At 41.7% G+C, this 117,552-nt stretch overlaps 2 protein-coding genes, 2 long non-coding RNA genes, 4 other non-coding genes and 3 pseudogenes across 8 annotated transcripts; 5 read left to right on the top strand and 6 right to left on the bottom strand.

The window, feature by feature from the left end:
* Positions 1–13,433: 13,433 nt before the first annotated feature.
* LOC136767769 (zinc finger protein 544) lies at positions 13,434–27,565 on the bottom strand. Its single transcript, XM_066721762.1, has 2 exons — positions 27,190–27,565; positions 13,434–19,036 (listed from the first exon to the last, which is right to left on the bottom strand). Exons 1-2 carry the CDS (start codon positions 27,476–27,478, stop codon positions 17,520–17,522), a joined length of 1,806 nt encoding a protein of 601 aa, XP_066577859.1. The 5' UTR covers positions 27,479–27,565; the 3' UTR covers positions 13,434–17,519.
* Positions 27,566–30,325: 2,760 nt separating this feature from the next.
* On the top strand, positions 30,326–30,467 carry LOC136769098 (U4 spliceosomal RNA). Its single transcript, XR_010822078.1, has one exon. It is a non-coding gene; the product is annotated as a U4 spliceosomal RNA (small nuclear RNA).
* A 7,527-nt stretch (positions 30,468–37,994) lies between these two features.
* Positions 37,995–38,121, bottom strand: LOC136769163 (uncharacterized; annotated as a pseudogene).
* Positions 38,122–44,737: 6,616 nt separating this feature from the next.
* On the bottom strand, positions 44,738–44,866 carry LOC136769157 (uncharacterized; annotated as a pseudogene).
* Positions 44,867–49,502: 4,636 nt separating this feature from the next.
* LOC136769097 (U4 spliceosomal RNA) lies at positions 49,503–49,644 on the bottom strand. Its single transcript, XR_010822077.1, has one exon. It is a non-coding gene; the product is annotated as a U4 spliceosomal RNA (small nuclear RNA).
* A 2,761-nt stretch (positions 49,645–52,405) lies between these two features.
* On the top strand, positions 52,406–71,145 carry LOC136767765 (zinc finger protein ZFP2-like). The gene is made up of 2 exons (XM_066721757.1): positions 52,406–52,780; positions 60,928–71,145. Exons 1-2 carry the CDS (start codon positions 52,492–52,494, stop codon positions 62,514–62,516), a joined length of 1,878 nt encoding a protein of 625 aa, XP_066577854.1. The 5' UTR covers positions 52,406–52,491; the 3' UTR covers positions 62,517–71,145.
* A 7,553-nt stretch (positions 71,146–78,698) lies between these two features.
* On the bottom strand, positions 78,699–84,726 carry LOC136767981 (uncharacterized). The gene is made up of 3 exons (XR_010821928.1): positions 84,696–84,726; positions 84,178–84,204; positions 78,699–78,939 (listed from the first exon to the last, which is right to left on the bottom strand). It is a non-coding gene; the product is annotated as an uncharacterized LOC136767981 (long non-coding RNA).
* A 1,728-nt stretch (positions 84,727–86,454) lies between these two features.
* LOC136767966 (uncharacterized) lies at positions 86,455–108,104 on the bottom strand. Its single transcript, XR_010821913.1, has 6 exons — positions 108,007–108,104; positions 99,350–99,486; positions 94,458–94,562; positions 93,486–93,569; positions 86,721–86,861; positions 86,455–86,555 (listed from the first exon to the last, which is right to left on the bottom strand). It is a non-coding gene; the product is annotated as an uncharacterized LOC136767966 (long non-coding RNA).
* A 4,222-nt stretch (positions 108,105–112,326) lies between these two features.
* Positions 112,327–112,457, top strand: LOC136769167 (uncharacterized; annotated as a pseudogene).
* A 1,670-nt stretch (positions 112,458–114,127) lies between these two features.
* Positions 114,128–114,269, top strand: LOC136769095 (U4 spliceosomal RNA). The gene has a single exon (XR_010822075.1). It is a non-coding gene; the product is annotated as a U4 spliceosomal RNA (small nuclear RNA).
* A 1,670-nt stretch (positions 114,270–115,939) lies between these two features.
* On the top strand, positions 115,940–116,081 carry LOC136769096 (U4 spliceosomal RNA). Its single transcript, XR_010822076.1, has one exon. It is a non-coding gene; the product is annotated as a U4 spliceosomal RNA (small nuclear RNA).
* The last annotated feature ends 1,471 nt before the right edge of the window (positions 116,082–117,552 follow it).

Raw genomic sequence — 117,552 nt, 5'->3', positions numbered from 1 at the left:
GTCCCGAGCGGACGGGATTGCCGTACTCCTGAAAAACCCCTTCATAACAGTAAAAACATTTAAGGTAATAGAGGCGGGCAGACTGGCCAGCCTCGATTTTAAATACAAGGGGGCTGTATTGAGGCTGGTCATTGTCTATGCCCCCACCAGCCAGAGAGAGAGAGTCCTCTTTCTCCCTCAGCTACGCCCGCTCCTGATCGGCACCTTGCCAGTTGTCATTTCAGGTGATTTCAACTGTGCTCTGAGGGATGTAGACCGGAGTAAGCCCCGCAACGATAGATCCAGCAGGGACCTCGCTGCGTTCGTGGAGGACTTTGAACTCTGCGACGCAGGTCGGGACCTGGTCCCCTTGTTCACCTGGGTGAGTTCTTCTGGCTCCTCCTTCTCCAGGATAGATCTCGTCCTCCTCAGTAAGCCACTGGAGAGGACCACCATGTCTTCGGAGGCGGTCTTCTTTTCAGACCACAGGCTCCTGACAACAGAGGTGCTCATCCCGAGCACACGGGAGTCGGGGCCTGGGGTCTGGAAGCTCAACACCTCCCTGCTCGATGACCCTCGTGTTATTAAGACCTTTAGCAGACGCCTCGAGGAGTGGAGGACCCTGAAGGACCTTTTTGATTCTCCCATAGAGTGGTGGGAGATGGTGAAGAAATGAACCAAGGGCTACTTCATTCAGCTGGGGAAACGGAAAGCTCGTGAGAGGCGGGCGAGATATTCCCATCTAAACGCCCGCCTCCAGCGCCTGAGTCTTTTACAGCTCAGAGGCTTCGACCTAGCTGAGGAGGTGGCCCGGGTCAAACTGAGTCTCTCCGCCCTCTATCGGGAGGAGCAAGAGAAGATCAAGGTCCTTTCCAGGGTCCGCATCATGGAGGACGATGAGAAATGCAGCCGCTTCTTCTTCAAGAAAACGAAGGAGAGGCGGCCTGCAATGTCCTCCATGATCGACTCCTCGGGGAAAGAGGTGGAGGGCAGAGAGGCTGTTGAGACAGTGGTGCGGGATTTCTACAGGGAGTTGTACGATCAGAAGGTGGTGGATCAAAATCTGATCCATCACTTTCTGTCCCTGTTGGAGTCCCGCAATGAGGGGGACGAGGAGGAGGAGGAGGATCCAGAGATCACCACCACTGAACTCTCCCAGGTGATAAAGAGTCTTAACTCTGGAAGGACACCGGGTCCCGACGGGATCCCTGCTGAGTTCTATAAGATCTTTTGGGAGGTGCTTAAGGAAGATCTGGGCCAGGTCTTGGGGTCGATGTACAGAGAGGGCAGATTGGCCTCTTCTATGAAGAAGAGTATCCTCTCCCTTCTTCATAAGAAGGGAGACCAAAAAGATCTGAGGAACTGGCGGCCAGTCAGCCTCCTGTGCACCGACTACAAGATACTGCCCAAAGCACTGACGCTCCGGCTGCAGCGGCCACTCCCTCAAGTCGTGGGTCCCGACCAGGTCTGTGGTGCCCGGGGGAGATCGGCGGCCGACAACACCATGCTGCTCAGGGATGTCGTGGCCTACTCGAACGAGAGAGGGCTTCCCCTGGTCCTAATTAGTTTGGACCAGGAGAAAGCCTTCGACAGAGTGGGCCACGAATACCTGCAGCTTGTTATGGAGAGGATGGGTCTCGCTCTTGGCCTGAGGAAGTGGGTCAAGATCATCTACAGCGGCCTAAGCAGCAGGGTCCTTGTGAACCGCCACCTGACCGAACCATTTCCGGTCAGGTCGGGGGTCCGGCAGGGTTGTCCTCTGTCTGGAGCCGTTCATGCAGGCGATCCTCCGGGACGTCCGGGTGGCGGGTTTCCATCTCCCGGGTTCCGGCGGGGAGCCCCTCCGCCTACAGGGTCTGGCTCCTGTTTTCTCCGTTCCTCCACAGGTTTGCCGTTCCTGTGCGGGCGACCGCCCAGCAGATCCTGTATGGACCAGCCAGAGGAATTACATCGACAACCCTGAGGTGCTGGTGGCGTGTCATCTGCGCAGTGAAACAGGGAGGGACGGAACATATGTCTATTCAATAAGCAGGAGCTGGACCCAATCGTCATCGCGCGGAGGGGCATGGTACTAGTCAGGGATTATGTCAATCTTGAGGTCCATCAGAGGGGCAAGGATGAAGCCTTTAAGAACTGGCAAATACAAGATCTGGGGGAGCTCAGGATCCCGTGATGGGACCCACATCCGGGGACAGCCATCTCCCCCTGCTGGAGCCCGAGTCCAAGATCTTTTAACCACTTTTAATGAATGATTGTTTTTAAAAATGATTTGAAAAATGAATTTTAATTGTTTTAAAAGAATTAGTTGATTTTAAATGCACTTGTTTTGTTTGGTTTATTTTTGGTTGTTTTGTTCTGTTATTTTGTCAAATACATTGGCCGTTTGGTTTTTAATTTTAAATGCATCAGATTGTTTTGTTTTTGTTTTTTATTTTATGGTTTTATTTGTTTTATGATTTATCTGATGCATTTTCAGTTAATTTCATTGTATTTGACCTTTTTTGTCGGTTTGGCAGTTTGCCTTTTAAACACATTTTCTGAATGATTTATTGCACATGTATTTTGAGTTCTTGTATTTTTTGGTTTAATTTAAATCACGTTAAGATTTTTTTTTAAATTAAGTGATTTATTTTTTTAATCATAAGTATTAAAAATGTGTATGTTTTTAATTTTTAATTGTAAAATACTCACTCATTAAAAATAGTATTTAATGTGAACATCAATACATCATTTTGTATTGGAACTGTCAATGTGGAAATAAATAATATTTAGCTAAAAATTGTCAGTAATTGCATAGATTGGAAACAAAAGTTTTTGGTGAAAACGGGACAATTTGCGAGTGCTAATCAATCAACCATCACTAATGTTGGCTCTCATAGCTAAGTTACCTGGAAAGTTAATTATCCACACATTCAGCCAGCGATCCAAAATGGTGCTTACGGGCATATGCAACTAACGTCAATGTCTTTATTACGTTATATTTGTCAGAAAGACCAGTGAAGTCTGAGTAAAGTGTCAATCGTTTATGTTGCACTGCGTGTGTAATTGATGTACACAGTAGTAGCTTTCATTTATTGCATATTCGTATAGTATACTGTATAGATGTGCTTGCTTATGATAGATAGCATTATTACTGTTTGTTTGATTAAAGTGCATGCAGTTTTATTACAGTCAGCTTTCATTCACAGTGAGTGTCATTGTGTGCAAGAGGAAGGTGGCAGTGACATTCGTCAGTTTTTGGGCAGCCTCAGAAAAGAAGAAAAGTAAGTTGAGAGCAGTGAGAAAATGAGTACCAGTCAGATGATAGAAGTAACAGTAGTACAGGAGATGAGTCAATGTTTCTTGATATAATAATCATTGCCATTCAGATCAGAAATGGTTAGTATACCATTCCTGAACATCATGGCAAGAAACACCACTTGTTTACTGATCATATTTCTTTCATGTTCACTCTGGTGTGTTCAGAGTAAAGAGAGAGAGGGAGAGAGATGAGGATGCTGACAGGGCAGGGAGAGCAGGTGACATCAGGTGAGTCAGAAAAGGAGCAAATATTGATGACTGATCTGATATCGCCATGTTGGTGATTTTTCTACGACATCATAATTAATGTTGCTCCTGCACCATCATTGCACTATTAGACATTATTGTAAAAAATAAATAAAAAAGTTAATCCCAGACCCCAGACCCCCCAGCAGATTTGGTTCCCCCAAATGTTGACTCCATGGCTACAGCCTTGTTTCAAGAGCACAAGAGTGGGAAATTAGATTTTTTTTGTTCATTTTTTTTAATTGCTATGATAGAAAGTAGGTCTAAGCTAGCTATAGTAATGGACAAAATAGAATTATTTACTTTATTCAAATATTTTATAGATTTTCTCATATACCTCAAGAATGTGATCCACAACATTTGGGATAATTCATGTTTAATAACTTACCTTACCACATTTTGTTGAGTTCCTACAACAGCTTAACTCATACTGTTGGTCTATTTTATGGAAAGTTTAAATGAAGGTGCAGTTAAGGTAATAATTCAATTACTTCATATTTTGGTAATGATAAGCAGGTTGCAGTAATGAGAGTAACTCAGTAGCCTATGTAAAGAGCAATAGTATTTGATTTAATGTTTCATGTTAATCAAATAGCAATGTAAACTGTATAGATATGGTGCTGCATCAATAGCAAAGCATAAAGCACTAGAAATGTTTATTGAATTCAAGTTAATCAGGGCTGGCTTCAGGCATAGGCTATACAGGCGGTCACGTGGGCTAATATCCATCTAGGGGGTAGATATTAAAAAAATATTACTTGATTTTATGCCGAATTTTGTCTACTTTTGAATACAAACATGATAATTGATGTAGTTATAGTTGAGGACCCTAGACCCTCCTCAGCACCATTTACTTGATAAATCACTTAAAGCTGGTATTTGGGGTTGCCAATCCAAAATCTCGACTAGGGTACCATTAATGTGAGCCCTAAAATGAATAGTACTGTTATAACTATAATATGACTATTATACAGAAAAGACCATTGTGTAGGAAAGTGAAAAAACTGTATTCTGTATTTCATATCAAAGGAAACATAACGTCCACAGGTGATAAAATGACTTTAATTTTAAGTATTGGGGGTGGATAGAGGATTTTCATTTAGGGGGCTCATGAGCAGAACATTTTCGATTGAGTGCCCCTAGCGTGCAAATTAGAGCATTTCTTAGTCAATCGAACACCTTCTATTAGGTGTGTCAAAATCAGACATTTGCACTTAATCAAATGGATGTCTAAGAGAAAAAACAGTGGTGTATTTAGTGGGGAAGGGCCATGGAAATTTTGAAAAAACTGATTCTTTATATCACGCCCAAGACTATCCCTGAGTTCCGAGGCCAGAGTGGCTAAACCATCTCCATTAACGTCTTTACCTCAATTTGACTGATATCCAGCTTCGATAGTGAAAGTGAAACTGGAGCAGAATCTATGATTTTTTGCAAACTTTCCTCTGTAAACCATCAGATTGAGATGCTGAGATTCACGGGTCGGGAATTTCAAATCAGAGGTAAGGAAATGAACATGCAGAGCACAGTCAGTGTTGATGTTCTTTGGTGTATATGAGAAACTTTTGTTTATTGCCATTTTGTTGACAAAATATAAAAAACTAAAAAACTGAAAGAAGGGGGTAGCAAGATGGTAGTCTTCATTGACAATGAAGTTAAATATTTTCCAGAAATCAAAAAGTTTCAGATTTAAACAGCTAGCATCAAAGGTCTTCTATCATCATCCCTGCATTCTTGAGGCGGTGGAAGGGGGGTGCAATTGGGCATGCCAGCCAGTTGATATGCAACAAAAGCGGGTCCTAGATGTTCTGTCGGTCACAGTACCTACCCAGTTCTGAGAACTCTTTAATGGATTGTTGCAACTATGCCAGTTATAACAGCAACAGAGGGGAGTAATCATTCAGTGCTAAAACTACTCAACATATTTGCGCTCCACAATGAAAGACAAAAGACTTAATGGGCTCACGTACCTGTACATAAATAAGTACCTCAAACTAATTGATGGAGATGTTCTTGATCAATTGAATAGGTGTCACAACAGGAGACTTGAATTCACCTAGAAACTTCTACATCTGCAGCGGAAACAGCTTATTTCCAATGAAAATGCATATTTCTACAAGGGGTAAAAATCTTCACCCATCATTTCACGGAACAGTATACATTTTCCCATGACTGCAACGCTATGCTGTAAACGGCCTAGTAAAGGCTTAACTTTTGAAATTCTGGGACCAAAAATGAAGGTAGGGCTAGAGACCCCTGAGCCCCCAAGCCCTCCCCTGGATTCACCTGAGTATCATAACATAATTGTTCATTTTTAATATTTCCTCACTACCTGTCAACCTGGGTGAAGAGCTGGTATAATGTTTTATATTAATAATTGCATGCAGACCAAGCAAATTAGATTTACTGAGCTAGCGACAGCCACCAAGGCCATTGGTCAGGGCATACCCTCTAGACATTCTTCTCTCCACTTCAACTTCTGTTTATTATATGAGGATAACAGATAAATAGTCCACAGTTGCCAGTTTGCTTAGTATCTGTTCATAGATTTGTTGTTTCTCCAGAGTACATCAAAGGAGGCCATCTGGTTTCCGCATCCCACTCATTTGACGGGGCAATGAACAAATATTGTGGTGATGAGAAATGGGTTGATGGACACCATGTTTCTTCATTATGTTATCCATATGATGATGTCTATGGGTCAATGACATGACATGCATTTTTTGTGTCCGAAGCAATTATTTTCCTAAAAATGAAAAGTGCTATGTTAAATGTATTCTATAAAAAAACAAATGGTCAGAAAAATGCATTTCTCCAAATGTCAAATGGCGCAACTTTAAGAAAACTATGAAAAGGATATGGTATCACAAAAAAAGACCCCACATGACCCCTATGCTGCAGTAACAAGATTTCCAATTCTCTCACAAATATTTGATAATTTGACACTTTTGACCCATGTTGAGGGTGGATAAAGTTATCATGTCAGGTGGTATGACCCATGGAAAATTTTCAAAGATGTTTTCACTATTTTATGTGTGTTCAGAAAATAATGCCTTTCGTATTTCATGAAGACGGTGATTTTTATATATATTTTTGCATTTTGTGTTACAAATTTTCTCTATGCTTTTCCACACAGGTTAGGTTACTTCAAATTGCACATTATTCCTTAATTTCTTATGCAATTTGTAATTTTTAAGTGGTATTTCAACAACATTTTCATCTCAAAATGTTCCTTATACTTTAATGGAGAAAAAGGTCAAAAATGTCAATTTCAGAAAACGCATTTCTGTTTTTGTGAAAAAAAACTTGGTAGTAGTGTAATATAGTTTGTCTGATCATGATCAACTATGCAGAAAATTATAGTACAGTTTGTCTATTTTCATTTGAAAGGTGTCACATACCTCTATTCCTTATAATGTCCATATTAAAAATGGTATATAAAAATATATATAAAAACTTAGTCTAAGTTTAAAACAAGTAAAAAATTGGGTGACTTAAAAGCCACAAGAAACCAGAATAAAATGCATGAACTTCTTTCTTGATATTTTGTGATAATCAATTGTTATTGAGCATGTCAGGTGGCACAACCAGTCATGGTACAGTGGTGCAACCAGCAAATTTATATTTTAAAACATCAATTTTCATTGCACCTGCAAAGTTAAGTCATAAACATAGCATTAACACCCTATATAATGTATACAAATATTTTTTAGTTTTAAAAGTTTTTTCTCCCTATGAAAAATTGGATGTTTAAAAACATAAATAAGGGTCTGTTTCTAAGAAATGTAATAAAAGCCCTATAAATACAGAATTTAAAGGGAAATTTAGTATGTCGTATGTATTTTAGACAGTACAATGATTCATATGTACTTGTATCCAGTTGTGTGAAATACATTAAAAGTATATATTTTTTAATTAATATACAGTTGTGCCACCTGACATTTCTTGGGTGGTAAAATCAGAAATCTTATAAAAAAATAATAAATGCTGTCTTAAAAGCTATAAAACAAACAAAAATACACAGAATACATTCTTGTGACCATAAATGTATTTTACATATTTTACAGTTTTTTTTTTTTTTATAAAACCAGGCCGTTGTGAAGTCCGTCCCTCTTATGGGAGGAGCAGCGATTGTGGGTTTAGTTTGTGTTTCGTTTTAAAAACAGAGAACAACACTACGAGCGATATAGCCTGACGTGGAAAGGACTTTTGTGTCTATTTTATTCTTTCTGCTTTACATGATTGTAAACAGCATAATAAATACACATTTCTGTTAAGAGATATTAGGAAGAGCTAAACGTGTATAGACAACATTATATTCAGACAAGCACGTCCCCATAAGAATATGTTTCCATGTGCAACAATAATACTAAATAGCAAATATGTATTATTATTATTATTATCGTCATCATTTGTGGTAGTATATGCATTTTAAACGTCACAGCATGACTCCCTTAATTTATTACTCTTACTACAGATTTGTAACTGCAAACAATACTTTTTGCCATATTATTTATAATTTTCCTAGCAGACGTCCTTAACCCGGGAAAGTTACAGTTGAAACATAATACACACGTTTCACGATTAATCATCCAGCTACAATATAGCAGGTTATAATTTAACTAAAGTGTGCACATTTCAGTCATGGCGTTTATGGACGCATTTATTAAACCAGTCCTTAATGTTTTCGAGGGAAACCCAGATCTGCTGTATTTATTTTTGTATTAATTTAACTTATAAATAGTTTCTGTATGTGGATTTCACTCCATGCTGCTAATAAAACTGTAATTTCTTCGTGATCGCACATGGCACTTGAGATTATATCTTCCGACACAATGTATCTGATCTCTTCCCTGTCTGTCTACAAGTCAAGCACACATCTTCGCTTTCAGGAGATATTTCCTCAGTCGGCGGGATGGACGCTTACGGACACGTCTAGCAGCAGACAGTTAACCGACTACAAAACACGGACGCATCCAGACGCTTAGCCAGTGGAGACACCCATTTAAGTATCCGGGGACGGACATGTCCGGACGCGTCCGGCAGTGGAAATGGGGCATAAAGTTACATCTGCATTTAGACCTATGGGAAAGACATCAATAAATAGGGTTGCAAATTGTGGTTGAAAGTGCACATTTGATGACCATGATGCTTGTGCATTACTGAATTATGTAAGGAAAAACAGAAGAGCATTTCTTTCCCAGATTACTGAGAATGTCAATGCAGGACACGATCAGACTGTGTCAGCAAGAACAGTCTGTCAAGAACTACACAGAGAGGGATATTATAGTAGGGTTGCATTGCATAAACCCCTAATTACAAAAGACAAATGCACATTTGAGAGTTCAGTACTACAAAAAACACAGGCACTGGTCTACAGAGATACATATTCTCAACAAGCGGGCGAGTGCATGTGTGGCAACACCAAGAGAACAGTACAGGCCTGATTAGGGCTGGGCGATATGACTTCTAAAAATATTGAGATTGTTTTTAAGTTTGAGCGATAAACGATATGTATCTCGATATTTCTTGTTTTTATCCAATCAAGCTACAAAATAAGACCAAAGACAAGTATTTCGTTAATCATTAAATATGCAAAACTAACAAATACTACATCCAGGTTGTCATGGTAAATATATGCAGAATGCAACATATTACAGCGCAAGTGGTGTGTGATTATTATGTATATTATGTTATGGGATTGTATATATATATATATATATATATATATATATATATATACACACTCACCTAAAGGATTATTAGGAACACCATACTAATACTGTGTTTGACCCCCTTTCGCCTTCAGAACTGCCTTAATTCTACGTGGCATTGATTCAACAAGGTGCTGAAAGCATTCTTTAGAAATGTTGGCCCATATTGATAGGATAGCATCTTGCAGTTGATGGAGATTTGTGGGATGCACATCCAGGGCACGAAGCTCCCGTTCCACCACATCCCAAAGATGCTCTATTGGGTTGAGATCTGGTGACTGTGGGGGCCAGTTTAGTACAGTGAACTCATTGTCATGTTCAAGAAACCAATTTGAAATGATTAGACCTTTGTGACATGGTGCATTATCCTGCTGGAAGTAGCCATCAGAGGATGGGTACATGGTGGTCATAAAGGGATGGACATGGTCAGAAACAATGCTCAGGTAGGCCGTGGCATTTAAACGATGCCCAATTGGCACTAAGGGACCTAAAGTGTGCCAAGAAAACATCCCCCACACCATTACACCACCACCAGCAGCCTGCACAGTGGTAACAAGGCATGATGGATCCATGTTCTCATTCTGTTTACGACAAATTCTGACTCTACCATCTGAATGTCTCAACAGAAATCGAGACTCATCAGACCAGGCAACATTTTTCCAGTCTTCAATTGTCCAATTTTGGTGAGCTTGTGCAAATTGTAGCCTCTTTTTCCTATTTGTAGTGGAGATGAGTGGTACCCGGTGGGGTCTTCTGCTGTTGTAGCCCATCCTCCTCAAGGTTGTACGTGTTGTGGCTTCACAAATGCTTTGCTGCATACCTCGGTTGTAACGAGTGGTTATTTCAGTCAAAGTTGCTCTTTTATCAGCTTGAATCAGTCGGCCCATTCTCCTCTGACCTCTAGCATCAACAAGGCATTTTCGCCCACAGGACTGCCGCATACTGGATGTTTTTCCCTTTTCACACCATTCTTTGTAAACCCTAGAAATGGTTGTGCGTGAAAATCCCAGTAACTGAGCAGATTGTGAAATACTCAGACCGGCCCGTCTGGCACCAACAACCATGCCACGCTCAAAATTGCTTAAATCACCTTTCTTTTCCATTCAGACATTCAGTTTGGAGTTCACGAGATTGTCTTGACCAGGACCACACCCCTAAATGCATTGAAGCAACTGCCATGTGATTGGTTGGTTAGATAATTGCATTAATGAGAAATTGAACAGGTGTTCCTAATAATCCTTTAGGTGAGTGTATGTATATATATATATATATATACAGTGAGGGAAAAAAGTATTTGATCCCCTGCTGATTTTGTACATTTGCCCACTGACAAAGAAATGATCAGTCTATAATTTTAATGGTAGGCATATTTTAACAGTGACAGACAGAATAACAACAAATAAATCCAGAAAAACGCATTTCAAAAAAATTATAAATTGATTTGCATGATAATGAGGGAAATAAGTATTTGATCAATCAGCAAGATTTCTGGCTCCCAGGTGTCTTTTATACAGGTAACAAGCTGAGATTAGGAGCACTCTCTTAAAGGGAGTGCTTCTAATCTCAGCTCGTTACCTGTATAAAAGACACCTGTCCACAGAAGCAATCAATCAATCAGATTCCAAACTCTTCACCATGGCCAAGACCAAAGAGCTGTCCAAGGATGTCAGGGACAAGATTGTAGACCTACACAAGGCTGGAATGGGCTACAAGACCATCGCCAAGCAGCTTGGTGAGAAGGTGACAACAGTTGGTGCGATTATTCGCAAATGGAAGAAACACAAAATAACTGTCAGTCTCCCTCGGTCTGGGGCTCTCAAGATCTCACTGCAAGATCTCACCTCGTGGAGTTTCAATGATCATGAGAACAGTGAGGAATCAGCCCAGAACTACACAGGAGGATCTTGTTAATGATCTCAAGGCAGCTGGGACCATAGTCACCAAGAAAACAATTGGTAACACACTATGCCGTGAAGGACTGAAATCCTGCAGCACCCGCAAGGTCCCCCTGCACAAGAAAGCACATGTACAGGCCCGTCTGAAGTTTTCCAATGAACATCTGAATGATTCAGAGGAGAACTGGGTGAAAGTGTTGTGGTCAGATGAGACCAAAATCGAGCTCTTTGGCATCAACTCAACTCGCCCTGTTTGGAGGAGGAGGAATGACCCCAAGAACACCATCCCCACCATCAAACATGGAGGTGGAAACATTATGCTTTGGGGGTGTTTTTCTGCTAAGGGGACAGGACAACTGCACCGCATCAAAGGGACGATGGACGGGGCCATGTACCGTCAAATCTTGGGTGAGAGCCTCCTTCCCTCAGCCAGGGCATTGAAAATGGGTCGTGGATGGGTATTCCAGCATGACAATGACCCAAAACACACAGCCAAGGCAACAAAGGAGTGGCTCAAGAAGAAGCACATTAAGGACCTGGAGTGGCCTAGCCAGTCTCCAGACCTTAATCCCATAGAAAATCTGTGGAGGGAGCTGAAGGTTCGAGTTGCCAAATGTCAGCCTCGAAACCTTAATGACTTGGAGAGGATCTGCAAAGAGGAGTGGGACAAAATCCCTCCTGAGATGTGTGCAAACCTGGTGGCCAACTACAAGAAACGTCTGACCTCTGTGATTGCCAACAAGGGTTTTGCCACCAAGTACTAAGTCGAAGGGGTCAAATACTTATTTCCCTCATTAACATGCAAATCAATGTATAACTTTTTTGAAATGTGTTTTTCTGGATTTTGTTTTTGTTATTCTGTCTCTCACTGTTAAAATACACCTACCATTAAAATTATAGACTGATCATTTCTTTGTCAGTGGGTAAACATACAAAATCAGCAGGGGATCAAATACTTTTTTCCCTCACTGTAAGTGCTGTCAAGTAGGGTCACAGTCAAGGGCTACAGGAAAGTGAGCAATGAGGAAACAATCAAAAATGCAAGAAGCATAATAAAACTCTGTGAAGTGCTATCTAACAGGGATTAAAATGACTAATATTATTATTATTACCTAGAACTCAAATAAGTGTTTATATAACTTTACTATTAGTTTATTCCGGACAGACTAAAACAAATGACAAAACGAAAAACCCATTGACTATAATGGGGAATTGAATGCCCATAAACTACAATGGGGAAAACAGAAGGACAGCCTATATCTCCAAATCCCACACAGGAATCCTAAAATCCTGAATACACTTTCTTTAAAATAACCTCAGATAAAAAAGTACAATGACATGGAATGACAGCTGCTTTCTATGGCTTGACAGGCCTGGGATACTGAAAACATAACACAAATAGGATTGACTGCCTATTAATCTATATTGCATTAGTTTACATACAGTTGCCCATTTACACAAATAATTTTCAGAGAAGGTTGAACTTGCAGTGTACATCAATGTAGATGACATGTATATACACACACCGATCAGCCATAACATTATGACCACCTGCCTAATATTGTGTAGGTCCCCCTTTTGCCACCAGAACAGCCCTGACCTGTCGAGGCATGGACTCCACTAGACCTCTGAAGGTGTGCTGTGGTATCTGGCACCAAGACGTTAGCAGCATATCCTTTAAGTCCTGTAAGTTGCGAGGTGGGGCCTCCATGGATCGGACTTGTTTGTCCAGCACATCCCACAGATGCTTGATTGGATTGAGATCTGGGGAATTTGGAGGCCAAGTCAACACCTTGAACTCGTGATTCATCAGACCAGGCCACCTTCTACCATTGCTACGTGGTCCAGTTCTGATGCTCACGTGCCCATTGTAGGTGCTTTCGGCAGTGGACAGGGGTCAGCATGGGCACCCTGACTGGTCTGCGGCTACGCAGCCCCATACGCAACAAACTGCGATGCACTGTGTGTTCTGACACCTTTCTATCAGAACCAGCATTAACTTTTTCAGCAATCTGAGTTACAGTAGCTAGTCTGTTGGATCGGACCACACGGGCCAGCCTTCGCTCCCCACGTGCATCAATGAGCCTTTGGCCCTTGTCAAAGTCACTCAGATCCTCAGATGAGTTGGGGAGAAAACTGGTGCACATTGGCACATATCTAGCATCAGCCTACAGCTGATAGTTAATATGTTGTCTATATTGTATAAAATAGTACAGTAACAGTAGGCTAATTAGCAATGGGCAGGGGCAATTCTAGAATTTTGGAAATAAGGGGGCCATGACTATTACAGAGGGGCCGACCTCTTCTAGGGAGGTGCAGGGGCATGCTCCCCTGGGCAGACGGTTTGTAAAATGGCTTTTAAAAATTCAATCTTTGCTTGCAAACTGAAGAAAATTATAAGCTGGGCAATTCCTAAAAATCAAGCAAGAATGTACCACCATATTTACTACCATTTGCTATTGAGTGATTTTTTTTTTTATTTTTTTTTTTTAATAGACAACAGTGATACCTTATTGCCTTGAACACAATAGACAATATAGAAAACGTCTCCACTCAATGATCTTCTCAATGGAAGTCTTTAGTAAAATACTATTTATTAGGTGAAGTATTTTACATTAAATAAAAACATGTTATATGTTTTTTTTTTTTTTTAATCCAATTCTAAAATCATTTCTAAAACATTGAAATGCTGAAATAAATCATTCAGAACAAGGAAAAGAACTCGACATTGAATAAGTGCACTAAAATAAAACATTCATGCAAAACAAACTGAGGTGAAAAAGAAACCAAGAAAACAATTCAATACAAAACAGACAAAAAACAAAACTATCAATCTATTGCATTTAAAGGAAATGAATGGCCAATGCACCCGAGAAAACAAAACAACCAAAACAATGTAACACAAAAAACTATTAAAATTGAAAGTTCAATACAAAAACAATCATTATATCAATAAGAGAATAAAAGCACTTGGACTCAGGCTCCAGCAGGGGGAGTATCCATCCCCGGAGTTGGTATCCCATCATGGGATTCTAGGACTGGTGGAGGTAGGGAGATGAGTGCGGTGATGGTGGAGTTAACCCATGGGAAGTCCAACAGGACCGCTTCTGCCACACCCTGGGTCCTAGCATAAGCCTCCCCTCTCCTGCCTAGGACGGCGGCTGTTGCCAGATGGTCCCTGGTGGCCCTCAGTTCATCAAGTAGATCAGGAAGCAGCGGGAGTGCCCGTGCAGACCCAGAGACAGGCAGTCCTCCTCCCAGGTGGCCTGTCTAATGCTCTCATTTGGGGAGGGAGCAGATAGACTCCCCTCAGACTCCAGCAGCGCGTTGTGGGCCAGCAGTGGAGCATCATGGGGGGTGGCACCTGTTGAGCTGCTTGTGCTGCCAGCGGGGCCAACAGAGCACAGGTTTGGTCCATCCTGCTGTTCAAAGCATGTCGCAAAGGGTGTCGCAATGCTGCTCTTCTCTGTCATTCACTGTGGAGGAAAAAGCCCTGAGGACAAAAAAAAAAAACACAAGCAAGCAGTCGGAATATATAAGGCACTATATAAACATGACTATTTTTAAAAGTGCTCTATTTAAAATGAAACTGAAAGCGCAGCCAGAGCCCTGGTGCACAGAAGGAACAGAATTGGATTAGCTATCAATAATAACTAATGCAATAAATAAGAGACAGATACACACACTAATAACGGTGCACAGACGAGACACGAGATCTCACATTCTCGGGTCCAGCAAAATGGCAAAAGAGGACGAACCCGCACTGACCGTCACATTTTATAGAACAGGAAGTGGGAAGAGACCTGTTCTGAGTGACGTGCGCAGTGGCCAATGGCAGCTTTGATAGAGTGATATTTTTGACTGGCTTGCGCAGAAACCCCTATCCCTGCCCCATGGGCAGTGCTTACGACTTGAAAGATAATGAAGATTTGAAGTGAAAACCTTTTATTTTCCCAACAATTGTGCATGATTTGTTAGTCAGATTTTCATGTTCCACTCTGTTTGCAGGCAGTATTGAAGACGCTGCTTCAAAAGGTTTGGATATGTTGGTGCTTTATGTAGATTCAATCCAAAGTAGATCTGAATTTGTTAGGGAGTTACATTTCTCAGACGAGTCCGTGGGAATCATGCAGTGTCCACTCGAGAGTGAGGAGGGTGATGAACAGGACTACACAGGTACAACAGTTGTGATTGTCCCAGTAATCAAGTTGACATGCTGCTCAATAGAATTGCTGGCTTGGGAATGTGGCATCCTCTTCACAATTCCTTTCAAATCTCTATACAAAGTTGAATTTGTTATTACATTTATTTTTAAAATGATCTGGGTTTTAATTTGTGTAGTAAGAAGTTACTCTTTTGTATACTCATACAATTTATAATTTCTAGAACAATTACATGTGTTCTTGTTCCATAGGAAGAAAGATGTTCTTCAGTAATGTGAAATGAGCGCTTATTTCTGTCTTATAATTAGCAATCTTGGCTTATAGTTTATATGTATAGTAGTTTTGTCTATTGTCTGACCAACGCACCAGGGTAATTGCTTTAAGAAACACTTAACCCTCAGAAGACTAGCGGGCCGAAAATCGGGGTGTGGCTAGAGGACACGGGGGGCCGATTTGCGGCCCAAAATCACGCCCCCTTTAAGCCATAATTTTTTTTTTATTGGACAAATCTGCATAGCAACAAATTATTTTAACCAATAGCAGAGATGTTCATTGAGGGAATGAGCCATTCACAAGACTTTTAAAACAAACAGAGGTTTTGTATTGGTTAAAAAACAACACCTGTCCCTTAGAGAAGATGGGAAAAGATGGCAACGCCCTGGAAATGCACACGAGATGAGAGCACTTTTAAAGGAGTCAAATGGAGGATGTTTTGAACATTGTACTGCATCTGATACCGGTAAAACTAAATTAAACAAACTTTTCAGTATTGTAAACTTTTCATTTGGCACAGTAATTAGTATTATACACAATTATGACAGCGATTTGGAAGAGGGGGCGGCAGAAGTTTATCACGGGAATACATGCGAGGGGTGACGGTGCAGATTAAGTCGTTTCTAGTTTATTTCCGCTGGTCAACATAAATGTCAGAATCTCCTTTTCAACATAAATAACAGAAAACGGATAAACTGACACAAAAGAAAGCTGGTAAGATTAATAAATACACTGTAGTAATGTATTTTCACACGGCAATCCCCAACCGGCCGATTTCTCCGCAAAGGAGAAAGAAAAGATCTGCCCCGAGCCACACACACGCGTTTACAATCACTGCAAAGTAAGCGATGTACATATACTATTATTATTATTATTATTAATAGTAGTAGTACTGCTATTATTAAATATTACTGGTAGTAATAAAGACAACAACAGCAATAATCTGCACATTTTGAAGATGTTTTTATATTTATTCAACACACAGCACAAGCCGACCGTCCGATTAGTTTCATTTTTGTTGTTTTGCGGTGTAATTCTGACTAGTTTCTGGACAGGTGCGCTCCTTGCAAAACTTATTATATCTCTTGAACAAGTATTTGTAAACATCTACATTTTTTTGCATTTTAAAAATAACATGCTGGCGATGCATATGAATATGATTTTTTAAGTGTTTATAAACCAGGTTATTTCTGAAAACAGGGTTGTTTTGAAAAAAAAAAGGCGTCTGTATATTTTTCGTTTCTTTGCCAATGCACATTTCTGTATTCATTTTAAAAATAAACGAATTATAGAAGAATGAAAAATGTCAGTGTCTTATGTTTCTCTTGATATATAGGTTTCATATGATGCTTATATGTATTTATATAAAATAAAGTAATTTGTTGCGCTCTTAAGCGCTGTGATTTTCTTTTTTTGAGAGCGCTCTAGGCCTGAAGCGTAGAGCACCCCCTGTGGGCCTAGTACTCTGTAGGCTAACTTCACATTTTAACCTTTGAGTTAGAACTAGTTACCTGACAAACAGTATGAAATTCAAACTTAATACCGTGGGCTCAGTACAATATAGGTGCAATTAATGTGAGTTAACTGATGCCCAATTCCATGTTTTTTTAAAGAAAGCCCTCTCCATAACTAACAAAAACATGTATCAAATTTGAATATATTAAAATAATCATGCAGAACACCACTACTTTATAGACAGTGAGACACAGCAGGTGAAAGTTGGCAGCCCTCATTATTAACATTTACCATTTCCTCACTGCCTCTAGAGGAATTCCTCTGACAGTGTCTGTCAGCAGTGTGCCACAGTTAACACTGTCATCGTGACTCCATATTTGCGTTTCCTTTAATAGGTCTACAAAACCACTCTTTTAAAAAAAGAGGTTGATGAATGCTGCAAAATTTCAAATGCTCTGGCAAAAGTACTTTTTGTTTCGGTTTAGTTAGTACTCTTAACATTTATTTTTATCACTATAATGCAGTCTGTCTCCTGTGTGGATTCGCTTGTGATAACGAAGGTGTGCAAAGCTACTGAAGCACTTCCCACACTGGGTGCAGCAATATGGTTTCTCTCCTGTGTGAATTCTTTGGTGGCATTTTAGTTGTGTTGATGTAGTGAAGCTCTTCCCACACTGGGTGCAGCAATAAGGTCTCTCCCCTGTGTGAATTCTTTGGTGACATTTTAGTTGTGTTGATGTAATAAAACTCTTCCTACACTGGGTGCAGCAATATGGTTTCTCTCCTGTGTGAATTCTTTGGTGGCATTTCAGTTGTGTTGACTGAGTGAAGCCCTTCCCACACTGGACGCAGCAATATGGTTTCTCTCCTGTGTGAATTCTTTGGTGTCGTCTTAGTTCTACTGGTGTAGCAAAACTCTTCCCACACTGGATGCAGCTATATGGTTTCTCTCCTGTGTGAATTCGTTTGTGGATATGGAGATGTCCTGACTGATGGAAGCACTTCCCACACTGGGTGCAGCAATAAGGTCTTTCTCCAGTGTGAATTTTTTGGTGGCGTTTTAATTGTGATGACACAGCAAAGCTCTTTTTACACTGGGAGCAGCAATATGATTTCTCTCGTGTGTGAATATTCTGGTGGCGTTTCAGTTGTTTTGAACTAGTGAAACTCTTCCCACACTGGGAGCAGCTGTACGATCTCTCCCCTCTGTGATTTCTTTGACATTTTCTTATGTCTCCTTTCCCAGTGTAGCTCTTCCCACACTTAGGGGAGCGATGGTGATGCAGTTTTCCACACTGTGGTGGGGGGGATGAAAATGTGGGGGGTCTAGGACGCAGCTGTCGGTGCTGTGATGAAAGGCTTTCACACTTCAGTGTTCCATCACTCCCCCCACTGACCCCTGAATTCAGGGCAGCAGACTTTGAGTCTCTCCGTCTGTCCACAGGGGGCTCAGGCTCCAGGTCACAGGTATAGCTTGTAATATTCTCCCATCTGACACAGACCCTTTTCAAAGACACAGAGAGTGGTCTGCTTGGCTCAATTATATAAGCAGACTCCAGTGTATTGTCCTCTGTTTTAATGTGTTCAGACACCACACTGGGTTCACACTGTGATCTGAAACAGTCCAACTCAGCATCAACTGAACTGGCTTCGTATTCAGACCCCACAGACTGGATCCTGGGGAGCTCTGCACTGTTGGTGGAGTCCAGATCAGGGTCGCTCCTTATCACACAGGGAGGCTTGAACTTTGACTCTGCTGTATCTGATCCCAGTGCCCTGTGTCCCTGTGTTGACCCCTCAGTCTGTGGCTCTGCCATGTGGCCAGACTCCAGTCCCCTGAGCTCCTCCTCACTCTGTCTGCTCCTGTGCTGCTCAGTCAGGCCCTGGTTGTCTTCAGTATCTGTGGGCTCTGTGTCCTGCCTCAGACTGGAGCTCCACTCCTGCTCACAGTGCTGCTGCTCAATGGGAGCCTTTTCCCCAGAGTCAGGGAGAGCGCTGGCCTCTACAGCTCCTGGAGGAGAAACAACACAGGAGAACAACACTGAGAACAGGTGAGAAGTTTCCAGACACTAAAACACACTATGTTGGAAAAATATCACAGCATCAAAAAAACAGTCACTACTGTAAAAGTGATACAGGCGTTTTATAGTTCAAATGTGTAGCAACAGGGCAGAAACACAAATACACCTCAACTCTCTTTGACACAATCACATTATATTATAATTTAAACATATCCGTCACAATAAGGATAACAACTTTAAATTGGCAATATCACAATCGCAAAATGTCGAGGAGGGGAAGGGGGGTGGGCATCGTGCAATGTCAAGCATTTCAGCTTTAAAGTTCCTTTAATTAGTTTTTGTGGTTATTTTTTTCCTTCTCTCATGTGTTTGGCCAGGCGACACTCTATGGCCTGTAAAGCACTGCAGGAAACGCTCAAATATATTACCTTTCAATTGAAATCACACGGGCACGTGGGCTAATGTAAATGCTGCCGACTTGAAAGATGGTTAAAGGTTTTGGAGCATCATCCTGTGTCAATCCAATACAAATCTAATCACTGGGCTTCGTAACAGCACAGTGATCAAATATAATAGGGTGATTCTCATGAAATTCTCATTTCAGAGTGATCCTCTTTAAGGTTTTTAAATAATTAAATTGACCAACATTTTATTTGGAGAATGCTTAGTAGAGTCTAAAGTAGGGCTGTGCGATATGACGATATATATCGTATGACGATAGAAAAACGTATATCGTTTCATATTATGCTCTATCGTTTATATCATGGTGTCGCAAATCCCACTCTATTTTTGGTCATTTGTCAACGCTTTGCGTTGTCCCCGGTTCTTCCACACGTGTCGGATGCGGTAAGAAATGTGCATCAGAAACACAGACAGACAGAGGAGAGAGAACTGACACAGAACGGGGTAATTCTGAACAGGAGGACTCTGACCAGCCAAGACAAACGAGGAGCTCGTACCTAAAAGAGGGGCTACATCTGTCGCATGGACGTGGTTAGGGTAGAAAAAGTCTGACACGGACCAGAAAACCCTACTTAGCAAAATATGCTGCAGACCAGTCTCTACAACAGGCTCAAACACCACTAACCTCTTTTACCACCTGCGCAAGAATCATGCTAAACAGTACAGAGAGTCTACACAATACTTTGCAATGTGCTTATATTTTGCAAGTCGCCCTGGATAAGGGCGTCTTCCAAGAAATAAAATATAATGTTATATTTTATATATTTATATTGTGAAACTTAATGTGCTGCTATAATTTAAACTTGAAAGTGTTCCATGTTTACATTTTGTATTTTATATACCAATTGTAGCGACCTCAGGTTTCTAGGTAGTGAAATAAAGGGAAAAATACAAGTAAAACAGGCTTTATTGAACTCACAGGGAGGTACATCTACTTTCCCTCCAAGGCTGTTATTCAATCTCTCCGGTGCTCTCTCGCTCATTACCTACTCCGACTCCCCGAGCGGCGCGTCCCCGCCCTCTCAAATACCCCCCTCAGGTGACTCCCACCCGTCCAATCGCCGCTCTGCGGCAATACCACCCAGAGTCACACAATCACAAATAACTCCCAAACATCCCTCCCTAGCCCAACACAACCCCACCCCACATGCAGTACACACACACACACACACACACACTCACACGCATACCGACAGACAAGGTTCCTGGTTCCTGGTTCCTAATTACTTACTACAGATTTGTAACTGCAAACAATACTTTTTGCCGTATTATTTATAATGTACTTATCAGATGTCCTTAACCAGGGCAAGTTACAGTTGAAACAAAATACACACGTTTCACGATGATTCACCCAGCTCCAATATAGCAGGTTATAATTGAACTAAAGTGTGCATGTCTCAGTCATGGCGTTTATGGACGCATTTATTAAACCAGTCCTTAATGTTTTAGAGGGAAACCCAGATCTGCTATATTTATTTATTCATTAACTTAAATTGTAAATGGAAACGTTAACTAAATCGTATTCACCTTCACACTGACTGTCTCTGCAGATTGTCCTGCACACCATTCACAAAACACAGCCTGAAACACGGCCAGCTGTTCATAAAATATTAAGAATATCAGCTGCTACGATCCGATTATTATCCTTCAGTTTATTTTAACTAGTCAGGCACTGCAACGATCCTGTGAAATCACAGTGTTTAATACACTCGGATATTAACTGTAAGCAGTAAAACATTTAATTGTTTCTGTACGTGGATTTCACTCCATCTTCGTGATCGCACTCGGCACGTGAGATTATATCTTCCGACACAATGCATCTGTTCTCCTCCCTGTGTCTCAAGTCAAGAACACACGTCCAATTCTGAAAGCTAATCATGTCCTCAGTGGGCGGGACGGACGCTTATGGACACGTCCAGCACCAGCAAGTTAACAGTCCACAAAACACGGACGCCAGTGGAAACGGGGCATAAACTAATCCAGTCTTTTTGATAACCTTGATGGTTTTAATATTCAACTTGCTCTTAAACACTTTGTTTATAATGTTGCTGCATTCAATATATTTGATGGGAATGACTACTCTGTAGTTCTGAGGAGAGTCTGTTTACAGTTCACAAGATGTCATTAAAAATATTATTTAAAATAGACTTCCTTTGTGTTGACTAATTTAATTAAGTGATTCTACGTATAAATACTGATGATTACAAGCTTGGGGAAAAAATGTGATTAATTGCGATTAATTAGTTAATTTTTTTAATCGATTCCCAGCCCTGATATATATATATATTAGTGAGGGAGGCGGAGCCAGGCACTATATAAGGAAGCAGTGCAGGCGGTGGCTGTGGGGAAGAAGGTTGTTTGTGTGTGCCTGAACAAAGAACAATGGTCTTTCCCAACACTGCTAGGGGTTAGAGACAGCCCCAGGTTCAAAGCAAGTCGTTAGAAGTGAGGAGGTAGAGTGTGTTCAGCATATTGAACGGTTTAGTAGGTTTGTTTGTGTTTGTTTTATTTACTCTGCAGGGGTTAAAACATCTGTGCCTGTGAGAGATAAACAGGGGCGCCAAGTCCTGCATTCCCCTGCATGGTTGACACTTACCAGCAGGGGCGCCACACCCTGTACTCCCCGGGTTTAATCCATGCTCACGCCTTTGAATTGGGCAGCTGCTGTGATCAGAGTAAAGAAGCATCCTTGCGGCCCAAATACAGGTGGGGGCCAGTCACACTAATATTATATATATGTATTTATATATATATATATATATATATATATATATATATATATATATATATATATATATTATATAAATATATAAATATATATTTTTTTAACATTCACATATCAGGACTATATTTATTTTGTTTGTAACTATAGTTGAAAAGTGTTTTCTATTTACCATTTTATACATAAAGATTTTATATATTGTTACATGCTTAATTGAAAATTTGCAAAGGTTCTAAATAAAAGGAGAAAAATAATCAAATATGAGTATATTTGTCGAGTATATAATTCAAAATGTAATAAGAAATTGGCCTCTCCATGTGGTCATTTTATATATAGTTTATTCATTGAATTTAAAGAAAATGTGCTATATTGTGAGATGTATCGTTACCGGGATATGAAAGGACCTATATCAGGATATGAGATTTTGGTCATATTGCACAGCCCTAGTCTAAAGTCAGTATAAATGTTGATTTCAAAGAGACCATTTACTTATTTGTATACATTTTAGTGCTTTTCTTGTACCAAGTGAATGATATTTCACAAGCACAAGAGTGGGAAATTAGATTTGGTTCATGTTTTTTTAATTGCTATGATAAAAAGTAGCTGTAAGCTAGCTATAGTAATGGACAAAATTGAATTCTTTACTTTATTAAAATATTTTATTTTCAAGATTTTCTCATTACCAAAAACTACCTCAAAAATGCGATCCTCAACATTTGGGATAAGTCATGTTTAATTATTTACCTACAACATCTTAATTCATAGTGTTGGTCTATATTATGGAAAGGAACAGGGGTGCGATCATTCAGTGCTAAAAGTACTCAAAACATATTTGCGCTCCATAACGAAAGACAAAAGACTTAATGGGCTAGCACATTATGGAGAGGTTCTTGATGAATTTAGGTGTCACAAAAGGAGACTTGAATTCACCTAGAAACTCCTACATCACCAGCGGAAACAGCTTATTTCCAATGAAAACACATTTCTAGGAGGGGGAAAAAAATCAAAAATTGTGTATCCTCACCAATTAAAAAACAAATACAATGGTTTATCATTTCAAGGAACAGTATATATTTTCCTATCACCACAATGCTATGCTGTAAATGGCCTAGTAAAGGCATAACTTTTGAAATTTTGGGACCAAAAATTAAGGTGGGACTCAAGCCCCCTGGATCCACCCCTGAGTATCATAAGAATGTAATTGTTCATCTTTTATATTTTCTCACTACCTGTCAACCTCAGCAACAACATAATATATGAATGTAATATTATCCAATAATATTACAGATAAAAAGACAAGTTCAACTTAAAATGACTGAGAAATATGCTTCTTTCATTACTGCAAACTGTGGTTCTCATTACCAAAATCGTAAAATATATACGTAAAATAGCGGTAATGAGAAAATTGTGGTGATGAGGCCTAGTGAAAAATGCTAACAACAGGGGCAACCTTTTTGACTTTTTGAGCATTTTAAAGTCTGTCATACTGATCAAAAATGTATAATAAAAATAATGATTATACCAATCCATCATCAATAGCGGTAATGAGAATCTATAGTGTCGGGAACAAGGGGCTTAGATACAAGTACAACATTTTTAGTGACTAAAAGTGAGGAGACTAGCATAGTGTGTGTCCATCTTTGGTCTTCTCCTCTTGTTGGTGCATCATGGGAGAATAAAACTTTATTGACTATTTTGTTATGATTTTGATGGGACTATTAACAAATATTGTGGTAATGAGAAATGGGTTGATGGACACCATGTTTTTTCATTATGTTATCCATGTGATGTCTAGATATTTAAATAAATATTTTTTATAGACTATTGGACATTTGACAACATACACTTTTATTTATTTTTAATTTCAGTTTATTTTACTTGTAATACATTAGTTGACCATCTTTTTGAATTGGGGACAGATTGCGGTAATGAGAAATTAACTGGAAAATGCATACAAAAATCTTAAATTACCCATTTAACACTAGAAGCACTGAGCCGGTCAATTTGAGCAATTTGGTTATTAAAATTTGAATTACACTGTGTTCCTAAATACACTGCACATACCCGTTCGTGACTTTTACGAACTATGTGTTTTAAACATGCCTACAGCATTTTAGCTGCATAAACGCAAAAAGAAATAAGTTATAAACACATTTTCCTAGGATAGCCAAAATCGGGCTGTTTTGACTGGTCATTTACATACATAATAAATCAAATATAACATAATCCTGCCTATCCTTTACAATACAGTCAATCTGGCACTCAAGTGGTGATGTCTACCCGTCTACAGTCTTTCATGTGCTTGAAAAAAACACACATTGTACAGCATTACAGGTGTTTTCTTACAGATTTATTCAGATTGAGTGGATACAGTGATTACCCGCAAATAAACATGGATTGGAAATGGAGATTGAAGAGAGCTCATTGTGGAAATGCTGTGTATATGATCATGACTGATTCAGGGGCATCAGTGATACTGGGAATAACAGTGATGATTCATGGCTTTGTACCAGTGTTGTGAAAAAACTGCGAGTGAACGCCAGGTCCAAATGACACAGAGTGCTTTTACTCTACTGCAAAATACTGATTCATAGACATTATCAGTGGAGGAGCATTTATTACGATGCTATATATTCGTGGAGTAAAAGTGTTCACCTGGAGAGGCTGTCAAAATGCAGTGAGAGGTACGAGCTCATGCAGGGAAAGTGCAGAAACGTGTCCTGTGTGACTGTATGAGCTGTCAGGTATGCAGGATAAATATATAGTAAATAGTTTCTTGAAATACAAAGCTACAGTGAATACAAGCAATGTATGTTGAAAACAAAGTTTACACAGTGTTGAAAATGTTTACTTTAGTGTACAATTATGTTTTGATAAATGCAACTTATTTTTGAACTAGAAAATACTGCTTTTTAGCATTATTCCAATATTTATGTTTACACTTGTTTATATATATAACTGTATATAGTTGCTTATGTTTTGACTGCAGTCTGCACGGTTAGAAAAAAAAGTGCTTTGTTATTTATAGCAATAATATTAATGTTTTATGATCATATATCAATTTAAATAATCAATCTGTGCTATGAAAATGTTGGATTTGATGTTCATGAATAAAACTTAAGAGTTTTATGCAATGGTTTGCCTTTGAATATCATATCACAGCTGTTAATGAGCTATCGATTATAATGACTGGCTTTGTGTTTGAAGGTAGTTCAATGTCGGCAATTCTATTGTTAAAAGTTGTAATATCTTTGTGTGCAAGACATAATACATCTATTGGAATAAGGTTTTACCATTTAGTATTATGTTTTTTATATTCAAATTATCACGCACATGGCTCAGGGTTGGTATCATGAGAATCACCTATTTACGTTCCTTCCCTGTTTAAAAACTAGAAGGTTTCTCTTCCCCTACTTTAAGGCAATTGCTGGATTTTGCAAGATCAAAACAATAAGTAATTAATCAACAGCCAATTGTTTTACACTCAGAAATATTTATATTAGCATAGAAAAACACTGGGTGGGTATTTTTAAATAAATGTAGACAATGATGTGGCTCTGATACCTCTGTCTGTCCATACGCTCAGATTTTTATTTTCTTGTGTCATACAACACTCAGAGGAAAGTTCAGAGTCGAGGCATTGCATGTAGTAGGGATGGGAATGAGTAATCGAAGGGACATTAGTATTCGAATACTTTGGATAGTATAAACACACACATACACACACACATAGTGGAGGAACATAAGGAATGCAGATGCCTCCCAACAGGTGTACTGCATGATGCAATTAAGCAATTAACATCCTATCATGCTCTGTGGCATGTATAAAATGCTAAGCAGGCCCATACATACAAACATATATACATAAATGTGCTGCAGAAATTCACAAAATCTATAACATTAGAGGCATGAGGACTGCCTGAAAGAATTCCTTAGTGATGGCTAAGCTATCAATTCATTAAATCTAAAACGAGAACCCACAACGATGTTTCATTACAAGATATTTTCTGCAGATGTAAGAATCCTTTCAGAATTTTGTTAAAGGGGTTCTAGACAGCTGTGAGTTTTATAGTTTCATTTTTGCAACAGCATCCTTCCAGTGAATTCAAGGATCGAGCTGATCTTGCACTTTTTAATTTCAATTTTAACATGGATCTGACTGGTTCGGATTTGTCTGACGACTGCAAAGGCAAATAAAAGAAAAGGGTGAACCAATCACAGACTTTATATTTCACACTAAAACACTCTGCATTAGATCAAACAAATGACTTGTTAATATACTACTCGTATAACTCGTGTTTTTAACCATCATGGCAAAACCCTATCTTCAAATATACTAAAATGTACCTCAGCTGAATCTAGAGCCAGAAGAGACCAGCTGAATTGATTAACCCATTGAATACATTAATGTTTATTAATAGGGATAATCCTGAATGAATTGAAAATAATCATGAACGAGAAAGTTAGAGGTTTAAATCAAAGACTCAGGCTCTCCCAATTCTGGGTGGGTTTGAAGAGACTCCAGGGGACAAGGCCAACTTCTTTTGAGTTTTATTTGAAAATAATTAAATTGAACGTAGCATTTCTCTCTCTCAGATTTATGGTTTTTCCCCCGCTGCTACTAGGACACTTACTTGTCAATGTATCCTTTCTCTATCTCCCATCTCTGGCTTGCACATGGTGCAATGGCTTTATCTAGCACATGTGCTTTATCCCACAGCAGCTCGTTTCTGATTGTAAATGTGTGTTTCATGGAGAAACACCCCCCTCCCCCATTGCTAACCTGCCTTGTTATTGTAATTGCGAGTGCACAGCGTGTCTGGGATATGAGTTTCGTTTCTGTCACACTGGAAAGACTGGCGAACTAACCTTACAACATACATTCACCCTGGAGAAGGGCGTCTGCTAATACATAACAATCATCCTAATATCATACGTGAAGAAATACATGTCTGTTACCAGCCTCTCTCCCTCCCTGTCCGCAACTGCGCTCTAGTCTCCCGGCTCCTCGGCGTTTCTCAGGCGGCCCGTCCGCTCCAGAGCTCCGGCTCCACTCGCACCGCCTCGCCGCCCTGAGCGCCTGCAGCCTCCGCCTCAGCGCCTCGTTTTCTCTCTGTCTGCGGGTTATTTCCACCCGGGACTCCGACACCGTCTCTTCCACCGCCTTCCAGATCTCACACAGGGCGGCTCTCATCAGCTCGGCCAGCGCCGAGGACAGGCGCTGCGTGAAGCGCTCGGAGAGAGACATCACTGCCCGCGCAGCTCAGCACACCTGGACAAATTGAACGGCAAACAGGTCTCTCCGCGTATTCCGCGCACAATGCGTCTCCAACCGCAGCGTCCGGTGGCTGAACCCGGGACAGCGCTTGTCTTGAATCAACCAATCAAGGAGAAGCTGTTTTGCATAGAGGACTTTCTCTGGAACAGCGATTGAGGATCTTAGGAATCGCTGCAGATTGGGATGTGGGAGGAGTCACTGTCAATCTTTCTGATACAGCCAATCACGCTGCAGCAGTGCTCGTCAATCATTATCATGCGACCAATCACCTGCAGAAGGTACTTGTCAGTCACTTGGTATGCGTTATGCGACGCCCCCCCCCCTCACTCTTTTTCCTGATCCCATTTTTTACAATGACATAATTTAGTGGTTTACACATTTTTGCCCCAGGCTTAGTCATAGTCAGCAGCACCCCATCATGTCGTCTGAAGTCTTGTCAGTCAACAAAGGTCCTGACAGATATTTATTACACACTTTGCAGGTTCAAATGTTTAAATTGTTTCTATTATGTTTTTGTTTGTTTATTGATTTATCTGGTGCATGTCCCGTTTATTTCAATGCATTTGATTGTTTGTTGGTTTGGCAGTTTGCCCTTTAATCAGAAGTTTATTATTTTGATTGATTTATTCCACATGTATATTTTGAGTTTGATTTGGTATTTTGGTTTTGTTTAAAGCACGTTAAGATTTTAAAAACTTTTAAGTGATTTCAGAGTTGGATTTGTTTTAAATAAAAACTATTAAAATTTTGACTATTTTTATTTTTGTTATTGTAAAATACTTTACCTAATAAATAGTATTTGCAGGTTTAAATAAGTCTATCTAGACCAGGGGTTCTCAAACGTTATCAAAATGAGCCTCCCTGAGCAATGACAAATGACTGCGCCTCATCATAGTATACTAGAACAATACAACAATATGTTGCAAAATCATGAATACAAATGTAAGATAATAAGATTAAGATAAGATTAATGAGCACAGAGCTCCCTCACTAAAGCTGCAGAAAAGTGACTGCAATGTGAGTGGGAGAGGGAGAGAAAACAAGTCAGAGAAGAAGATTGTGTATGGTAATCAACTTTGTTATTGAAATTGATTACGGATTTTGGATTTGGACTGGATTCTGAGTGTTTGTTCTGCATCTTCATTAGTTCTATGTTTAGAGAGGGACTTGCATGTTTAGCTAGACTCCAAGAATAGTTAGGCCTTGGTTTGGATTTGATCACACAAACAGTTGTCTATAATAAATCAATCGTTGGTTTCCTAAACAAGTCCAAGACGCTGTGTACATCCCCACAAGTTACATACAATCAGTGATTCAGAGCGTCTGCACCGGAGACTTCACCTTCAGACTCAACTAATGCCTCGACTCCACCGGCGTAAGCGCCGCGTCGCGCCGGAGTCCCAGAGCCGTCCTGAGGAGCAGCAGCGACTGTGGGTTTGATTTGTGTTCGTGTTACAAACACACAGAAACACTGCGACTCACCTGACGAGAGAGGACTGTGTGTCTGTTTTATTATTCGTGCTTTACAGGACTGGAAACAGCGAATAAATACACGTTTCTGTTAGAGATATTAGAAGAGCTGGACGTGTAGACAACATTATATTCACACAAGCATGTTCCCATAAGAATACGTTTCCATGCGCGACAATAATACTAAATAACGAATATGTATTGATATTATTATCGTCATCATTTGTGCTGGTATATATGTATTTTAAACGGCACAGCGACTCCCTTCACTTATTACTCTTACTACAGATTTGTAACTAAAAACGATACTATTTGCGTATTATTTATAATGTACTTATCAGATCCTTAACCAGGGCCAGTTACAGTTGAAACAAAATACACACGTTTCACATTAATCATCCAGATACAATATAGCAGCTTTAATTGAACTAAAGTGCGCGTCTCAGTCATGGCGTTTATGGACGCATTTATGAATCCAGTCCTTATGTTTTAGAGGAAACCCAGATCTGCTGTATTAATTTATTCATTAATTTATCTTGTAAATGGACACGTTAATGAATCGTGTTCCTTCATACTAATTGTCAGCGGATTGTCCTGCACACATTCACACACACAGCCTGAACACCGGCCAGCTGTCAATCAATATTAATACCATTATTATCCTTAAGTTTATTGGAACTAGTCAGCGCTGCGCCTGTCTGTGAATCACAGTGTTTAATGCACTCGGATATGAACTGTATCAGACATTGTTTCTGTACGTGGATTTAACTCCATGCTGCTAATAAACTTGTAATTTATTCATGATCGCACAGGCACTTGAGATTATATCTTCCGATACAATGTATCTGATCTCTTCCCTGTGTCTCAAGTCCAGCGCACATCTCTCTTCTGAAAGTGAATCATGTACTCAGTGGGGACACCAGTGGAAACACCCGTTTAAGCGTCCGGGCCGGAGCGTCCGCCAGTGGAAACGGGGCATAAATGTGTGTCATAGGCATTAGGCAACATTCAACGCGTTGAACTTAATGGGAAAAGATTCACATCAGAAGTGCCGGTGCTTCCCACAAGCATTACTTACAAGCACAAGAATCTACCCTCCTTCCATCCTCTACATTTGCATAATATTATATCCCATGATGTCCCGGTTATCTTTAAAAGATGTATGTAATGCCCTTGACTGAACTGTTTTCTCATACATCCCAATTACGTTGTTTATGCTTATATAATGACCCTTTATATACTTCAATATCATTGTATTTAAAATATAATGTATATTTAAGAGACATCACCACGACACGCTTGCTTCGTGTTGTAAGACGGTTGGTTTTGCGTCCCTGACAGTGCTTTATCTTTGCGCAGTGGCAGTATCGTAGCTGATGAGGTTGATCCGAGGCGCGATTATTGCTAGTTGAAAACTTTACCCAATACCCCGCTTGCACTGGCTTGAAATATAGCTGGTGCCGGCAATTTTTGACAGTCTCCTGGGAGACTGGTTTTCTTGTGGAAAAACAGAAGATTCACGACTGGCTACAACGTGTAGGTCAAGGTATCCGAGGAGCGTAGCTAATGCGTTCCTCAATTTAAACGCTGTACGCTGGACTCCCTGTATCATCTTTCAAATGATAGAAACGCAAAGATTCCCATCAGGCTCAATCAAGATCTTTATAAAGGATCGCTGAAAACTAGTGATGGGGGAAAGTAAGCTTTCCGAAGCATTGAACCATTTCAAGCTATTGTACCGAAAAAAGCTTCCCTGCTTCGATTTGTTTCTGAATAAGGTTTACTGAAGAAGATGTCATATGCCGCGGTCCTTTCCAGGTGCCACAGTTAGTTGGAATGACGTTGCCTAGACATCAGATTGTGCTCATACAATGCTTGTCTATGAAAGTTGGAATGACCTCAGAATAATGTCAATGCAACGAGGAGGAGGAGGATCCAGAGATCACCACCACTGAACTCTCCCAGGTGATAAAGAGTCTTAACTCTGGAAGGACACCGGGTCCCAACGGGATCCCTGCTGAGCTCTATAAGATCTTTTGGGAGGTGCTTAAAGAAGATCTGGCCCAGGTCTTGGGGTCGATGTACAGAGAGGGCAGATTGGCCCCTTCTATGAGGTAGAGTATCCTCTCCCTTCTTCATAAGAATACTGTTTATTTGGTTTAGTATTTTTCATTTTTCGTAAATAAAAACAATTCAGTTTTTAATGCTCATGATTAAAATCATTAAAATATCAATCCTTAAAGTCACTTAAACATTTTTAAAATCTTTGTGATTTTAACTGGGAACAAAACAATTAACTTAAAAATAAACGTGCCCAAAACAACAAAACAAATGTGATAAAAGCAAAAACTGCTCACCAACAAAAGAGTCAAATACATTGAAAATAACTGAAAATGCATTGAACAAAATAAAGAAACAATTAAAAAAGTAAAAATAAAAAACAAACAAAAAAGGTCCAATGCATTTTAAATTAAACCCAAAAAGGTCAATGTATTTGACAAAAGAATGTAACAAAACTTAAACCAAAAAACCCTAAACAATGTGATTTAAAAGCAACTAAATCTTTAAAAACAATTAAGATTCGTTTTTAAAATCTTTTTTTAAAAACAATCATCCATAAAATCTTTAAAAGATCTTGGACTCGGGCTCCAGCAGGGGGGACTGACCGTCCCCGGAGGTGGGTCCCATCATGGGATCCTGAGCTCCCCCAGATCTTGTATACGCCAGTTCTTATAGGCTTCCTCCTTGCCCCTCTGATAGACCTCCAGATTGACATAGTCTCTTACAAACACCATGCCCCTCCGCGCGATGACGATCGGGTCCAGCTCCTGCTTATTGAACAAACAGATGTTCCGTCCCTCCCACAGTGCCTGCTTCACTGCGCAGACGACACGCCACCAGCACCTCAGGGTAGATGAAGAGATTCCCTTGGCCGGACCATACAAGATCTGCTGGGCGGTCGCCCGCGCAGGAACGGCGAACCTGTGGAGGAACGGAGAAAACAGGAGCCAGACCCTGTGGGCGGAGGGGTACTCACTAAAGATGTGAGCCTCCGTCTCCTTCCCCAGGCAACCCTTATAGGGGCAGGTGTCATAAGGAGCTATGCCCCTTCTGTGCATGAACACTCGGGTGGGGAGACACCGACTCACAGCCATCCAGGAGACATCTTTCTGCGTGTTCGTGAGGCAAACGTGCGTAGCGTTAGCCCAGATAAACCGGCAGGTTTCGGGAGGGAAATCTTCTATCCGGCTGGTCTCCTGGGCAGATCTCATCTGACTACAGATGGTCTTATAATCCCAGGAGGCCAGCACGACTTTATGGAGGCCTACTTCGAGCGCAAAGGCTCGGAGCGCCCTGTAGAACGGCGGGGGATCCCACGAGTGCGGCCTGGTGTTATCCATGGCGCAGAGGCCGAATGGTCTCAGGCTGCTGGCAAAATAAAAGCGGTTCATAAAACTCACTTTCTTGCCAGCAGCCTGGATGTTCTTGACCACATAGGCCAGCCCCTGCGCCTTTATCAGCCGCACAACGTCCGGGACCCCCCTGCCTCCATCCAGGGTACCCTTCACCATCTGCACTCTTTTCAGCCTCTCCATTTTGCTCCCCCAGACACACCGAAATATAATTCGGGTCACTAATTTTGAGATGACCTTGTCTGGGGGGAAGATCATTCCTACGTAGAGGAGTATCGGGAAGAGGATGGCCTTTACGACCAGCACCTTACCAGCCATCGTCAAGGTCCTTGTGCTCCAGCCGTGGATCTTCCTTTGGACCTTCGCTATGGCCTCCTCCCAGCTCCGGGTGCCCGTGTTGGTCCCGTCGATCGTGATCCCCAGAACCTTGATAGACGGCTTCACAGGGAACACGGTCGGCGGGCCCCGGCCGACAGGCCATGCCCTGGAGAGGTAGACCTCGCTCTTGGCCTTATTCACAGCGGCCCCCGTCGCCCTGCAGAAGCCGTCCAGCAGTTCCTCGACCCTGGCCACGGACGGAGCGTCCGTGCAGACCACGGCCACGTCGTCCATATAGGCCAGGGCCTTCAGTTGCTCTCCGCCGGAACCCGGGAGATGGAAACCTGTCACCCGGACGTCCCGGCGGATCGCCTGCATGAACGGCTCCAAGCAGAGGACGTACAGCAGGGCCGACAGGGGACAACCCTGCCGGACCCCCGACCTGACCGGAAATGGTTCGGTCAGGTGGCGGTTCACAAGGACCCTGCTGCTTAGGCCGCTGTAGATGATCTTGACCCACTTCCTCAGGCCAAGAGCGAGACCCATCCTCTCCATGACGAGCTGCAGGTATTCGTGGCCCACTCTGTCGAAGGCTTTCTCCTGGTCCAAGCTGATTAGGACCAGGGGAAGCCCTCTCTCGTTCGAGTAGGCCACGACATCCCTGAGCAGCATGGCGTTGTCGGCCGCCGATCTCCCCCGGGCACCACAGACCTGGTCGGGACCCACGACTTGAGGGAGTGGCCGCTGCAGCCGGAGCGTCAGTGCTTTGGCCAGTATCTTGTAGTCGGTGCACAGGAGGCTGACTGGCCGCCAGTTCCTCAGATCTTTCGTGTCTCCCTTCTTGTGAAGAAGGGAGAGGATACTCTTCTTCATCGAAGGGGCCAATCTGCCCTATCTGTACATCGACCCCAAGACCTGGCCCAGATCTTCCTTAAGCACCTCCCAAAAGATCTTATAGAACTCAGCAGGGATCCCGTCGGGACCCGGTGTCCTTCCAGAGTTAAGACTCTTTATCACCTGGGAGAGTTCAGTGGTGGTGATCTCTGGATCCTCCTCCTCCTCCTCGTCCCCCTCATTGCGGGACTCCAACAGGGACAGAAAGTGATGGATCAGATTTTGATCCACCACCTTCTGGTCGTACAACTCCCTGTAGAAGTCCCGCACCACTGTCTCAACAGCCTCTCTGCCCTCCACCTCTTGCCCCGAGGAGTCGATCATGGAGGACATTGCAGGCCGCCTCTCCTTCGTTTTCTTGAAGAAGAAGCGGCTGCATTTCTCATCGTCCTCCATGATGCGGACCCTGGAAAGGACCTTGATCTTCTCTTGCTCCTCCCGATAGAGGGCGGAGAGACTCAGTTTGACCCGGGCCACCTCCTCAGTTAGGTCGAAGCCTCTGAGCTGTAAAAGACTCAGGCGCTGGAGGCGGGCGTTTAGATGGGAATATCTCGCCCGCCTCTCACGAGCTTTCCGTTTCCCCAGCTGAATGAAGTAGCCCTTGGTTCTTTTCTTCACCATCTCCCACCACTCTATGGGCGAATCAAAAAGGTCCTTCAGGGTCCTCCACGCCTCGAGGCGTCTGCTAAAGGTCTTAATAACTCGAGGTTCATCGAGCAGGGAGGTGTTGAGCTTCCAGACCCCAGGCCCCGACTCCCGTGTGCTCGGAATGAGCACCTCTGTCGTCAGGAGCCTGTGGTCTGAAAAGAAGACCGCCTCCAAAGACATGGCGGTCCTCTCCAGTGGCTTACTGAGGAGGACGAGATCTATCCTGGAGAAGGAGGAGCCAGAAGAACTCACCCAGGTGAACAAGGGGACCAGGTCCCGACCTGCGTCGCAGAGTTCAAAGTCCTCCACGAACGCAGCGAGGTCCCTGCTGGATCTATCGTTGCGGGGCTTACTCCGGTCTACATCCCTCAGAGCACAGTTGAAATCACCTGAAATGATAGCTGGCAAGGTGCCGATCAGGAGCGGGCGTAGCTGAGGGAGAAAGAGGACTCTCTCTCTCTGGCTGGTGGGGGCATAGACATTGACCAGCCTCAATACAGCCCCCTTGTATTTAAAATCGAGGCTGGCCAGTCTGCCCGCCTCTATAACCTTAAATGTTTTTACTGCTAAGAAGGGGTTTTTCAGGAGTACGGCAATCCCGTCCGCTCGGGACACATTGGACCCCGACCAGAAGGATTCCCCTAGGGTCCAAGTGTCCCGGAGATCTTTATATTCTTTTTGGAACGGGATGCCGCACTCCTGTAAACAAATAATGTCTGCCTTCATTCCAGCCAGAGAGTTTAAAACATCGGTCCTCTTTTTCACCTCAGCAATGCTCCTCACATTTATTGAAATGATAGTTAATGCCATAATGGCTGTGAGGGCAATTACCCGCTCCGTAACAATCATGTAAAGAAACCTTTCTCTTCCCCACTCCTCTCTTCTCCCTCACCTAGCTTAGCGCTAGCACCCATCATTTCAATCATTTGCCTCACCGCTTGATCCTCTAGGAAGACTATGGGGGGGGGCTCGGCTCCCGCCACCCGGTAAGGCTGGCAAAACTCCACTGGGCTCAGGGCCCGTGGTGCTGGAGGTTCTCCCTGGTTCCTTTGAGGCCGAGGCCCGACGAACAGATGGCAGGGCAGAGGCTTTATGTACAACTGGGGAGAAAACTGTGTAGACCCCGCTAGTTGTTCTTTTAACTAATGGTGGGGGAGGGGGTGGTCTCTCCCTTCTCGGCTGTCTGCCGCCGCAGGCCTCCTCCCCCAGTGCCAGTGACCTTACCATCACGTCCCTGATGTCTTTCTGGGAAAGGACATGGGCGCCGACTCTCATCTCCTGAGGACCTGTGGCTCTCCCACTACTGCCGGGAGGGCATACCTGACCCCTCCCCTGGGAGAGTCTCAGTTGTGGGGCAGGAGGAATGTTATTTCTAGGGGGCCTCTCATCTACCAGGCTGCCCACTCGGGGCAGTGGAGAAGGCCCACTACTCTCCTCTCCGGAGTCAGAGTGGGGCGTATAGAAATTAGAGGGAGGGGACTCTGGAGCGGGGGAGGAGCCGGCAGGGGGGGGAGAATCTGCAGAATGGACCCTTTTTTTCATCATACCCCCCCTACCCATGCTCCTCTTCTCTGCCCTCCTTCTCTTCCCCGCTACCACTGTCCACTCTCCCTCTGCCTCCACTTCTGACCCAGAGTCAGAGAGGGAGCCTATGAGGCTCCTGAGGATTGTTTCCTCTCTACCCCCATCTTGGGGTATCACCTTTGGAGGAGCCTCCGCTTGATTTTCTCTCTCTCCACCACCCCCGAGGGCCCGCGCCCTATTTGCATAGGAGGAGGGACAATTCCTAAAGAGGTGCCCTCCCCCACCGCACAGGTTGCAGGCCCTCTCCTGCTTGCAGGCCCTGGTCTGATGTTTTCCGCCGCAGACCTTGCACTTGACAACAGTACAGGCTGCGGCTAAATGACCCAGGGCCCCGCAGTTCCTACATAATTTGGGCATGCCATGATAAAAGACAAGCCCCCTATTTGCTCCTAAAACCACGGTGCTTGGCAGGTGGCGTACTCCGCCGATGGCGGCCACTTCCACCTGCAGGCGCACCTGCCACCGCCGAGCACCGGTCCAGACCCCATCCTCATCATTAACTCTCCTGCTTTCAGACAGGATCTCACAGTGTCTCCTCAGCCATACTTCTACATCATGTTCTACCACTGCTTCGTTGTAAAACTGAATAGTTACAATTTTAATGTCTCTATCTGTCAGGGCGTCGACCACAAAGTCATTCAGGGGCATGCTGTCTTTTTTTTCCCTATACAGGTTCCAAAAACTCTCCAGCACTTGAGGGTTCTTAAAGCTCACCTCAAACACGTCCTTAGGTCCAGGCAGTTTTACCACACAGTTCAGCTCAGAAGGGGCAAAGCCCAGGCCCCTCTGCAGCACGGACCTGCTGAACTCCAGCCGGGTGAGGGCCGCGGTCTCGGCTCCAGCCTCACGGCTGAAGCGCACCGCATTATGGCGCCTCACACCGGCGGTTCGCTGGGCCATGCTGCGCTTTTCCTACCTGGGAGAAGGGTCGGGAGGCTCTCAATCCGGAGGTCGGGGCAAGTCCACCTGGCTGGGGAGCAGCTTCCACCTCCGGGGCTCTTGCAGGGAGCGGGCCTTGCGGGGAGAAATCCGGGCCCTGGCTGCAGGAGGCCTCCCTCAGGGACGTTGCCGATCGGCCTGGTCGGTCCCTGGAATCCGAGGCCTCTCCTGGATCCTGGCTGGTGACGTCAGCGGGGAGCAGTCCTGGTCAGGCCGGGCTCCGGGTAGATGGTCGGCCGGGCTTCTGGATGGGACCCACTCCGTGAGGAGTCCGCCGACTCCTCGGGCTAGGTCCCCTGTTGCTCCCGGTCCGTCCCAATCTCCACTCGCCTCGGCCTCCGGACCGCTCCAAGGACCCAGGACTCTGCAGCTCTGTCAACCGGCACCTCCCCATCTCGTCTGGTCTGGCCTGATGGATCAGCTCCCTGCAAGGAAAAAAGAAAGACTGTCAAATACAGCTCAAAAAGCCCCCTGCTGGACAAAGGTTTCTCTCACTATTGGAGGGAAACCCGAGTCCAAGATGTCATTTAGTATGTTTTGTTCATTTTCCTGTTTAGGCAGACTTGTGCTACTTTGAGGATGACTTGAATTCACTTTCCTTGTACAATAGCCTGGCGTTATTTCAATCATGTGAATTTCTCAAGCGGTCTACTAATAGCATTGTTTAATTGAGGAACTTCAAGTCAGACTTGCACCATTCATACAATCATGCTATACGCAATCAGAATCCGACTTCAGATTTGCGTCATATAATGGTTGTATGTGACAGCTGGAATGACGTCAGACGTCGTAACATTGACATTATTCTGAGGTCATTCCAACTTTCATAGACAAGCATTGTATGAGCACAATCTGATGTCTAGGCAACGTCATTCCAACTAACTGTGGCACCTGGAAAGGACCACGGCATATGACATCTTCTTCACTAAACCTTATTCAGAAACAAATCGAAGCAGGGAAGCTTTTTTCGGTACAATAGCTTGAAATGGTTCAATGCTTCGGAAAGCTTACTTTCCCCCATCACTAGTTTTCAGCGATCCTTTATAAAGATCTTGATTGAGCCTGATGGGAATCGTTGCGTTTCTATCATTTGAAAGATGATACAGGGAGTCCAGCGTACAGCGTTTAAATTGAGGAACGCATTAGCTACGCTCCTCGGATACCTTGACCTACACGTTGTAGCCAGTCGTGAATCTTCTGTTTTTCCACAAGAAAACCAGTCTCCCAGGAGACTGTCAAAAATTGCCGGCACCAGCTATATTTCAAGCCAGTGCAAGCGGGGTATTGGGTAAAGTTTTCAACTAGCAATACTGTTTATTTGGTTAGTATTTTACATTTCGTAATAAAAACAATTCCAATTTTAATACTTGTGATTAAAATCATTTAAAATATCAATTCTTAAAATCACTTAAAATTTTTAAAATCTTTGTGATTTTTAACAAAACTAAAACAATTAACTTTAAAATAAACGTGCTCAAATCAAATAAACAAAACGTGATAAAAGCAAAAACTGCACACCAACAAAGGAGTCAAATACATTGAAAATAACTGAAAATGCATTAAACAAATTAAAAAAACAATTAAAAGGTAAAAATAAAAAACTAACAAAAAAAGTCTAATGCATTTTAAATTAAACCAAAAACGGTCAATGTATTTGACAACAAAATATAAGAAAACTATACCAAAAAAGCCCTAAACAATGTGATTTAAAATCAACTAAATCTTTAAAAACAATTAAGATTCGTTATTTAAAATCTTTTTTTAAAAACAATCATCTTTAAAATCTTTAAAAGATCTTGGACTCGGGCTCCAGCAGGGGGAACTAACCGTCCCCGGAGGTGGGTCCCATCATGGGATCCTGAGCTCCCCCAGATCTTGTATGCGCCAGTTCTTGTAGGCTTCCTCCTTGCCCCTCTGGTGGACCTCCAGATTGACATAGTCTTTTACAAACACCATGCCCCTCCGCGCGATGACAATCGGGTCCAGCTCCTGCTTATTGAACAAACAAATGTTCCGTCCCTCCCACAGTGCCTGCTTCACTGCGCAGACGACACGCCACCAGCACCTCAGGGTAGATGTTGAAATTCCCCTGGCCGGACCGTATAGGATCTGCTGGGCGGTCGCCCGCGCAGGAACGGCGAACCTGTGGAGGAACGGAGAAAACAGGAGCCAGACCCTGTGGGCGGAGGGGCACTCACTAAAAATGTGAGCCTCCGTCTCCTTCCCCAGGCAACCCTTATAGGGGCAGGTGTCATAAGGAGCTATGCCCCTTCTGTGCATGAACACTCGGGTGGGGAGACACCGACTCACAGCCATCCAGGAGACATCTTTCTGCGTGTTCGTGAGGCAAACGTGCGTAGCGTTAGCCCAGATAAACCGGCAGGTTTCGGGAGGGAAATCTTCTATCCGGCTGGTCTCCTGGGTAGATCTCATCTGACTACAGATGGTCTTATAATCCCAGGAGGCCAGCACGACTTTATGGAGGCCTACTTCGAGCGCAAAGGCTCGGAGCGCCCTGTAGAACGGCGGGGGATCCCACGAGTGCGGCCTGGTGTTATCCATGGCGCAGAGGCCGAATGGTCTCAGGCTGCTGGCAAAATAAAAGCGGTTCATGAAACTCACTTTCTTGCCAGCAGCCTGGATGTTCTTGACCACATAGGCCAGCCCCTGCGCCTTTATCAGCCGCACAACGTCCGGGACCCCTCTGCCTCCATCCAGGGTACCCTTCACCATCTGCACTCTTTTCAGCCTCTCCATTTTGCTCCCCCAGACAAACCGAAATATGATTCGGGTCACTAGTTTTGCGATAACCTTGTCTGGGGGGAAGATCATTCCTACGTAGAGGAGTATCGGGAAGAGGATGGCCTTTACGACCAGCACCTTACCAGCCATCGTCAAGGTCCTTGTGCTCCAGCCGTGGATCTTCCTTTGGACCTTTGCTATGGCCTCCTCCCAGCTCCGGGTGCCCGTGTTGGTCCCGTCGATCGTGATCCCCAGAACCTTGATAGACGGCTTCACAGGGAACACGGTCGGCGGGCCCCGTCTACCTGGAGAGGTAGACCTCGCTCTTGGCCTTGTTCACAGCGGCCCCGTCGCCCTGCAGAAGCCGTCCAGCAGTTCCTCGACCCTGGCCACGGACGGAGCGTCCGTGCAGACCACGGCCACGTCGTCCATATAGGCCAGGGCCTTCAGTTGCTCTCCGCCGGAACCCGGGAGATGGAAACCTGTCACCCGGACGTCCCGGCGGATCGCCTGCATGAACGGCTCCAAGCAGAGGACGTACAGCAGGGCCGACAGGGGACAACCCTGCCGGACCCCCGACCTGACCGGAAATGGTTCGGTCAGGTGGCGGTTCACAAGGACCCTGCTGCTTAGGCCGCTGTAGATGATCTTGACCCACTTCCTCAGGCCAAGAGCGAGACCCATCCTCTCCATAACAAGCTGCAGGTATTCGTGGCCCACTCTGTCGAAGGCTTTCTCCTGGTCCAAGCTGATTAGGACCAGGGGAAGCCCTCTCTCGTTCGAGTAGGCCACGACATCCCTGAGCAGCATGGCGTTGTCGGCCGCCGATCTCCCCCGGGCACCACAGACCTGGTCGGGACCCACGACTTGAGGGAGTGGCCGCTGCAGCCGGAGCGTCAGTGCTTTGGCCAGTATCTTGTAGTCGGTGCACAGGAGGCTGACTGGCCGCCAGTTCCTCAGATCTTTCGGGTCTCCCTTCTTGTGAAGAAGGGAGAGGATACTCTTCTTCATCGAAGGGGCCAATCTGCCCTCTCTGTACATCGACCCCAGGACCTGGCCCAGATCTTCCTTAAGCACCTCCCAAAAGATCTTATAGAACTCAGCAGGGATCCCGTCGGGACCCGGTGTCCTTCCAGAGTTAAGACTCTTTATCACCTGGGAGAGTTCAGTGGTGGTGATCTCTGGATCCTCCTCCTCCTCCTCGTCCCCCTCATTGCGGGACTCCAACAGGGACAGAAAGTGATGGATCAGATTTTGATCCACCACCTTCTGGTCGTACAACTCCCTGTAGAAATCCCGCACCACTGTCTCAACAGCCTCTCTGCCCTCCACCTCTTGCCCCGAGGAGTCGATCATGGAGGACATTGCAGGCCGCCTCTCCTTCGTTTTCTTGAAGAAGAAGCGGCTGCATTTCTCATCGTCCTCCATGATGCGGACCCTGGAAAGGACCTTGATCTTTTCTTGCTCCTCCCGATAGAGGGCGGAGAGACTCAGTTTGACCCGGGCCACCTCCTCAGCTAGGTCGAAGCCTCTGAGCTGTAAAAGACTCAGGCGCTGGAGGCGGGCGTTTAGATGGGAATATCTCGCCCGCCTCTCGCGAGCTTTCCGTTTCCCCAGCTGAATGAAGTAGCCCTTGGTTCTTTTCTTCATCATCTCCCACCACTCTATGGGAGAATCAAAAAGGTCCTTCAGGGTCCTCCACTCCTCGAGGCGTCTGCTAAAGGTCTTAATCACACGAGGGTCATCGAGCAGAGAGGTGTTGAGCTTCCAGACCCCAGGCCCCGACTCCCGTGTGCTCGGAATGAGCACCTCTGTCGTCAGGAGCCTGTGGTCTGAAAAGAAGACCGCCTCCGAAGACATGGCGGTCCTCTCCAGTGGCTTGCTGAGGAGGACGAGATCTATCCTGGAGAAGGAGGAGCCAGAAGAACTCACCCAGGTGAACAAGGGGACCAGGTCCCGACCTGCGTCGCAGAGTTCAAAGTCCTCCACGAACGCAGCGAGGTCCCTGCTGGATCTATCGTTGCGGGGCTTACTCCGGTCTACATCCCTCAGAGCACAGTTGAAATCACCTGAAATGATAACTGGCAAGGTGCCGATCAGGAGCGGGCGTAGCTGAGGGAGAAAGAGGACTCTCTCTCTCTGGCTGGTGGGGGCATAGACATTGACCAGCCTCAATACAGCCCCCTTGTATTTAAAATCGAGGCTGGCCAGTCTGCCCGCCTCTATTACCTTAAATGTTTTAACTGTTAAGAAGGGGTTTTTCAGGAGTACGGCAATCCCGTCCGCTCGGGACACATTGGACCCCGACCAGAAGGATTCTCCTAGGGTCCAAGTGTCCCGGAGATCTTTGTATTCTTTTTGGAACGGGATGCCGCACTCCTGCAAACAGATAATATCCGCCTTCATTCCAGCCAGAGAGTTTAAAACATCGGTCCTCTTTTTCACCTCAGCAATGCTCCTCACATTAATTGAAATAATGGTTAATGCCATAATGGCTGTGAGGGCAATTACCCGCTCCGTAACAATCATGTAAAGAAACCTTTCTCTTCCCCACTCCTCTCTTCTCCCTCACCTAGCTTAGCGCTAGCACCCATCATTTCAATCATTTGCCTCACCGCTTGATCCTCTAGGAAGACTATGGGGGGGGCTCGGCTCCCGCCACCCGGTAAGGCGGGCAAAACTCCACTGGGCTCAGGGCCCGTGGTGCTGGAGGTTCTCCCTGGTTCCTTTGAGGCCGAGGCCCGACGAACAGATGGCAGGGCAGAGGCTTTATGTACAACTGGGGAGAAAACTGTATAGACCCCGCTAGTTGTTCTTTTAACTAATGGTGGGGGAGGGGGTGGTCTCTCCCTTCCCGGCTGTCTGCCGCCGCAGGCCTCCTCCCCCAGCGCCAGTGACCTTGCCATCACGTCCCTGATGTCTTTCTGGGAAAGGACACTGGCGCCAACTCTCATCTCCTGAGGTCCTGCGGCTCTCCCACTACTGCCGGGAGGACATACCTGACCCCTCCCCTGGGAGAGTCTCAGTTGTGGGGCAGGAGGAATGTTATTTCTAGGGGGCCTCTCATCTACCAGGCTGCCCACTCGGGGCAGTGGAGAAGGCCCACCACTCTCCTCTCCGGAGTCAGAGTGGGGCGTATAGAAATTAGAGGGAGGGGACTCTGGAGCGGGGGAGGAGCCGGCAGGGGGGGGAGAATCTGCAGAATGAATCCTCTTTTTCATCATACCCCCCCTACCCATGCTCCTCTTCTCAGCCCTCCTTCTCTTCCCCGCTACCACTGTCCACTCTCCCTCTGCCTCCACTTCTGACCCAGAGTCAGAGAGGGAGCCTATGAGGCTCATGAGGATTGTTTCCTCTCTACCCCCATCTTGGGGTATCACCTTTGGAGGAGCCTCCGCTTGATTTTCTCTCTCTCCACCACCCCCGAGGGCCCGCGCCCTATTTGCATAGGAGGAGGGACAATTCCTAAAGAGGTGCCCTCCCCCACCGCACAGGTTGCAGGCCCTCTCCTGCTTGCAGGCCCTGGTCTGATGTTCCCCGCCGCAGACCTTGCACTTAACAACGGTACAGGCTGCGGCTAAATGACCCAGGGCCCCGCAGTTCCTACATAATTTGGGCATGCCATGATAAAAGACAAGCCCCCTATTTGCTCCTAAAACCACGGTGCTTGGTAGATGGCGTACTCCGCCGATGGCGGCCACTTCCACCTGCAGGCGCACCTGCCACCGCCGAGCACCGGTCCAGACCCCATCCTCATCATTAACTCTCCTGCTTTCAGACAGGATCTCACAGTGTCTCCTCAGCCATACTTCTACGTCGTACTCTGCCACTGCTTCGTTGTAAAACTGAATAGTTACAATTTTAATCTCTCTATCTGTCAGGGCGTCGACCACAAAGTCATTCAGGGGCATGCTGTCTTTTTTTTCCCTATACAGGTTCCAAAAACTCTCCAGCACTTGAGGGTTCTTAAAGCTCACCTCAAACACGTCCCTAGGTCCAGGCAGTTTTACCACACAGTTCAGCTCAGAAGGGGCAAAGCCCAGGCCCCTCTGCAGCACGGACCTGCTGAACTCCAGCCGGGTGAGGGCCGCGGTCTCGGCTCCAGCCTCACGGCTGAAGCGCACCGCATTATGGCGCCTCACACCGGCGGTTCGCTGGGCCATGCTGCACTTTCCTACCTTGGAGAAGGGTCGGGAGGCTCTCAATCCGGAGGTCGGGGCAAGTCCACCTGGCTGGGGAGCAGCTTCCACCTCCGGGGCTCTTGCAGGGAGCGGGCCTTGCGGGGAGAAGTCCGGGCCCTGGCTGCAGGAGGCCTCCCACAGGGACGTTGCCGATCGGCCTGGTCGGTCCCTGGAATCCGAGGCCTCTCCTGGATCCTGGCTGGTGACGTCAGCGGGGAGCAGTCCTGGTCAGGCCGGGCTCCGGGTAGATGGTCGGCCGGGCTTCTGGATGGGACCCACTCCGTGAGGAGTCCTCCGACCCCTCTGGCTAGGTCCCCTGTCGCTCCCGGTCCGTCCCAATCTCCACTCGCCTCGGCCTCCGGACTGCTCCAAGGACCCAGGACTCTGCAGCTCTGTCAACCGGCACCTCCCCGTCTCGTCTGGTCTGGCCTGATGGATCAGCTCCCTGCAAGGAAAAAAGAAAGACTGTCAAGTACAGCTCAAAAAGCCCCCTGCTGGACAAAGGTTTCTCTCGCTATTGGAGGGAAACCCGAGTCCAAGATCAGAATCCGACTTCAGATTTGCGTCATATAATGGTTGTATGTGACAGCTGGAATGACGTCAGACGTCGTAACATTGACATTATTCTGAGGTCATTCCAACTTTCATAGACAAGCATTGTATGAGCACAATCTGATGTCTAGGCAACGTCATTCCAACTAACTGTGGCACCTGGAATGGACCACGGCATATGACATCTTCTTCACTAAACCTTATTCAGAAACAAATCGAAGCAGGGAAGCTTTTTTCGGTACAATAGCTTGAAATGGTTCAATGCTTCGGAAAGCTTACTTTCCAACATCACTAGTTTTCAGCGATCCTTTATAAAGATCTTGATTGAGCCTGATGGGAATCGTTGCGTTTCTATCATTTGAAAGATGATACAGGGAGTCCAGCGTACAGCGTTTAAATTGAGGAACGCATTAGCTACGCTCCTCGGATACCTTGACCTACACGTTGTAGCCAGTTGTGAATCTTCAGTTTTTCCACAAGAAAACCACTCTCCCAGGAGACTGTCAAAAATTGCCGGCACCAGCTATATTTCAAGCCAGTGCAAGCGGGGTATTGGGTAAAGTTTTCAACTAGCAATACTGTTTATTTGGTTAAAGTATTTCACATTTTACAAAATTATAAACAATTCCAATTTTAATACTTATGATTAAAATCGTTTAAAATATCAGTTCTTAAAATCACTTAAAATTTTTAAAATCTTTGTGATTTTTAACAAACTAAAACAATAAACTTTAAAATAAACGTGCTCAAATCAAATAAACAAAATGTGATAAAAGCAAAAAAATTGCACACCAACAAAAGAGTCAAATACATTGAAAATAACAGAAAATGCATTAAACAAATTAAAAAAACAATTAAAAAGTAAAAATAAAAAACAAACAAAAAAGTCTAATGCATTTTAAATTAAACCCAAAACGGTCAATGTATTTGACAAAAAAATATAACAAAACTCTACCAAAAACCCTAAACAGTGTGATTTAAAAACAACTAAATCTTTAAAAACAATTAAGATTCATTATTTAAAATCTTCTTTTAAAAACAATCATTCTTAAAATCTTTAAAAGATCTTTAAAAGATCTTGGACTCGGGCTCCAGCAGGGGGAACTAACCGTCCCCGGAGGTGGGTCCCATCATGGGATCCTGAGCTCCCCCAGATCTTGTATGCGCCAGTTCTTAAAGGCTTCCTCCTTGCCCCTCTGATGGACCTCCAGATTGACGTAGTCTTTCACAAACACCATGCCCCTCCGCGCGATGACGATCGGGTCCAGCTCCTGCTTATTGAACAAACAGATGTTCCGTCCCTCCCACAGTGCCTGCTTCACTGCGCAGACGACACGCCACCAGCACCTCAAGGTAGATGTAGAAATTCCCTTGGCTGGACCGTATAGGATCTGCTGGGCGGTCGCCCGCGCAGGAACGGCGAACCTGTGGAGGAACGGAGAAAACAGGAGCCAGACCCTGTGGGCGGAGGGGCACTCACTAAAGATGTGAGCCTCCGTCTCCTTCCCCAAGCAACCCTTATAGGGGCAGGTGTCATAAGGAGCTATGCCCCTTCTGTGCATAAACACTCGGGTGGGGAGACACCGACTCACAGCCATCCAGGAGACATCTTTCTGCGTGTTCGTGAGGCAAACGTGCGTAGCGTTAGCCCAGATAAACCGGCAGGTTTCGGGAGGGAAATCTTCTATCCGGCTGGTCTCCTGGGCAGATCTCATCTGACTACAGATGGTCTTATAATCCCAGGAGGCCAGCACGACTTTATGGAGGCCTACTTCGAGCGCAAAGGCTCGGAGCGCCCTGTAGAACGGCGGGGGATCCCACGAGTGCGGCCTGGTGTTGTCCATGGCGCAGAGGCCGAATGGTCTCAGGCTGCTGGCAAAATAAAAGCGGTTCATGAAACTCACTTTCTTGCCAGCAGCCTGGATGTTCTTAACCACATAGGCCAGCCCCTGCGCCTTTATCAGCCGCACAACGTCCGGGACCCCCCTGCCTCCATCCAGGGTACCCTTCACCATCTGCACTCTTTTCAGCCTCTCCATTTTGCTCCCCCAGACAAACCGAAATATAATTCGGGTCACTAGTTTTGCGATACCCTTGTCTGGGGGGAAGATCATTCCTACGTAGAGGAGTATCGGGAAGAGGATGGCCTTTACGACCAGCACCTTACCAGCCATCGTCAAGGTCCTTGTGCTCCAGCCGTGGATCTTCCTTTGGACCTTCGCTATGGCCTCCTCCCAGCTCCGGGTGCCCGTGTTGGTCCCGTCGATCGTGATCCCCAGAACCTTGATAGACGGCTTCACAGGGAACACGGTCGGCGGGCCCCGGCCGACAGGCCATGCCCTGGAGAGGTAGACCTCGCTCTTGGCCTTATTCACAGCGGCCCCCGTCGCCCTGCAGAAGCCGTCCAGCAGTTCCTCGACCCTGGCCACGGACGGAGCGTCCGTGCAGACCACGGCCACGTCGTCCATATAGGCCAGGGCCTTCAGTTGCTCTCCGCCGGAACCCGGGAGATGGAAACCTGTCACCCGGACGTCCCGGCGGATCGCCTGCATGAACGGCTCCAAGCAGAGGACGTACAGCAGGGCCGACAGGGGACAACCCTGCCGGACCCCCGACCTGACCGGAAATGGTTCGGTCAGGTGGCGGTTCACAAGGACCCTGCTGCTTAGGCCGCTGTAGATGATCTTGACCCACCTCCTCAGGCCAAGAGCGAGACCCATCCTCTCCATAACAAGCTGCAGGTATTCGTGGCCCACTCTGTCGAAGGCTTTCTCCTGGTCCAAGCTGATTAGGACCAGGGGAAGCCCTCTCTCGTTCGAGTAGGCCACGACATCCCTGAGCAGCATGGCGTTGTCGGCCGCCGATCTCCCCCGGGCACCACAGACCTGGTCGGGACCCACGACTTGAGGGAGTGGCCGCTGCAGCCGGAGCGTCAGTGCTTTGGCCAGTATCTTGTAGTCGGTGCACAGGAGGCTGACTGGCCGCCAGTTCCTCAGATCTTTCGGGTCTCCCTTCTTGTGAAGAAGGGAGAGGATACTCTTCTTCATCGAAGGGGCCAATCTGCCCTCTCTGTACATCGACCCCAGGACCTGGCCCAGATCTTCCTTAAGCACCTCCCAAAAGATCTTATAGAACTCAGCAGGGATCCCGTCGGGACCCGGTGTCCTTCCAGAGTTAAGACTCTTTATCACCTGGGAGAGTTCAGTGGTGGTGATCTCTGGATCCTCCTCCTCCTCCTCGTCCCCCTCATTGCGGGACTCCAACAGGGACAGAAAGTGATGGATCAAATTTTGATCCACCACCTTCTGGTCGTACAACTCCCTGTAGAAATCCCGCACCACTGTCTCAACAGCCTCTCTGCCCTCCACCTCTTGCCCCGAGGAGTCGATCATGGAGGACATTGCAGGCCGCCTCTCCTTCGTTTTCTTGAAGAAGAAGCGGCTGCATTTCTCATCGTCCTCCATGATGCGGACCCTGGAAAGGACCTTGATCTTCTCTTGCTCCTCCCGATAGAGGGCGGAGAGACTCAGTTTGACCCGGGCCACCTCCTCAGCTAGGTCGAAGCCTCTGAGCTGTAAAAGACTCAGGCGCTGGAGGCGGGCGTTTAGATGGGAATATCTCGCCCGCCTCTCGCGAGCTTTCCGTTTCCCCAGCTGAATGAAGTAGCCCTTGGTTCTTTTCTTCATCATCTCCCACCACTCTATGGGAGAATCAAAAAGGTCCTTCAGGGTCCTCCACTCCTCGAGGCGTCTGCTAAAGGTCTTAATCACACGAGGGTCATCGAGCAGAGAGGTGTTGAGCTTCCAGACCCCAGGCCCCGACTCCCGTGTGCTCGGAATGAGCACCTCTGTCGTCAGGAGCCTGTGGTCTGAAAAGAAGACCGCCTCCGAAGACATGGCGGTCCTCTCCAGTGGCTTGCTGAGGAGGACGAGATCTATCCTGGAGAAGGAGGAGCCAGAAGAACTCACCCAGGTGAACAAGGGGACCAGGTCCCGACCTGCGTCGCAGAGTTCAAAGTCCTCCACGAACGCAGCGAGGTCCCTGCTGGATCTATCGTTGCGGGGCTTACTCCGGTCTACATCCCTCAGAGCACAGTTGAAATCACCTGAAATGATAACTGGCAAGGTGCCGATCAGGAGCGGGCGTAGCTGAGGGAGAAAGAGGACTCTCTCTCTCTGGCTGGTGGGGGCATAGACATTGACCAGCCTCAATACAGCCCCCTTGTATTTAAAATCGAGGCTGGCCAGTCTGCCCGCCTCTATAACCTTGAATGTTTTAACTATTAAGAAGGGGTTTTTCAGGAGTACGGCAATCCCGTCCGCTCGGGACACATTGGACCCCGACCAGAAGGATTCTCCTAGGGTCCAAGTGTCCCGGAGATCTTTGTATTCTTTTTGGAACGGGATGCCGCACTCCTGCAAACAGATAATATCCGCCTTCATTCCAGCCAGAGAGTTTAAAACATCGGTCCTCTTTTTCACCTCAGCAATGCTCCTCACATTAATTGAAATAATGGTTAATGCCATAATGGCTGTGAGGGCAATTACCCGCTCCGTAACAATCATGTAAAGAAACCTTTCTCTTCCCCACTCCTCTCTTCTCCCTCACCTAGCTTAGCGCTAGCACCCATCATTTCAATCATTTGCCTCACCGCTTGATCCTCTAGGAAGACTATGGGGGGGGCTCGGCTCCCGCCACCCGGTAAGGCGGGCAAAACTCCACTGGGCTCAGGGCCCGTGGTGCTGGAGGTTCTCCCTGGTTCCTTTGAGGCCGAGGCCCGACGAACAGATGGCAGGGCAGAGGCTTTATGTACAACTGGGGAGAAAACTGTATAGACCCCGCTAGTCGTTCTTTTAACTAATGGTGGGGGAGGGGGTGGTCTCTGATGATGTCTAGGCAACGTCATTCCAACTAACTGTGGCACCTGGAAAGGACCACGGCATATGACATCTTCTTCAGTAAACCTTATTCAGAAACAAATCGAAGCAGGGAAGCTTTTTTCGGTACAATAGCTTGAAATGGTTCAATGCTTCGGAAAGCTTAGTTTCCCCCATCACTAGTTTTCAGCGATCCTTTATAAAGATCTTGATTGAGCCTGATGGGAATCGTTGCGTTTCTATCATTTGAAAGATGATACAGGGAGTCCAGCGTACAGCGTTTAAATTGAGGAACGCATTAGCTACGCTCCTCGGATACCTTGACCTACACGTTGTAGCCAGTCGTGAATCTTCTGTTTTTCCACCAGAACACCAGTCTCCCAGGAGACTGTCAAAAATTGCCGGCACCAGCTATATTTCAAGCCAGTGCAAGCGGGGTATTGGGTAAAGTTTTCAACTAGCAATAATCGCGCCTCGGATCAACCTCATCAGCTACGATACTGCCACTGCGCAAAGATAAAGCACTGTCAGGGACGCAAAACCAACCGTCTTACAACACGAAGCAAGCGTGTCGTGGTGATGTCTCTTAAATATACATTATATTTTAAATACAATGATATTGAAGTATATAAAGGGTCATTATATAAGCATAAACAACGTAATTGGGATGTATGAGAAAACAGTTCAGTCAAGGGCATTACATACATCTTTTAAAGATAACCGGGACATCATGGGATATAATATTATGCAAATGTAGAGGATGGAAGGAGGGTAGATTCTTGTACTTGTAAGTAATGCTTGTGGGAAGCACCGGCACTTCTGATGTGAATCTTTTCCCATTAAGTTCAACGCGTTGAATGTTGCCTAATGCCTATGACACACATTTATGCCCCGTTTCCACTGGCGGACGCTCCGGCCCGGACGCTTAAACGGGTGTTTCCACTGGTGTCCCCACTGAGTACATGATTCACTTTCAGAAGAGAGATGTGCGCTGGACTTGAGACACAGGGAAGAGATCAGATACATTGTATCGGAAGATATAATCTCAAGTGCCTGTGCGATCATGAATAAATTACAAGTTTATTAGCAGCATGGAGTTAAATCCACGTACAGAAACAATGTCTGATACAGTTCATATCCGAGTGCATTAAACACTGTGATTCACAGACAGGCGCAGCGCTGACTAGTTCCAATAAACTTAAGGATAATAATGGTATTAATATTGATTGACAGCTGGCCGGTGTTCAGGCTGTGTGTGTGAATGTGTGCAGGACAATCCGCTGACAATTAGTATGAAGGAACACGATTCATTAACGTGTCCATTTACAAGATAAATTAATGAATAAATTAATACAGCAGATCTGGGTTTCCTCTAAAACATAAGGACTGGATTCATAAATGCGTCCATAAACGCCATGACTGAGACGCGCACTTTAGTTCAATTAAAGCTGCTATATTGTATCTGGATGATTAATGTGAAACGTGTGTATTTTGTTTCAACTGTAACTGGCCCTGGTTAAGGATCTGATAAGTACATTATAAATAATACGCAAATAGTATCGTTTTTAGTTACAAATCTGTAGTAAGAGTAATAAGTGAAGGGAGTCGCTGTGCCGTTTAAAATACATATATACCAGCACAAATGATGACGATAATAATATCAATACATATTCGCTATTTAGTATTATTGTCGCGCATGGAAACGTATTCTTATGGGAACATGCTTGTGTGAATATAATGTTGTCTACACGTCCAGCTCTTCTAATATCTCTAACAGAAACGTGTATTTATTCGCTGTTTCCAGTCCTGTAAAGCACGAATAATAAAACAGACACACAGTCCTCTCTCGTCAGGTGAGTCGCAGTGTTTCTGTGTGTTTGTAACACGAACACAAATCAAACCCACAGTCGCTGCTGCTCCTCAGGACGGCTCTGGGACTCCGGCGCGACGCGGCGCTTACGCCGGTGGAGTCGAGGCATTAGTTGAGTCTGAAGGTGAAGTCTCCGGTGCAGACGCTCTGAATCACTGATTGTATGTAACTTGTGGGGATGTACACAGCGTCTTGGACTTGTTTAGGAAACCAACGATTGATTTATTATAGACAACTGTTTGTGTGATCAAATCCAAACCAAGGCCTAACTATTCTTGGAGTCTAGCTAAACATGCAAGTCCCTCTCTAAACATAGAACTAATGAAGATGCAGAACAAACACTCAGAATCCAGTCCAAATCCAAAATCCGTAATCAATTTCAATAACAAAGTTGATTACCATACACAATCTTCTTCTCTGACTTGTTTTCTCTCCCTCTCCCACTCACATTGCAGTCACTTTTCTGCAGCTTTAGTGAGGGAGCTCTGTGCTCATTAATCTTATCTTAATCTTATTATCTTACATTTGTATTCATGATTTTGCAACATATTGTTGTATTGTTCTAGTATACTATGATGAGGCGCAGTCATTTGTCATTGCTCAGGGAGGCTCATTTTGATAACGTTTGAGAACCCCTGGTCTAGATAGACTTATTTAAACCTGCAAATACTATTTATTAGGTAAAGTATTTTACAATAACAAAAATAAAAATAGTCAAAATTTTAATAGTTTTTATTTAAAACAAATCCAACTCTGAAATCACTTAAAAGTTTTTAAAATCTTAACGTGCTTTAAACAAAACCAAAATACCAAATCAAACTCAAAATATACATGTGGAATAAATCAATCAAAATAATAAACTTCTGATTAAAGGGCAAACTGCCAAACCAACAAACAATCAAATGCATTGAAATAAACGGGACATGCACCAGATAAATCAATAAACAAACAAAAACATAATAGAAACAATTTAAACATTTGAACCTGCAAAGTGTGTAATAAATATCTGTCAGGACCTTTGTTGACTGACAAGACTTCAGACGACATGATGGGGTGCTGCTGACTATGACTAAGCCTGGGGCAAAAATGTGTAAACCACTAAATTATGTCATTGTAAAAAATGGGATCAGGAAAAAGAGTGAGGGGGGGGGGCGTCGCATAACGCATACCAAGTGACTGACAAGTACCTTCTGCAGGTGATTGGTCGCATGATAATGATTGACGAGCACTGCTGCAGCGTGATTGGCTGTATCAGAAAGATTGACAGTGACTCCTCCCACATCCCAATCTGCAGCGATTCCTAAGATCCTCAATCGCTGTTCCAGAGAAAGTCCTCTATGCAAAACAGCTTCTCCTTGATTGGTTGATTCAAGACAAGCGCTGTCCCGGGTTCAGCCACCGGACGCTGCGGTTGGAGACGCATTGTGCGCGGAATACGCGGAGAGACCTGTTTGCCGTTCAATTTGTCCAGGTGTGCTGAGCTGCGCGGGCAGTGATGTCTCTCTCCGAGCGCTTCACGCAGCGCCTGTCCTCGGCGCTGGCCGAGCTGATGAGAGCCGCCCTGTGTGAGATCTGGAAGGCGGTGGAAGAGACGGTGTCGGAGTCCCGGGTGGAAATAACCCGCAGACAGAGAGAAAACGAGGCGCTGAGGCGGAGGCTGCAGGCGCTCAGGGCGGCGAGGCGGTGCGAGTGGAGCCGGAGCTCTGGAGCGGACGGGCCGCCTGAGAAACGCCGAGGAGCCGGGAGACTAGAGCGCAGTTGCGGACAGGGAGGGAGAGAGGCTGGTAACAGACATGTATTTCTTCACGTATGATATTAGGATGATTGTTATGTATTAGCAGACGCCCTTCTCCAGGGTGAATGTATGTTGTAAGGTTAGTTCGCCAGTCTTTCCAGTGTGACAGAAACGAAACTCATATCCCAGACACGCTGTGCACTCGCAATTACAATAACAAGGCAGGTTAGCAATGGGGGAGGGGGGTGTTTCTCCATGAAACACACATTTACAATCAGAAACGAGCTGCTGTGGGATAAAGCACATGTGCTAGATAAAGCCATTGCACCATGTGCAAGCCAGAGATGGGAGATAGAGAAAGGATACATTGACAAGTAAGTGTCCTAGTAGCAGCGGGGGAAAAACCATAAATCTGAGAGAGAGAAATGCTACGTTCAATTTAATTATTTTCAAATAAAACTCAAAAGAAGTTGGCCTTGTCCCCTGGAGTCTCTTCAAACCCACCCAGAATTGGGAGAGCCTGAGTCTTTGATTTAAACCTCTAACTTTCTCGTTCATGATTATTTTCAATTCATTCAGGATTATCCCTATTAATAAACATTAATGTATTCAATGGGTTAATCAATTCAGCTGGTCTCTTCTGGCTCTAGATTCAGCTGAGGTACATTTTAGTATATTTGAAGATAGGGTTTTGCCATGATGGTTAAAAACACGAGTTATACGAGTAGTATATTAACAAGTCATTTGTTTGATCTAATGCAGAGTGTTTTAGTGTGAAATATAAAGTCTGTGATTGGTTCACCCTTTTCTTTTATTTGCCTTTGCAGTCGTCAGACAAATCCGAACCAGTCAGATCCATGTTAAAATTGAAATTAAAAAGTGCAAGATCAGCTCGATCCTTGAATTCACTGGAAGGATGCTGTTGCAAAAATGAAACTATAAAACTCACAGCTGTCTAGAACCCCTTTAACAAAATTCTGAAAGGATTCTTACATCTGCAGAAAATATCTTGTAATGAAACATCGTTGTGGGTTCTCGTTTTAGATTTAATGAATTGATAGCTTAGCCATCACTAAGGAATTCTTTCAGGCAGTCCTCATGCCTCTAATGTTATAGATTTTGTGAATTTCTGCAGCACATTTATGTATATATGTTTGTATGTATGGGCCTGCTTAGCATTTTATACATGCCACAGAGCATGATAGGATGTTAATTGCTTAATTGCATCATGCAGTACACCTGTTGGGAGGCATCTGCATTCCTTATGTTCCTCCACTATGTGTGTGTGTATGTGTGTGTTTATACTATCCAAAGTATTCGAATACTAATGTCCCTTCGATTACTCATTCCCATCCCTACTACATGCAATGCCTCGACTCTGAACTTTCCTCTGAGTGTTGTATGACACAAGAAAATAAAAATCTGAGCGTATGGACAGACAGAGGTATCAGAGCCACATCATTGTCTACATTTATTTAAAAATACCCACCCAGTGTTTTTCTATGCTAATATAAATATTTCTGAGTGTAAAACAATTGGCTGTTGATTAATTACTTATTGTTTTGATCTTGCAAAATCCAGCAATTGCCTTAAAGTAGGGGAAGAGAAACCTTCTAGTTTTTAAACAGGGAAGGAACGTAAATAGGTGATTCTCATGATACCAACCCTGAGCCATGTGCGTGATAATTTGAATATAAAAAACATAATACTAAATGGTAAAACCTTATTCCAATAGATGTATTATGTCTTGCACACAAAGATATTACAACTTTTAACAATAGAATTGCCGACATTGAACTACCTTCAAACACAAAGCCAGTCATTATAATCGATAGCTCATTAACAGCTGTGATATGATATTCAAAGGCAAACCATTGCATAAAACTCTTAAGTTTTATTCATGAACATCAAATCCAACATTTTCATAGCACAGATTGATTATTTAAATTGATATATGATCATAAAACATTAATATTATTGCTATAAATAACAAAGCACTTTTTTTTCTAACCGTGCAGACTGCAGTCAAAACATAAGCAACTATATACAGTTATATATATAAACAAGTGTAAACATAAATATTGGAATAATGCTAAAAAGCAGTATTTTCTAGTTCAAAAATAAGTTGCATTTATCAAAACATAATTGTACACTAAAGTAAACATTTTCAACACTGTGTAAACTTTGTTTTCAACATACATTGCTTGTATTCACTGTAGCTTTGTATTTCAAGAAACTATTTACTATATATTTATCCTGCATACCTGACAGCTCATACAGTCACACAGGACACGTTTCTGCACTTTCCCTGCATGAGCTCGTACCTCTCACTGCATTTTGACAGCCTCTCCAGGTGAACACTTTTACTCCACGAATATATAGCATCGTAATAAATGCTCCTCCACTGATAATGTCTATGAATCAGTATTTTGCAGTAGAGTAAAAGCACTCTGTGTCATTTGGACCTGGCGTTCACTCGCAGTTTTTTCACAACACTGGTACAAAGCCATGAATCATCACTGTTATTCCCAGTATCACTGATGCCCCTGAATCAGTCATGATCATATACACAGCATTTCCACAATGAGCTCTCTTCAATCTCCATTTCCAATCCATGTTTATTTGCGGGTAATCACTGTATCCACTCAATCTGAATAAATCTGTAAGAAAACACCTGTAATGCTGTACAATGTGTGTTTTTTTCAAGCACATGAAAGACTGTAGACGGGTAGACATCACCACTTGAGTGCCAGATTGACTGTATTGTAAAGGATAGGCAGGATTATGTTATATTTGATTTATTATGTATGTAAATGACCAGTCAAAACAGCCCGATTTTGGCTATCCTAGGAAAATGTGTTTATAACTTATTTCTTTTTGCGTTTATGCAGCTAAAATGCTGTAGGCATGTTTAAAACACATAGTTCGTAAAAGTCACGAACGGGTATGTGCAGTGTATTTAGGAACACAGTGTAATTCAAATTTTAATAACCAAATTGCTCAAATTGACCGGCTCAGTGCTTCTAGTGTTAAATGGGTAATTTAAGATTTTTGTATGCATTTTCCAGTTAATTTCTCATTACCGCAATCTGTCCCCAATTCAAAAAGATGGTCAACTAATGTATTACAAGTAAAATAAACTGAAATTAAAAATAAATAAAAGTGTATGTTGTCAAATGTCCAATAGTCTATAAAAAATATTTATTTAAATATCTAGACATCACATGAATAACATAATGAAAAAACATGGTGTCCATCAACCCATTTCTCATTACCACAATATTTGTTAATAGTCCCATCAAAATCATAACAAAATAGTCAATAAAGTTTTATTCTCCCATGATGCACCAACAAGAGGAGAAGACCAAAGATGGACACACACTATGCTAGTCTCCTCACTTTTAGTCACTAAAAATGTTGTACTTGTATCTAAGCCCCTTGTTCCCGACACTATAGATTCTCATTACCGCTATTGATGATGGATTGGTATAATCATTATTTTTATTATACATTTTTGATCAGTATGACAGACTTTAAAATGCTCAAAAAGTCAAAAAGGTTGCCCCTGTTGTTAGCATTTTTCACTAGGCCTCATCACCACAATTTTCTCATTACCGCTATTTTACGTATATATTTTACGATTTTGGTAATGAGAACCACAGTTTGCAGTAATGAAAGAAGCATATTTCTCAGTCATTTTAAGTTGAACTTGTCTTTTTATCTGTAATATTATTGGATAATATTACATTCATATATTATGTTGTTGCTGAGGTTGACAGGTAGTGAGAAAATATAAAAGATGAACAATTACATTCTTATGATACTCAGGGGTGGATCCAGGGGGCTTGAGTCCCACCTTAATTTTTGGTCCCAAAATTTCAAAAGTTATGCCTTTACTAGGCCATTTACAGCATAGCATTGTGGTGATAGGAAAATATATACTGTTCCTTGAAATGATAAACCATTGTATTTGTTTTTTAATTGGTGAGGATACACAATTTTTGATTTTTTTCCCCCTCCTAGAAATGTGTTTTCATTGGAAATAAGCTGTTTCCGCTGGTGATGTAGGAGTTTCTAGGTGAATTCAAGTCTCCTTTTGTGACACCTAAATTCATCAAGAACCTCTCCATAATGTGCTAGCCCATTAAGTCTTTTGTCTTTCGTTATGGAGCGCAAATATGTTTTGAGTACTTTTAGCACTGAATGATCGCACCCCTGTTCCTTTCCATAATATAGACCAACACTATGAATTAAGATGTTGTAGGTAAATAATTAAACATGACTTATCCCAAATGTTGAGGATCGCATTTTTGAGGTAGTTTTTGGTAATGAGAAAATCTTGAAAATAAAATATTTTAATAAAGTAAAGAATTCAATTTTGTCCATTACTATAGCTAGCTTACAGCTACTTTTTATCATAGCAATTAAAAAAACATGAACCAAATCTAATTTCCCACTCTTGTGCTTGTGAAATATCATTCACTTGGTACAAGAAAAGCACTAAAATGTATACAAATAAGTAAATGGTCTCTTTGAAATCAACATTTATACTGACTTTAGACTAGGGCTGTGCAATATGACCAAAATCTCATATCCTGATATAGGTCCTTTCATATCCCGGTAACGATACATCTCACAATATAGCACATTTTCTTTAAATTCAATGAATAAACTATATATAAAATGACCACATGGAGAGGCCAATTTCTTATTACATTTTGAATTATATACTCGACAAATATACTCATATTTGATTATTTTTCTCCTTTTATTTAGAACCTTTGCAAATTTTCAATTAAGCATGTAACAATATATAAAATCTTTATGTATAAAATGGTAAATAGAAAACACTTTTCAACTATAGTTACAAACAAAATAAATATAGTCCTGATATGTGAATGTTAAAAAAATATATATTTATATATTTATATAATATATATTTTTATATATATATATATATATATATATATATATATAATATAAATACATATATATAATATTAGTGTGACTGGCCCCCACCTGTATTTGGGCCGCAAGGATGCTTCTTTACTCTGATCACAGCAGCTGCCCAATTCAAAGGCGTGAGCATGGATTAAACCCGGGGAGTACAGGGTGTGGCGCCCCTGCTGGTAAGTGTCAACCATGCAGGGGAATGCAGGACTTGGCGCCCCTGTTTATCTCTCACAGGCACAGATGTTTTAACCCCTGCAGAGTAAATAAAACAAACACAAACAAACCTACTAAACCGTTCAATATGCTGAACACACTCTACCTCCTCACTTCTAACGACTTGCTTTGAACCTGGGGCTGTCTCTAACCCCTAGCAGTGTTGGGAAAGACCATTGTTCTTTGTTCAGGCACACACAAACAACCTTCTTCCCCACAGCCACCGCCTGCACTGCTTCCTTATATAGTGCCTGGCTCCGCCTCCCTCACTAATATATATATATATCAGGGCTGGGAATCGATTAAAAAAATTAACTAATTAATCGCAATTAATCACATTTTTTCCCCAAGCTTGTAATCATCAGTATTTATACGTAGAATCACTTAATTAAATTAGTCAACACAAAGGAAGTCTATTTTAAATAATATTTTTAATGACATCTTGTGAACTGTAAACAGACTCTCCTCAGAACTACAGAGTAGTCATTCCCATCAAATATATTGAATGCAGCAACATTATAAACAAAGTGTTTAAGAGCAAGTTGAATATTAAAACCATCAAGGTTATCAAAAAGACTGGATTAGTTTATGCCCCGTTTCCACTGGCGTCCGTGTTTTGTGGACTGTTAACTTGCTGGTGCTGGACGTGTCCATAAGCGTCCGTCCCGCCCACTGAGGACATGATTAGCTTTCAGAATTGGACGTGTGTTCTTGACTTGAGACACAGGGAGGAGAACAGATGCATTGTGTCGGAAGATATAATCTCACGTGCCGAGTGCGATCACGAAGATGGAGTGAAATCCACGTACAGAAACAATTAAATGTTTTACTGCTTACAGTTAATATCCGAGTGTATTAAACACTGTGATTTCACAGGATCGTTGCAGTGCCTGACTAGTTAAAATAAACTGAAGGATAATAATCGGATCGTAGCAGCTGATATTCTTAATATTTTATGAACAGCTGGCCGTGTTTCAGGCTGTGTTTTGTGAATGGTGTGCAGGACAATCTGCAGAGACAGTCAGTGTGAAGGTGAATACGATTTAGTTAACGTTTCCATTTACAATTTAAGTTAATGAATAAATAAATATAGCAGATCTGGGTTTCCCTCTAAAACATTAAGGACTGGTTTAATAAATGCGTCCATAAACGCCATGACTGAGACATGCACACTTTAGTTCAATTATAACCTGCTATATTGGAGCTGGGTGAATCATCGTGAAACGTGTGTATTTTGTTTCAACTGTAACTTGCCCTGGTTAAGGACATCTGATAAGTACATTATAAATAATACGGCAAAAAGTATTGTTTGCAGTTACAAATCTGTAGTAAGTAATTAGGAACCAGGAACCAGGAACCTTGTCTGTCGGTATGCGTGTGAGTGTGTGTGTGTGTGTGTGTACTGCATGTGGGGTGGGGTTGTGTTGGGCTAGGGAGGGATGTTTGGGAGTTATTTGTGATTGTGTGACTCTGGGTGGTATTGCCGCAGAGCGGCGATTGGACGGGTGGGAGTCACCTGAGGGGGGTATTTGAGAGGGCGGGGACGCGCCGCTCGGGGAGTCGGAGTAGGTAATGAGCGAGAGAGCACCGGAGAGATTGAATAACAGCCTTGGAGGGAAAGTAGATGTACCTCCCTGTGAGTTCAATAAAGCCTGTTTTACTTGTATTTTTCCCTTTATTTCACTACCTAGAAACCTGAGGTCGCTACAATTGGTATATAAAATACAAAATGTAAACATGGAACACTTTCAAGTTTAAATTATAGCAGCACATTAAGTTTCACAATATAAATATATAAAATATAACATTATATTTTATTTCTTGGAAGACGCCCTTATCCAGGGCGACTTGCAAAATATAAGCACATTGCAAAGTATTGTGTAGACTCTCTGTACTGTTTAGCATGATTCTTGCGCAGGTGGTAAAAGAGGTTAGTGGTGTTTGAGCCTGTTGTAGAGACTGGTCTGCAGCATATTTTGCTAAGTAGGGTTTTCTGGTCCGTGTCAGACTTTTTCTACCCTAACCACGTCCATGCGACAGATGTAGCCCCTCTTTTAGGTACGAGCTCCTCGTTTGTCTTGGCTGGTCAGAGTCCTCCTGTTCAGAATTACCCCGTTCTGTGTCAGTTCTCTCTCCTCTGTCTGTCTGTGTTTCTGATGCACATTTCTTACCGCATCCGACACGTGTGGAAGAACCGGGGACAACGCAAAGCGTTGACAAATGACCAAAAATAGAGTGGGATTTGCGACACCATGATATAAACGATAGAGCATAATATGAAACGATATACGTTTTTCTATCGTCATACGATATATATCGTCATATCGCACAGCCCTACTTTAGACTCTACTAAGCATTCTCCAAATAAAATGTTGGTCAATTTAATTATTTAAAAACCTTAAAGAGGATCACTCTGAAATGAGAATTTCATGAGAATCACCCTATTATATTTGATCACTGTGCTGTTACGAAGCCCAGTGATTAGATTTGTATTGGATTGACACAGGATGATGCTCCAAAACCTTTAACCATCTTTCAAGTCGGCAGCATTTACATTAGCCCACGTGCCCGTGTGATTTCAATTGAAAGGTAATATATTTGAGCGTTTCCTGCAGTGCTTTACAGGCCATAGAGTGTCGCCTGGCCAAACACATGAGAGAAGGAAAAAAATAACCACAAAAACTAATTAAAGGAACTTTAAAGCTGAAATGCTTGACATTGCACGATGCCCACCCCCCTTCCCCTCCTCGACATTTTGCGATTGTGATATTGCCAATTTAAAGTTGTTATCCTTATTGTGACGGATATGTTTAAATTACATTATAACGTGATTGATTGTGTCAATGAGAGTTGTGAGGTATATTTGCGTTTCTGCCCTGTTGCTACGCATTTGAAGTATAAAACACCTGTATCACTTTTACAGTAGTGACTGTTTTCTTGATGCTGTGCTATTTTTCCAACATAGTGTGTTTTAGTGTCTGGACACTTCTCACCCGTTTACAATGCTTTTCTGTGTCGTCTCTCCCCCAGGAGCAGTAGAAGCCAGCGCTCTCCCTGACTCTGGGGAAAGGGCTCCCATTGAGCAGCAGCACTGTGAGCAGGAGTGGAGCTCCAGTCTGAGGCAGGACACAGAGCCCACAGATACTGAAGACAACCAGGGCCTGACTGAGCAGCACAGGAGCAGACAGAGTGAGGAGGAGCTCAGGGGACTGGAGTCTGGCCACATGGAAGAGCCACAGACTGAGGGGTCAACACAGGGACACAGGGTACTGGGATCTGATACAGCAGAATCCAAGTTCAAGCCTCCCTGTGTGATGAGGAGCGACCCTGACCTGGACTCCACCCACAGTGCAGAACTCCCCAGGATCCAGTCTGTGGGGTCTGACTACATTACAACAGAGGACAATACACTGGAATCTGCTTATATAATTGAGCGAAGCAGACCACTCTCTGTGTCTTTGAAAAGGGTCCGTGTCAGATGGGAGAATATTACAGACAGTACCTGTGACCTGGAGCCTGAGCCCCCTGTGGACAGACGGAGAGACTCAAAGTCTGCTGCCCTGAATTCAGGGGTCAGTGGGGGGAGTGATGGAACACTGAAGTGTGAAAGCCTTTCATCACAGCGCCGACAGCTGCGTCCTAGACCCCCCACATTTTCATCCCCCCCACCACAGTGTGGAAAACTGCATCACAATCGCTCCCCCCAGTGTGGGAAGAGCTATACTGGGAAAGGAGACGGGAAAAAAAATCATAGAAATCACAGAGGGGAGAGATCGTACAGCTGCTCCAAGTGTGGAAAAAGCTTTGCTGTGTCATCACAGCTAAAATACCACCAAATAGTTCACACAGGAGAGAAACCCTATTGCTGCACCCAGTGTGGGAAGGGGTTCTGTAATGCAGGATATCTCCATATCCACAAGCGAATTCACACAGGAGAGAAACCATACAGCTGTGTCCAGTGTGGGAAGAGTTTCATTAGTTCAACACAACTGAAACGCCACCAAAAAATTCACACAGGAGAGAAACCCTATTGCTGCACCCAGTGTGGGAAGGGGTTCTGTAATGCAGGATATCTCCATATCCACAAGCGAATTCACACAGGAGAGAAACCATACAGCTGTGTCCAGTGTGGGAAGAGTTTCATTAGTTCAACACAACTGAAACGCCACCAAAAAATTCACACAGGAGAGAAACCCTATTGCTGCACCCAGTGTGGGAAGGGGTTCTGTAATGCAGGATATCTCCATATCCACAAACTAATTCACACAGGAGAGAAACCATATAGCTGCGTGCAATGTGGGAAGAGTTTCATTAGTTCAACAAAACTGAAACGCCACCAAAGAATTCACACAGGAGAGAAACCCTATTGCTGCACCCAGTGTGGGAAGGGCTTCACTCAGTCAACACATCTAAAATGCCACCAAAGAATTCACACAGGAGAGAAACCCTATTGCTGCACCCAGTGTGGGAAGGGGTTCTGTAATGCAGGATATCTCCATATCCACAAACGAATTCACACAGGAGAGAAACCATATAGCTGCGTGCAATGTGGGAAGAGTTTCATTAGTTCAACAAAACTGAAACGCCACCAAAAAATTCACATAGGAGAGAAACCCTAATGCTGCACCCAGTGTGGGAAGTGCTTCAGTAGCTTTGCACACCTTCGTTATCACAAGCGAATCCACACAGCAGACAGACCGCATTATAGTGATACAAAAAAATGTTAGCAGTACAAACTAAACCGAAAAAACCAAAAAAATGTACTTTTGCCAAAGCATTTGAAATTTTGCATCATTCATCAATCTCTTTGAAAGAGTTGTTTTGCAGATCTATAAAGGAAATGCAAATATGGAGTCACGATGATGGTGTTAACTGTGGCACACTGCTGACAGGGACTGTCAGAGGAATTCCTATAGAGGCAGTGAGGAAAGGGTAAATGTTAATAATAATCAAGGCTGCTAACTTTTGCCAGCTGTGCCTTACTGTCTATAAAGTAGTGGTGTTCTGCATGATTATTTTAATAGATTCAGATTTTATACATGTTTTTGTTATAGTTATGGAGAGTTATTATCGATATAATGATATAATGAGAGGAGCATTGATGAGTTTAAATTAATTTTTAGGAAGCCTGGCTTCACAGCGGTGCTCATCTTGTTGGTAAATAATAGAGAAACGAAATACACTCACCTAAAGGATTATTAGGAACACCATACTAATACTGTGTTTGACCCCCTTTCGCCTTCAGAACTGCCTTAATTCTACGTGGCATTGATTCAACAAGGTGCTGAAAGCATTCTTTAGAAATGTTGGCCCATATTGGTAGAATAGCATCTTGCAGTTGATGGAGATTTGTGGGATGCACATCCAGGGCACGAAGCTCCCGTTCCACCACATCCCAAAGATGCTCTATTGGGTTGAGATCTGGTGACTGTGGGGGCCAGTTTAGTACAGTGAACTCATTGTCATGTTCAAGAAACCAATTTGAAATGATTCGACCTTTGTGACATGGTGCATTATCCTGCTGGAAGTAGCCATCAGAGGATGGGTACATGGTGGCCATAAAGGGATGGACATGGTCAGAAACAATGCTCAGGTAGGCCGTGGAATTTAAATGATGCCCAGTTGGCACTAAGGGGCCTAAAGTGTGCCAAGAAAACATCCCCCACACCATTACACCACCACCACCAGCCCGCACAGTGGTAACAAGGCATGATGGATCCATGTTCTCATTCTGTTTACGCCAAATTCTGACTCTACCATCTGAATGTCTCAACAGAAATCGAGACTCATCAGACCAGACAACATTTTTCTAGTCTTCAACTGTCCAATTTTGGTGAGCTTGTGCAAATTGTAGCCTCTTTTTCCTATTTGTAGTGGAGATGAGTGGTACCCGGTGGGGTCTTCTGCTGTTGTAGCCCATCCGCCTCAAGGTTGTACGTGTTGTGGCTTCACAAATGCTTTGCTGCATACCTTGGTTGTAACGAGTGGTTATTTCAGTCAAAGTTGCTCTTCTATCAGCTTGAATCAGTCGGCCCATTCTCCTCTGACCTCTAGCATCAACAAGGCATTTTCGCCCACAGGACTGCCGCATACTGGATGTTTTTCCATTTTCACACCATTCTTTGTAAACCCTAGAAATGGTTGTGCGTGAAAATCCCAGTAACTGAGCAGATTGTGAAATACTCAGACCGGCCCGTCTGGCACCAACAACCATGCCACGCTCAAAATTGCTTAAATCACCTTTCTTTCCCATTCAGACATTCAGTTTGGAGTTCAGGAGATTGTCTTGACCAGGACCACACCCCTAAATGCATTGAAGCAACTGCCATGTGATTGGTTGGTTAGATAATTGCATTAATGAGAAATTGAACAGGTGTTCCTAATAATCCTTTAGGTGAGTGTATGTGTGTGTGGAATATGACATATTTTGTTGGTATGGAATAAGATGACTGTCAAAAACACTCGTATGCGTGAATAAGAAATTTGCAGACTGGAGAAACAGCATAAAATGCTATGTATCATAACGAAAGGGTACAAATCACCAAACAACAGACTTTGTTCCTGCACTACAATACCAATTCAGAAAACCCACTTACAGAAATTAGTATCCGCATATGCACAGGCTTTTTCTGCAGTTGAACATTTCAGTTTAAAAATTAGGAGTGCCTTATCTAATAAACATCAGTGACACCCAGTATAATTAGGAAGTTCAGTAAATGTCAAAATAATCCAAACACACATATGGACAAACGTGTACTATGGTTGGCCGTGCACCTGCTCCGAAGCCAGCTCTAGGACACAGAGCCGCAGCAGAGCTGGACAGTTTTTGTTAGTTGTGCTCCGGAGCAGAGCTGGAGTTGGCGTTGCTGGAGCCGGAGCTGAGGTCATGTTGGGGGTTATAAAATAATATCAGTTCTCACTCCAGCTTTTAGTCCATAATACATTATTTTTTATTAATTGTAATTATGACACCTTCACTTTCTCATTTCTCTCGTTATTTATAATGTTCGCATCCTAGTTTGCACCGTTTTTTGTGGCTCCAGAGCCGGAGCTGGTTAAAAGCAACCGGGGCTGCTGGAGCTGGCCTGGAGCTGGAGCAGGGGGTCTCCATCAGCTCCAGAGCCAGCCTGGAGCTGGAGCTGAACCTGTGGAGCCACTCCGGAGCCGGAGCCAGCAAACTCGGAGCACTGCCAACCCTAATGCATGCCATCCGGAACAACTGGGAACTTATTTTTTAAATTAAAATGACCAATGTAAATCTGTAGAACTCACATTAAGTTATGCAAACTTCGAAGCTAAGTTAACCACATTAAGGTAAAACTGATATTTTTCCAATTTCCGTGTTTACTGGAATTGTGGATAACGTTATTAATTCAACAGTAGTTCACATACAATTAAAGTCAAATATAACCACTGCAGACACATTTCTCTGCATCTGCACTGCAGACTTCTCACAGCACTACAAGCCGGCAAGCCAAATTAACGTCAAATATTAGTTAAATCCAGGGTTGATGAAAAAAATCAAAGCCCACATTATAATTATGAGCAGCATATACAGAGGTACTCCAGGATAAAACAAAATAGTTATAAAACAAAAATGTCACCAATACAGCACTGTAGCATCTTTCAAACTTACAGAGGCACCAAAGTCTGAACCGACATGCTTTCTACATTAGTCGTCTGTTTTTAAGACTCAGAACCTTTGCTGAGCACTGTTCTCCCATTTGCATAAAAACCTTCTGAATTACTTAAAAGGTGTATTTCAGTGGCCTAGGTAGTCAATGTTAAGTGCATACAGAATTGTAAGTCAATCTGGATAAGGGCGTCTGCTAGTGATCTCACAGTTATTTAAGTGAACACCTTTGTTGGAGTAAGTTACATACATTTGACTTTTTAACTTGTATATCTCATAAAAATGTTCCAATTCAAGTTTCTTAGTGTATGCTGTGCTTAACTTGAAACTCTTCCTGTTTAAAATGATTGCAAGACGCGGATTGGGCAAATGATTACTTCAATTACGTAACTGATAGCTCAGCTGGAACAAGAAACAGAATGGGTAGGGAGTCCTCCAGGACCAGGGCTGTGAACCACTGGCCTAGCTACATGGCATGTGGGATTATTTGATGCAGTTACCCCAGTTTTATGGCTGTGTTTCTGTGTGTTATTTAGTTTGTAATGTTCATTTTCCTGTTTAGGCAAAATTGTATTACATTAAGTATGACTTGAATTCAGTTTCTTTGCACAATAACCTGGCGTTATTTCAATCATGTGAATGCCTCAAGTGGTGTACTAATAGCCATGTTTAATTTAGGAACTTTGAGTCAGACTTGCAACATTAAAATAATCATGCTATACACAATCAGAATCCAACTTCAGATTTGTGTCTTATAATGACCAACACCAGGTTAAGATGGTGAGCGTGGCAATGTTTGTACACAGTGTGTGGCACTTACTCCTTTATTCTTGCCTGTACACCGTTCACACTTCTCCGCATGACACTATAGCGCTGTCCCATACAGGGGTGTTGCTACACATAAAGCTCTACTGGGGCACAGGCCCCCCATTACTCATATCTCTTATTTTTCTTGAAAGCCTGCTGCGTGCAAGAAGTGTGCAACACAATGCACTATACAAACTTCCCTTGCTAAACCCACTATTCCTACACTGCAACAAGTACTGGGAAAGGTAAAAATGTAGAGATATTAATCTTTATGAAAATATTTATTTAAGTGTCTTCAACATACGGTTGTCATGGTTCCCAAACCCATACCCTCTATGACCGCTAGAGGTCACTGTGTCCCTGCCTTTTCTCTGACTTCTCCCTGCTTTCATCCTTCCAATCATCCCATTAACATTCATCAACATCATGTGCACTCTTGTTCTCTCCCTCTGCTCCCATTTTCCCTGCACCTCCCAACCTGATTTCTTGTTCCCGTCGTAAACCCCTCACTGCCCTCACTCTGGGTGAAGTGTTGTCAGTGCTGCCTACAACTCCAAGCCCTTGGTCTCCTTGCTCGGTTTACTGGATCCTGACCTTCGCTTGTTACCTCAACAATGTCTTTGCCTAGCCCTTTTCTGCCCTGTTCTGCCAGCACCCGATCCATGCCTGTCCGACCATTGCTATCTCTACTAGCGCTGCACTTGGGTCCATATTTCCTGTGCCCTGCGGTCTAGATACTGTGACAGCTGTACATGCACATTCTCAACAGCATAAAAGGCATACACTGTATATGCAAATAACAAAACTGCAGAGAAAACGTTCTTGCACATTTGCATTCTACATTACAAAATGATAATAACTACAGCTTTTTCAAGAATTTACAATTACAACATTTCAAAAAACCAGTCATTTTATGACTTCAACAACTAAAATAAAGAGCATTTATATTCTAAAAGTAAACAAAGTATTCCCCAAAAGGTTTTGTCCATCACCAAGTCCAAACTGAGTTGGTTCATTTTTTTAGCATTAAACTGTACCACCTATTCTTCATTTTTCCATTCCATTCCATTCTTCATATTCTTCCCATTGTGCACCTCAGCCAAGTGTGGAGCCGTCTCAGTAGCTGGCTAACATAATTGGTGTAAGTTTAAACTGACGTTTGAAACTCATGAAGTTTACTTGCAACAACAACAACTTAAAATAAGCCAATATTACTTTTTAGTCGCTAGGTAATTAGCACACAACAGCCATAGTTATTGCTAACTGTTTATGTAGTGTCCTAAACTAACGCTAGCGCTAGCGAATTAATGAATTAATTGATTCATTGTTATCATACAGTACTACAGAACACAAACATTTGTTTATTTTCTCTGCAATTCCATAGACGTCACAGAGGTTTTCCTGAGACTTGATGCTTTTTCATCTGGAGTCTGAGACCTGACTGACGCCTGAGGATGTAGTTTGTTTATCAAGCCTTACCTCCTTCAACCTCATCTCTCCTTTCTGCTTCCATGTCCCTGACAGAGAATTGTCTGATGTCCATCTACAGGAGCCAATAATGTTTAAGTCAAAATAAGATCATCGGTATTATTTAGAAGCTTACTTTAGTCTCGTCATGTTTTCTTAGACGACCTCACTTCTGACTGGCATGGCGACTGGCCTCTGTGGCTGCAGCGGCGATTACAACAGCACAGAGGTGCGCACGCAGCGATTTGTGATCACAGTTAAACTGCATTGATTTTACAAGCGTTGATTGGGTTAATGCGTTGCATTTAGATCCATTTCTTTTTTCTGCGATTATCAATCTAAATGAATGCACTGACAAAGTAAATTGTTAAAACTCAAACTTGCCCCAGTGAAAGGGGTCTAGCAATGCCCATGGTCCCACACATAGCTGCATGTCTATGCCTTGACTCAGAAGCTCATCACAGATAGCATTAGCCAGTGATTCTGCACTAAGGTCCATCATATGCCGATTGCTCACTCTTTAATAATTCCACTGTGAACATAGCGGACGAAGATAGCAAGCTGTTCTTTCTTTGATACGTCTTCTGTTTCATCTACCAATATAGAAAAGAAACTAACCTCTTTTACCTCATTAATGATGATCTTTATTCTTTCCCCCTAAACACATATCATATAATTTCGTGTGTCTGGTAAAGCTATCTAAAGATATCCATATATTATGTCTGTTTTGGATTTGATGTTCTTGTCACTCTCTGAAAGCACGTCCACAAACGAGGAAATGTCCCATATTAGTAGAACTGTCCTCCTCACTGTGGCCATGAAAAGGCCAGCTTTGTCGCCCGTGCATGGCTATAATTCGGAACAGCGCTTTCAAGTGTGCCCCATTTTCTTGGCCCCACTTGACTGAATTTCAGATATTGTATTATTATTATTATTATTATTATTATTATTTTTCTTTCTTGGCAGACGCCCTTATCCAGTGCGAATTACAACATAAGTGCAAAAATACAGAGAAGTACAAGGTATCAATCATTACAAATTCAACTTAGCTAAAATATAGAAAATTCAAAATACATTTTACAATTCCAATTCCAATTTACACAAGTACAGTAAGAGACTTCCTACATCCTGGACGGTGAAGCTAAGTGCTGTCAAGATGTAGGGTTACAGACTAGGGCTACGGGAAAGGGAGCAAGAGGAGAACAATCAAGGACGCGAGGAGCATAATAAGCTGAAGTGCTATCTAGCAGGGATAGAGGACTAATAGTATAAGTGCTAGATACATCTTTACGTTTTGTGAAAAATCCATCAATAGGTATTTGTTTTCGTTTAATTTCTTGTTCGATGCTCGTTAAATGTAGACTGGCTAGCCTCTGATTTTTCTTGAATTCAAATTTTGCATTAATCCCAGCTAATTAGATAGTGTACCTGATTATTGTTTTGAAGAAGCCCTGCTTTGTCATTTGTATCATTATTTTCTTCCAAGAGCTCCGATTGTTGATTTTGTTTTAATGATTTTAATCAACATTGAACTTGAGCAAAGATGGCGCGCCTGTCCCAGGGCACTCTCCCTGCAGGAGTGTCTGGAAGTCGCCTGGCCAGCGGTTTCAGATTCCTTCTGTTAGGAGAGAACTGATCTTCAGGATTTGCACCTACTGAACTCAGATAACAGGGTGGATATAAATAATGTGGTTGATCAAAAGGAAAAGGAAGTCTCACGGTTGTTATTCAATGTAGCGTCTTTCACTTTTCTCCACAGCAAAGCCCACTGTTTTCTACAGTCCAGTAATCCGTTGAACCCATCCTCGGTGCCTGCCTCTCTCTCTCTCTCTCTCTCTCTCTCTCTCTCTCTCTCTCTCTCTCTCTCTCTCTCTCTCTCTCTCTCTCTCTCTCTCTCGCATCTGCACACGCACTCAGCAATCCCGGTCTGTGAAGTCTCTCCCCCTTTATCCCCCCTCGCCTTCTGGCACACATCACCCTAATTAATCAATATGGACATTACACACACAATGTTGCCACAACGTTGTAGCAACGTAATTTAATAAAACTACGTAAAACACAGTCTAGTTAAAGACATTTTAAGTATTTAAACAAGTATTTAGAATCTGCCAAAATAATGTTTTCTATATTTTTGTTTCTTGTTTTCTATAATAATCAATATACAGTAACATGGCTTTGGGTAAATATTGACCCCTAGTGGTCAGAGGGAGTCTCTCCATGGTGTTTGTCAGCCTCCCGTCATCTTCTATTCAGTCCCGTTTTATGAACTGGAGAGACGGGTGGGTGAAAACTTCTCTCCGCTCCTTTTACTGTAATAAACGCCTTATTGTGTTCATCATTGAATTCCAATTGTTGTATAATCAATGTATTCGTGGTTTACTTGGGATTGTATTTTTGTTTTATTATTATTTCATTTCATTGCAAATGGAATCGGCTACGTGAGCTGATGTTATTATTATCTGACTGAGTCGCCGGTCGGTCGACTGAGTCGGTTTCAAGCTAATACTGTAACACATGATTATTGCAATTGCGGGGTGAATGTTTAGCTGGTGGCATTTATTTCCATATTTTAAATGATAGTTTTGCATATAGAGTTGGAGATTGAACTCGTCGCATCCCTTTGACGCAGGAGTGGGCAACGTCCATTGCGGGAAAGTCAGCTTGACGTTTGATACTAGTTTGATTTTCGACTCGCGCTACCCGACTTGAATGAAAAGAGCTGCATCTCCCCAACCACAGCAGCTAGCTAGTCGGGGTCAAATGTGTCCCGAGCGGACGGGATTGCCGTACTCCTGAAAAAACCCTTCATAGAGGTGAAATTATTTAAGGTGATAGAGGCGGGCAGACTGGCATATACAAGATCTAGGGGAGCTCAGGATCCCATGATGGGACCCACCTCCGGGGACGGTTAGTTCCCCCTGCTGGAGCCCGAGTCCAAGATCTTTTAAAGATTTTATGGATGATTGTTTTTAAAACTATTTTAAAAAGGAATCTTAATTGTTTTTAAAGATTTAGTTGCTTTTAAACCACATTGTTTAGGGTTTTTTGGTTTAGTTTTGTTATATTCTTTTGTCAAATACATTGACCGTTTTGGATTTAATTTTAAATGCATTGGACCTTTTTTGTTTGTTTTTTTATTTTTACCTTTTTAATTGTTTTTTTATTTTGTCCAATGCATTTTCAGTTATTTTCAATGTATTTGACTTTTATGTTGGTGTACAGTTTTGCATTAATCACGTTTGTTTTGTTGTTTTGGGCACGTTTATTTTGAAGTTAATTGTTTTGTTGTTTGTTAAAAATCACAAAGATTTTAAAAATTTTAAGTGATTTTAAGGATTGATTTTTTTTAAGATTTTAATCATAAGTATTAAAAAATTGAATTGTTTTTATTTATGTAAAATGTAAAATACTTAACCTAATAAACAGTATTTTAAACGCCTGCCTCCAGCGCCTGAGTCTTTTACAGCTCAGAGGCTTCGACCTGGCTGAGGAGGTAGCTCGGGTCAAACTGAGTCTCTCTGCCCTCTATCAGGAGGAGCAAGAAAATATCACGGTCCTTTCCAGGGTCCGCATCATGGAGGACGATGAGAAATGCAGCCGCTTCTTCTTCAAGAAAACGAAGGAGAGGCGGCCTGCAATGTCCTCCATGATTGACTCCTCAGGGCAGGAGGTGGAGGGCAGAGAGGCTGTCGAGACAGTGGTGCGGGACTTCTACAGGGAGTTGTACGATCAGAGGGTGGTGGATCAAAATCTGATCCATCACTTTCTGTCCCTGTTGGAGTCCCGCAACGAGGGGGACGAGGAGGCGGAGGAGGATCCAGAGATCACCACCATTGAACTCTCCCAGGTGATAAAGATAAAACTCTGGAAGGACACCGGGTCCCAATGGGATCCCTGCTGAATTCTATAAGATCTTTTGGGAGGTGCCTAAAGAAGATCTGGCCCAGGTCTTGGGGTCGATGTACGGAGAGGGTAGATTGGCCCCTTCTATGAAGAAGAGTATCCTCTCTCTTCTTCACAAGAAGGGAGATCCAAAAGATCTGAGAAACTGGCGGCCGGTCAGCCTCCTGTGCACCGACTACAAGATACTGGCCAAAGCACTGACGCTCCGGCTGCAGCGGCCACTCCCTCGAGTCGTGGGTCCCGACCAGGTCTGTGGTGCCCGGGGAAGATCGGCGGCCGACAACGCCATGCTGCTCAGGGATGTCGTGGCCTACTCGAAAGAGAGAGGGCTTCCCCTGGTCCTAATCAGCTTGGACCAGGAGAAAGCCTTCGACAGAGTGGGCCACGAATACATGCAGCTCGTCATGGAGAGAATGGGTCTCGCTCTTGGCCTGAGGAAGTGGGTTAAGATCATTTACAGCGGCCTAAGCAGCAGGGTCCTTGTGAACCGCCACCTGACCGAACCATTTCCGGTCAGGTCGGGGGTCCGGCAGGGTTGTCCCCTGTCGGCCCTGCTGTATGTCCTCTGTTTGGAGCCGTTCATGCAGGCGATCCGCCGGGACGTCCGGGTGACAGGTTTCCATCTCCCGGGTTCCGGCGGAGAGCAACTGAAGGCCCTGGCCTATATGGACGACGTGGCCGTGGCCAGGGTCGAGGAACTGCTGGACGGCTTCTGCAGGGCGATGGGGGCCGCTGTCAACAAGGCCAAGAGCGAGGTCTACCTCTCCAGGGCATGGCCTGTCGGCCGGGGCCCGCCGACTGTATTCCCTGTGAAGCCGTCTATCAAGGTTCTGGGGATCACGATCGACGGGACCAACACGGTCACCCGGAGCTGGGAGGAGGCCATATCTAAGGTCCAGAGGAAGATCCACGGCTGGAGCACAAGGACCTTGACGATGGCTGGTAAGGTGCTGGTCGTAAAGGCCATCCTCTTCCAGATACTTCTCTACATAGGAATGATCTTCCCCCCAGACAAGGTCACCGCAAAACTAGTGACCCGAATTATATTTCGGTTTGTCTGGGGGAGTAAAATGGAGAGGCTGAAAAGAGTGCATATGGTGAAGGGTACCCTGGATGGAGGCAGGGGGGTCCAGGACGTTTTGCGGCTGATAAAGGCGCAGGGGCTGGCCTATGTAGTCAAGAACATCCAGGCTGCTGGCAAGAAAGTGAGTTTTATGAACCGCTATTATTTTGCCAGCAGCCTGAGACCATTCGGCCTCTGCGCCATGGATAACACCAGGCCGCACTCGTGGGATCCCCGGCCGTTCTACAGGGCACTCCGAGCCTTGGCGCTCGAAGTAGGCCTCCATAAAGTCGTGCTGGCCTCCTGGGATTATAAGACCATCTGTAGTCAGATGAGATCTGCCCAGGAGACCAGCCGGATAGAAGATTTCCCTCCCGAAACCTGCCGGTTTATCTGGGCTAACGCTACGCACGTTTGCCTCACGAACACGCAGAAAGATGTCTCCTGGATGGCTGTGAGTCGGTGTCTCCCCACCCGAGTGTTCATGCACAGAAGGGGCATAGCTCCTTATGACACCTGCCCCTATAAGGGTTGCCTGGGGAAGGAGATGGAGGCTCATATCTTTAGGGATTGCCCCTCCGCCTGCAGGGTCTGGCTCCTGTTTTCTCCGTTCCTCCGCAGGTTTGCCGTTCCTGTGCGGGCGACCGCCCAGCAGATCTTGTATGGTCCAGCCAGGGGTATAACATCTCCAACCCTGAGGTGCTGGTGGCGTGTCGTCTGTGCAGTGAAGCAGGCCCTGTGGGAGGGACGGAACATCTGTCTTTTCAATAAGCAGGAGCTGGACCCGATTGTCACCGCGCGGAGGGGCATGGTACTTATCCGAGATTACGTCAATCTGGAGGTCCATCAGAGGGGCAAGGAGGAAGCCTATAAGATCTGGCAGATAAAAGATCTGGGGGAGCTCAGGATCCGATGATGGGACCCACCTCCGGGGACGACCATCTCCCCCTGCTGGAGCCCGAGCCAAGATCTTTTAACCCTTTTATGAAAGAGTATTCTAAAAATGAATTTTAAAATTTTAATTTTAATTGTTTTTAAAGATTTAGTTGTTTTTAAAACACTTGTTTTGTTTGGGTTTTTTGGTTGTTTTGTTTTATTCTTTTGTCAAATACATTGGCCGTTTGGTTTTAATTTTAAATGAATCGGACCTTTTTGGTTTGTTTTTTATTTTCTTGTTTTATTTGTTTATTGATTTGTCTGATTCATTTTCAGTTATTTTCAATGTATTTGACTCTTTTGTTGGTTAGCAGTTTTGCTTTTATCACGTTTGTTTTCCTTACGCACATGTTTAGTTATTTGAATTTTAATCACTTTGATATTTTTTTAAGTGATTTTAGTAATTGTTTAAAAAAAATCATAAGTATTAAAATTTTTGAATGTTTTTATTTCTTGAAATGTAAAATACTTTTACCCAATAAAACAGTATTCACCACAGCTAGCGCCTTCAAACCCACTTTCACATGAACAGGACCCATTGTGAATTCTTTCACAACCTTTGTTTTACTTGTGAATCATCAGAATAATTTGTGAAAATCAATAACATCACATATATGTAACCAAACTCCCGGAATCATTGAAAAAATATGAATCTCCCTAACCACAGTAGATACAGGGTTAAAATATACTATTATTTAAAAAGACCAATTGTGAATTGTTTACTAAGAATACTAAGAATAATTTGTGACATGCCTGAAATTGCTTGATATCCCTAACCACCACTAGCAACAGTGTATCATGGGGTGCTCCCATAGACACTAGCATTTTAAAAATAACTTCATGTGAAGAAGACCAGTTGTCTGTTTCATTGTTTCAGAATGTTTTGTACTTGTGAATAGTATGGATTTACAACTAAAATCAATACAAACACAAATCATAAGAGAGACACATTGGGAATCACTTCACAGTCTGTTTTATGTATGCCTAGTAATATTTTTGTGAAAATAAATAACATCTCTCACACACATAGGTCTTCATGAATAACAAAGACAATAAGAACAATAACAAAACATATTCGTAAACTTTTCCAAAGACATTTGAAAGAAACCTAACATACAAAGTACCCTAATAAAGCAACTAACTGATTTAAATTATTCTTAGTATTCACAGGTAAAACAGACACTGTGAAACAATTCACAATTGGTATTTTTTAAATAATAGTATGTTTTAACCCTGTATCTGCTGTGGTTAAGGACATACATATTTTTTCAATTAGTTTGGTTGCATATAGGTTACATATAGGTGTAACGGGCTCATTCGTGCATAATAAGCCCGTTAGAAAAAGTGACGTTACCCCCCAGTAAAAAGTAGTAGAGATGTAAGCCTCCCACAGTAGGCGCAGAGGGGTTAACAGGCTTGTCTCTGCACTGCGCTGGTGCCGGGAGCTGCGACCCGCATCGGCTTCATAAGCACCAACACAAACACTCCTGCTGGTCAATGTTGTCGCTAGTGTCGTGTCTGTCACAATCTGCTTTCCCGTTACTGGAGGCGAGTCTGGACTCTGCAGTGCACTTGCTTTCAGCCAATAAAAACAATGTCCTGGTGTTATCGTTTGATTGGTTGGGGCGGTTTACAGCCCTCCTCCAGACTGCTCAACACACAGCCGCCTCAGATTGCTTTTAACCAGTGGACAAATCGTAAAAAATTAAAGATGAATGCTGTCTTTGGCTAAATTCTGATTGAGTGGGCAAAACAGACGTTTGGGTGGGGAAAATATTGCTTTTGCGCATTATTCCGATATTTACTTTTACACTTGTTTCATTATCTGATTGTATGCTGTTTTTGAACTTTTTGCTAATTGTAGGCTATATAGTTATTTGTGTTTTGATTGCAGTGTGCGCGTTTAGAAAAAAGTAATTTGTTCTTGGATTAGAATGTGAGTTTAATCTGTATTAATGTTTTGATATAGGTGTATTAATTAAGGTTGTGGCTTGTGAATACATTTGTGAACATTCGAATGGCCCTTGATAGGAAAAAGATTCCCCAGCCCTGTTCTGACGGTTTATGTATCGTGTCTTTTTACCCAGTAAACATTTGAGCACCGGTAGGCCGTGTCTTCTGCATTATTTCCACCGCACCGTGAAGAAGGGTTACATTTACATATTTATTTACAGGGATTCCTGCAATATATTGTTCTCTCTGAGTTCAAATTGTAAGATGTTACATACATCTGAACACACATGCACTCATGCACACAAACACACACTAACACACACACACATACTAATTAAATGGCGTTCAAACATAACAAATTTAATTTCGCTGGTCATATTATTCTTGCTCACTTATTTATTTTTAACAATGATTGAGAATTGAAGTACAGATTACACCAATAAAAACGCAAATCCCAAATAGATAAATGTATAGAAGATTTTAACATTTTAATTCATAGTAATAGTAATAAAAGTAGTATTAGTAGTAGTATGTGTAATTCTATGTAACTTGTATTAACAATGCAATAGATTTATGTTTTCCTAATTAATCGAATATCCTTGAAGATTAATATAGCACAGTATAGTTTGTATTTGTAGAACCGTCTCAGAAATAAGTGGAGAAGTTGTGGAGATCAAGCAAATAGAACTTTAATCAAGCCGGCTCGGCTTCATCCAATCAGAAGCTTCAAATGATGCAAGCCCTGGAAAGTTTGTAGGCTGCCCTTCCCAAGGGAGGAGGTCATCATAGAAGCAGATGTCTTGTCCTGTTACAGAATACAAACGGTACGATCTTGTGGTTTTCTTAACATCTTTGACTTTGAGAGCAGAAACAGGAAATCCACACACAGACAAACCCATGGGCGATACATTTGGACCATTTTTCTTATCATAGATTAAACAGAAGTGGAAGCAGAGAGAATAATTTCAATAGGATGTATCTTTAACCACCACCTCATTGGTTTTGCTAGGCTAGATAAAGCTAATTTGCTGAGTCGAAGAAGCCAACTTAAATTGACGAAAACCACAGTGCAGGAGTTGTGTTACAAATGGTAAAGAAGTCTTTTAATCAGGCCAGCCCGGAAGGAAAACAGAGCAAACACGAGGTGGTCTGGGGTTCAAACAGTTTTTCTTACAAATCTCTTCCGGGTTTGCATTTTTATACAGTTCTAAACAAAAGGTGACTAATGTCCAATCAGCAGAGGACAGTGTCCCGGATGTGCGTGTCGACTGGCTCAGTCTTCACTTCTCTACTTCCTCTGGAATGTAGGTTACCATACACCGGGGGTGACATCACCGTTTCCTCTGCAAAGCATTCTGGGATGCACAAAGGACTGTGGGGGAGAGAGTGGTGCACGTGGAACCAGACAAAGAGAAAAGTGGCTGTGCAGGGGGAGGAGACAGACAGACAGAACTATACAACATTTTACATATTCCATTCAAAGAAATATATATACATATACATTTGAATATTTAAGCTGATGTCATTTATTGTATTTAAATTTGACAAGACCTCAGGTCTTTCAGTATACAAACAATTTCCAATGCTAACATCAATATAAAACATATACAGAGTCTTCAGTTATAGTCTAGTTTTGCATAGTATATTATAGCACAGCAAAGTTTCCAATATTGTACTATTGATAGGGAGAGATTTACTCCCCCAATAGATAGGCAGAGAAGGAACACCTGATTTAATAAAAATAATGCCAAAGAAGTTGTGCAACTGCATAATGTCAATGAGGTTACTACGATACCCCAACCTTTATCACAGATTTCTTCTTTGTCATCAGTTCTCTATATGACCTGGAATTAAAATGTTTTTCTAAAATTCAGCTTCACAAAAACTGTACTGAACCTGACCTGCAACAGTAATACAAAGAGATTCCAGAGGAGAATAAGAAACCTCAAAAGGCACTAAAGTCAAGGTAAGTCAGAGCAGGAGACACTGCAAGGTCACCAGTGGAGATTAGAATCAGGGGCACTGAGGTCTGAAAACAGAAACCATGCTTTACACAGAGAGGGGTGGGGGTCTGGACAGCCCAGAGTTGAAGACTGACTGCCTGATACATACATGACTACAGTCTGACCCCTGCTGGTCAGACAGTAACATTGCAGCAGTAAATGTGTGAAATTCCCAGGTGAACTGAAATGATCACGTGCTCTGTTTGTCAGCCCAGAGCCTCCAGTGTTGAAGAGGCCAGTCCTGTGAGACGGACCACAGACACTGTCCAGTCCAGTCACCTCACAGCAGCTCACTGGCTCAAAACCACACAGCGCCAATACTGAGGGACTGTCAGGACCGCTCTGAAAGTAACATTATCACAACCAGGATACAAACATATTGAATGATCCCCTAAATAAGGCAAGACTGAACGCTGGTAAGATATCTCTCATATAAAAACAAGAGAATTAAAGGCTTCAACCCAGTAGCATGATTGATTTGATTATCTTAAAAAATGCTTGTGTTGATGTGTTTCAGGGAAATATCAGCACAGAAACAAACATATTACCGCCTGAATTTTATGATGAATTAGAGAATATTGTGTTGTGTTGGTGGCTGAATGATGATTCTTCTGATCTGCTCCATTGAAATGACTGGACTGACTGCTGGAGGTTTCAGATTGTCTCCGGCTGGCAGGTCATTCAGTTCACCTGGGAATTTCACACCTGATATAACTGATCTTAATATCATTGTTTTTACTCTCACTGGTTACTGTTTGTGCCCCCCCAGATAATCTGTCACCTTCAGTCTGTGTGACGGACAGGAGAGATGATCAGTGGGGCTGCGTTTTTACCTCCCTCATTGGTAGAGGGGCTGAAGAAAGGATAGAGTTTCTCAGTGAAGGTGTCAGTGAAAGTGTAGATATGAGACCTGGCCTCCACATTGTAAAAGGACACCTGCCCTCCCTCATAATCCACAAACACCCCCACCTTCCGGGGCTTTGGGCTCAGGGGGAGGAGGACAGAGGGGTCAGCAAGAGCCTGGTACTCAATCTCCCCCTTCCTGTTGATGGACTCTCTGGCGACTCCTAAATCCCAGTCAGTCTTCTCCCCCACCTCCACCTCCCAGTAGTGTCTCCCTGAACTGAAACCCTCCTTTCCCAGGACACTGACAACAGGATTGAATCTCTCTGGATTGTCAGGGAGAGCCTGTCGTTTGTCTCCCAGTCTCACTTGTTTCCCATCCTCAGACAGGATGAGACTGGGCTGAGCTGTATTGGGGTCCAGAGTCACATCCACTGTGGAGCAGAGAGGACATGATGAATACAGTCTTGTTGGCAGCAACTATTTTATACATTGTCATTATTTCATTTGTATTGAAAGCATTTTGAGAAAAAGAGAGAGATGAGAATATCAGTTATTTTATGAATCTCCACTGCTGCCTTAAAGTAAGTCACAGTCTGTATTGCATTGAATTCCTCTCCAGTCAGGTTAACTTTGATCCCCAGAGTCACTGAACCACATCCATGGAAGGCTGAGGAGCTGTTAGGGCTTCATTCAGAAATAATGGAGCTCTACTTCAAAATACATTTAAAACTGAGATATTGTATTTGTGCAACTCTATAAATTCCTCAATGTCAGTGAATATCAGTGCACATAATTAATGAGGAGTTTATATAATCTGTACTGCCTTTCCATTTGTCTCTATATGGCAGCATTAATTGAGTTGTTCTTGGTTTCTGATGACATTTCTCTTTGCCAGGTGAGTAATTCTGTGCCAGTAGCTGCTGAAGTGACTCCCAGGTTAATGGCTGCAGGTGTTGTTTGTGAGCACATTGCCACACATTGTCTGTGTTCCTGTTTGTAAAGCACTGGGGCTCAACACTGTAACACAACACCCTGTCAGCCTTTTTCATTCACATCACAGAGCAGACACAGTAGAGGCAATAGACAAAGGGCCCTATTTAGTATTGTTCACAAACTCCAAACACAATTGTGAGACAGTGTTTCAGACAGTAAAGGGCACCAGAGTCAGGTGAGCAAACAGACTCATGGGACTTGGTGCGCTGCACATGGGCTGAATTATAGGACTGTGTCCTCATTGACACACAATATCTCACAAACCATTGATATGAGCTGGCATTTGAGTTTCACTTGAAAAGGTTAGACTAAACACACAGCTGAAGATACCAGTGAAACAGACAAAGAAAATAAACAATATAAATAAACAAAACAAAATATTATCTTTACCATCATCATCTTCATCATCAAAAACTATGTCACAGGTTGAGTTTCTTTTAATTGCTATTTCAAATGATTACATTGTTCACATGCTCACATGCTTATTTCACCATAAAAATAGCCAACTTTAAGAGAGCATTCAGGGGCGTGTTTGTCAATTTTGGGGCACCAATCATAGCTCAGTTTAGGGGCCCCTCCACCTCTACCTGTCGTGACAGTTTTAGCGTCACCACACACACCATTGTCTGCCACAGTCCTGTGTCATTATAAGGGTGGGCTAGAGTATCAACAGTGCACTCAAACTAAAGTTAAAATGGGAGAGTTTTTTTACCTTCTAAAACTTCTTCACTTTGCGGTCTTTCATTGACTGAAGCTGGAAGAGGTACGGTGGCTCAAATGTGTCATGAGGCTTAATGAAATTACCATTTGTAAATAGACAGACGTGCAGATGAGGTGTGCAGGGCGCTATGAAATCCGCGTTGTGGAGACACTGACAGGATAAGTCAGGGGCTTTGACCCGCTATTCTGTTTTATTGTTCATTCAAACTGTAGAACTATTTACTACACAAATAAAAAATAAAGGTAGTGTTAATAAATATTAATAAATACACAACACAAACTGAATAAAATAAATATTTAAAATACGGATGTGCAGATTACATTGTAAATTGTTTTATTGTTATAAAGTTTTTGACTTAAAATCCCAACTTTAAAAGGAGCATTTGAAAAACACTTTTTAGATTAAAATACATATTTTAAAGAACTATATATAAATTAATCAGTTTCAATGTTATTGTTGTTTTTAAGTGTTACCAAAAATTCCAACATGACTGTCTGACTTTAATGATGATCGGAGCTGCAATATGTACATGATTAGTTAAAAAAAATCTATTATTTAATGCAGCATAAGGTATCCCGTCAGTTTGCCACATACTTTTCATCACAAGCTTTTAATCACAAAAACAATAAGGTCACTGACAAAAGATTGTCATCAACAAGTTCTCTTTTGAAAATCACTACTTACAAACAAATTGCACTATAATAAATAATACATAACTACAGTGGCTCACTGAGGACATGAAAATTTTTTAAAAAGCCCCTCTGGTTAATCTCATGATCACGACATAAATGACCTCCCGTTAACTCGTGATTACGAGATAACATTATCTCTTGCTATCAGTGAAAGTGGAAGTGATGTCATTTTCATGAGAAAATGATGAGACTGGATGTCACATGTGCCTCAGGAAGTGCAGAGCTCATGCAACGAGCAGACAGGAGCACAAGGAGCACAAGGAGCACAAGGAGCACAAGGAGCACAAGGAGCACAAGGAGCACAAGGAGCACAAGGAGCACAAGGAGCACAAGGAGCACAAGGAGCACAAGGAGCACAAGGAGCATGGCTTGGTGAGGTAGAGAGAGCTGACAACACTTCACCCCAAGTGATGGCAGTGAGGGGTTTATAAAGGAGAGCAGGAACTGGGAAAAAGGAGCAGAACCAATGAGAACAGAGGACAGGAGCAGAAGTGCACAAGGGTGTGTAGGAATGTTAATTGACAGGTGAAAAAAGAACAATGAGGGGAAAGGAAAGACAGGGAGACTGCGGCCTCTAGTGGAGAGAGAGGGTGATGGCTGAAAACCATGACACTTGGGACGGTGCTGTCAACACATTCGGGTTTATTGAAGGACTACACATCAAAGGAGTGGCCACCCCTTAACTGATGACACAGGGGCTTTCAATACTCTATTCAATTATTCAATTAAACATCGAACTGCACGGGGACTGGAGGGGGGAACACAAAACGTTCAAATTTGATAGAGGTGTATTTAATAAAAGTAATCAAAGTGAAAAACGTACAGTGGACTGAGACCGCTACATGGTGATTCAGACCACTGTGTTCATATGGTCCAGACCTCAGCAAGTGTACACAGATGAAGGCTTAAAATATATAATTTCAAGCAGGCATAACTATACTCAATGGTTAACAGACTTAACCCAACTATTGTATGGAATAATAATAACAGGAAAAGCATTAGTATTATAGTAATAACAATAAATATGTTTGTGTGCAACACATTTGAAAGGCCCCACTCTGGATTCAAACTGCATTTATTGAGCACCTCAATCTCCACAGTGCTGACTGTAGCCTGCTACACCACGACACATAATCTATCTATAAGGAACTTTTGAGTGACCAATTAACCTGTCTTTGGACTGGGTGGAAATGGGAGGAAACCACAATACACTTAGAAAAGAAGCGAGATACGGAGAGAATAAGCAAACATCATAGAAGTTTAAATGCAATACGTACATTAACCAAGAAGTTGTGTTGAAGCTCCCTACAATTATTGAAAGGTATAAAATAATTTGTCTGCATTAGTCTTGTTGAAAATAAACCCGAATGTGTTGACAACACTGCCCCAGTCTCAGCACTGTCTCATGAAAATGACATCACTTCCGCTTTCTCTGATAGCAAGAGGAAACTTTATCTCGTGATCATGAGTTAACGGGAGGTAATTTATGTCATGATCATGAGATAACAACTCGTTATGTTGTGATCACGAGATATCCAGAGGGGCTTTTTTTTCATGTCCTCAACGAGCCACCGTACATAACAGCTACACATACTACGTATTCAATTCAGTAGCTAAAACCTGATCATTTACTGTCTCGTTTGATATAGATCGAATACTTATTAATGTCCTACACGATTCCAAAACAGCCTTTAATAAATCATACAGTTAGCCAGAGCAGTTGTAGTCTTTTCAACTCTTTCATCTCAGTCCTTTTTATCGATAAATCTGGCTACATGGTTGTAACTGCAGGCTTCCTATAGAAACTATAGAACAACAGGCATCACTCTGTTGGCTTGTTGACATGGGGTGCGTTCATGCTGTGCAGACTTTTGTCAATCTGCAGGAATCTGACCTGTTTTGGTCTGACCTAACATTTGGTCTGATTCATGTGACTTCAGAGCTATGAATACAAAAATCTTAGCATAACAATACTTAATAATGAAAAAATAAATGAAAAATAAAATCCCTAATGTATTTTCTGGTATAATAGGCTTTCTTAAAATGAAACTGTATTCTCTCAGCACTGCTCACTGAACGGCCACAGCAGGATTTGAAATGGGTCTCCACGCCGCAGTGCACTGACTTTACCAGCACCAAACAGATAGGCTTTAGAATCAATACATTAAAAATAAAAATCAGTATTAACAATACATTATCTGAAAAAATAAGGAACTAGTTGCAAGATACAATTCAGCTTGTAATGCAACACAGCTACTAGTCATCAGGGCCCCTCTAGCCCCTTGGGGCCCCATGCAATTGCATGTTGGGAAACCACACCACTGAGAACACATCAGCGTTGTATGATCAAATGACAGCGCACACAAGTATTATTCATTATTTAAGTGTTATGCACTTTATTGCTCAAATGGCATAATGACCCCTGATTTTAAATATAGCATTTTTAAATGAATATAAAATTTAATTAACAAAGCACAAACAAATACTAAAACTACACTATCAACATGTTACAATTGTCATTTGAATACATGTCAGTTCAAGTGTATTATAATATGAAAAATGACTAGTGTTTTATATGACGGAAACAGCAAACATCATATACTCACAGCTGTTGAGTTGTGACTGTTCTTAATCCAACTAGGTTTGTTGGGTAAAATTTCATTAATTTCATATAACAATAAGTAAATACTTTCATCAGGTACGATGTGCAAGAAAGTCTCTGTCTATAGGATATCTACTCAGTCACTGCCCCAGATATAAGCTGCTACTGCCAGAGTCACAACGCTTTTTTTATTGCTCTTGTGTTCTGATTGTGTAGTTTTTGCTTGTTTTAGTCATTGTTCCAGTGTTTATAATTAAAAATAAAAATCTCCACTACCGCTCGACTGAAATGACTGCCTGTCAAAACCTTTTTAATTTCTTGCCGACTATTGGCAGGTCACTTTACTGTTGTTTGTGGTCCTGATGTGGCCCCCAGTTGAAGGGGCGACCTCTAGATGTTAGAAAATCAAAATGGTATCATACAATGCTAGTGACACAGTAAATAGTGATGTCAGTGAAAACAACTATCACAATGAAACAGTTTGAAATAAAGGAAGCTGACCATTTAATCACTGAACTACCTAACTGGAGTTTAGGATTAGGTACAGGAAAAGGCAGGGTTAAGGGATATTCCCTCTTACCCTATTAAAACTTTTCATCACGGATCCTGAAACAATTACAAAAATGTGTTTCTGATGGGAGATAATTTATTAAAATATTACCTGCTGCCTCATGAATCCATTTCCACACTGTAAAAGATAAGCAGACTGATTCATATCACCCTCATACATATGTGTCTGTATATATTTGTCTGCATTGTTCTCTACAAGCCAGCAGGGCTTAATAATTGAAGCCCACAAGGTTCTGCATTATCAGTTACAACTAATTATTTGTCTGCCTGAACAAGTGTGACCTATTCAACACATTGGCAGTAGACAGTGCTTTACAGAGACCTATGAGACTGAGGAGCCCTGCCTTAAATCTGGATTATTGCACTTGCACTGCAACCCATTCTGATGCCTCCTTGGGTCTCACAGTGACACACATACAGATATTTAACTCAATATCCCTAATTATTTATAAGGATTGCAACACTATGCATTGCTGATATCCAATATAAAAAAAATCATTAAGCAACATGAAGAGATTAAATGGAACTGGGCTAAAGGGCACTCAGCCCTCAGCAATGAATGTGTATGTCATAGTCTCATACTACATGCATTTAGTTAATTTGATTTACCTGGTTCCAGGACAACTCCCTCTTTTCCTGTTGAGAAGCAGATACAGTGTTACAGGTCTATTGTGTTTCTATCCACTGTTCTGATGTTATGACACTTTTTGAAGACAACACTAGTACTCGTACACAACACATCACATTTGATTATAAAAAAAAATGAAAACATGTCTTCTGCTTTCCATACAATGGTGCTGAAATGTTGTTAGCAACACAAAACTGTAAAAAACAAGTCCAACTTACTTGTATATTCAGAAAATACACCAGTGACTGAAACAGAATGAACAGTTATAGAGCATTAGTCTGTATCATTTTACATCTTGTCATATTGCTTTACATGAAATAGAGACGAATGGGTTTCTTTGTGGGTCCAGAAAACACATGCAGGTTACTGAATCTAATGCTATATTAATTTTACATGGGGGGCCTGTATCTCAGTAACATAATGGATCTATTTTCCAGGATATCTAGATACTAATGCTACCAGAAATTCTAGTACTAAAATGAAAATCTGTTCATCCATTTCCATTTGTGACCAAGGGTGAAAATGTTTAAAATAAAGGTCAGTGCAAGACTGAAAGAGTGTCAGTGATCATCACAAGTTATTACAGTTTTACTCTGATGCTGAATTTGACCCTGTATAATAGAGTTTGACTGTAAGGTGTGACACAGTTCAAATGTTTTTAACGTAAATGATCATGCTGGAAAACCTAACATGACAGTAAAGGTGATTTTGCAGATGTTATTTTCAAAGGGGGAAGATGTTGGTTTGGAAAGTAATTTCTAAAACCATGATAAAGTTATCTACATATATCTATGTGTTTATCTACAATATATCATGTTTCCACTATCTTTCCCTTTAAACTGATAAGTGAAGTGTTTTAATGACATCATTCAGATTCTCAAAAGCTCTCTGTAACCAACATCTTATTATGCCCTGTTGAAAATGATACTGAAAGACTGAAATTCTGAAATTACTTTTCTTTGCTTGTTTTGATGGTTCTGATTTCCAGACCCTTATATCTGTAATATCTGTGTATTCTATTTTGTTGGTTAGATTTAATGCTCAGTTGAAAAAACATTCCACATATCAAAATGAAAATGTCTGAACTATCAAAATTAAAGAATAATATACTGAACAGAACATGTAAAGTGTTCATCCCATGTTTCATGAACTAAAATGAAAGATCGCAAAAATTATCCATACACTTATTTCTCTCAAATTGTGTGCACACATTTGTTTACATCCCTTTTAGTGAGCATTTCTCTTTGCCAAGACACCTGACAGGTGTGGCATCAAGAAGCTGAGGAAACAGCATGATCATTACACAGGTGCACCTTGTGCTGGGGACAATAAAAGGCCTCTCTAAAATGTGCAGTTTTGTCACACAATGCAATGCCACAGATGCCACAGTTTTGAGGGAGTGTGTGATTGGCTGCTGACTGCAGCAATGTGTGCCAGAGCTGTTGCCACGTAATTGAATGTTAATTTCTCTACCATATGCCGCCTCCAACGTCGTTTTAGAGAATCTGGCAGTAGGTCCAACCGGCCTCCCAACCGCAGACGTCGTGTAACCACGTCTTGTATGACCTATAACTCAGGAAAATAATTTTAAATGTTGCATAGTGTTTATTGTTTTGTTCAGTATATGAATAAAGGGCTATTCTGACTGTAGTATTTATTGATACCATTGAAATCTGTATTCAAAAAGGAAAAGCAGCAGCAACAACAACAATAAATGACCAAGGCACACTCACCATTGGATAAGCACATCTCTTTGGAGGAATAACTTGCATTCCTACTATTGTATCTGCTCTGTAGTTTGGATTTCTCACTCTTCTCGTCCAGCAGTTCCTTCCTTAGTTCTGGGCGACACAGACAGCAATAGATTTCAGAGCACAATATGATATTATTAATGGACCCATTTCACACAATTGTCTATATACATATATACATGTTATTTATTTATTATTATTTATTCATAGCAAACAATTGGATTGTAATTAATGCAATGGAATATGAATATTCACCCATGTTGGATCTGTTTGTGAAGAGATTAATCTCTATCACATTCTTAAAAAATTGCAAAAAGTCAGAATGCTCTTGCTGAATGCTGGAATGGTTTGTCTGTAGATTGGAGATTTCATTCTTCTTGTTCTGCTTCCTCAGTTCTAGGTGACAAAGACAACAACAGCATGATTATATTTTAGAACAGTATGACATAATAAATGGACCCACTTCACATGAGGTTTAGTCTTTTACATATACAGCTCTCGAAAAAATTAAGAGATCACTCCAAGTTCAGAAATCAATGTTAAGTGGTCTCTCAATTTTTTCCAGAGCTGTATATGGGCTGCCCTTCACCTCTCCAGACTATAATGCTATGTAAAAGCCAAACATGCATTTTACACTTATTTTATTTTTCTAAAGCAAAAAATGTAGTTGATTTTAACAATAATGATAGCACAACACACAACCATTGTAATAATTATGATAGGCAGCCTAATCACACATTTTTTAAATCATTTAATTTCACAATGTATGTGTTTTGATTGAGGTGGCACTGCTTTATAATAATAAAAACATTATAAAAAAAAGATTTGATTGACATGTGCCATGTGTCAGTCTATATCTAGTCTAGCATAGTCTACTTGTCTGCTGCATGCATGTCAGTAGCTAGCTAGTGTAGCCTAGCTAAAACTTGCAGGAACAATTGGTAGAAAGTACAAGTCTGGTGCCCAAACACCCGAGAGGCGAGACAAGACAACAAGCTACACTACTAGTCAAAAGTTTTAGAACACCTCAATGTTTCCAGTTTTTATTGAAATGAACGCAGTTAAACATCTCAATGGACTCTGAAATTAAAGTATAAATCATGGAATCATTTTGGTTAACATAATTTAACCCCTAAGCTGACAAACCCCTCTGGTACCCTTAAAATGGCACCAAATCCCTGTGCTTCTCTTAAATCCCATGTGTACTCTTCACTGTTGAGTTGTTTGCCAAGTGTTTGGTATCCCATGAAAGCTGGGACTCTGAGCTTTCAAACAACGTGGATTCATTGTTAGGTTGCTCTGAACAAAACAAGCCTATTTGCAAAGAAAACAGAGTGATCTGTGCCCATCTGAATGCGACCTGTAAATCGGATGTGTTTAAGCAAGAAACATAAGAACATAAGAAAGTTCACAATCGAGAGGCGGCTATTCGACCCATCGTGCTCATTTGGTGTCCATTAATAACTAAGTGATTCAAGGATCCTATCCAGTCTATTTTTAAATGTTCCCAAACTTTCAGCTTCTACCACATCGCTGGGGAGTTTGTTCAGATTGTGACACCTCTCTGTGTGAAGAAGTGTCTCCTGTTTTCCGTCTTGAATGCCTTGAATCCAGGGTTGCCAACCATCCATAAATTTACAGTTCATTTAAAAACAAAAAAATCGAAATCAAATTTTATCCGTAAATCTGTAGAAAAAGTCTGACTGTCTGTAAAAATGTCCATTAATACTAATTTCTTCTTCTCAAATTGTTTGACTGCCATCAAACTTTCCTGGTCCTTACAAACATTATTTCAACAAGTTTAATGAGGAGCGTAGGTAGGTCAACGTGTTAACCAACCTGTGGACGAAGTAGGCGGATCTGCCCAAAATGGGGGCATCAATTAGAGTATTAATTATCAGAGAAACTATTTGTTTACATCGCGCAATTCCTGGTTTTAGAAATTAAGTGCGCAAAGCAGCACCTAGGTCTAGAATTGACCATTGGAGAGGATGTCACTTTGTGTGTCATGAGCAATGGAGATCTGCTTTTACTAGTCAATCCAATAAACCTGTCTCAAGCAGCTGGAATAGATGAGCTGATACAAAGAGTCGGAGTACAGACACTGAGCAGAGCCTGCAAGAGCCAGAGCCAGAGAGAGAGAGAGAGAGGCTTTTATAATTCAGCTATAATAGATGCTATTGCTATGTATGTGATATCTATGGATTCAGAACAGCTTTAGCTATGCATGTGTGCATGTATCATGTACTTATAATGCAGTATATATTATATTATATTTGCTGGACACAGCAAACCCCCAATATTTTGAGAAAGATACAGTGAGGGAAAAAAGTATTTGATTCCTTGCTGATTTTGTACGTTTGCCCACTGACAAAGAAATGATCAGTCTATAATTTTAATGGTAGGTGTATTTTAACAGTGAGAGACAGAATAACAACACAAAAATCCAGAAAAACACATTTCAAAAAAGTTATAAATTGATTTGCATGTTAATGAGGGAAATAAGTATTTGACCCCTTCGACTTAGTACTTGGTGGCAAAACCCTTGTTGGCAATCACAGAGGTCAGACGTTTCTTGTTGTTGGCCACCGTGTTTGCACACATCTCAGGAGGGATTTTGTCCCACTCCTCTTTGCAGATCCTCTCCAAGTAATAAAGGTTTCAAGGCTGACGTTTGGCAACTCGAACCTTCAGCTCCCTCCACAGATTTTCTATGGGATTAAGGTCTGGAGACTGGCTAGGCCACTCCAGGACCTTAATGTGCTTCTTCTTGAGCCACTCCTTTGTTGCCTTGGCTGTGTGTTTTGGGTCATTGTCATGCTGGAATACCCATCCACGACCCATTTTCAATGCCCTGGCTGAGGGAAGGAGGTTCTCACCCAAAATGTGATGGTACATGGCCCCGTCCATCGTCCCTTTGATGCGGTGCAGTTGTCCTGTCCCCTTAGCAGAAAAACACCCCCAAAGCATAATGTTTTCACCTCCATATTTGATGGTGGGGATGGTATTCTTGGGGTCATTCCTCCTCCTCCAAACATGACGAGTTGAGTTGATGCCAAAGAGCTCGATTTTGGTCTCATCTGACCATAACACTTTCACCCAGTTCTCCTCTGAATAATTCAGATGTTCATTGGCAAACTTCAGATGGGTCTGTACATGTGCTTTCTTGAGCAGGGGGACCTTGCGGGCGCTGCAGGATTTCAGTCCTTCACGGCGTAGTGTGTAACCAATTGTTTTCTTGGTGACTGTGGTCCCAGCTGCCTTGAGATCATTAACAAGATCCTCCCGTGTAGTTCTGGGCTGATTCCTCACCGTTCTCATGATCATTGAAACTCCATGAGGTGAGATCTTGCATGGAGCCCCAGACCAAGGTAGACTGACAGTTATTTTGTGTTTCTTCCATTTGCAAATAATCGCACCAACTGTTGTCACCTTCTCACCAAGTTGCTTGGCGATGGTCGTGTAGCCCATTCCAGCCTTGTGTAGGTCTACAATCTTGTCCCTGACATCCTTGGATAGCTCTTTGGTCTTGGCCATGGTGGAGAGTTTGGAATCTGATTGATTGATTGCTTCTGTGGACAGGTGTCTTTTATACAGGTAACGAGCTGAGATTAGGAGCACTCCCTTTAAGAGAGTGCTCCTTATCTCAGCTCGTTACCTGTATAAAATACACCATAAATCTTGCTGATTGATAGGGGATCAAATACTTATTTCCCTCATTAACATGCAAATCAATGTATAACTTTTTTGAAATGTGTTTTTCTGGATTTTTGTGTTGTTATTCTGTCTCTCACTGTTAAAATACACCTACCATTAAAATTATAGACTGATCATTTCTTTGTCAGTGGGCAAACATACAAAATCAGCAGGGGATAAAATACTTTTTTCCCTCACTGTAACTGTAGAAATGCATACTGCGTGTGGTGCAGAAAGTCATTTTCCATTGCTTCTACTGGTGTTAGGGATGTCCGGAGCCATGCTAGCAGCATGAAGCACTATGCATTTTCTAAAGCTAGTCAAGAATAGCTAATCTCCTCATACAAAAGCCAACAGGGCAGCTCTGCACCATAGGGTATGTATTTATTTTTATTTTATTTTATTTTCACACATTTTTAAGACCAAAATAAGGGAACCTTTTTGCCATCATGAGCCATTTGGATATTTATACATTAATTTGGGGGCCATATTATAAACATTTGCTATTTTCTGCTTTATTCATGGTTAATGTGACTTTAATTACTGACATTGGTTTTATAGTTTAAATATGAGTTTATGATGTTTCTTGTGTCCTTGAGTATTTAGAAAAGTGCTATGTCCTATTTAAATTTAAATATTAGTATTTTAAATAATGTTGTTGTTGTAATAATGATTACTTGTTCAAACTCACCTCTAATTCGATGGCTGAAACTGTTTATCTTTGATGAGGTGTTTGATGTCAGCTGGCAGGGAAGATGACGCTTACTCACAGCTGTTTTTTCAGGTTTGTGTCTGTCAGTTTTGAGCAGAATCGAGTCTTTGCAAGAGTCAGTTTGGAAAAGAACTGCTCACAGCAGTAAGTCATCCAGAACACAGATGCAAATTTAAGTGCATGTCTCCTCAGAACAGGAAAATGCACAACGTACATTTTGTAGAACTCAAGGAGAGGGAGGTTGTTGTACCTGGCTTTGAGCTCATCATTTCTTTGCAGCTCAATGACTTTGTGTTGTAGGCCATCCAGCATATCGGGGGTTGCAGATATGTTCAACTCCAGTTTTTTACTTTTCACATCCTTAAACTGCTCACAAAATGCCTCCGTGAGCTTTCCAAAATTGATGGTCAACACTACAGTTGCCATTACGTTGTTCGGCTTCAGGGACTGTGTACACAGACATTCTTGATGTATGATGCTGTTGCATACAATTAAATCACTTGGATCATGATTGAGACAACTCATTTATTTTTTCACTAATGCGGTTAACCCCTTTTTCAAGCCAACCATGGCTGGCACTCCATCTGTAGGCCACTTAATTTTTCAAACCGTAGCTCAAATTTGCTCATAGCCAAGACAAGTCTCCCAAACAAGTCCTCACCTCTGGTGGTGCCAGGCAAGGCCTCCAAAGACAGCAATTCCTCCCTTGTGTCAAACAATGGTAATCCCACACACACAAAAGTGGCAAATTGGGCGGTATTTATTATGTTACCTGCCAAAGAGAAAAACTCAAAATTTCTCGCAGAGTCCTTCAATGTTTTTGCGATATCTTGTGCTATGTCATGATAATACTTCGAGACAAACTGACACTTTGGAACAATTTAACTTTGTCTGGTGCTACCAACTCTGCAGTGGCAAGGACAAATTCTCCTCCCAAATGAGGCTTCAGTTACGTGGTGATAAGCTTGCTCACCATCCATCTTGCTGACATTACATTTTCCCAATCCAAATTAGGTTTCGTAGAGGCGGCCTGTTGGGCACCCAAACCCTGCTGAAGAGCAAAGACTTTATCCACAAGAACTTGTCCTTGCAACTCATTCACTTTAGCATGTTTCGAGCTGATGCTCCAAATTTGCCTTTTTCATTACTACAAGTGCATCGCCACAAACTAGGCATACAGGTTTGCCTTTCATTGCAACAACAAAATATTAATTTATTAATTTGTCTTGGAAAATGCAACACTCCGCATTTACTTTTCTTTTCTTTACTGTAGCCATTTTTCTGATGTACAGGAGCTCGATGATGACAAGCTGTCTGGTACGGTAGCACCAAGGCATTGGTGGAGGTGGGTGGGTGGATGTTCTTAATTTTATTTTTGTGGAAAAACAATGTCTAGAGCTTTTCCTATTAAAAAGAAATGTATTTATGAATTGACTCAGGGGCCTGATCAAACGGTCTCGTAGGCCTTATACAGCCCAGAGGTCGGACATCCCCCACCCCTGCTCTAAAACAGCGATATCTTTCTTGAAGTGTGGAGCACAGAATTCCAGATGAGCTCTAACTAGTGCATTGTACATTCTGAACATTACTGCCATTGTTTTAAATTCTGCACTTTTGACAATATACCCTAACATCCTGTTTGCCTTTTTTATTGCTTCCCCACATTGTTTGGATGGGGAGAGTGAGGAGTCCACATAGACTACTAGGTCTTTTATCTTCATCTAGTTCTATTCCTCCCATAGTGTAATTATAGTGGACATTTTTGTTACCTGCATGTATTACCTTGCACTTGTCCACATTGAATTTCATCTGCCAGGCGTCGGCCCACAACTGAATATTATCTAAGTCCCTTTGAATAACATGTACTGGTTATTCACTGGACTTGAATTGTTTAAATTTCAATAAAAAACTGAAAAATGTAGGTGTTCTAAAATCTTGGACCAGTAGTGTACTTCTCACAGCCATCCAGATGTTGTGGCTGAATCCTATACACCTGCTGCTAGCTCTGCTGTTGCTAACAGTGACACGATAATCATGGACAAGTGCAATGAGAACAGGAACTCCACAAAACAGCATTACATATGGCATGTTTTCATATTTCGTATCTGAACATGTTTTCTTTTTTGCATATATAGACCTGCTTGATTTCTATATATATTGACAGTAATGCTTATTTTCTTGGGTTTGTACAGTTTATGTTCTGGTAAGGGGGACAGGGATCCCCTTTACTTAAAGCCTTGCTCCCGATAATATAATATAATATAATATATACACTTGTTTGTAAAAATGTGAGATTAATCATGATTACAAAAGTTAATCATTTGACAGCCCTAATATATATACACTGAACAATAGGTTATTCAAGAGTAGTATACAACATTGTACACTTCATTTTTTCCTTGACTTGGTTTGTCATTATATCCAGCTCTCAAATGTATTTATTAGACATATGATTAAGTACTGACATTTGATTTGAACAATAAGAAGCACTTAACACAAACTTCTTGTAAACTTATTTCAAACTTATTATAATTCTTTGTAATATTTCATTATTGTGTTCACCACTGTAAAAGTATAAATAAATGACAGCACAGATAAGTAGATGTGAATACCAGTTATCTCAGTGTTGCTGTTCTGCTCACTGTGCCATCCTCTCACCCTGAGGAAAGTTTGCTCGTCTACTGAACCTAGGAAAACTGAAAGTAAACCAAATAATTAAACAACAAATATTGTGACACAGTAAGGGGCAGAGTACTTGAAGAAAGACATATGTGTATGTACTTTGTTCTCACTATATAAGGACCATGCCCAGAGCACTGTGCTGTTAAATACCTTGAGGGAAAGATGTGGAGGGCAATTGGGAGAATGTTTACCATTTGTTGTAAGGAATTCTACTTTTGTGTGCTTAATATGTAGTGTACTGGCTTTTGATTTTCGGCCTGGACTGAGAGCCCGATTTGGAAGACCACCCTGGAACAGAGCAGGACAATGATTATGGATGGACCCTGGCTTTCACACTCCAACTATGAGACTGCCTAAGCCATTTTAACTTCATCAAGTACAGAGCTTCAGAGCTGGGAGAAATTAGTAGTGACCTGATGATAGCTACGGCTGTCTGCATAAGTGAGTCAGGGCCCAAACAAAGGACTAGGCTTATTGTTTTCCACACCAGTATATATATATTGTTTACTTGAATGCTCAGACTGAAGACTTCTTAGGGTAAAATTAGTTACAGTAAATGTCAGCAAAAACATCATAGGAAGCATTCAGTTACAATGCATTTAATTCTGTTATATTATGCATTAGTGTAGTGAAATTTATCACAATTTGTTCCAAATGGGTTTAATTTAGTGTTTAATGCCTTTTTAATGTGTTTTGTTGTAAATGTCTGATGGTTATCTGGACGATTGAAATGCGAGTGAGGCCACATGCCAAGGTACAACTGCTGTAGACTATAGAGGTGTCACACTGTCTAGATGAGAGTCCTCTATCAGCACAGCTGCAGTATTCCTCACTGTCAGCCTGCTGTCCAGTCCAGAGTGGGAGCAGCTCTGACAGTGAACTCCTGCTTGTTCAATACTCACAGTACACAGCCAGTCCAGAGATGAGACTGAGGATCCACACACAGGCAAGGAGCAGTGAGATCCTCTTGTACAGAGACACTCTCCCATCACTGCTCTTCTGAGGTCCTGGGAAAGAGAGCAGGTTCCTCCTAAGACTTATTTTAAAATAATCACTTTGACAATGTTTTTTTTTAATTTTCCCCATCTTATGTAAAGTTTCCATTACACAACTCTCTATGTAAGCAGTTTTTTTGATTAGTCAGAAATGCACTACTTGCTCTAGGGATCTAGCACAAAATTATCATAACAGGGCCTATTGGAACCTTTTTCTTCTTTCTTTCTGGGAGCCCAGTCAAGTTTATGGAAGTCAGGTGTTATGTAACCCAGGAGTTATAACATAGGGCATATTGCTGATTTAATGAAATCAAAAAGAACAGATGTGACTTTCATGCTGAGATTCTAGTCTACAATGAAGAACTATCTTAGAGCACATAATAATTGTTACGGTCCCTCTCTAGCAACTCAACTGTTCCCCACGAGAGTTCGCCATTGCCTCTTCCTTACGTGTCTCCTCTCCCAGTTCCCACAATACAATAATTTAATCATCACAGCAATCACCCAGTTTACTTACCACTCACCTGCTTCCCTTTATCCAGTTCCTCTGCTTCCCTATTTAAACCCCTCCCTGGCCCTTACTATTTGTGAAGTTTTGTTTTGCTGTTAGCTACAACTATGAAAATGTTCCTAGTTTATGATCGGTCGTTCCTACGTCCCCCTTCGGTTCTTTGTTACCTCGACTTCTGGATTTGCCTTTGAAACACCTGTCTGCCTGATACTCTGAACCTTTGCCTGTGTACCTCGACCGTGCCTTTTGCCTTCTCTTCATTTGCAGTGTCTTGCCAGTACATTGACCCCAGCCTGTTTCTGATCTCTGCTCCTCACCCTGCACCTGGGTCCTCTACTACACTGTGCACCTGAGCTCCACAGCCCTGACAGTCTGTCCTCTGTCCTGGACAGAGAGCCCTAGCAGCTCCCCCTGTGAGCGGACTTGTTGCACCCCAACCAGGGCCTGCTCCGTGGTAGTAGCCACTATTCAGTCAGCAGTATTCCAGCCGCTGGCAGATATTTCACACCTGGTGCCAAGACGGGGGTCATGACCCAGTTAATTGCCCCATTGGGGTCATATTGCAATTTTTACAAGAGCTGATGGACCAGGGCAAGTCCCATTCCACGCTCAAAGTGTATCTGGTGGCCATCTCCACATTTCATGTCCAGATTGATGGTGAGCCCCTTCACTGCCCACATGGTGCCTTGATTTAGTGCTGGACGCACTTTTCAAGGCACATTTGAACCATAGCAATCAGCTGACCTCAGGAAGGGCCTCGCTGCACACTGTTGTTCAGTTCTATAGGCTGGATGTGACGGGACCAGCCTCCTCTATTGGGATCCCGGTGTTGGCTTGAGTTGAGCCTCAGTAGCCTATGGGCACAGGCTCCTAACCTTTATTGTTCCCATCTGCCCCTGTCGGCACATCCTGGTGTCTACCTTGGATGAAGTCATGTCGACCTGATTTCCCTTCCTATCAGATTATGCCTTCCAGTCGAGCACCTGTGTGAGCTGCTCCTGGATCTTTTGACTGCCATGTCGACATAATTCCAAGGGACTGTCACGTGGCTTTCAGGTATGTCACCTAACTAGGCCACCCTGTATATGGTTCATTCATTATTTCATATATAATTTGCATTGTCTTCTGGGAGTGCATGAGTGTTGCCTGTACCCTGTATATAGTTCCATGGACAGCAGGTCTGTGGCCCCATACTAGTTGTGCTAGCAGAGCAGGGGACCACTGCCGCTGTTTCCAGTGCACACAGTTGAGCTGGCTCTTGTTGCCTTGCTGTGTACAAAGTTAGTTTGTAACAAAACATGGTAAATACTATTTTATTGTTTGTAAGTATTTTACAATTTCAAATATAAAAACATTCAAAATTGTAATGCTTATGATTAAAAAAAATTAAAAACAATTACTAAAATCACTTAAATTTTTTTTAAATCTCAAAGTGATAAAATTCAAACAACTAAACATGTGCTTAATGAAAACAAACGTGATAAAAGCAAAACTGCTAACCAACAAAAGAGTCAAATACATTGAAAATAACTGAAAATGAATCGGACAAATCAATAAACAAATAAAACAAGAAAATAAAAAACAAACCAAAACGGTCCGATTCATTTAAAATTAAAACCAAACGGCCAATGTATTTGACAAAAGAATAAAACAAAACAACCAAAAAACCCAATCAAATTAAGTGTTTTTAAAAACAACTAAATCTTTAAAAACAATTAAAATTCATTTTTAAAAATTCATTTTTAAAATTAATCTTTCATAAAAAAGGTTAAACGATCTTGGCTCGGGCTCCAGCAGGGGGAGATGGTAAAATACTGTTTATTAGGTTGAGTATTTTACATTTCTTAAAATAAAACAATTCCAATTTTAATACTTATGATTAAAATCATTTAAAATATCAATCATTAAAATCACTTAAAAAAATTTAAAATCTTTGTGATTTTAACTAAAACAATTAACTTTAAAATAAACGTGCTCAAATCAAATAAACAAAACGTGATAAAAGCAAAAAATTGCACACCAACAAAAGAGTCAAATACATTGAAAATAACTGAAAATGCATTGAACAAATTAAAAAAACAATTAAAAAGGGGGAGATGGTAAAGCCGCTGTTGTCCTGCGTCTAACTGTGCTAGGTTGGCAGGTGACAACTGCTCCTGTGTTGTGTGAGAGGTGCATGAGCTGGCTCCTGCACCCCACGGTGTATAAAGTTAGTTTGTGAACAAGCACATTGGAGCAGTTGCTCCAGTGCAGTGCGGAAGTGGAGTGTTCTCCTGCTGCCTGCTATATATATATATATATATATATATATATTGTTGTGTTCAGCTGTGGATACTCCAGTGTTCTGGCTAGCCCGCTGTGTATATTATTGACAGTTTGTACAGTGGGTCTGTGGCCCCGCTCCTGGGTGTGCCACTGGTCCACTGCCACTATGCAGCTGTCTGTCGTACAAGTAGATATGTGGCCTCCCTTCTAGTGGTGCTAGCAAATCAGCAGGCCATTGCTACTGTTGTAAATGGAAGGCGTAAGAGTTGACCTCTGTGGCTCCACATTGTACATGCTGGTTGTTGACAGTTCCCAGTACAGTGTGACTGAGGTCTTCGCTTCTGGACAGCCCAGGTGTGGCCCCAAGGGGCCCCTGCAGTCTCTGTCTAGAGCGGTTAAGACATTTAAATATTCACTAGAATCAAGTTTATCATCATTAAACAACAGTTACTTTTTAAGAGATTAAAAATTGTGCAAAAAGAAAATGAATGCAGTTGTTTATATATTGCTGCTGGGTGTCAGACGTTTGTTTATTGGTTGCGATTTTGGCGATTCTACATTCAGAATAGAGTGGGGGGAAAAACAGATCCACAATGTGAGTAATTACATCAAGTGTAGTGAGGAATTTATATGTGTATTTTGAAAAGACTATAATAAACAAGTCCTTCTCGTTTATCATTACTGTCATGATTCGATTGTCTCTTTATTGTATTATCCCCTGCAACACAACTAATCTATTAACTGTGTAAATAATTCCAGTTATTTTGGCTAATGGCTTCTGAGTAGGGGAGACCAGGGCTAGTTGTCTCATGGGTAGGTTGTCACACTGTCAATATCCTCCAACCAGAGAGTGCAGATACAAAAATGTTACATCAAAATGTGCAACTGAGGTCAATTATTTTGTTAATTTATCTGTAGATCACAAAATATTGAGGTGAGCACAATTGTTACATTTTAACCACCCCCCAAAAATATGGTGTCTAATTAAACTTTGTTACATTGGAGTTATCAAAAAATCGAAAATATATTGAATAGAGCCAGCACTCAGCTATTATCTCATACTTTATCTGAAAACCTTAATATATATATATATATATATATATATATATATATATATATATATGGACAACATAGTTACTATATTTAAACTGAAACTTTGACTCAAAATGGATGTTGATGCATAGCATGCACTTTCAATCCATTCCTTGTTTCTTTCTTACAAGTTACACCAGATCACTTCAGTTATTACGTATTACAGATCACTGGAATTAAATTGATATCTGTAAGCCTTTCTAGATTGCATGTGAACTCCACCGTCTGAATTTACTATTCTGGACTCATTAGGGTCAGGTTGAGAGAGATGAATAAAAACTTAATTTAAATGTTGTATTTTCATTTTCTGGGTACAAGGCTAAACTATGACAGACATCACATTAAACTAAAATAGAATTCCATCTAAAATAGATTTTAGATGGAAGTGGTGGTGGTGTAATAGTGGTGTTACAGTCATCATGAGATTGCAGTGAATGCCACTCCATCAAAAACATTTTGATACAAACGTCTCTTGCTCTTAAATTACAGAAATGCACTCCAGTTTGGCAGCCATAGTAAAGATGTTTGAGCCCAGCTTCACTCCTAATTGTGCTGTTTTAAATCTGTGTGGAAGGAATGTGATATGTTACACGTATTCTTGGTTGGCGTGTAATTATGTGTGATATCCCCCTTTGAAGAAATGATACCAATAATAAGGAAATTATCTTAATCTGATATCCTAATATTTGATTTATAGATAAATATATTAGATATATTCTGGATTATTAATTTATAATACAAAGCATACCCAGATACTCAGGTGCATCTCATTGGGACACCCCAAATCCTAAATTTGCACAAATGAATCCAATTAAATGCATGAGTAAGCAGAATTATATTTCAACCTAACAGATATTGGAACATGTATAAAGAGAAAATATTCACAATCAGTAAATCTGACTGTGTTTTTAGATTGGATTCTGAACTGTACCTTCAGTGCTTCTTGGCAGGGATGTCCCTAGTTCAGGTTGTTTCATCATCGATGAAGGATTGGCAGATTTAAGGTCCAAATTCTCACACAGGTTGTCTGTCTTCATATCTGTTATACTGCGGTCAGACGAAGTTGCTCTGTGATATAAGGGGGAATGTATTGTTGCTTTATTCCTGAGTGCTTAAGACCACACTGGCAGGGCTGCCCACACTCACACATATTGCATGTGACACAAACAATTTAACACAATTACACACCTACTCATGTGACACAAACATTTTAACACAATTACACACCTACTCATGTGACACAAACGTTTTAACACAATTACACACCTAATCATGTGACACATGGCTGTATCTCTGGCAGTTGGATAAATGAGTTATGTTTGTCCAAAAGTAGACCTTCCAAGAAAGACAGATACTTCCAGAAAATAATGTTGAGAAACAGCCAGAATGGGAGGGGATCGCAAAGTGGGGAGTTCACACTAAGCACTTGTTTAAAATTCACAGCCTAGAATTTGGAAGGCAGAGAACTTTGATGAGCTCGTCATTGTTTATAATAAATGGGTCATTCTACGAAATGGTTGCCTTTTAGCGTCCTGTAAAAGGACAGCACATACTTATCAGATTGGGTGTGAAGTGGCAGAGCCCTGAACGCGGCTGTCAGTAGCAAGTGATGGCCACAGTCTAGATAAGACCCTACAACCAGGCCTGGCCATATCAACCCCACAACAGAGCCAGAGAGCTCTAGTTTATGTAGCAGGCCTCAGTACTCAGAGAGTTAAAAAAATTATACATTAAAACAGCCCTATACTTTCTCACTCTATATTGATACATGTACATTAAGTAAAAAATAAATAAACACACTTTGATGCTGTGGTATTGCATAATCATTTATCTTCTTTCCTATGTATTAGATCTGCTTTGAAATGTTTAGTCCTGATCATTTATACAATCTCATTCTTAAACATGGCCTATTTATTTAAATTGTGTATATATGGATTATCTTAAATTTTTTTTATGTATATCTCACTGTCTGTCTGTATGTCTAAACGGAAGGAATATTTTGTAGGCTGTATTGCCATTTGGGATATACAGTATTTCACCCTATTCAAACAAAACATTTATTCAGTCATTAAATCTTCAGATTACCATTTTTTGTTTGGAAACAGTGTAAAGAAGTTGAAATCGTTTTTAAAAAAAAATCAAGGTAAAAATGTATATACTGGCTTATCCACCGAGAGATATATGTTTGTGAAGACTCTGTATAGGATGTTGAAGAAAGTGTTTTGTGATAATTATATAATGTTTTATATCAATACTAGCATTAGAAATAGTTTTGTATACAGACTGAGCAGATTAGATTTAGCAGGACAAGTAAAGGGTCAACAAGGTCGATTTGTTAGAAACTCCTGTTAGTAATGAAAGATTACACAGTGCCAAAATAGCCTACAGATGTCTGCTGTGAATTTGTTTATGACTTAACCATTTCTCCAGATAGGCAGGAACTGTTTCTGTTAAAGAGCGATTGACACTAGGTAAATAACGACCGTGGGATCGCATCTTCATAGTGCACATCAAAGACAGACATCTGCTTTGGATCCATCACCTCTTCACAGGAGGACAGGTCGTAAAATGGACCCGGACCTGTATCTTCTGATTGGATGAACGGCCATAAGATGTTACGTCATTTTCCCTATAAAGTTGTCTGTAAACATTAAGTCTCACTGAAGGAATTATTCCTGACGTGGGGCTTCCGAGCGGCTCGATTAAAGTTCTATTTGCTTTGTCTCCACGACTCTCCACTTATTTCTGAGACGGTTCTACAGTTTGCAACAGGTATTCTTCTAGCACATGTACACCTAACAAAGGACCATAAAATGACATGATGTTACAACATGATGTACATAGAACATTAAGCGATATGGCACTAAGGTTTTGTGTAAAAACAATGAATGGTCACCGAAGGCTTTCGAAGTAGGAGGGGAGGCCTTTGTGTGATAGTTGAAGTAAAGAAATTGAAACTTTGAAAGGAATTATTTCTGTCTCTGTGAAGAGTAATATGTCTGGGTAGCCTTGTCCCTCTGTATGTCTGGCCTCCTGTAGGAGATTTCAGACCAAAGCTGCTACACTGTCCTCTCTCTCTTGAGCTGCAAACTGCTGCTCTGGCTGCTTCTCAAAGCTTTTCCAAATGCCAAATCATTTTGAGTCTAAACTTCATCGGGTGTCTACAGGCTAGAGATGCTCTTGATTCCTTCATGTGAATGGAAACTATTCACTCCATTATAGAACAAATAACATATCAAAGGTAATATTTGGTCATAAAGTCATGGCCTTATATGGGGTAAACCATGAAATATTGTACTAACTAATGGAAAAAACAGTATTGTGGGTTTCTAAAATTAATTAAAATATACTATATATTAAACAAAGTGACAATTGGGAACTATTAAAATATGTCAATAGCTTTAATGTAATTATAAATATTGTCTACCAGTAGTTATGATACACACATTTTGTTTAAATGTCATACATGAGCTGATGTCCTTAATAATAATAATAGAGAAAGTCAAGAAACAACATAATGAATGAAAGAACCCAACACACAAAATGAATGAAAGAACCCAACACACAAAATGAAAGAAAATATATCCCATTCTATGGAGTGTACCTATTTTCACTTGACTGAGATTGTTTAGTGCCTCTATGTATTTCACACTAGGAATGCCTCAAGACTATTAATGATTAGAACAAATGTACTAACAACTAGAGAACAACATTACAGCTATACCAAATCCTGATTTTAAAACATTCATGAGAAAAACTGACTAGTCACCTTCTGTGGATGTAAAAATGTTAAATAGTTTATTGTGTGTGTTGGGAATAACCGGTTTGTTTCAATAGGGTGAAATACTGTACACCCCAAACTGCAATACAGACTAAGATTACAAGAGAGCATAGTAAGTGTAGCATGGTAAAATAAAAAAGTACAAAATACTCGTTGCATTTAGACAGACATAGGAAAGAAGAGAAATGCTTATGCAATACCACAACATCAAAGTGTGTTTATTTATTTTTTACTTAATATACATGTATCAATATAGAGTGAGAAAGTATAGGGCTGTTTTAATGTATAATTTTTTTAACTCTCTGAGTACTGAGGCCTGCTACATAAACTAGAGCTCTCTGGCTCTGTTGTGGGGTTGATATGGCCAGGCCTGGTTGTAGGGTCTTATCTAGACTGTGGCCATCACTTGCTACTGACAGCCGCGTTCAGGGCTCTGCCACTTCACACCCAATCTGATAAGTATGTGCTGTCCTTTTACAGGACACTAATCCAGAGAAAAAACTCAGAATAACAATTAAAGAAGGATTATCAGATAGACAGGGTTTCATGACTTTTTACTACAGAGCAGTTTGATTATTGCCGCACAGTCTTTGTGTGCCATATTCAGTTTACTTATTTTAATAGCACAAATCTGTTGTTTCTATACAGTTCCCTTTAAGAGCCCAATATTGACACATTTGTTTATTTTTATTATTATCACTTTTAAGCCTTTACTTCACTAGTCTGATAAGGAAACACATTTCTGAGTAAATGTTTCTGTTATGTGGACATTATAGGTCTTCAACTTAGTTTTCTGTTAAGACAAAAGTCACTTTAAATAAAACCATTTCTGACTAAGCGGTGGCAATGTGTTCAGTTTAGGTATTCAACTTATTTATAATGGCAAAAATGATTAAGGTTTCATGATAAAATAGACAGTTCTTCATCTTTGTTTAAATTCCCCTCATTTTGTAACTTTAACTAGGAAGTGAATTTGAGATGTGAGACAAAAACAACATGAAAGACTAGAAAACTATTTAAAACTCTTGCCCTTGTCAACTAAAAAGCCTGCTGCTGGCTCTTGAATTCAGCTACATGTGATTGTGACTAGGTTTAATTCAGACTGTAGGTTGTTTATGTACATGGGTAAATTACTTATGCTAGCCTAGTATACTACTATATACCAATGCTTTATTGGCCTTCAGGCTAAATAATTTTGTATACCAAACAATGGTGACATATTCTGAGTATTGTACTTAAACTAGTGCTATTCAAGCTCTGTGAAACCAACCCATAGAGAACAAAGTGAATTTTGGATTAATGGCAAAGCGCAGCCATAAACTGTCAAAATAATCAACCCGTGGTAGAAATATAGATGTCTAATTATTTTGAGCACTAATCTTACATTTCATAAAGAAAAGCATTTCATTCTAGGCAATTCGTAGGTGTATACTTAGTTAGTTAGTTCACTGTAATGATAGAAATTAGAAGTTTATTTCTTTAGCACACTCAGCACAGAAAACCATTTCTTTCTAAACAATTACTAGATAGCCAGTTTAGGCCTTCATCTCAGTTATTTGTCATAGCAAGAGTGGTTAAAAATATGTATTAAATTATATATCTTTGTTTTCCCTTTTGTTTGCTGTTCCCATAAAATGTGTTTTTTCATGCAATAACATGGTAACCAAGATATACAAGATATCTTAAAGTACAAGGCATCTGAGAGCTGTGTAGGGTCTCAATGCATTTGATGCTGAGGATTAATTAAACTGAAAATGGTCAAAGCCATGGCTTTTTATTGAATGCTAAATTTGACAGGGTTCTTTCTTAAGGACCTGTTGCCTGGGGGTGTTGCTGCTTCGGGTGTGTTCAGATAAGAGAGGCTCTGTAGGACAAGCAGGACAGAGACCCATCTCAAAGACACTCTTCCTGCTCTGCCTCTCCATTTCCCCTCTTCACTGCACACAGCTTAACTATATTGTGCATCCTACACAGAGCGCCCAGCTTTTGACACTGTTGGCAAGACTGTGCATGGCTCAGAGCCTGAAGAAAAACGTGTGGTAATTAAAACATATTTAATTTCTATACTGTAAAATGTCAAACTCAAAGTGGTTGCTGTTCTTAATGTTTGTCTTGTTTAATTATTTCATGTATTTTGTACAATTTTGTGCTGACAAGTTCTACATCAACATAAATTTCAATGTAAAGAGTCCATGTCACGCACTGTAATGCAAAGGAAACATGAGGGGCTGTAGAGACACTCATAAGAGTAACAGATTTAATAGACAGTTGTGTAAGATCAGACCACCATGTTTCTGTTCTTGTGCTACAAGTAACATACAAACTGTTGAAAGAGTGAACTACAGAGGGTCTATAATAGTGCAATAGTTTTGTTTAACATGTTTTTGAATTATTATTATTATTATTATTATTATTATTATTATTATTATTATTATTATTATTATTATGGAGAGTTTTGTTTAATATGTCTTTGAATTATTATTATTATTATTATTATTATTATTATTATTATTATTATTATTATTATTATATATTATTTTGTAATTACAAATATGATAAAAGTACACCTTAAATCAAAAGTATAAACCACATTAATGTACATAGTAATACAATGTTTATGATACAAAAACATGCCTTAGCATTTTGACAATGTTTAAATGGAGTTTTGAAGCCCTGGCCTACAGAGTCATTTTATAACAAAAGCGCACAGCGTTGTCTAAGCCCTGCTACCTGCTGTCAATGCAGTTTTTAGCTCTGTCTGAATAGATTAACAGATTAATAATACCCCTATGCTACTGGTAAACCTTTTAAGTTCACATCATATTTTTGTAAGTGTTATGTTGAGGGTGAGCCTATCTGTTTCTGTGTCTGTAAAATAAACCATTTACAAAACTTAAGAGTTTCTCGTGATTTTTCAGGGTTTCAGGGTTTAGTAAAGTGCAGTCTTGGGTCATATAAATATAACGTTGTGCCTATTTCTGTCTGCTGTGGCTGTTTCCTGAAGAATGATTGCATTTGTCACTATGTAGTTTGCAGATGACTACTAGATCTAAACAAGAAGTGTTTCTCACTTTATTTACAATAGATAGGTGATGATGTTTGTTGCAAGAATGGGGTATAACTTTGAAAAAGAAGCAAACAGTGAAAGACTTAGACTATATGGAATATGTCTGAAATGTTAAGGAATGACATAACTCAGTACAGGTCAGTGTTTTTCTCTGTCCAATGTTGGTAATGTGAACCAGAAATTAATGAGTACAAGTATCTTTACATACTATTGGAGTCTTTTTCTAATTCTGACTATGTCCCATGTTGTAATATGCATGTTTGAAAGTGTTTCTCACTTTATTTATAATAGACACTTCCTGTACTTTGTTGCAAGAATTGGGTATAACTTTGAAAGAAGAACATTCAAGCAAACAGTGAAAGACTTGAGAATATATATTGAATATATATTGACTATGTTGGGAATGTTATGTAATGACATTACTCAGTACAGGTCAGTGTTTCTTTCTGTCCAATGTTGGTGTTTTTTTTTTTTGGTGTCTTTTTCTACTTCTGACTATGCTCCTTTTGTAAAACGCTTGTTTGTCACAATAAAGTCACCATCATGTATGTGTGTGTGTGTGCTTGTATTTATTAATTCTATACATTTGTGCATGCACAAATGAACACATTATATATATATATATATATATATATATATATATATATATATATATATATATATATATATATATATATATTATTCAGCAATATATCATATATTATTGTATACTTTTGAATATTCACAAATGGTGCTTCACTGTGTCTCTGTGGTGAAATTGTATTTTTTCTTTATTGATCAATATAACATATATATATATATATATATATATATATATATATATATATATATATATATATATATATATATTGAGACATTTCAATAATCCGAACCAAAATTGATCTAATATATCTGATTCCATTAGAACCTATTCTTTCTAAATCAATCTTGCAAACATTTTCAATAATAACCTTTTTTTTTTTACTGCAATTAACACATTTAAATAATATTGTCATAGCATTCCCCTTTTAGTCAATAATAATAATAGAATAAAGAAAATCCTGCACTTATCCAGGCTCATTAATATTGAAAAGTCTGTAATCTGCACTAGTAATAGTCTCGAATTACTTACAGCAGGTCTAAACACTCATTTTAAACGTTTTATTTCAATCACCCTTTCTAATACTATTATTTTGCTTTAACAAAACTCAGTTCAATAAACGAAATAAAAATTGACTAGCCCTCTTTAATAACATCTGTTTCAGTCTTTCTAAGTACTGTTCTGATTAATATTGTACCTTCCTTGCACTGTCCTCTAAACACGTCCACAGATACAGTATTAACATGCAATGCATTCAACCACATTGCTTAGTGTTACCTGCAGACTCCACGTCCTGTTTTACAATTGTTTACTGTCATAGTTTTATTCTATAACAGTCACAACTTAATGTTACCAAATTACAGATCAATATTAACACACAATTATGTAACACATATTTAAGTTACAGTTTACTTGAAAGTAATAAGATAAAAGTTAATAAAACTGTATAGCCATGAACACAACACTGTCAATGCAGTCACCCCGACATTTCATCTGTAATGATTAGAGCAAGGTGAGTGTTGCCAGGTTCAGCAAACATTTCCAGCACAACGACTGCTCAAAACCAGTCCAAGATGCCTGAAAACTTGCACATTTTATTTTGTATTTCTTTTTTGGTGTACAACAGAGGAGTTTACACATGTGTCCAATAGGTGCCTCCATAGTGACAATCAGGGGCATCGCTGGGGGCTACGAAACGAGGCCCAGGGACGGGGTGTACTAACGCGATCCGATCTTGATCTCGATCTCAAGAGAAGAGTGTGTTATAAATAAAATTAATTATTGGCAAATTATTATTATATAATAATTTTGTAGTTGATGAGAAAACGCACACCAATGCAATAAACTGGGAAGGTCATGTACGGTTTTAATGTATCCAATGTCCTTTTCGGATGGCAGGCTACATAATTGTCAGATCCAATGATTCAACAATGGCATAAGCACACTGATATTAAGATGCATTGGGAAATGTAGTGAACAGCTAAGCTTGTTTAATTAATACAGTCATCAGCAAATAGCACAGCATAATTGTGCGAAAGGTTTACGATCGTCAGTGAGGCATTACAGCCCAAAACCCGCCACCAGCGACTTCGTTTTCAAAGTGGCCCAACTTGGCAAGAAAACCGCGGATCTGGCAACACTGCCAAGGTGAGTGTAATCCGATGTTGCATTCTGTGTGGAGACAGCGCTATCGCACCCTAGAGTCTGGAGACTGCAACTACATCTGTTGGTATCAAATTTGAGCACGTTTATTTTAAAGTTAATTGTTTTAGTTTTGTTAAAATCACAAAGATTTTAAAAATTTTAAGTGATTTTAAGGATTGACATTTTAATTATTTTAATCATAAGTATTAAATATTGAATTGTTTTTATTTAAAGTAAATGTAAAATACTCAACCTAATAAACAGTATTTTACATCTGTTGGTATCATTTCGCTTTCCATTTCAGTAATCTAATACTCTCCTGGATGGGACACCAGGCCTGAATTATGGAATCAGCTCAACACATTTTGTGTCTTCTAACCTATAATCTGCAAAAGCGACTCACTGTGCAGGACTGAGCAGTTAAGTGCACTGTGCCGGTGGCCCGCTGGACCGGCCCGTGTGTTTCTGCTGGGTCGCTGTCCAGAGCAGCATTTAGCCGAGATTGGATGGACTGACCTGATGAAGGCTTGTGATGCGTTGGTTTCTTGATGATAAAACACAACCAGACACCCAGATGAGATCACAGTTACAGGGCCCTGGAGCTGTCAGCACCAATACTCACCACTGTGGACTCAGGACTGTACAGCGCTCTTTAATAAAAAAGGGAACCGGTTTCAATTTCGTCATTAGCAGGAAAGACAAACATCTCCTCACCTCCCTACTCCACTTCCTCTCCCCCTTCTCCTCTGCCTATATATAGTAGGGATGTAGAGATTATGGAGAAGATGTAGCATGTCTGAACTTTTCATCCTGTCCACACAGTGCTGAGTTATTATTATTATTATTATTATTATTATTATTATTATTATTATTATTATTATTATTATTCCCAATTCTCTCCCAATTGTTTACACACTCACATTGGATCTTGAGGCACAATGACTGGACTGTAGCAAGAGACAGAGATTGTATAAAAATCCCCTATTCCTGTTTAAGTATATAGAAACATACATATATATTAGCAGAGGCGGAACTGGGGGGGGGGGGGGGGGAGGGTGCATAATGCATTTGTGCCCAGGGGCCCAGCCTGAGCAGAAGGGAGGTGTCACACAAACATGAGGCTTGAGAGATCATTTGATAGGCAGGTGTCAGATTACAGGGTGATACCAGGCAAGTCGTTGAAGCATCTGAGTCACATGACTGAGTCACTGTGGACTCAGGACTGTACAGCGCTCCTTAATAGGGTAAAAAAGGGAACTGGTTTCAATTTTGTCATTAGCAGAAAAGACAAACATCTTCTCACCTCTGTACTCCACTTCCTCTCCCCCTTCTCCTCTGCCCTATGCTGAGTAGAGATGTAGAGATTAGGGAGAAGCTGTAGCATGTCTGAACCTTCCATCCTGTCCACACAGTGCTGAGTTGTTGTTATTATTATTATTATTATTATTACCAATTTTTTCCCAATTGTTGATAGACACACGGCTGAACTTGAGGCACAATGAATGGACTGTAGCAAGAGACAGAGATTGTGTAGAAATACCCTATTCCTGTTTAAATATATAGATACATACATATATATATATTAGCAGAAACATAATTGGGGGGGGGGGGGTGCATAACGCATTTGTGCCCAGGGGCCCAGCCCGAGCAGAAGGGAGGTGTCACACAAACATGAGGCTTGAGAGGTCATTTGATAGGCAGGTGTCAGATTACAGGGTGATACCAGGCAAGTCGTTGAAGCATCTGAGTCACATGATTCACACTGGCAGCAGAGCGTTGTATCTCTCTGCATCAAAAAACTGTTAAAAGACAAGACAAGACAAACTCAGAACCAATTCCGGCAGGCATAGGGCACAAGGCCGTAAAAAGCACTTGGACTCAGGCTCCAGCAGGGGGAGTATCCATCCCTAGAGGTGGGATCTCATCATGGGATTCTGAGCTCTCTCAAATCTTGGATCTTCCAGTTCTTCAAGGCTTCCTCCTTGTCCTTCTGATGGATCTCCAGATTGGTATGATCTCGTACTAGGACCACGCTCCTCCATGCTATGGTCTTTGTGCCCAGCTCCTGCTTATTGAACAGACAGATTTTATGTAATGTTATGAAAGCCAGGCAATTTTAAAATCTCTCCATCAGTGTATGTGTGTGTGTGTTTATTTTTTAATAGGATAATTTAATTTGAGCTGTAACCACTTGGAGGCACACGACACTGATTGTGGAGCCACCCAGTTTTCTGATGATTAACTATTAACACCTGCACTTGGTTTCCCAGGTAGAGAACTGTGGGATGTAAAGGGGGTGTTTGAGCCCAAGCAGGGAGAGAAGGAAAGCAGAGAGGAGAACAAAAGAGAAAAAGAGACGGCATGGGGAGGAAGCGGGGCACCGGCTGTACAGCCAGGGTATCAGCCTGGGCCCACAGTAGCGAGCAGAGATGTATACGACATGGACGTAGTGCTGGCCGGGGATATTCCCAAGGATGACAGATGGCAGTGGGCAAATGTACCATGGAGACAGGCATTGAGGCACTGGTAGCGGGGAAGTTGGCAGTCATGAATGCGTGAATGCGCCAAGCCAGCTGGATGTTACGGAGTGGAAGAATTGAGATCAATACCCTGTATGAGACAGTGAGGAATGGCACTGTGAGAATAATGTTCTATTGCTGCGATTATTGCTGTAGGCCAGAACCCTCTATACTCCTCTGGGTTACCATGCTATTTGACTGAGTGAGACAATTTAATGACTAAAGAGCAGATCTTAAATTTGACTCACTGTTTGCGGTGGATTGGACTTTAACTATGGAAAAAATAATTGTTAGAAAATATAAGAAACCTTCCAGTAAGTTACTAGTTAAAACTTGCTCCTATGAGGGTTTATTTGTTCTTATTAGAATGTCTCTGCTTAGAGATAATTTCTACTGCCGTGGACATTCCTTAGGTAACGAACCGAAAATATATATATCACGTTCTTATCAGTATAGTGTGTGCTGTGTCCTTGGTACCAGCGCTTCCATGTCTGGATGAAATAGTGATTCCCTAATTATAAAGAATACCTAATGAATTATTTCTTCTCGTGTCTCGGAACTGCCCTAGGACATATGTCAAAAAGATATCATCCAGGTTCGGGACGGCCCGAACCTCCTTTGAAATATTGCTTTTAGATGTATAAAAGACTGTGTGAAACTTTCAATAAACTGAAGATAAACGAACAGACATTGTGTCAGTGACTTTACTTCCCAGGCCTGTCTCCTGCTGAAAAGCCTCATCTGTTACTGGAAGCACTCACTGGGGTGTCTGATTCACTGGGGAATATGAAGGGTTGCTTTGAAGCTTTGTACCGTAACAATAATGCTGCTTTTTATATACTGTTGCTGCCCCTGTTTCTCTTTTGTATTTATTCAGGGGGGTGCTTTAGCTTAGTGTAGTGTTTCCTTTCATTTTGATTATTTTGCTGTTTATTAGTTTAGGGAATATATTTTATACATAGTAATTTTAGGAGCTGTTTTACAATGTAGACATGACCCCTCTTGTGTACGCAGACTTCGTGCCCTGCGTTTGTACAATGTGTCCTCACTCTCACAAATAAAAATGATAATCGATATTGTCATGTCCATGGGTTATAATGGAGGTGAAGGTACGTCTGGGTTCTTTATTTAGTTTTATTATTGCACTTTTATTATTCTCGTTTACTTGATTTAATTCTTATTATCCACTAAGTTGTTTTTCCTTCACTGATTGTTTATTTTGATTGATTGACTGTTCACTTTGATTTCACTTTACTTCACTATTGTTGAATCTGCGGGACTGTGATCACTGCGCAACTCACCTGAATCACTGAGGCCTGACCCCGGCCTTCACTCACTGCTGTCACACCTGTTATCCCAGCAGAGGGTGAAAGCGGCGCTGGCCGGGACAGAGCAGGAGAGCGGAGTGTGAGAGACACGGCTTTGGACGCCAGAAGGGACAGTGACCGCAGGACGGGTTGCGGAGGAGTGTCGGCTGTGAGGGGGTGTCAGCTGTGAGGGGGCCGGCTCTGATGGGGTCGGCTGTGAGGGGGTGTCGGCTGTGAGGGGGTCGGCTGTGAGGGGGTGTTTCATAGAGACAATTTTTCTTTTGCCCTTCTTGAGCGAGGTGGTGGCGTGTCGTCTGCGCAGTGAAGCAGGCCCTGTGGGAGGGACGGAACATCTGTCTATTCAACAAGCAGGAGCTGGACCCGATTGTCATCGCGCGGAGGGGCATGGTGCTCGTAAGGGACTACGTCAATCTGGAGGTCCATCAGAGGGGCAAGGAGGAAGCCTATAAGAACTGGCACATACAAGATCTGGGGGAACTCAGGATCCCATGATGGGACCCACCTCCGGGGACGGTCAGTTCCCCCTGCTGGAGCCCGAGTCCAAGATCTTTTAATTATTTTATGGATGATTGTTTTTAAAACTATTTTAAAATGATCTTAACTGTTTTTAAAGATTTAGTTGTTTTTAATCACTAATTGTTTAGGGGTTTATTGATTTAGTTTTGTTATATTCTTTTGTCAAATACATTGTCCGTTTTGGATTTAATTTTTAATGCATTGGACCTTTTTTGTTTGTTTTTTATTTTTACCTTTTTAATTGTTTCTTTATTTTGTCCAATGCATTTTCAGTTATTTTCAATGTATTTGACTTTTATGTTGGTGAGCAGTTTTGCTTAAATCACGTTTGTTTTGTTGTTTTGTGCACATGTTTATTTGAAGTTAATTATTTTGTTTTTTGTTAAATCACAAAGATTTTAAAAATTTTAAGTGATTTTAAGAATTGATTTTAAAAGTTTTTAATCACAAGTATTAAAAATTTGAATTGTTTTTTTTCTATGTCATGTAAAATACTACACCTAATAAAACAGATTATTGCTAGTTGAAAACTTTACCCAATACCCCGCTTGCACTGGCTTGAAATATAGCTGGTGCCGGCAATTTTTGACAGTCTCCTGGGAGACTGGTTTTCTTGTGGAAAAACAGAAGATTCACGACTGGCTACAACGTGTAGGTCAAGGTATCCGAGGAGCGTAGCTAATGCGTTCCTCAATTTAAACGCTGTACGCTGGACTCCCTGTATCATCTTTCAAATGATAGAAATGCAACGATTCCCATCAGGCTCAATGAAGATCTTTATAAAGGATCGCTGAAAACTAGTGATGGGGGAAAGTAAGCTTTCCGAAGCATTGAACCATTTCAAGCTATTGTACCGAAAAAAGCTTCCCTGCTTCGATTTGTTTCTGAATAAGGTTTACTGAAGAAGATGTCATATGCCGTGGTCCTTTCCAGGTGCCACAGTTAGTTGGAATGACGTCGCCTAGACATCAGATAGTGCTCATACAATGCTTGTCTATGAAAGTTGGAATGACCTCAGAATAATGTCAATGTTACGACGTCTGACGTCATTCCAGCTGTCACATACAACCATTATATGACGCAAATCTGAAGTCAGATTCTGATTGCGTATAGCATGATTGTATGAATGGTGCAAGTCTGACTTGAAGTTCCTCAATTAAACAATGCTATTAGTAGAGCGCTTGAGGCATTCACATGATTGAAATAACGCCAGGCTATTGTACAAGGAAAGTGAATTCAAGTCATCCTCAAAGTAGCACAAGTCTGCCTAAACAGGTAAATGAACAAAACATACTAAATGACACACAGAAACACAGCCATAAAACTGGGGTAACTGCATCAAATAATCCCACATTGCCATGTAGCTAGGCCAGTGGTTCACAGCCCTGGTCCTGGAGGACTCCCTACCCATTCTGTTTCTTGTTCCAGCTGAGCTATCAGTTACGTAACTGAACGAATCATTTGCCCAATCCGAGTCTTGCAATCCTTTAAAAAAGGAAGTTTCGAGTTAAGCACAGTATACACTAAGAAACTTGATAAAGAAAAAAACTGAAATAAAAATCAAGTTATGTCAACGTCCAATTTTCTGCAGTGTTGATAACACTTTCGTGGTGAAAACTTGGTGGCCCCGTGGATATCACCTGCTTCACAGTCTTCTATGTCTTCCACTTGTCAAGCCGTGCAGCAATGGAAAGATTCTGATATCACAAAAATTCGTTTTCCTATTCACTGCCAACATTTTCTGATATTTAGTTCAAAAAGGGAAGCATCGTCACAATGAAGGGTGCGACACACATTGACATATATGTGTTCAAGAGTGCTGCTGACATACCATCAGTGATTCAGAGGGTCTGCACTGGCAACTTCTGCTTCAGACTCCGTGTCACTGGTACAATGATCCTCAACTAAATGTGTGTCATAGGCATTAGGCAACATTCAACGCGTTGAACTTAATGGGAAAAGATTCACATCAGAAGTGCCGGTGCTTCCCACAAGCATTACTTACAAGCACAAGAATCTACCCTCCTTCCATCCTCTACATTTGCATAATATTATATCCCATGATGTCCCGGTTATCTTTAAAAGATGTATGTAATGCCCTTGACTGAACTGTTTTCTCATACATCCCAATTACGTTGTTTATGCTTATATAATGACCCTTTATATACTTCAATATCATTGTATTTAAAATATAATGTATATTTAAGAGACATCACCACGACACGCTTGCTTCGTGTTGTAAGACGGTTGGTTTTGCGTCCCTGACAGTGCTTTATCTTTGCGCAGTGGCAGTATCGTAGCTGATGAGGTTGATCCGAGGCGCGATTATTGCTAGTTGAAAACTTTACCCAATACCCCGCTTGCACTGGCTTGAAATATAGCTGGTGCCAGCAATTTTTGACAGTCTCCTGGGAGACTGGTGTTCTGGTGGAAAAACAGAAGATTCACGACTGGCTACAACGTGTAGGTCAAGGTATCCGAGGAGCGTAGCTAATGCGTTCCTCAATTTAAACGCTGTACGCTGGACTCCCTGTATCATCTTTCAAATGATAGAAACGCAACGATTCCCATCAGGCTCAATCAAGATCTTTATAAAGGATCGCTGAAAACTAGTGATGGGGGAAAGTAAGCTTTCCGAAGCATTGAACCATTTCAAGCTATTGTACCGAAAAAAGCTTCCCTGCTTCGATTTGTTTCTGAATAAGGTTTACTGAAGAAGATGTCATATGCCGTGGTCCTTTCCAGGTGCCACAGTTAGTTGGAATGACGTTGCCTAGACATCAGATTGTGCTCATACAATGCTTGTCTATGAAAGTTGGAATGACCTCAGAATAATGTCAATGTTACGACGTCTGACGTCATTCCAGCTGTCACATACAACCATTATATGACGCAAATCTGAAGTCGGATTCTGATTGCGTATAGCATGATTGTATGAATGGTGCAAGTCTGACTTGAAGTTCCTCAATTAAACAATGCTATTAGTAGACCGCTTGAGGCATTCACATGATTGAAATAACGCCAGGCTATTGTACAAGGAAAGTGAATTCAAGTCATCCTCAAAGTAGCACAAGTCTGCCTAAACAGGAAAATGAACAAAACATACTAAATGACACACAGAAACACAGCCATAAAACTGGGGTAACTGCATCAAATAATCCCACATTGCCATGTAGCTAGGCCAGTGGTTCACAGCCCTGGTCCTGGAGGACTCCCTACCCATTCTGTTTCTTGTTCCAGCTGAGCTATCAGTTACGTAACTGAACGAATCATTTGCCCAATCCGAGTCTTGCAATCCTTTAAAAAAGGAAGTTTCGAGTTAAGCACAGTATACACTAAGAAACTTGATAAAGAAAAAAACTGAAATAAAAATCAAGTTATGTCAACGTCCAATTTTCTGCAGTGTTGATAACACTTTCGTGGTGAAAACTTGGTGGCCCCGTGGATATCACCTGCTTCACAGTCTTCTATGTCTTCCACTTGTCAAGCCGTGCAGCAATGGAAAGATTCTGATATCACAAAAATTCGTTTTCCTATTCACTGCCAACATTTTCTGATATTTAGTTCAAAAAGGGAAGCATCGTCACAATGAAGGGTGCGACACACATTGACATATATGTGTTCAAGAGTGCTGCTGACATACCATCAGTGATTCAGAGGGTCTGCACTGGCAACTTCTGCTTCAGACTCCGTGTCACTGGTACAATGATCCTCAACTAAATGTGTGTCATAGGCATTAGGCAACATTCAACGCGTTGAACTTAATGGGAAAAGATTCACATCAGAAGTGCCGGTGCTTCCCACAAGCATTACTTACAAGCACAAGAATCTACCCTCCTTCCATCCTCTACATTTGCATAATATTATATCCCATGATGTCCCGGTTATCTTTAAAAGATGTATGTAATGCCCTTGACTGAACTGTTTTCTCATACATCCCAATTACGTTGTTTATGCTTATATAATGACCCTTTATATACTTCAATATCATTGTATTTAAAATATAATGTATATTTAAGAGACATCACCACGACACGCTTGCTTCGTGTTGTAATTGGGTTGGTTTTGCGTCCCTGACAGTGCTTTATCTTTGCGCAGTGGCAGTATCGTAGCTGATGAGGTTGATCCGAGGCGCGATTATTGCTAGTTGAAAACTTTACCCAATACCCCGCTTGCACTGGCTTGAAATATAGCTGGTGCCGGCAATTTTTGACAGTCTCCTGGGAGACTGGTTTTCTTGTGGAAAAATAGATACTATATTATTTTATTTTTAGAGGATATATGGTAATGATATTAGGGGAATTTAGACAATGATTTCCTTAATTTATATCTACGATGTATTATCTTTAAAATTAAATAAACATGGCAGTGAAAGAAAATACATACATGACTTCTACAGTTAATTAATTTTAAAATAAGCTTATCTGTTCATCGTTTTACTGAATTGCCTCGCATAGACCGAATGATTTTTATTTTTATATTTTAACACGCATATTTCCAATTACCAAAATAAAAGATGAAAAGATTGCCTCAGCGGAAATTCTTCTAACACATCACCTTTGCTAACACGAGAGGCATCGCCCAGCTGCTGTGGAAGTCACTTTCTCCTCCCCTGTCAGATATCTATTATCATTTTCAATGTTTAGACATTATGTTCGAAGTGTGTGTCTGTGACTGTGATCCATCAGTGTGAATTACGAATTAAAGTACTGAAGCCGATTAGCCCCACAGCGAAAAATACAATATCGCGTTCTATTATGAGTTAATATTGCGTAATTTTGCAATAATGATTGCGTTTGTATGAGATAATATAGCGTAATTTCCCAATAAGTCTTGCGTTATGAGCTAATATTGCATTATTTCGCCATAATTAAGTAGACTATGCTTCCAGATTCAGATCCGCGGAACATTCGCCAGTCGAGAGCTGGAAGAGGAGCTGCTCTACAGTTCGGTAAGCCTTATTAAGATTTAATAATAATGTGCAAAATTGCTAATGCACCTAATGTAAATTAAATGTATGAAAGACCGAGTCAAGTCAGCAGGATTTGTGGCATGCACTGTGAACGTGGTGTCGTTTTTATGGGGTTGGTGTTAAATGCGGTGGCAATTCGTCTGTTGTATTCGAACATATAATGAATTTTAAACATGTTAAAAGATTAAATAAGTTTATGATATCCCGCCTTCTCGTTTTCCTGTTTTGCAGGTACTCGTAAAGGCAGCTGATGACCTCTCAATACGTATTTTCAACTGGGGTTAGGGCAGAAAGATATTGTCTTGCTTAGATACGTTAGACTTTGCAAAGAAACCTGTAGAGGTTACACTCAACGTCAAACAAGACGTTTTTAGGGTTTTGCTTATTCAGAGTACGAGTGCTTTATACATACTTTCTGGTAAAATATAAACATCTTACAAAACTTTTTTAAAACATGTACTCATTATTTCCAGAGGGATACATTAATTATCTAAAGCTGGCGCACCAAATACCCAGCTAACACACAACGAGTGATGCCTTATTTAACCTCTCTCATGTTACCAAAAGTGATTAGAAGAATTTCCGGTGAGGGGATCTTTTCATCTTTTATTTTGGTAATTGGAAATATGTCTGTTAAACAAAAAGAAAAGAAAAAAAAGAAACGAAGCATGTACTTGAATTATGTTCAAACTAAATTACTACAGTTTTAGGGTAACTTAAATTTTTC

The sequence above is a fragment of the Amia ocellicauda genome, chromosome 14, assembly GCF_036373705.1.
Source record: "Amia ocellicauda isolate fAmiCal2 chromosome 14, fAmiCal2.hap1, whole genome shotgun sequence".
Classification (NCBI taxonomy): Eukaryota; Metazoa; Chordata; class Actinopteri; order Amiiformes; family Amiidae; genus Amia; species Amia ocellicauda.
This window is presented reverse-complemented; position numbering and strand designations above follow the sequence as displayed.

Coding starts and splice junctions, on each gene's coding strand:
- LOC136767769 (XM_066721762.1), bottom strand. CDS start 27,478: ATGTCTCTCTCCGAGCGCTTCACGCAGCGCCTGTCCTCGGCGCTGGCC. Junction 19,037..27,189: donor ACAGGGAGGGAGAGAGGCTG/GTAACAGACATG, acceptor TTTCTCCTCCAG/GAGCTGTAGAGGCCAGCGCT.
- LOC136767765 (XM_066721757.1), top strand. CDS start 52,492: ATGTCTCTCTCCGAGCGCTTCACGCAGCGCCTGTCCTCGGCGCTGGCC. Junction 52,781..60,927: donor ACAGGGAGGGAGAGAGGCTG/GTAACAGACATG, acceptor TCTCTCCCCCAG/GAGCAGTAGAAGCCAGCGCT.